At 45.6% G+C, this 144179-nt stretch overlaps 2 protein-coding genes across 5 annotated transcripts in view; one reads left to right on the top strand and one right to left on the bottom strand.

Annotated features, from left to right (window-relative positions):
• Window positions 1-33211, top strand: part of LSAMP (limbic system associated membrane protein) — a 1028525-nt gene extending 995314 nt beyond the window's left edge. For 2 of the 4 annotated variants that reach the window (XM_009675203.2, XM_009675202.2), the window contains 2 exons: window positions 3769-3804; window positions 25618-33211. In XM_009675203.2, coding sequence (XP_009673498.1) covers window positions 3769-3804; window positions 25618-25715 — 134 coding nt within the window. In that variant the 3' untranslated portion in view covers window positions 25716-33211. The remainder of the gene's footprint in view (window positions 1-3768; window positions 3805-25617) is intronic. The other 2 variants (XM_068958854.1, XM_009675204.2) reach the window with 1 other exon arrangement.
• A 19308-nt stretch (window positions 33212-52519) lies between these two features.
• GAP43 (growth associated protein 43) lies at window positions 52520-115413 on the bottom strand. The gene is made up of 3 exons (XM_009675201.2): window positions 115107-115413; window positions 82505-83132; window positions 52520-58588 (listed from the first exon to the last, which is right to left on the bottom strand). Exons 1-3 carry the CDS (start codon window positions 115134-115136, stop codon window positions 58500-58502), a joined length of 747 nt encoding a protein of 248 aa, XP_009673496.1. The 5' UTR covers window positions 115137-115413; the 3' UTR covers window positions 52520-58499.
• Between the last annotated feature and the right edge of the window lie 28766 nt (window positions 115414-144179).

The raw sequence follows: 144179 nt of genomic DNA on the forward strand, positions 1-144179 counted from the left end.
AGAAGCAGTGCCAAGCTTTTGCAAGGTACAGCAAATACTCAAATACTTTGAGTGATTTTTCTTTCCTAGAATCAGGTGGACTGAATCAGCAGGGAGGGATTTTATTTCTTTTCTAAACAGAGAACAAGCTCACTGTAGGGCAGCATCCCACTGGGGAAGCAGGTACAACGCTGGTTCCTCAATGCCCCATAGCAGTGAAAAAATGGCAGTCAGCAGTGAAGAAACAACCAGAGTTAGTGATGAGGTACTAGCATCTTTGCCTTAGGTGGAGGGCAAAAGGGGAGCTAGCAAAATGATACGAAAGAACAGTTTAGCGATAGAGAAAGGTGGGTGATTTCCGGGAAATCTCTGCTACCATTGAAAAACTCTCAGAGAAACTGAGTTTCTTTGATGTCTGTGCCATAGACAGAAGATGCATTAAAATACAAAAGCAGCTCACTGTAGCTATATGAATAGGTGGGTAGTGATCTTTGTTAAGTGATGCTGCAGCAGTATTGCCTGCTGCAGGTGGAGAGATTTATACCCCTCACTCCTGGAGACTGAGTTTATAGCAACATACAAATGGCCATACTGGGTCAGAAGAAAGGTCTGTCTTGCCCAGGATCTGGTCTCCAACAGCAACCAGGAACATGTTTACAGAAAGAGCATGCAGGTACTGTTTGATGGTGCAACGGATCTAATAGCTTGCTGCCATCCCTTCATCCCCGTTCCTTATGCTCACCCTGTTCTCTGCCATGTGCCATTGCTTCCCTTACTCTGGTACTCAGTGATGACCAACTGAGCTGGTCAACATGCTAAACGAGCAAAAGCATAACCAAGCTCATCTGCCTCCAAATAATCCCAAAAGTTGTCTTTTGTTTTAGTGAGCTGAATTAATTGAGGGAAGGGATGACCAAGCACCCAAGCCCAGGCAAGAGAGGGAACCATACCATGCATCTGGATATGAGGAGTTTGGAGGGAGGACCATGTTCTTCAGCATCAGTGAGCCATTACATTGGTTCAGCTCTGCAGTAGCCTAGGAACATGGTTTGTAACCTCCACAAGCAGAAAATACTGTGAGAGCTAGGAAAAGGGCAGTAACAGTCATGGGAGAGAGGATCTCTGTGAAAATTGTCCAGCAGAGAGGTCAAGCCAGGGCTGCATCACAGAACAAGAGAGATGAAACATAGTGCCAAAAAAGGGAAAGCTTTTTTCCGAAGTGTATTATGAGGGAAGGAACTTGTTTTCTTTTCATTACACTAAGCTAACCGAATGCTATGGGAAACATTAGGAGCAAAGCCAACATTTGTATCTCAACCCATGCTACACCCAAGTATAACCGTATGCACATGCACACCAGATGCACATCTGCCATACAAGCATATACATAGGTAGGTTTACATATGCATTAATTTTATATGCATGCACCTGTGCAATGGTATAAGCAAGTACACGCATATCCACAGGCACGCAGAAGTACAGACAGCACCTGCTGCGTTCCAGCAAGGCAGAGAAAAGAAATGAAAGCTGTTCCAAATTAGTTGAATTCCATCTCCTGCAGAACTAGCCCATCCCTGAGGATAAAACAGGCGACAACAGGGCTGTGCTGCACGTCCTCGTGCACTCCTGCTGGCTAAATTGTCTCGATTGTAGGAGACTGCCAGGTCCCTTGCCACTTGCTCTGCAGTTTGCATCCTCTGCAACCTCCAGTGAGTAAGGAAATCTGGAGGTGAAGCAGTAGCTGGCAAGGCCCATGCTGATTAGAAGCAGCAACAAGCAGGAGCCCACCACTATCTCCTCCAGAGGCTTCAGATATAGTTATCATTTTAGTCCAGCAGTTATAATCCCAGCAACAAACACATTCTTAAGAAGAGTTGGCGCTTGCCTCTAACATCATTATTTGGTAGTGCCCCAGCACTACCCCCAGCACAGGCGTAGGCTCCATGCACACACTTACCCCTTCTCTTAACTCTCTGCCCATGCTTTGTTGCACATGAGTATTGTTTATGGTGGTTGCTGCCAGCGTTTGGAGCATAACTGTGACTGAAATGCAAGGCACTCAGTGCAAACCTCGAATTTTCTCAGGGGCTGTCAATAACAGGGAGACACAGGACAGGAAAGGAGGTGGTTAGGGTGACAGTTAGATGGGGCAAGGCTGAGACACTGCTAATGAGCTTGGGTGGAGCAATAAAGGCAGCACGCAGCAGGCTAGGGGAACAGAGGTAGAGTCCTTGAATAGGAAGCAGCATGATAATGAGGCCGTAGTGCTTTGCTTTAACTGCTTATGCTGTGCAGTCTGCAGCCTGCTGTGCAGGAAGAAGGAAAAGGGGAGTTTCAGTTATTTAACCAAACTAAATAACAAGGAAGTCATGTCAGCACAACAGCCTGCTTTCACAGAACAATAGTCCCCTGTTGCTACATAAACATAGAGATCCAGGCTAGCTGTGTATTTTCTAGCAAGAGACAATCTCCCCTGTGCCTGCTGTGGATTCAAACAGCTCTATTAGCACCATGAGGGTGGGAGATCTGCCATTGTCACAGGGACGAGGTTGACCTGCTGCGTCCCTATGGGCTCTAGCTAGTCAAAAAGTAGCTCCTTGCAGCAAGGGTGCTATATAAAGAGCACTGGCCTCCAAATAGTTGGGACTAGGCTGACCGGAGAATAGTTGACTACCGACGTAACCTGCCAAGCACTATGTCCATCAATGGTGGTCTTAGCACTGTTTCCACAGGTAAGCCAGGAGGCAGCTCATTGCTCCAGGCCTATCAGCTTTTGCGTAGTAGCATGTCTGTACAGCTATACTGATTACCTAATGGCCAGCCCCTGAGCAGAAACTTGTCTCAGTCAGGACAGGGTATCCAGCAAGCTCCGAAGATAATGAACGGAAACTCACTGATTAGAGACAAGTCTAGGAGGGGCTTGTATTTTCGGTTCTGCTCCTGGCTGTGCAAGTCAGCATTTGACCCTGGGCAAATTGCTTCTTTGCTCTGTTAATCACCTGCAGTATCTGTAAAATGGGATTAACACTACCTTTTACCTCAGACTGGGGTCTCTGACTCCTGATGTCACTCAGTGTCTGTGCAATACTTTGAGATCCTGGCATGGAAAAAGCAAAGCATGAAGCCAGCAATAGCCATTTCCTGCTGTGATGTATAACAAGGATGCATTGTTAAGAACCTATAATCAAGACAGCAGATTCTGCACACTACTAAAGGTTGATGGTTCTGCAAAAGCTGTGTTCCTGTAGGAAAACAAAGGCTCAAAAGAAACACGCCACCTGTGAGGATTCAGCAGGGCAAATATTCCCATGCCCACATCCTCAAGGGACCTGTCGCTCACAAGAAATCCATTGTGGAGAAGGTTCAATGGAAGCAGTAGCTACAGGTGGAGGACTTCCACAATTCACCTCTCTGCCAAAGGCTAGCTTCCAGCAGAAGGTATAGCTGAAAGCAGCTGTAGGGTGATGACATGAGGGGTCCTTGAAAGCCAGAGGGATGATGTGGCCTGTCAACTCCAATTAGCTTCACTGCAGGTGCTTAATTCCTCTTGCTGTGTGGGTATTATTTGTTTAGTTCTTCAAACAACTTCTGTCTGACGCCCAGTCCCAGAGGATGTTGACGTGCATTAGGTGTGTTGCTAGTGAAATGCTCTGTATATGAAACTTACTCTAGTTCATCTGCTTTGAGGATGGACAGCTCCATCAGGTTGGTAACTGCTGCTTGCTTGGTGTGAAAAGTGGCTCATCCTTTTCTCCTGCATGTTGCTTATTGGTTTTTTTCCCCCCTTAGAACGAGTTTTACCCACACTCCCCAATCCTTTTCCAGGTCAGTATATGCTTTATGTCAAAGTAGCTCTCTAGCCGGGTCATTCTCCATCATCCTGATAAATGCTAAGAGCTAGGGATGGGTTCAGAAATGCAGGAAATAAGGGCTATCCCTTCTCCTCTGTGTGTCATTTGCTCCCTTCTGCTCACCTTCCTCATCCTTCCTCTTCCCCCTCCCTTTCCACAAAACCAATCAACTGAGCAGGAACAACCTTTAGTCAAGCTTTGAGGCTCTGATATTGTGTCCTCATCCAAGTCTGGACTATCTTCAACGAGGTTCAATTTGTCTTTAGATACGCTCCTAATATATATTCCAGTCCTAAGCTATCTTTGCCTACATATTCTGATTTGGATGAAAAGCATAAGCAGACCTAAAAATCTTGCAGAGATGGTGGAGGGGACAAGTGAGCAGCTAAAAATTAAATTGCTACCAAGAGATTGTCACTCTAGTTGTGAAAACTATTCACAGTGAAACACCTTGTCCTCTCATTCCTCTGTCAAACACACCCAAATCCGTCTGTCACACAGTACTGCATTTGAGGGACAGAGCCTGAAAAGAAGTGCAAGGTAAAAGCACGTAAGATGGTGGGATGCTACTGAGTGGTTTATTCCAAAGAGAGGAGGTATGAAGGCAAAAAAAACCGTAGGAGTCTCGAGTATTTTCGAGCCTCTGCCACATGCTGGCTAACTATGTCTCAGGTCCAGGCAGTATGGCCCGGACTTGCATGAGATTTGGAGTTTGGATGCAACCTTGAGATTCTGAAAAAGCCTGGAGACTCTGCAGTTCCAGAAATGAGGCTATTTCCAGGTGTTTGAAACTAAATCAATAATAAGGCAGCCAGTCCCCTTAGTCACTTAAAAAATGCTTGCCTAGGGCTCCTTCATATCTTTGTTTTACCACCATGTGATGAAGATATTGATAATCAAACCACCGGGATGTTCTGAGTCCTAAATAGTTAATGTCTGCATAGAGCTTTGAGGTAGAGTGTCATTATGAACCCAGGTTGTTTTGTAAAAGGGCACCTGCCCAAGTAAAGCACCTGCAGGTACTCCCATGAAAAGAACAATAAATGCTGGGTGTTACATCAGCTCCATTTAACTACTCTGCATTTTCAAATGAAGCTCTGCTCTTGGCAACTTATTCAGGCTCAGGATGTAGCCACAATTGCCTATTTAAAAGGCAAATCTGCAAATACAATTAAAGAAAAGTACCTAAAAAAAAAAAGGAAGGAAAAAAAGAGAAATCAAGCTACCATTAAAATTAAATCCCAGAGAGTGATTTGTAAATAACATTCAAGGAGCTGAGAAAAGGAGTAAAGTAGGCCATTGGGAACCTAGCGTGGAAAAATAAATCCAATTAAACACCATTATTGTATATACTGCAAATGAAACTTGTGCTTGGATATGAAATTGAAGTTGCTGAGGCTGTTTGGGATGTAAGGTTTTGAGGAGTTTTCCTATTTTGGGTGTTCTTTTTAAGCAAAATTTTCAATGGCAAATATTTTTGCCTGATGGAAAACCCAGGGCTTTTTCTTTTTTATGATTATTTTTATTATATATCCTTAAATTCCACAGACAGGCAATGTTCATTTTTTTCATAGCCAGCTCTATTTACAGCTGGTTTTGAATTAGTAGCCCATTAAGGTAAATGATAAAGCAAAAACTACAAGTGAGCAAGGCCCAGATTTCCATACCAAATACCCCTCCTAATCAGGCTGCCAAGGCCCTCCTGCACAGCTTTAGTCAATCCTTTAAAACATTCTCCTCTCTGCCTTTGAAGGTTTTTTTTTTTTTCATTTTGCTGCCCCCTATTCTCCTGAGAGTTCCTCCAAGAACATCCTGATGTGACATGACTTCTGCAAGGAGTCTTCAGGAATTTGTGATGCCAAATGCTGGGATATCTCCAGTGAACCAGGACATGCTAAGAGGATTTTGCAAAGGGGAAAAGTAGAATTTAAATACTCTGGGCCTCATTTGTTTTCTGAAAGCCCCTAGCAGCTTCCTTAATGTGGGCGTTCAGCACAGCTATTGGCACTTATCTCCAAGTTTGCTTTCCCTTTGCTGTTCATCTTCAGAGAGACCTTAGGCCTAGAGTTTTCTCGTTTGATCTTTTCCTCCCAATGAGCTTATGTTCTGGGATGCAATCCTCAGCTCTTAAACAAGCCTCGATGACCAGATTCATGTTCTGTTCCCTCCTCCTGCCTCAATTTCATTCTCTAAAGGCTCCATAACACTTTCCTGCCCTGTGGGGTTTTGAGCATTAGTTGTAAAAAGATTTTTGGAGATGAAGAGCACTGTGCTCACGCTAAGCATTGCTATCATTAGCTAGCTGCTGTGGAAGCGTCTTGCTTTCAGGCAGGCTAGAGACTCAGAAGAAGCCTGTTCTGCTAAATACATGGGACTTGAATTTGATGAGGCTGTTTCCTAGAAGGCTGGTGGGAGCCCAGCTGATTCAGCTCTTGGCTGTGCGCAATTGTCCCAGGTTAAGTTTCCAGCTTTCTTGATTCTGCAGCAAGGCATTCAAAGTGCCCTGAAATGTCCTCTGGGATGATGTCAATTCATCACATTTTCCTGCCTGCATTGTAACATCACATTGTAATGAGATGACACAACATCTGGTGGTCATGATGGGGACCTTACTGCATCATCAAGTGGCTTTTCAAATAAGTTTCCTCTGGAAAGGGATAATTTTGCACATTCCCCACTACACTTGTCAAGGTCAGGGTCAGTGGGATCTCTGTTGAGCATCAAAGACATCTATCACAATTATGGCACTAGCTCCATCTCAGTCCTCTGCTGAACCTCACCCTCAGCCCTTTGAACATAGACTCCCCTGTGGTTAGTACCCGGTGTCCACACTGAAATGGCTTAGCCAGACTGACAGGCTTCAAAACACATAAGTCTGTCAGGCAGGAGTTTTGTGATCAGGGTTTACCACAGATTAATCAAAGACTTTCTCAAACTGAAGTATGGTTAGCTTGAACACATCGGGAGCTCTGCTGGGAGATGCTGTGTGTCCCAGTGAGTGGCAGCACCTGGAACTGCCCAGGGTAACTTGCAAGGGCATCAAGCATGCAAGCTGACCTTTGGGACCTGATCAGAAAAAGTCCAGTTGCAGTCATCAACAGGATAACAAAAGATTTATAGCAGTAGTGCGTAAGTAATTGGCAGAGGGGGAGGGAAAATGAAAATGAGCAGTCCTGTCTTTCTGCTAAAAGCCATACTGATTGGAGAATGGCCCTGGATGGACTGTAGATTGTAGCTAGTCTGTGTTTAGCTGTAGCCTGTCCTGTCACTAATGCCTTCATCAAGAGGGTGGGAGCTGGGGGAAGGGAGGAAAGAGACGTTCATTTGGGGCTGATGACCAGAGTGGGAAACACCCAGAGCATCTTTCTTTGTAATCCCCTCTCAATGCACTTCCCTCCCCACGGAGGTCCTAGCGGTGGAGAAGAGAGAATTTGTCCATTGCAGTGACCACCTCCACCCATCCATGCTCCCCTTTAGCTTCCTCCCATGCTTGGCCTTACCAGTTCTGCTCTGCAGACTGCTTTCCTGTGAGCTGGTTCTCTTTTGGCAAAAGGTAATATCTGAATATTTTGAAACTTAGGAGAGAATGTGCGGAAATACATCAGACTGTAAAGGGTTAACATATGAAGGGCCTAGCTGACTAGGAAGTTGCATGGGAAGAGCCCACAGAAACCAATCATCTCAGTGCAGTGTGGCCAGTTAAGGAACCCATCCATTTCTGAAATCCTCTCTCTCACCACTGAGACCAAAATTTGCTTTCCCAGAGGGAGTCCAAGAAAGGGTCAGTGAAAACTTAAGTCTTCACAGCCTTTAAAACGATTCATTATGTGGTAGAGCTGAGCATAACTGTAGCATAAACAGGCCAAAAAGTCCAAACTTGTCCTACTGCGATCCTGACACAGAAATAACCAGCAGACAAAAATAATGGCTGTAGAGAGCAAGTGTGGAGTGCATGTTTGTGGCCATTCGTGCGTCAGGTGTCTCCCTAAATTCTCAGGCATTCAAGAGCCATAGTTCAGTTGTGCTCCTCACTGTGTGGTGATGTGTACCTGACTAGTCAGAGAGAGTGTGCCTCTCTCTTCCCCGAATACTGGCTGATCTTTGACCAGAGCCAAAGATCATCGGCCTCTTTGGCAGAGCTCAGCTGTAATGCCAGTCACTCTGAATAGAAAGCACAACTCAAGGCTCACCTTGCTTCCCACTGATGGTATCCAGCGAGATTTTCCAAAGAGCTCATTCTCCATTTGGTGAGTCCACAAGGGCATGTCTCTGCAGAGTGGACACTCAGCCAGGCCAAGCTTCTCTTCTTGCTCAGGGTGAGCACCCATCTCTGCCAGGCTGGTAGGTACTGCAGGCTGAGATCATGTTGGGTGCTGAGCTTGCTGGGATTTCAGGCCAAGGCAATAGGAAGGACAAGACAGAGTGAAGGCAGAAGGCTGACATCATATTATTTGTTTCTTCCTCCTTCATAAATATTGAGCAAGTGGTGACATTTTACCTTATTTTGACCATGTAGTTAAAAATGAATAAAATCAAAGGCAGAGAAGATGATAGCGTCTTCCAAAAGGGGTAGTGGGGATTTGTTTGTTTTCAGCTGGAAGCAACACCTTACAGAAAAGAGACATGCCAAGAATTATTTCTGTTTCTATGGCTACTAACATTGCTTGGTCTTTTTGGATAGCAACAGACAGTTTCTGTTTGCTGACATTGTTTAAAAAAATAAAAATAAAAATAAAAACTGTCTGCTTCTTTCCCCAAAAAGCAAAAAGAAAAGAAACTAGCTTTCTTTCAAGAAAAAGGGAGAGAAAGATAGGGGGAAGAAGGGGGGGGGGGGATGGCTTTATTGCTTCATCTGTTTCTGTACTTTTTGTTCATTAATTTTAATTGAGATTGATTTATTCCAAAATGAGCCATGAATTGCATATATTTGCATAACCCTCTCCAATAGCAATGTTGTGGAGATTCAGTGAGTGCGGAAGAGCACAAGCAGAGGGTAAGAACTGAGACTGGAAGTCCCAGAAAGATATTCCTCAGAGCTAGGCCCTTGCACTGGGATGCCGAAGACATTTCAAGGTCTCTTGAGTCACAGGTGTGGCTTTACATGGTTGCAGCACGCAGGCGAGCACTGCAAAATAGAGGTCAGGGCTCAGCCGCCAGGGTGGGAGAGTGGAGGTTGGGTGAAACCAGGCAGGGGAGAAATTGCACAACTGCACTGAAGAGATTAGTAACAAGCTCATGGAAGAGCAACTGCCACAGAAAATCAATTGTCAGGCAGGGACACCGATAGCGTCAGAGCTGTAGCATGGACAGATTCACCTGCAGAGCAGTGCTTAGGCAGACGATAAGTCCCCTGAGGCATATATCCCCAGCCTGGAGGACACCTGATTGTATCTATATGTTAGACAAGCTTCTGAAGCCACCAGCTGAACCCTCCTCCTTTGAGAGGAGCTTATGCCCACTGCACAGCAAATGTACCTAAATCCTTGCTCTCTCCCTCTCGCTCTTCTGACTTCTCTTGCTCAGCTGCCAGCCCAGCTAATTGGAACTCAAGTGTGGACAGCAGCAAGGAGGAACATGAAGAACTGCCACTATTTCCTTGATTTAATCCTTAAACACACACAAGAAAAGTTCTCTCCCTTGAGAGAAAATGTCCAAAGAGTAATTCCCACCTTCATCCTCCTCCTCCTCCTCTCCCCGTTTCCATTTCCACTGAAAACCACTCAAGAATTTGCCTAACAAATTGGCCTTCCCCTCTGGTTATTGTCCCAAGTGAACAGTCTCTCCATTCACTAACCCATGACGGTAAGTCGGTTTGGGAAGCGGCAGGTTTATCTTCCCAGCTCAGGCGTTGCACCGGGCCCGCTTGTGAACCAGTTGCCATTCAGTGCCTGCTTTGCTGTTGATAAAGCACATTACACATGGCTGGGCTTGCATGATTAATACAGCTGTCTAAGCGCTCTCTGTAAAAACAAAAACAACTGGGAAAAGGGAGGTGCAGGATTTGGGAGGGAGAGGGTGCACAGGGAAAAAAAAAATCCATAGAAACCAGGCTTGCAGAAAAATCTGAGTTCTCCTGGCAGGCCTTTCCCGCCATGGGCGAGGAGGCCTCTCGGCAGAGCTTCCCAGCAAAAGGGACAGGCCTAGGGGCATGGGGAGTGAAGGGGAATTGTGCTTGGCCCTTCCTCACTGTCACATGCATGTCCCACTGCGGTTTGGGGAATGGCTCCATGGGTAGGAGCAAGGGGAAGAATGATGTGATGATCAGGCCACGGAGATGATGTGTTGTAACCAGCACAGCCTCAGTGAGGTCCAGCCAGGCAGCCTTTACGGTAGGTGTCACAGAGCCGCGTGCACACTGGCGCATGTATACACTCCCAGGCCAGACCACTACACACACACCTAGCTCAGAGCTGCATCCCATGCTCATTGAGCAATTTTCAGGCACCCTAGAACATGTAAAGGATGAACAGAAGTGGCTGTGGGCCTCTTTTCCATTACACACGAGCCATTCAGCAGATGGCCAGTTCAGCTTCCTGTATAATAGTTAACGTTCCCTTTTGAATTGATTAGTCTGGGAATGGGCTGCAGGAAGCCAGTATGGCTCTCTGTGCCAGTGTTACCCGTGCCTGGGCCAGCACACCAGCATTAAAGCCATGCTTCAACTTTTGAGGCTTTAAAGTGACCAGGAGTCGTGCTCTGGAGTTACACACAAATCCGCACATCTGTGCTTTGATGAGAACTACAGATGACACAAAGTAATATTTGCTTAGACATCCCTTTAGAGACGTGCACCAGTCTGTGGGCCTGGCCATTCTCTGATGACATCTATAATCACCAAAACACTGAAAGAAGTGCACAGGCATGTTCACACAGCTCCCATGACATAGACACTGTATTTCTCACTGTTCGCAAGCAGCCTTTGCCAAACGCTGGCTAAAACCTCACCCATGGTTCGTTCCATTCCTGCGCCATGAGGGATGGGGACAAGGGGCCTTCTAACCCCACAGGGGCTGTCTCAGCCAGGGTCGATGCAGGGGAGTCTGCCAAGAGGAGTGGTGGCTGTGAGAAGACTTCGAGGACAGGTTTGGGGGAGAGGAGGGGGCATGTCACACAGTGCTGCTCTTGTAAACCCTCGCTAGAGGTACTGGAAGGGAGGGACTGTAAGGGCAGAGGCAGTGATATGACGGTGCTGCAGCCTAGCACACTGCTGGCCTGAGCAGGTGGCCATGGTCCTCAGAGGTAGCAGAGTAACCTCAGGCATCCTGGTCACTCTCTACCCTAATGTAGTTCTCCTCCTGTTCCCCCTCCTGCACTGACCCCCTTCCTGGTCACCCCCCCCACCCCTGGCCACCCAAATCTTTGCTATGTTGAATACCCAGAAAAGCGTGTGGAAAACCACTGCAAGGATAAAGTGGGTAAATAAACATACATAAAGCTGATGAAAATATTAATTTTTCAAGAGGCTCAAGAGCTTCCGATTAGCAAACTGGCTTCCTTCCGTGTGTGCTCGGGTTGAGAGGGGGCTATGTTGTCCGTAGCTGTTCCCTAATGAGAAGGCAAACCGTATGCTATTGTCACCTTTGGTCTGCTGAGGAGAGGGAACAGTGCCCTACACGTGTGCTTGAGGTCCGAAGAGGGGAGGGATGTCCGTATCTTCAGAAAGTGTAAGCAGAGAGAAAAAACTTAGCTCTCCCCTGTGAGCCTTTGCTATGTATTTTTTGGATTTTTTGCTTGTAGATGAGAGTCTTCGACGAATGGTTTGAAGACAAGGGAGTTGGAAGTAACTGATTCTGTATCAGTAGTTTACCAAGTGTTTTTAAAAAGAATCTCCTGCAACTGTTCAGAGAATGAAGAGAGTGGGAGACTAGAGTTTTTTTCTCAGCTGTGAGATAATATTGGAACTTTTTGATATCTACAGCACAGATCTGGTCATGAAATAGCTGTGCAACTTTGAAACATATTTGATCTTCTAGTCACTACCAGCCTCACTGATCAGGATAATAGTTCAGTTCCAGAAGAGCAGTACTGTAAACCAGCTCTAGGATAACTGGTGTAAGCAGCCATGTCTTGAATACCATGACCTTCTTAGAAAGACAGTGAGAAATATAATCACGGGGATAGTCTTTAGGCCTCAGGGAAGGATGGGTGAACTCCATTACAGAATGAATCTTCACTAAGACATGAGGAATGATAGATGAGTAATTAGTACACCATGAATAGCTCCAAAACATAGGGAAGAACTGTTTAGTGCTAAAAAACCATGAGCAAATTCTGGAATACATTAAACTGCGCTAAGATTGATGGACACCAGAGACATTTCCTTAATCTTGTTGGAGAGTTGCTGGAAGGCATTCTCCCTAGTTTACACAGTGGAACTTCTGCTTCTAGAAAAGCCAGCTTACTGCTGGTGCAGTCAGAGTCAAATTTTAATTACAGAGCAGAACCCCTACCAGTAAAGACCCCACAGATATTAGCTGGTGTTGAAAATGGGGTACAAGCAAGTAATGAACAAAACAGTTTGAACATTAAGAACAAGGAGTGCAAAACATGTCATCCTCTCCAAAGGGGAGGAGGAAGGAAAGAAGTTAAAAAAAAAAAAAAAGCCAGACAAACCCTAGCAAGTAGAAGCTGCTAATCCCTAAAGCCTCAGAGTAGAGTGCAAAGCCTTGGAAGAAAGAAATTAATAACTTTCAAAGTATGACCTTGAAAATGGAATTAACAGTATTCCTTCCTTTTAAGCCTTCATGATAATAAAGATTTCATCTTCTGAAGCCCTGGCAAGAGAGTCAACAGACTAGAAAAATGACTTCCTGCAGAGGAGCTGGCAAGTGCAAAACCTCAGACCCCTCCAGGCCCCAGGGGAGTGAGATGAGAAAGAGAGACCTGTATGTTGCATATCCCCTTTTCCTCCTCCTTCTTCTTTAGTTATTTTTTTTCATTCCTCGCCCCCCCCCCCCCCACCACCACCATTTTTGGTCATTTCCTTTGCTCAAGAAGCACAACTCCAGCCTTCACAGTAAGCAGAATTAGCTTGTCAACAGCATGGAGCCCAGAATTGCTTGAGGTGGAAAGCACTTTGAAAAACAGCAGTCCAGCTCCACTCAGGTTACCATCGCCCCTGCTTCCCATCACAGACAAGTTCTCCTAGCCTTGCCATGTCTCCACTTGGCCTCACCCTCGAACAACGACGGATGGGAGTTGATTCTCCTCTCATGCTTGGTTTTACCTTGCGTTCTCTGGCAGGATCCCAAGGGCAGGTTCACCAAAGCACGTAAGGAGCCTGTAGCTCTCCGAAGCCCTTTGAAGTGACTCTGTGGGCTCTCCTCCATCAGCAGACATACCAAGTCCTGGACTGCTGTTAATGTTTCTCTTAAATAAGAGAAAAATCAGGCCCCTGCTATCTCTTTTCCTATCTCCGTTTTGTTTTCCTCAGATGAAGGGGCCCAAAGCCTAGTGGGAAATTTCATATTAGTGAATGTGAATCACACAGGCCATTTCTGTGTAGGCAGCTACATTTTTCCCTTTAGGTGTGAGCCAGGAGCATGTCTGCCTCTTGCTTACAGCTCAAACCACCCTTTTTAAAGGTCTGTATGGGGAATCCTGAAAGTCATAGGTTCGATTTCTGGTGGCAGCGATCATGTTATTTACAGCATTTGGGTGCCTGGCTCTGTGCAACCAAATGGATTTGCTTGTAAGTCTGGCCTCATCTGTCTGTTAAGCGAGGGTTATGTGGCATGGCAGATCAGTCTCTGTGGCTTCTGTCCCATAGATCCTCACTGCTTATAGACCCCATTAGATCTCGGTGTCACCAGGCAGCTGAAGGAGTGCTCTCAGTGCTGCGAAAGGGAGCTGATGGAGCGAGGGGACAGAAGGAGGGCTCTCTCTGTGGGGGAGGTAAGGTGGCTAGATGCTTTACACCATATCCTACAACCTCTGCTTCTTACTACTGTCACAGGCAGATGACTTTTTGATAGGGATGACTAACCAGCTGGCCAGATTTCTCCCCTCTCTCTGCCCCTCCCTCCCAAAAAGAAGTGTAACCAACTCAGGAGGAATGCTAGCCTGAAGGCAGGCCAGAATAGGATGAGTACTGCTGCATGGTGGTTGTGGAAAGACGCAGACTGGTGGAGATCAGATTCTGTGCCACACAAACAAGGCCACAGTGGGCTGCCCCTGGCCTAAGTGGCCCTGGGCATGCAGAATTTGGCACCCCTTCTTTAGCATGGTCCCATGGGGGCTTTGCTAGTAGGTCTGTCTCTGCAGGGCCCCACGATTTTCCCGCAGATGGCCATAGCCACTAAGCCTGGGCAGTAATGCCAGCCAGTGCTCTTTCTTTGCGGATACCACGCAGCTAGGGAAGGACATTGGTGTGCAGATCTGCTGAACAGGCCTGAGCTGATTTAGGTCCAGCTGCCATCTGGACTAAGAGAGAAAGGGGGCCAGTGCCTCTGGCTAACCAGCTACCTAGACAGACTGACAGACTCCACTGGGGAGCAGGCGCCTTAAGGCCTTCACCTGGGTTCCCAGCTCTTCTCCTGGTGTCCACAACAGCTGCTGGAGGCTCTGGCAGCCCTATCCAGCCAGGGGCATCTTGCAGGGCTGTGAGCTGGGCTGCCCCTTCCCCAGCTCCGCTGCTTGACAGAGGGTAGCGCTGGGCCCCGCAAGCCCCTAGATGCTTTTTCCCATTGGTTTTCCGTTGCCTTTGGCTGCCATCTCGTGGAAAAGAGGTGTGTGACCACCTCAGACCCCGGGAGCATTTGCACAGCATTTGCCCAGTGGTGCAGCCAGAAAGGACTTCATCCCTTCTGCCCCACACGCCCTCCCCCATGCTGGAGCTCTTGCTGCAGATTTGAAGCAAGTGGAGGTAGCTGTTAATCTCAACAACTGTCCTGTCCCCGTTTCAAGGCAGAAGGGATTAAAAGCAGAGCCTGCCAGTATATGCGTATGTAAACCAGGGATTTTTTTATGGGGCACCCGCAGAGCCGAACCAGAGGGCTGGTGCTGTACGCTTGCACGCCAAAGGATCACAGCACCCCTTCGCATCCTGCTCATTCCCTCTCCCATAGCTTTTCAACAGCATTTGAGCTTCACCCGGCCCCACATCCGTGCTGAAAGAAAGAGCTCTACAGGAATTGCCATCTCCTCTATTTCTTCTGCGGTTTATTCTTCCCTTTGCGTTTGTGGTGCTAACTAACTCCCTCTTCCCATGGGCATCATTCCCTTCTACCTGCCTCTCCCTCAGCATTTGTGCTTCCCTACACCTGATCTGGACTTGCTTTCCTCTTCTCAGAGGCCCCCTTTCCCAGCGCCTTACCTATCCAACTTGCATGCTCACAACAGCTCCTAGGCTTCTCCGCCCCAGCCTGGGCTGATGATATCTTCTACTTTTGCCCACTTCAAAATCCTGAGCTGAGTGTGCCCATATTACCATTTCAATTACAGACCTTCTCTGGTATCGTTCCTTGTGATGTTGCCAGCCTTACAGGGGTGCAGGTGTGATGTTCATCGTATAACCTGAGTCCATATTATCCCTTTCTTGTATCTCCAACCACAATGGCCTCTTCCATATGCCACTGACGTGACATCAGCTTCCACCCATATTCATCATCTTCTCATGCAGCCCTAGCCCTAAATGGGCGCTGGACCCTTTGAGGGGGCAATGCCAGCCATGAAGCAGATGCATAGGCCTCCCAGGCAGCCTTCTGGCCTTGGCCACTAGCTGCCTGGCCCACATTTAGCCTTATAGCATTATAAATTCATGGCCTGAAGGCAAGGAGAAAAAGCACCATTTTATTCAGCCCACAAAGCACAAACTTAGAAGTCTGCTCCCCTCTCAGTGATTTCTGCAGCTAGCCTGGTCTCTGGAGATTGAGCCTGGGCCACAGAGGAGGCACCACTGGACTGTTAATTGCTTAGGCCTTAGGGGCACCATATCAAGTGTTCTCACAACAAAATTGTGCTCCCTTTAGCCTCCTGCATAACATCCCTTGAGGCCTCAGTAACGGCCATGCACCAGGTTTGGTGGAGAGACCTGCAGCTGTGCAATTCAGGACCTGAGCATTTAGTGGCCTCCAGTCTGTTAACAATGGTTAGCTTCTTTCTTAACAGTTTCCTTGACAAAAAGCTCATTGGCCTGCTTCTCATGAAGGCTTCAACACACCCCAGCTAATTCTTCCCACATTGAGCAAACAAATTCCTCAGCCTCACTATCCTGCAGTTAGCAGAAGTGACTGCAGAGCAAGGAATGACCAAGGCAGTTTTCATCTAGCCAGTTTGGGTAGCAATGAGTGACAGGCAGTGTGCCAAGCTTTTTGTTAATATCAGGAGCCTACAACCACAGTAGAGCATAACACCCAAATTTAACGTGTGGGTGTAATATCGCTGCTGGCAGCTGACTGTCACTGTGCACCTTTAAACCTGAGGTATTTTGTGGATACGGAAGTGTTCAGGGAGTCTAGAAGTGACCAGACAAGTTCAGGGAAGGAAAATTGAATCTACTGAGTACTATTAAGTGCAACTACAACCAGTTCAGGACAACTCCAAGCCAGCGGAGGCTCAGAGAGTATTGCAGGCCAGTGTCACGACATGCTAGCCCTGTGCTTGCACCCCACCCCACCCCCCGCCCTCCCCAGGGACCTACTTGGGATGGCACTGTGGGTTAGACAAGACTTTTGATCTGACCCAATATAGCTGTTCTTCTCTTGTGGTGTGCTCCTGGAAGCAGGCTGGTTTTAAGGAACAGAGCAGCTCTCAGCTTTACTATCTTGCTGGGTTTTTTTCTGCAGAAGTGAGAAGCATCTTGCTTCCCTCCACCCCCACCATCTCACCCAAGTCCCACCACCGTTCTTCCCCTATCCTTTTCTACACCATTGACAGGAATAGGAGCAGTTCATGAGCCATGCCCCCCCCCCCCCCCAAAAGGGTGGGGTAAGGTAAGGCAGATAGATAGTTTTACTAGCTTTTTAGCTTTTGCTGAAAGACCAAATTCCTACATCACTGCCAGGCTCTGCGCCAAAGTATCAGAGCAGAAAAACACTCTGAGGAAGAAGCATCACCAACTTTCACAGAATCACAGAGTGACAGAATGGCCAAGATTGGAAGAGACCTCTGGAGATCATCTAGTCCAACCTCCCTGCTCAAGCAGGGTCACCTAGAGCAGATTGCACAGGATCGCATCCAGGACAGCTTTGAACATCTCCAGGGAAGAAGACTCCACAGCCTCTCTGGGCAACCTGTTCCAATGCTCTGTCACCCTCACAGTAAAGAAGTTTTTTCGCAGGTTTAGGTGGAACTTCCTGTGTTTCAGTTTGTGCCCTTTGCCTCTTGTCCTGTCACTGGGCACCAGTGACAAGAGTCTGGCCCCATCCTCTCGACACCCTCCCTTCAGATACTTGTACACATTGATCAGATCTCCTCTCAGTCTTCCCTTCTCCAGGCTAAACAGGCACAGCTCTCTCAGCCTTTCTTCAGAGGAGAGGTGCTCCAGTTCCCTAATCATCTTCATAGCCCTCTGCTGGACTCTCTCCAGTAGTGCCGTGTCTCTCTTGTACTGGGGAGCCCAGAATTGGACACCGTACTCCAGGTGAGGCCTCCCCAGGGCTGAGTAGACGGGGAAGGATCACCTCCCTTGACCTGCTGGCAACACTCTGCCTAATGCAGCCCAGGAGACCATTGACCTTCTTGGCCACAAGGGCACATTGCTGGCTCATGGTCAACTTGTTGTCCACCAGGGTTCCCAGGTCCTTCTCTGCAGAGCTGCTCTCCAGCAGGTCACCCCCCAGCCTGGACTGGTGCCTGGGGTCATTCCTCCCGAGGTGCAGGACCCTGCACTTGCCTTTGTTGAACTTCATGAGGTTCCTCTCCGCCCAGCTCTCCAGCCTGTTGAGGTCCCTCTGAATGGCAGCACAGCCCTCTGGGGTATCAGCTACTCCCCCCACTTTAGTATCATCAGCAAACTTGCTGAGGGTGCACTCTGTCCCTTCCTCCAGGTCATTGATGAATATATTGAACAAGAGTGGACCCAGGACTGACCCCTGGGGGACACTGCTAGCTACAGGCCTCCAGCTAGACTCTGCACCACTGACCACAACCCTCTGAGCTCTGCTGTCCGGCCAGTTCTCAATCCACCTCACCATCCACTCATCTAGCCCACACTTCCTGAGCTTGCCTATGAAGATGTGATGGGAGACAGTGTCAAAAGCCTTGCTGAAGTCCAGGGAGACAACATCCACTGCTCTGCCCTCATCTACCCAGCCAGTCTTTCCATCATAGAAGGCTATCGGGTTGGTTATGCATGGTTTCCCCTTGGTGAATCCATGCTGACTGCTCCTGATCACCTTCGACAGGCCTGTAGTTCCCTGGGTCCTCCTTCTTGCCCTTTTTGAAGACTGGGGTGATATTGGCTTTCTTCCAGTCCTCAGGCACCTCTCCTGATCTCCAGGACCTTTCAAAGATGATGGAGAGTGGCCTAGCAGTGATGTCCACCAGCTCTCTCAGCACTCGTGGGTCATCCCATCAGGGTCCATGGACCTGTGGGTGTCATGTTTGCCTAAATGATCTCTAACTCGATCCTCCTCAACCAAGGGAGAGTCTTCCTTTCTCTAGACTTTCTCCCTGGTGTCCAGGGTCTGGGATTCCTGAGGGCTGGCCTTAGCAGTAAAGACTGAAGCAAAGGAGGCATTCAGTATCTCTGCCTTCTCTGCGTCCTCTGTTGCTAGGGACCCTGCCCCATTCAGTAGTAGGTCCACATATTCCCTAGTCTTCCTTTTGCCTCTGATGTATTTGAAGAAGCCCTTCTTGTTGTCCTTGACATCCCTTGCCAGATCTAATTCCAAACAGGCCTTAGCCTTCCTTGACACATCCCTGCATACTCTAACAATGTCCCTATATTCCTCCCAAGTGGCCTGTCCCCTTTTCCACATTCTATATACTTCCTTCTTCTGTTGGAGTTTTGTCAGGAGTTCCTTCTTCATGCATGCAGGTCTCCTGCCCACTTTGCTGGACTTCTTCCTCAGAGGGATGCACTGCTCTTGAGCCTGGAGGAGGTGATACTTGAATATTAACCAGCTCTCCTGGACCCCCCTTCCTTCTACCTACCCCATGAGATTCCCCTAAGTAGGTCCCTGAAGAAGCCAAAGTTAGCTCTCCTGAAGTCCAGGGTTGCAATCCTACTCATTGCCCTGCTCCCTCCTTGCAGGGTCCTGAACTCCACCATCTCATGGTCACTGCAGCCAGGGTGGTCCCCAACCTTCACATCTCCAACCAGACCTTGTTTGTTTGTGAGTACAAGGTCCAGCACACCTCTCCTCATTGGCTTCTCTGCCACCTGTGTCAAAAAGTTATCATCAATGCTTTGCAGGAACCTCCTGAACTGTTTGTGCCTGGCTGTGCTCTCTTTCCAGCAGATGTCAGGGTGATTGAAGTCCCCCATGAGAACCAGGGCCTGTGATCGTGAGGCTACTTCCAGCTGTCTGTAGAAGGCCTCACTGACTACTTCTTCCTGATCATGTGGCCTTTAGTAAACCCCCGCAACAGTGTCACCCATGCCCTTTAATCCTTACCCATAAGCTCTCAACTTGCACTTCATCCACCCTTAGGCAGAGCTCCACACATTCTAGTTGCTTCCTCACATAAAGAGCAACTCCGCCACCTCGCCTTCCTGGCCTGTCTTTCCTAAAAAGCACATAGCCAGCCATGACAGCATTCCAGTCATGCGAGCACCCTGTCTCTGTAACTGCAATGAGATCATGGCCCTGCGACCACACACAGATCTCTAATTCTTCCTGCTTATTCCTCATGCTGCGTGCATTGGTATACAGGCATTTCAGAGAGCCAGTCGAGCATGGAGGTTTCTCAGGAGAGGTGCAAGAAGATCCTCCATAACCATGTCCCATGCTGACTCCCCTGGCTGCATGCACCCACTGGAGGCATCCTGACTTGAGCAGTGTTTTATTGACTACCCTGTCTCTATAACTCTCCTCTTCCCCCATCTTTCTTAATTTAAAACCCTCCTTACCGAGCTGGCCAACCTGTTGACAAAGACACACCTGCCCCGCTTAGTGAGGTGGATCCCATCGCTCCCCATCAGCTGTTGATCTTCAAACAGGGTCCCATGGTCATAGAAACCAAAGCCCTGTTTCCAACACCAGCGGCACAGCCAGTTGTTAACCTGGAAAATCTGTCTACTCCTCCTCCCCTCCTTCCCCCTCACAGGCAGGACTGAGGAGAAAATGACCTGGGCTCCCAGACCCTTGTCTACCATCCCCAGAGCTCTGAAATTCTGTTTGATGGCATGCAGTTTAACCTTGGTGTCATTAGTGCCCACAGGGAAGAGCAGCAGAAGGCAATAGTCCAATGCATGGACAAGCCTTGGCAGTCTTTCCATGATATCTCTTATTCAAGCCCCTGGCAGGTAGCAGACCTCTCTAAACAAGAGGTCAGGTCGGCAGATAGGTTCCTCTGTCCCATGCAGCAGAGAGTCACCCACAACAATCACTCATTGCTTCTTCTAGGTGTTCCCACAAAACAAAAAATGCTTTCTTCCTTCACAATTAAAAAAAAAAAAACACAAAACCGTTTTCCTCCTCAAGCCTTGTTCTCAGAAACAGCAGAACTATTTTGGCTGTTGTTTTTCCACTTAAAATCAGCCCGAGGCAAACACCCAGCATGGGAACATTCCACCTGCACTATTAATGCTTGTAAAGTGATAAGCAAATAAGGCCTTATAATGGGAAAGGTCAGGCAACCTTAATAATAGCTGGTGCCACCGGCCCTGCTTGTAAGGTTGATAAAGCTCTCATAGCGCAGCCTAAGCAGGACACTTCACACGAGAGTTTGCAGCTGCTCTTCAGCTTTCAGTCGAGTGGAAGGGTTTGTGTGCAGGAGGGTGAGGCACCAGGTGAAATCACTGAAGTTTGCTCTGGCCTCACCTGCCCTTCCACGCCTAGAGATGTTCTCCCGCAAACGTCGGGAGAAGACTCCTGGAGAATCTCTATGCAAGGCTGGTGCTATTGCATGCATGAGGGCAGGAGCAGCCAGGTCACATTGGCACAGCTCTGTCTTTGCTGTGGTTAAATTTCAGGTAGGACGCAGATAGCCACAGGACAAGGGGGTGGGTCAATGGGCCTCACATAGTTCCTTTCGATGCTCATCTACTTCTCTGTACAACTTAGCCAAGAGTACCTTGTGCTCTAACACTAATGCAAATCACCCAGGCTGAATGTGCAGCATGGATATAGGCTCAGAAACGTGAGGCATAGTGCCCCATGAGGCTGTTGTAGCACAGTTAGTCAATGTGGCAGCAGTCCACCTGTATCTGTACCAGATACCTAACTATTTGTATTGATGAAGAGAAGGGCAATCATTTTGCCTCTGCCAGTTTTCACTTTGTTCCTTCCTGATTTGATTAATGTGATTTGACTTGTTGAGCCCTTTGGGCTGTGGGGTTCTGTGAGGTTTTATTTGTGAGATGCTGCCAAGTGTTCACATTAACGCATCACCAGAAACCCAATTTCCTTCCCTGGCTACAGGAAAAGAAAACCCGCTTCAAAGTTATTGCATGGTCATGAACTCACCAGCACTGCCAAATTGCAGGCGAATGATTAGCCCAGGAGATTAGCTTGCAGAGCAAACTCCCACAGCGCGGCCTCAAGGTTACCAAGCTGGGAGACTGCAGAGAAAATGACAATTGTTTGCCAACCCCCCTTGTGCCCTTTAAAAGAGACAATTCTTTGCTTTTTGGCATGAGTGAACACAGCCTTTGCTCATTGTAAAGGTAGCTGTGCTCTGACTCAGGGGCCAAGTGCAGTGGCCTGAGTCTGAAGCTGGGCTGAGCCAGCTGTGAGCGCGCCCCTGGCTGATTCAGTCGGGCAGGGTAAGGTTTTGTTTGCTTTGCCCCTGGGGACTGGCGATGAAAGGTATTGCTGGCGTACAGGTGGCAGCAACCCACCGAAAAGCGGACAGCAGTGCGCGTCTGCAGAAACGCTAGCCACTGCAGGGGGAGCATGTGCTTCCAGTCATCGCTGCCCGCCCCGCTCCGACAGCCCCGTGTGCGCGGAGCTGCGGGCACCGGGCCGGAGCCCCGGCGGCTGCCGGGGGCGGCGGCGGCCGCGGAGCGCCCGGGCGGCCGCCAGGGGGCGCCGGAGACTGCGAGACGCGCGGGTGCGCGGGTGTGTGTGCGCGCGGGTGCGCGCATGGTGGGGGGGGTGAGGGTGCGTGTGCACGCGTGTGTGTGTGTGTGTGAGAGACTGCATGGGGGGGGGCTGTGTATGTGTGTGTTGGGGTATGCGTGTGTGTATGTGTCGGCGGGAGCTGGGTGTGCATATGTGTGCTTGGGGGTGGGGGGTGTATGCGTGTTTTGGGGGGGTATGTATTTGCATCTGTGTCCGTGGTGGGGGTAGTGGGGGGGGGGGGTGTGCATTTGTGTGTGTGTGCATTGTGGGGGGGGGGGACTGTTTGCATGCATATGTGGGCATGGTGGGTGGGTCTGCATATGGGGTGCGTGCATGTGGGGGGGGGTGAGCACACGCGTGGTGCGTGTGCATGCATGTGCGTGGGGTGTGTCTGCCTCCATGTGTGCATGTCTGGACATGAGCATGTGTGGGGGGATTGTGCGCGCACATGGGTGTGTTTATTTGCAGGATGTGTGTGTGTGGGCATGGGTGTCAAACACATGTGTTTGGCGTGTGTGATACCTACATGCTGCTGCAGGTGGGTTGGCCTATGCCTAGTGTGGACATTCGCTCACTTGATTGCCTCAGCATCTCCCCATGAGCAGTGTACACATACATGCGCAAGCGTATTCACACACACACACACACACACACACACAGAGCAAGTCATGCAAACGTGGCGAGTGAGGTGCAGCTATGCACAAGGACTAAAGGTGATATAATGAACTGAAAATAGCTACTATTTCCTGCTTAAAGTATCACTCAGAGCATGAATTTTATTCTCTTCTAACGTTTTTACTCACTTCTTTTTTTTTTTTTTTGAGTTTTGAGTAATTAGTTCCCCATAGCTTAAATTTTCAAGGTCTTTGAGATTTGTTTTGGCTTATGTCTTAACCTCCTGCGTTTTAAAAATACATGTTAGAGTAAATTTAGCTAGCGCTCCTGTAACACGCAGAGACCACATACAGCTTCCAGGGTTACGTGCAGGTGCTGCGGTAAGCTTGTTCCACGCTCAGTCCCAGGTCTTCAGGTCAGCTTAGCATGGTGTCTGGCACCCTCACAACCATGCACAGGCTGCTAGTACAAGCAGCTGTTTAGTATTAGTATATGTTGTTATCATACAGAAGATCGCAACTGCACGTGGAGGGGCTTGTGCAACCAGTCCCACCACCTCATTGCTGCCTGCAGGGAGCTCAGCAGAGAAACATGGGAGCGTACAACTCGCATTGTTTTTCAGCCGTGGAGGTGGGAGCCCCGGCTCTGCAGATATCCACAGGCTTCATTACGCAAGCTCAAGCTCACAGACTAAACTGAGCATGAGCATGAACAGATGCTGGGGTGGCCCTCTCTTTCAGCTCTTTACTGTACCATACATCATATGCACACACAGCCCAAAGCCATGCCCTGACGTGTATTCAGCCAGCAGTGCCCAAGCAAGGCCAAACATACATAGACCCCTGCAGTGCTAGGTGAATGTTGCATGTCTCCAAATGTGCTTCCCTTTGCTCGGTTTGCATGCGCGCCCTAGAAGAGTGGCAAGGAGGGGGTTGGTGGCCATGAGACCCCTTGCACCTTTGTTAACACAGTCCTGGGCAGGTGCAACAGTGTAGCTCTCCCAGCTGCATCCATGTAGGTCTTGGACAAGTAGTATTTTAGCCAAATAGTAAAAATGTGATGCTTGAAAACTTTAGCGGACAACATACTCTGGTGGGTTCCTGCTGATTTGCTGGGCCAGGTGAGTTGTGCTTGGGGACATCTCAGCTGCTAACTTGGGATGCAAATGGTCTCAAACAGGACCCCCTTCCCCAATTAGATAACCAGGGCACATGCTCTCTCTGAGCAATAGGTCCAGGTAGGTGTCCTATCTGAACTTGAGCGTTTCCAAATTCAGAGGGGAAAAAAAGTTCCTGTCACCCAAAACAAGTAGCAAAACCTAATCTTGTATGATTTGTTTGGCAAGCCACAAAAAATGAGCTGGGAATAACTAAAATAAACCATAGATGGAGTATAATTCATCCACACAATTCAGCACCTACTTCTGTAGTAAAGAAAGAATAGGATGAGGGCACAAACAGCTGATCCAGCAAGTAAAGGGCTACATTAGGAAGAAATCACACAAATGGAAGTGCTACAGAATTTCAGGTACTCCAGGGGCATCTTTCTTGGATCTGCTTCCTTTTAGTCACCAGCTAGAATTTAATAGCGACTATGTTGCTGCATAAGTCTGTGGAGCCAGTGCTCCACCCAGCAGTGAAGGGCTCTTTGTCTGTTAAAGTCTGTAGGATGAGAGATGGAGCAGTTGCACCTCAGTCCCACTGCACTGAGCTGTCCTGAAAAGGGTTGTTTTTTCCTCCCCATGCTGTTAGAAATAGCTCTGTCTGTCTAATAAGCATGTCTTCTTCCACAGCAGAATCAGTCTCGATGTATAGGCTCACACCCATCTCTACACTTTAGCATCTTCCTGCACCCCTTCTGTTTAAAACACTGCATATACATATGCATACATATATATATATATATATATATATACACACATATATATATAGGATGAGCATGCATTTATGAAACCACAGCCATGTACACCTCCCTGCCCCATTATAAAGAAAAGGCTGCCAATGCTTAGTGTTGCAGGATGAATTTAAAACAGCATCCCTGCCTTAAAAGCCTTCCAGAAAAGGAAAAACCCATAAATGAGAGGATGAATGAGAAGATGTCAGGAGTGTTAGCACTTAATATTCCTGGAGCGAGTCTGCATTATTTGTTGCTGCGGCAGAGCACTCCCTCCCTGCTCCCTCTGACCGCCCCATGTGCATGCGTACACACACATGCACCCGGGTTCGTTTCCCACCCTTATGAAAAAGCAAAGCCTCCCTGGCACACCCTGCGCACTTGCCCTGGAGGTGCCATGCCACAGGGCCATAAACGTTACAGTGAAATCACCCTTCATCCCAATGGAGAAATAAATAATTGCAGTGCACCCCCTGGGAGGGGAGGCATCCACTGATTGGGCCCATGTTTTATTGATTGGACCGCTGTGATGAATCAGCCCCTGAGGAGCCGGTGTCTGGCTGCAAACAGACACTCGTCAATGTGCAGAATTATAACGAGCCCTGGCATTCAAGGGCCACCCCAAGGTGGAGGCAGAGCAGGGAGGTGGCGGGCTGGAGGCAACTGGAGCTCGATGGTGCAGAGGTGTTGGCCAAGCTGCCATGCAAGGCGGAGAGCGTCTTCCAGCGAGAAGGCCGTGAGAGGTGGGATGGGCCCCGTTGCCGTGGGAGTGCATTTCCCCCTTACTCCAAGCCTGGTTTCTCTGAACTGGGTGTTGCTTTGGGAAAGTTGCACAAAGTCAGAGCCTTGCACAGGAGGGGAAGCTGGAGGGGACCTGGTGGGCTTGCTGGGGAGAAGCTCTGGGGAGCTTCCAGTTACACCAGATCAAGCTTCACCCAAGTCCTCACCCATGATGTCCTTCCCGCTCTGTAGCCCCAGCCCCTTCCTGCAGGAACAGCCCCAGAGCCGGCCCTGCCTTTTAAGTGTACAGCTACATTCTTGTATAACCCTGCTGTCTCCACCCCTCATGTAATCTTGAGCTCTTTTCTCTTCCTTCTCGCACCCTGCAGGACCCGGCACGGGGAGAGTAGACAGCGGCTCCATGAGTTTGGCCGTCCCACTGTGGCTGCTGGCAGCATCCCTGCTCTGCCTACTCAGCAAATGTTAATACAAATCAGAATTTAAAATAATAATAATAATAATAATAATAATAATAATAAAAAAATCAACACGACGACGACAACAACAACACACAAAACAAAATGCGTTATACAGGAGACAGAGCAAAGAGAAGTGAGAGAGAGAGAAAGAGAGAGGACTGTTTCTTTCACAACTTTTGTGTGTTCAGGAGCGAAGAGGGGGGAGAGGAAAACTCACAGCAAAGACGACTCAGCAACATTTATTCTGAATTCTGACAAGCCAGCTGTCATGTCATCGACTGTCTAGGAGGCAACACGAAGCGAGAGAGAGAACAGGGTACCAGCAAGGATTGTGTTGCCGGAGGATGCTGCAATGTAAACAGACCAGCAAAACCCACAAAGCCAATCAAACAGAAGATCCCTTTTCTTTTCTCTCCTCCTTCCTCTTTTCCGTAATTCCTCACCTTTCTTCCTTCATCTTATTTCTTTCTTCTGCTGAAAGCAGTCTTTGCTTCGGTGATTGTAGCCACTTAACGTTTTGGATGCCCTTGGTCATTTTTGTGAGCTGATGCTCAGCCAGTTCATACTTCTGCAAAATAGAAAACAAACTAACTAAAAAAGCAAACAAACCCAGAGCAAGCCATCTGAAGCTCTCTGCACACTGGTGTCCTGTGAAGAACCCCTTCGTCTCTTCAGTTCATCCTGTGCACCAGGCCCTTGCTATATTCCTTCTTTCCTGTACCCTCCTCCATGCAGCACCATGCTCTCTGGCCTGAACTAAAGCTGTCAACTATACTAAAAGCATATTTTTATTTTTTTTAAATTCTCTTCCTCTCCCCCTCAACCTGAGCAGGTGTCTTTCTCTTTCTCCAGTGTGTATATCTGTGTGTGTGTGCGTGCATGCATGTGTGTGTGTGATGCGCGCTCTCTCTCTCTCTCTCTCTCTCTCCTCTCTCTTTCTTTTTCTCTCTCTCCCTTGCTCTTACTCTTGCTCTCTCTAAGCATGCAAAAGGAACAGTCCATGTGTACATATGCTCATCCTGCTGTAGATAATGTCCTGCCTTGTAAGTGTGAGACACGATGCTGAGAGATCACTCAGGCAGAGAAGAGGGGTGAGGAGAGCGGGGCAATTGCGACACAGATTCCCACGGCGTTCCCTCTCCAGCCTCCTTGTTGGCTTTTTGACTCCTGGCCCTCTTGCTCACAAGAGTCAGTCTGCATCCTTTTTTAACCTTTTTTTCTCTCCCACCAGCACCTGCCTGGCACTCAGCCTTCAAGTATCAGCGTAGCAGCTTCTGCTACGTACGAGTGCTCGCACATGTGTATGTGGGTGTGTGCATGTGTGCATTTGTCCAGAGAAGGAAAAGAAAGCGAGACTGGCCTGCAAGACCATGGACAGCAGAGTGCAAGTGCCCACTCCTCCTGGGAAAGGGAGGCTGGGCAGGTGCAATATGAACGATGAGAGCTTGGACATCGCTGAGCAACCATTCCTGTAGGTACAGCATGCATAGGAATGGTGCCTCAGTGCGAAAACCACAATGTGGTCATTCCTAACCATTTGGTATAGATGCAGAAATAGAGCCAATACCCTTTTCTATTGTTGTTCTTCTGTCCTCCCTGTTACAAAAGGAAAAGTAGTCTATGTAAGGGTGAGAGCGTGTGTGTGCATGTGTGTGTGAGTGCTCACTGCTGCTGCTACAAAGCTCACTTCACAAATCACTCATTTTAAACAAATTGGATCAGAAATTTTCCAGGACCTGTGAATGTAAGAATAACAGCAAATATCAGGTCCAAAATCCTGGGCTTAGGAAGAAGACTCTTCAAGTGGTGCAGTGAAGAAGTAGGCAATGCCATTCCCCTTGCTTTTCTCTGGTCTTGTCTGCGGAGCACTGGTCTTGGTGGAGAAGGTTGTTGCTTGCCATCACCCTCCCCATGGCAGAGCTGTGCGTGGAGGTAACAGCCAGAGACGCTCTAGTAACTCCTGAGGGGCAGAGCAGGTCTGAGAGCAGGCCACCAGAAGCAAGGGTAAGAAAAATAATGACTGGTGGCTGGAAATTGCCTTTCCAGCAACAGGTCTTCTGTGGGAGACGGAAGGAGCAATGCAGGACGGTGAAGCCAATAGGCGCATGCTGCAGTGCACTGGTGCAGGAAGGGGCAGCAGGACAAAGACTGTCATGTTTCCTGCCTAGAGTCACAAGCCCGAGCATCTGCAGCAGAAAAACTGATAAAACCTGCATTTTAGTAGTAGTAGTCTTTTTTTTTTAATGGAGGGGGCAGGGAGGAACTGGGGTTAGCCAACAGAAATCGCCTAATGACCCCACAACAGTACAACGGCCTACACGTGTTTGACACCACCAAGTTTTTAAGACCCAACAAGTTTTTAAGCACCAGCATGCTTGCTTGTCTGGCTTTGCCCTGTCAGTCTTACAGTGGCAATGTGCTTGGCAGCCAGGCTCATGCTTTCTTGCAGATAGGGTGGAAATAGCTCCAGCCCACATCCAGCCCTGAGAAGTGCAGGGAGGGGTAATGCACCAGGTGATCCCTGCCAGGATGGAGAGCGTGAATTGCGCTCTGAGAGCTGGGGTCCATCTTTGCCCAGCTCAGGCAGACGCTACAAAGATGACACTGCACTTGAGTGCTGGTTCAGCAAAGCTCTTGCACCTTACTCTGTGGCGCTGCCCATGCCTGCCCCCACACCCCAGCCTCTGCTGAGCTCAGCTGTTTTTGGGCAGCAGCAGCAGGCAGGCAATTAAGTTGGCAGCCAGAATGAGCGAGGAAATATTAAAGGAAGATAGACATGAAAGGCTGAGGTGTTGGTGATGGCAGGCTTGGCTATAGTTTTCCTGCAGTGGATTTGGATGTTGGAAGCTATGCTCCCCTTCCTTGTCTCCAAAATCATATCTAGGAGTGTTTGTGCTGTGATGCAAGAGGTGAGACCTGGGCAACTTGAAAGTGTTTGAAATCCACCAAAGGGGCCTCGGGATGCAAGGTGGTTCTTCCCAGCCAAGGCAGGTGTTGATGGGACTTGGGACTGCGCCTTAGGAGACTGACATGCTAGGGCCCAGGAAAAAAAAATGCCCTGCATCCTTCACAGTATCCAGACACCCAAGTCCTCGTTCCTACTTTTCAGGAGGGCTGTGTCATTTGATGTCTTAGAAATAACTCCAGATCCCCTGCTGCAACAGCGCTCCTCTCCCGCTTCAGCTATCTCTGCACAGCTGCAAGTAGGTACCGTTCCCAGAAGCTGGGGCTGGAAGCTGTCCCTTCGCCAGCAGCCTGGCCCAAGGGAAAACACAGCATCGCTGACATGTCTCATTCTCAGCACTGTATCTGCACCTGGATTTATTGACGCAAGCTCGTTGCCAGGAGGTGGGCAGCTTGCAGTGGCTTGCTATCACAGGGCTATTCCTGGGTTAAGCCCCCGTTTTCTTTAAGCTGGGGTCAGTGTCGAGCTGCTTGTTGTTGTAAGGTCTGTCCTGCATGCTGTCCTTCAAATGCGGTTTCGTTACTGTAGGGTCACTCCTAGTCACGAGGCTGACTTGCATCTGAGCATGACTGGCCTGTTGGTCACAAGTGCTGAGTTCCAGACAGCTCCTTGTGCTGCATCTTTTCTAGTTTGGGTATTTTGAGGGACTAGCAAAGCATATAGGCTTTTGGTTTAAAGAAAAAAAGCATATTACTAAAAACAGGACACCCAGTTTTTGAAGCCATCTACCTAGTAGCTAGAGCAAACAGCTACAACCCTGACATGCAGTTCTAGTCTTGCCTGCAGGACTTGGGCAGATCTGTGCCTCAGTCGCATGTCTGTGAAACGGGGTTAAAAAGGCAGCTATTTGCAGACCTGACTGAGAAAAGCCACAAATACAAAGTATGACTGTTATCTGCAGCAGTGCTGGGAGTCCCACTCTTGGAAATGTCTTTTCCTAGCAGGGCTGAGGAAGCCGTGGGTAGGTTGCAGCTTGATTTACTCTCAGAAGCTAATCCTGTGAGCTCCTGTGTGCGTCACAGGATGCTACGAACATCCCCATGTTTCTCCTGAATTCAAGCAGGGTTCACTCAAAGCATCTGTCAAGATGAGAGCTCGAATGACCATGGGAAACACAGGCAAGGTCAATTATTTCTCTCCATTCTCTTTCTCTCCCACCACCCTTTGATGGAAATGTTGCAAAGATATTTCTCATGTCTCAGGCCCTTTTCTCTAAAGCTGTTTCTCCTCCTTGTCTCTACCCTGTGTTCATGGTCCTGTCCTCCCCATCCCCTCCAGAAAAGCTGTGCTCCTGCTTCCTGCTGCCTCGGAGCTGGCTGGGGAGTGGGGGGAGAGGGGAGTTTGAAACGGGACACCAGTTCCTTGAGCTTGTAGGTGTAATTGTGTTTGATTGATGGAGGTTTAACATTTAGTGTTATAAAAACAAACAAGCAAAAAACAAAAAGAGGAAAAAAAATGTATTTCTTCTACCAGTTTGTAAATATTACGAGAGTTACATGAGATGTCTGGTAATGTCCAAGCAGGGGAACAAAGACTTAGATTTAATGTATGGCCCCATACTTGCTAGCAGATTTCTAACCCTTTTCAGATGACCGAGAGGAGGGGCAAAGGCAAGTCTTTCTGAAAGGGACAGTGGAAATACAGCTACCTTGAGCCACAAGAACTCCATGCATGACTGTAGCATGTTGTTTGGAGCGTGTATCTGGTTAGCTGAAAAATGAACTGCTGGGAAGGTGACGTGAGAATCTCCAGCCAACACCTGCACCTTAGCATTTGTGCTCATTTTTGTGTTTCCAGCTCCGCAGCTTGCGGGTATGTTGCTCAGTGATGCACCCCTGCTTTCTTCACCAGTGAAGTTGTGTCACCCCATGCTAGCACCAAGTGCATGTTAACGTGCCATTCATGAAGACTTCATTGGTGACATGCATTGTGTCGAGAGTTAGTCTTTGTCTGCACACCTTTCTCATGCCACTGACTGTTCATGGTTTGGGCAGATTCACTCGTGTACGGCTGCCTGCCCCGATTTGGAAGAATATCCAAGCCCCATCAACTCTTCTTTGCCCCAGATGCACCCAGGTCATGCCCCCAAGCCACCTGAGGAAACCACTGTGTGAAAATGCAAACCCACAGCTTGGACAAAGTTGCCATCAGTAGCTACACAGTCTCCAGGCTGGGTGGAAGCTGCACATCTGGAAGGAAGTTGGGGATCAACAGTGAGTCCTGACGATTCAAGAGCATTTGGGGAAGAGGAGTTGGAAAATTGCAGGAGCTACTGTTGGTGTCCCTCGCAGCCCTGCCTCCAAGTGGTGTTTCAGTTTGATCTTTGTGTAAGGCTTTACTGCTTCATCCTTTCTGATGAGGGAATCTAGAGGGACAGGGAAACCACTCTTCTCCTCCCAAGCCTTCTCACGCATCTGCTGCCTCTGCTCTGAGCACACTGACCCACAGACCAAATCGTCCTGGTATGTGGCACAATGTAGCAACCAACACCAAGGATTACCAAATGAGACAGTCCTATGGAGGAGACACTAGGGGGTGGGCAATTCTTTCTCTCTCTCTCTTCTAATGGTGCACGATCTGACTGCTTTTCTGATTTGAGGACATAAAAACTTCTTGAGTGAGGGTTGCCAGGTGTGGACCTTGCCATGAAAGATCAGAATGTCAGGAAAGGAAGTGACAGAGCAGCTGGGTGATAACATCCAAGATGTGATGCCAGTGGAAAAGGTTAGGGATGAGCGCTGCCCATCATCCATGTGTGGATCTCCCAGGCAAGCCAGCAAGGACACCATGGCCTCGCAGTATTAACCTTAGAGAGACTTCATTTCCAAAGGGATGCCCAGAAGATATTTTTTTTACTGCAAGACTCCTGCTGACTAAGAGCTGTGTCACACCACTAAAGCCTTCTCTTTTCCTCTTTGTAATGTGCTAGAAAGGTATTCAGGCAGCTCCTACATGCCTTCCCCCCGCCTCCCCTCCCCACAAAGTTTTGCTTGATGGTTGGTTCCTGTAAGGCCAATCTTTAGTGTTTGCTTGTTGAGTTACTATAGTCATCTTGGTGAGGATATCTTGGTATGGTCCTCCATATATCTGTGGCTTGGGGAGATCTGTGTGGGGTAAGGAGTCCAGGCAGAGCTAGGCTTGGAAAAGAGGAGCAGCTCTCCTAATTAGTCCAAACAGATGGAAAGCAAAAGGTGCTTAACTTGTTGCAGGTTCACGTTAGCTGGTGCTATGATGACCTGTAAGCCATAAGACATACCAGGGCAGCAGAGGAGGAAGGGGCAGTGCACATCAGGAGGACATGACTGCAGAGAGGGTGGTAGGGCCACGTGCACAGTCAAGCTCCCAGAGGAGCATGTCTGGGGGAAGGAGCAGAGATCATCTCCATGAAGGCGGTGTCCAAGTAGGGCAGGGACCTTCTTTCCCTTCCTGGGCTAATTGTGCATCTGCCACTCACCTCGCAGTCCTGCAGGGCTTGCATGCCACCCTGCAGCGGGCCTCGGTGAGCAACGTGGAGTGAGATCGGAGGGGTGAGCAGCCGCTCCCACGGTCACTCTGGACTGGACCCTGAAGCAGGCATGTGGATGTACCCGTATCTATCATATAGCCCACATATGGAGACAAGGAGCCAGGCCACCGGGGAACATCAGTGAGGGCAGCATCTCCCAACCAGGGCTGTCTTTCTTCTCTGAAATTATGACGTTTGCTCCCCATTTCAGTTACGTGCACACCTGTAACCTCTACCGCATACATGCTACAGTCGTCCTCTCAACAAGCATACAGACACTCTCCTCTTCCATGTCCTCCAGCATACATGCAGCCAGACACACACTCCTCTACTTGCTTCCAGTGATTGCTCCGTCTGTGCATACCACTATGTTGTGACCGCCTGAAGAAACCAGGAGAAAGAGTGTGTATGTGTGTGTGTGTGTGTGTGCAGGCACATGGGTGCGCAGGAGCACATGCACGTGCGAGAAAAGGGAGGAGGGGGTAAAGAACAAGAACCTGCCTCCAAGATGCCACCGTCACCTCCCCAAATCTTCCTACTTTCCCAGCTGGAGCCAAGTTTCATCCTCTAGACCTTAAGAATGAAGGCCAGTCCCTTCTTCTTGCTACACAGTGGGGTGGTTAGAACTCTCCTCATTAACAGTGTTATATACATATAAATATATATATATATCTATATCTTTATATATATTTTTCCCCAGCACTGTAGACATGAGCTGAACTTCTCTTTAACGAAACGAGAAAATGGCCGTTTTATTTTTTGCCATTGATTTGTTTTTGGAACTAGCTCTGCGAAAGAAAATTTTAAAAGCGCAAGTGTGTGTGTAAAGGAACTGAACAAAAAGAAAAAGCACCCCAACAAATGAATGAACAAAACCCAGTGATGACAAGAAAAAGCTTTTTATTTTTTCTTTTCTCAATGTATTTAACTTCTGTTATCTCGTTTCTGTTTCTTTACATGTATGAATGCTCTGCTCTTCTGTGATCTTAAAAAAAATACAAAAAAATACAAAAATGAAATAAACGTGAAAAGGAGGTAATGTTTCTTCATTTCCCCTTCCTTCCTTGCATAACCTGGCTCATCTCCTCTTTGATAGCATGCACTAATGACTTCCCTCCCTGCACTGGAGGACACGGGTCAGGCTGCCCCATGCCTCCCCTCCCCCTGGCAGGGGGTTGGTAGAGGAGGCAGGGCAAGGTGGCCCCAGGGCTGCAAGCAGGGGAGAGCAGGGGTGGCTGGAAAGTGGGCTGGGACTGGGGGTGCTGGGTCAGACCAGGCCCTGGGGTGCAGCAGGACACAGTGCTGGAGAGGCCAGGTTTTATGATGGGGAGGAAAAGGCAAGACAAGGGAACAGATATGGCCTGGCACACATGGATGGGAGGGTTTGGAGCAAGGGCAGCAGAGGAAGAGGGGCAGGAGCCTCAAACCATGGGCACAAGCCAGATGTGGGAAGAACTCAGTTAGGGGAAACAGCAGAAAGGAGTACGGAGCAGAGCAGCTGGGGCAAGCAGACAGGAAAACAAGCACACCACTGGGCTCTGAGGATGGAAAACCTTCATATTTCTGGCTCTTCTCCACCCAGCATCGGTGTGGTGATGGGCAAGTTGCTGACCTCACCGCTTCTGATTCGCCTCCCACATTTCCCTGTACTGCCTATTGACAGTGCGCTGGGGCAGACTCTAGACCTACACACAAAGCACAGGGGTATGCTGTGAGAAGGTTTTTTTTTGGCTTGTTTCTGCAGTATGAAGAATAGAAAAATGAAATCCTCATATTCAGTACTGTATGGAGTTGTTTCTTAAACTGCGTGATATTAAATAAACCCTACCACCATAATCTCAGCATGAAAAGCACACTAAGCAAAGATATTTCCGTAAGTACTAGGCACAAATAGAACTGTGAACATGAACATGAATAGCTCTTGCCACACCTTTACTATTTGAGGCTGAGAAGAAACGATGGATTACGGAGACTTCTCCAATGGTGTCACTCATTTCCCTGGAGCTGAGAGAGCCGGAGGGCTGCAGGGCAGGAGGGAGACACTGGCAGAGCTGGTGTGGGGAACCCTGGGCTACACAGTGCGATATGGATGTGAAGGTCAGTATTGAGCTTTATTGGCCAGTCTTTAAGGTGGAAAAAAGCCATGCTTCTGGTGTCACGCCTGGATGTCGCTCACGCTACCAGGCACACTCCCCAAAGGGATGCCTTTTCACCTCCACCACTTTAAGGCTGAGAATAAGCAGAAGACAAGCAAAACGCTGGCAAGCACAATCTCTGTTTTCATTAACATTTTAAATGGTTATTTTTAATGGTACATTTAACTAACACTAACTTATCCATGGGAAGAGAATTTGGCTGTTAATACTGGCAACTGTTTAACAAACTGAAGCTTTGCATTTGGTGAGGCGTGAGCATAACACCAAAAGTATTACTTGCTAACAGCCGACTCATTAGCATTAATTGCTGCATTTACTTCCACAAGGAGCTTCCTGTATCTATAATAGCACTTAATAGATGTACCCCATTCTCATTGGAAAAGGTTGTAGGAAATTATTGCCAGCTATGCAGGCATACCAGAAAAGGTGTATCTAAATTATTGGTACTCACCATTATTCAAAAGTTCCAGAGGAGTAAGGGAAGTGATGAAATGTCCTAGGGACTGCGTTCTTCATCTTTCCTCATTGGAGAACTATGTACAAACATGGCTAAATTGCAACTGGGAATGAGTTTAGGGGTTCTAGTGATCAAAAAAACCACAAGAAAATGTGTGTCCACAAAATATCTTGCAAATCAGCCAATCAGTCACTTGCTGTCCAAGAGGGGCCTTGTCAGAGCAGGCAAACCGTTGGGCAAGGGGGAGACGTGCTGGCTAAGCTGCATGTGGGGAGATAAATTGCAATGGATAAAACACCTGAACGAATTTGCCCCAGTCATGCACTGGCTGGTAATATAACGATTGAGGACATATCCCTTGTGTTCACCAGCTGCTGGAATCTCAAGGCAACATGTTTGTTTTAGAGACACCATATTTGATGCTTGCGACATGAAATATTTAGAGACCATTTTCCTGAGGAGATTTTTATCTCTGACTTTTTTTCTCCATTTAGCCTTTAAAAACATTCTGAAAACACTGTTCCCTCCCTTTCTCTCCTCCTCACACCCAAATGGCAGTTTGCTTACCTGGCTTGCTATGCCTTCAGCATTCTTTGAAAAGCCCACAAAGACCCAAAACTTTTTACTGGAGGCTGAACTATGCACCTCCAAACATGACACTGTTTGGATCCTGATTCAAATGTGTTTGAATCTTGTTTTATAACCCTTAGTTTATAACTTCACAGTTTATCACAAAATCCAGACTGAGGCATCCCAGAGACATGGGGGCATTTTTGAGTGAATATGACATGGGATACCACTCAAAACTAGGAATTGCAATGACTTGCTTTCAGAGAGAGCTCTGTACCTATCATCTTGTTACTGGTCTCTTGCCTGTGTCACTAACTGTGTCCAAACACGTCAGGTGTGATGTCTGTAGAAATCTGGGCACACATCGGAAACTATGAGCTTTACACAATTAATTTCAGAGATATGGTTCACAGAATATTTGCTCCTTGCTCTTCAAACTTGCTGCCTTGCCCAGCTGAGCTTAAGAGTGTTGTAATAATCAGGAAGTTAAAAGAATGAATATTTGGACCATTTTTCATAGCAAGGAAGATGCTAATTGAAGTGCACAATCAAGCTGTCATATGTTCCAATAACCTTGGTGATAAATCTGGTTTTAGGCCTTTCAAAATACTGCAATCAAAATGCAAAACACCGAGCAGGAATAATGCTACGCTGCCAGATCAGAGCTGTTCCAAAACTGCCAAGGGGCTGGAACAGCAAGGCACCCTTTCAGCTTCATTCAAAAATCGTATCTCTGCACTGATCTGCAGCTGACCCTTCCTTGGGAGCTTTTTTTTTTCCAGTTCTGTGCCTGGGACTTGAGGGTTGCAGCCTCTTGATTCCTGTAGCAGTCAGGGAGACAGGCTGTAGTACTGGTGACAGGAGAGTTAGTCCAGGTGGTTGGCAGAAGTGGAAGATCTCACCTTCTCCCACCAGCTGAGAGTACAGAGCTGAGTTTTCCTTCTCTTAAAGCACAGCTTCCAAGATCCAATTTCTTTACCTTGCAACACATTTTTCCACTCCAGTCCTCCCAGCTGGAGACATCACTTCAGGACCTCAGACCTTTGGGAGTCCTCCCAGACAGAAGTGAAAGGGGGAATACACAAGGTGCTTGACATGGGTGCAGGAACCCAGCAGAGATTCAAACTATCCCAATGAACCTGGCTTTCAGTCTTGGCCCTGTAGGCAGACCCATGTGATTACATGTAGTTGTAATAGTCTTGCAGGCTTGTTTCTTGTAGATATCTAAACTGACTTTTTTTTTTGCCCTGGTGTTCTGTTGGGTTCCCCTCCCGTTAGTAAAGCTATGATATACTTTGTTTATCATCAACATTGTCATGGGGAATAAAGGCTTTGAACCAGCAGGGACTGCAGGGAAGTGGCAGAGTCAGGATCCAGGGATGCACTCAGTTATGAGGGGAGCTCTTTTGCTTTCAAGCTGAGGGATACATGAGTCCGGAAAGCAATGATCTTGCACCAAGGAGTTTGCAGGAGTATTCCTTCCAACCCAGCCCTCACAGCTCCCTTGGGCAAATGAACAAGTGGCAAGGGAGTAAGCTGAAATAGGCATCAGGAGTGACTCTGTTTCCAGCTGGGCTTCCCCCATTGCCTCCCACCTAGCCATATGTCGTCTCCAAACCCTCAATCTTCCAATGTTGTGCAGGGGCAGAGCAAGCACCAGGCATCCTGGCAGAGAAGCTGTAGGTCTTCCTCAAGCCTGATGTCAGGAGCCCTTCCTCCACCTGGCTATCTGGCAGCCAACATCCTTCCATTGCCATCCAGCAGGCAGCACATGAAGAGGTCCTAGCAGTGCCTGAGCTTGCAGAGAGTGGGAGGATGAGCCGTATAAGGAGGCAGCTGGGTCTCTGGATAAAAGGGTGGCAAAGCCACCATTACCTGGAGGAGCTCTGCCTCAAGGACATACTGCCCACTTGGCACAGCTTCAGTCAGCCCAAGTCGCAGAAAACACAGACATTATGCATACAGCCATCGGCTGAGGGAGAGCTGGAGGTGCATTCTCTCTGCAATGCAGTTAGGGGAACCTACTCACATAACACCTACTGTGTCTTCCACTTGTAGAGTGTCCTGAGAACCTCTCTAGCTGTAGAGATTCTCTCCCAAATCATCTCACTGCTGCTGGCTTTACCAGTTTGCTTAGAAGAGCCAGAACAACTCTGTCCTTGACACTAGTGCTTGTGTTTTGGTTGTCTTCCTTGTGAAGGAAGAGGTGGGCTCACCATATCTTTCCAAGAATGTTCCTTTACCCAGCCTGAGGTCTTCCTTCCAACACAGAGCCTTGCACATCTTCAGCATAGCCTTCTACCACCCATCAAAGCTCTTCTCTGTGGAACAGAAAGCAAGATGTCCAGAGGTTCATCACCAAAGATAGCAGCTAGTGATGACACAAGCTGCACCTCTGGTACTCCCAGCATCACATGTGGCCTCTCTCACTGTGGTCTACGCTAAGCAGGAAGCAGTGCTCCTATTTGTGATCATACATGGAGAGGTGAGCACAGTGCCATGCTCTTGAAGCAAGTTGCTCTTGCTGGTAGTGTTGTATTGCTCTTCTGCAGGGTTTTTCTTGGGTGGAGGTTGGCACAAGAGAGCTGCTGACAGACATCAGGGCAAGCCTCCCACACTACAGTATGGGATACCAGCTGACATGGCCCTGGTATCCATTAGCATAAGCCACACTGTGTGCTCTGGTCTGTGGAACAGAAATGTGATCACATGCCTGAGCCCAGTCAGGCTTCTTACTGCCAAGCGATCTGGCAGCATGTAGCTCCCAGAGCAATGAGTTTAAGCATGGCCTCATGTGGCTCTGTCTCCTTGGAGGATGATCCACGTGGGCAGCTCTCCAGAGAGCTGCACCTCACCGTGTGCCCAGGGGACCCAGGGCTGGGGAGGGTTTCCTCTACATGTGGAGAGAACATGTGGGCATTTGTGCTGCTGGCTTTAAAGAAGGAATTATCTCCTGGGGGTATCCCGCTGTAAGGACCAGGCAGCTGAGAGCCAGCTCCAGCCTCCAAGGCAAACCCTTAATCAGCATGAGGTTAAGGACCACAGGCTCCCAGGGCATTTGCAATGCTATCTGAAGCCTTTTTTCTCTGCTCTTGTACCCCTATTAGATAGCTGAAATTGAAATAAGGATAGAGGGTTAAAGCAGAGACCAAGCATCTCTGGAAACCTTGGTGTCCTCAGGCAGTGGAAGGATGGGGCATCTCGAGGCAGTCAGATCAGACTAACTGGAGCTGATTACACCTCAGTGATAGCAGAGTTAACAAACCACGACACACTGAGGAGACTGTCTGAAAGAGGGGAGGGGAAAAAAGGCAATGGAGGCACTTTGCCTCTAATGATGGCTGGGATGAGGCAGATGAGGGAAAATTAGCACTAGACAGACAAATGGAAACTCTTTTCAAGAGGCACTGAATGAGACAAAATTGCAATGAAAAGCTCAGGAGATTAACTCCATAGCAATGAAACTTTATCTCCCAAGGAATCCAATGCTCCTGTACACTCCCCTGTTCACTGTCAATACCCTCAGAGCTCTTCCTCTCTGTCCTTTAGTGATCTCGCCCTCTTAGATAACTACCAGGGCTGAGAAAACATTTATTCAGAGCAGAAGCGTGAATTTGCTTTGATGCAATCCCTCCTTCCCACCTTTTTTAATACATATCTGCACAAGCTGTTTCTGCTTGCAATGAATGCAAACAGGAGTGAGAAATCACCACTTACTCTGGTGGCCAGAATCCAACCTTGAGCTCAGCTTCGTGTGCCTGTCTGGGAAACGGGGACCTACTGGTCACATTTAGGTTCAAGGAGGGTTTTACCTTTGGACACAAGGACGGGGCTTGTTGTGTCCAGAGACACAACAGCAGAGAGAACAGTTCCCTTCCTCAGATGGTTGGGCAATTTCACTTAATGATTTGATGAACTCCTGTCACTGTCAGTCTCCAAGATACTGGCAATGCCATTGAATTCTCCTGCTCTCTCCCTGTGGTTGTTTTTCAGCCTTGTGCCCTCTTGCCCTAAAGGAGTTTGTCAAGGGTGGGAAGAGGTGCCTGTCATGGGGAGGGAGCCTGTGCACTCTGTACATCTTCCTGCACTTGGTGTCCATGCCAGGGTTGCCCATGACTGAGGAAGCAGGCTGGACCACTGGGCCTCAATGTGTGTGTTCAGCCACTCAAAGCAATATAGAAATTTAGGGAGTGAGAAAGACTCGCAGGACTGGATTCCACTGGGAGTCTTGCTGTTGCTCTGATACTTCTGAATAGTACAGATTCTTCTAACAGCACATGACTAAAGTCCTCATTAATGCTTCCTGGGCTAAATGTGCCAGATTTGACTCATTGCTGTGACTTTCTGGTTTAACATCACTTTTAGCCTCTTTTCAAAAAAGTGGCATCAGTTTAGTATAAGAGGTTACTCAATGGCAAATCAGGCCTGGGGCTTTTTTTTTTTAAATATGTGCTCCTTACCAGCACCTGTGAACAATCCCAAGAGAAACAACATGATGGCACTGCTTGTACTTACCAAATGGTTATGCATCTGAAAAGAGTGTTTTTAGACTTCCAGATATGCTCTCGTTACAGCTGTGATTACTGTGCAATTTTGGTTCCATGCATAGGTATCTCCTTTAAGGGCCAGCTAGCCGGGATGCACAAATCAGCACTGATATACTGACACTGATGAATCTCCTCTGCTGGCTGATGAGCTCTGGTACAATGGAGTTAGTTACTGTATGTGAATCCTATCAAACGTGAGGTGCAATAATAATAATAAGGTATGTAGCCACATACTTAATACAGTGATAGGACTCAGTACTTGTTAAATGCCTCAGTAGCAAAAGACAAGTATAATAACTCTGGAGGTGCATGGCTCTGGAGCCTTGAAGTCGTGCTATCCCATAAGGGCAATCTTGCCCTAGAACTTGAACTGAGCTGAGAGCCTGGTTAGGTGACTTGCCCTTGCTATAAGGGAGGTGGCAGCTGAAAAGTGCTACCTAGGCTGTGATTGCTCTGTGCACGCGCAGTGCCTGCAGCATGGCCCTTGATGCTGGGCTCACTTGGTTATACACCCAGATCCCTTCTGTGAGGGCAAGCCTGTCAGAGGCACCGTGAAGCAGGACCCCAAGGAGTGGAGCAGGAGAGCAGCCCAGCGTGGGCTGTGGGTCATCCTGGGGCCAGAGTCTGCTGACCAGTACCAGCTTGCTCTAATAGTTTTCTGTAGTGAACAAACTGACTAAAATCAAAGCTTGCTTGCAGATACTTTGTGAACAGATAAAAGAGGTGTAGTTAGATAGGGAAATGTTCGATGAGTACTGAGCTCCCTTGTTCTCTGCTCTTTTTCTCTAGCTTCTCTGTTATTTGAATCTCCTCCCACCTTTTATAGGCATTAGGTAGCTAATCTCCATAGGATCCTTGTAGGACTAGCATTGTTCTCTTCTGTTTCTGTTTCTCATGCATGATTTTGCTAAGCAAGCATGAGCCATTTGGCCCGCATTGATTATTTATGAAAGTGAGAACCTTTTATCTTGCAGCAGCTTGAGAGTGGCACGAGAAGATGCCCTCCAGAAGAAGCTGCAAGTCCTGCAAGAGCTGGGAGGCAGAGAAGGAGGCTGAGGTGTTGCAGTATGTGATAGGAAGAGAGAAGTATCCTGCTGAATATAGGGCAGTTTATCTATTATACCTGGAAAGTGGGGTAAAATGTTACCCATGGGATTTGATAATGCTTTGCATTCACCTTGCAGAGATGCTCAGAAGGTATCAGTAACGAGTGAGGCCCACAATTATAACTTTTAACAAGAAGAGAGGAAGGGACCGAATTTTCAGAATGATGCAAAGGGAACATTGTGTCTCTGTGTTTGAGGGGCCAGGAGCTTGTCCCTGGCCATGCAGAGGCAGATGCTTTGTAGTTGCCTGGGCTGACAGCTGTACAGCCTGACTCTGCAAGTAAAGGCCGAGCCAATGAGAACAAAGGATTTTTAGTTCAAGCCAAGCTTAATGGGAGAGGTATTGCAGCCCTCTGATGAGACTGCATACTGTGATTTCTGCAAAACCAGGCACGTCACATACGTGTAATGGGTCACTGGGACCTGCTCAGGTGGAAATAAAAAACGAATTTCCCTTTGCAGCCCCCACCCATTCCTAGCCCAAACCTCCTTTTGTATTTCCTGTCTTCTATGCTTATCTGCTCACTTTGCCTTCCACTAGTCCAGGAGATGGAAAAAGAAATACAGCCGTATATGTGTTCACAAAGAGCTTTGTAGAGGGATACCTAAGTGCAATAGACGAGAGGATGCATTCACAGGGTCCAACACATAAATAGAAAGCTAACAGCCTGGAAGGTGTTATCCATTTACTATACACACAAGCATGCAGGATGACAAATCCACTGCAAGTTGAAAGCCGCTATAGAACAAACCAAATAGATCAGAGCTAAAAGACAGGAACAGAATCGTTTTATGAATGGAGACGGTACTAGAGTGTTGTGCAGAACAGGATAATGGAATACGGGCTCAAATTTCACTTTACTTTTACTACTAAACTGGAATCCTACACAGAGTTTAATATAGCTCTCCTAAAAATCTCTTGTCACTTCTGCTCTTCCCTTGATGTCAGAATCCAATCTGTCCCATGGATTATGAAAAAAAATGGTTTATGGAAAAAATATCTTGTGAAGAATGTTTAAAAGCTGCTCCCAGATCAGTGCCTTTCAGACAGAAAATGTTACCGGTAGCTACCTTTATGGTGACCCACCAGAATGCAGAAAGGTTAACCAAAGGAAAGGAGGAGGGCAGTCCCTTCTCTATTTTAGTTGCATGTTGTCATGATGTGCCATGGCAGTCTCTGGTAGGATGAAAACGGGTCAAGGGCAGAGCATATCTGGGACATACCCATAGTCAGCCAGGGAAGCACATGTATGCACAATGGGTCTCGACTGTGGTTTATCAGAGGATTGATCTCAAGGATCTCTGCCATCCCCAACACAAGGAGGGCAGCACAGATATATGCTGATGGAGGGAGGTGTATCTGCGGCTGGGCTACAGCCCCTCCATCCCCAGCCATGAGCTGTCAGAGCCTACTGGGAAAGGAGACAGTACAAAGCTCAGGCTGTCTCCTGACTGAACAGATACCCAAGTGCATGAGCCATAAGTGGGTTCTTCTTTTTGACCAACCACTGAGCTGAGGCTTTCCGTGAGGCTTGCTGAGCAAAAGGCAAATCTAATTTTCCCCTCCAGCAGTCTTGACAGCAGCAAAAAGGCAGGGTTGACCTGCTCTGAACAACCCAGGCATCCTTCAGAGTGGCTGCTGAGCAGCCTGCATGGCTCTCTGGCAGCCATGCCTCCAAAAGTCTCCTGCTGTGCCACTATGGTGCTGCCACCTCTGAACCCCCTCTTCTCCTGCATGGTGCAGGGGGCATTCCCAGAGCCACTGTGTTAATAGTGCTCTGTCCTCCTCGTACCAAGGCCTCATAAAAGCTTCTTCTCTTTCATCATTTTGCCTGCTAGGGCACCACCGCCTGGCAGTAGTTGCACAGTTCGAGTGGCTGTTGCAGTACTGCAGATTGAATGACAATTGCTTTTAAACGAGGCAGTTAATGAAAGAGTAACTGGTGAGTAACTGTGCTTGTTTTCAAACGAAGGCCCATGCCTACCTAGCATGCCAGAGCTTGATGCACAGGTCATTTGGCACAGAGCAGTCACTGATGAGCCAGAGGAGCTGAGTGATCTAAGCCCCTGTTTCTAGTTTAAAAATTGATTTTATGGGCTTATAACAATGAACTAAAAGGAAGCCTTAGTTTACATATGAGGATTCTGTGATTATAGCAGGCTTAGTCAGAGATGCAAGGACAGGAGGTGCTATTCAGGAAAAGACAGAGCTAGGCAGCATGCTGTGCAGATTTGTGCTCTCTGGAGGCATTTCACTTAGCAGAGCTTTCACCTACAGAGATTTTCCTAAAAGCTTTGCTTTTTTCCTACTGGGTGTTTTTTTTGTTTATAGAGGAATTCCCTAGAGGTGTTCCCTGGAGACACTTTTACCCTTAGGAGACAGCTATCTTCATGGCATGTATTTTTTAACAAAGCTTAGAGGTATATTTTATTCCCATCCTCTTCCCCACAAAATAAATACTTGGGAACAGAGTAGTTATTGATCTGATCTCCTCGAAATCCCGAGAGACGAGTTCAGCTCTGTGCTCTGCCGCAGACTCATTTTGCACCCTTCGGCAAACAGCAGAGTTCTGCCTCGTAGCTGGGAGCTAGGTATCCAAAAAATATCTTGAGGGACTAAGACTTCATGGCCCTGTGTTGCAATAGTCATGCTACCCTGGTGTACCAGGGGTTGTGAGGACAGCATTGTTACAGTACTGACAGATCTTGGGTACAGCCTGATAGAAATAACGTGATGCTAAGGATGGCAGCTTTCTGAGGTCTGCAAGCATCACTAGAGATGTGAGACAGCCCTTCAGCCTTGGCATTACTAACACCAGATTTGAACTCCTAGAGCTGGTTAGCCATTTGGGCACCCAGACATTCCTGGAACATCTTATTTATTTGTGGCTGTAACCAATCTGCCATTAAGTGCCCGTATGAATAACGGCCTGCTCATATGAAGGGTCTTAAATAGCTAATAGATTGGGACCTAGAAGATCTGGCAAAATGGCTTCTGACTATTTTAAAACCTTCCTTGTATGAACACAGAGGAAAAGACACATCCCCTCTGCGTAAATGTGTCTGGGTTGAAAAGTGAGATTGTGTTTGTGAGCTTCCTCCTTGCTTTAGGTCAAAATGCTGGTTTGATAATATCTCTAGTGCAGGATATCTCTGATACCATGATATGTGTTTTAAATGAAGAGGTTTTCTTTGCTTGTGATGGCAAGCACAGTAGAGTGAGACATGGTTCTCTGGTCCTGGGCTCCGTAGTCTCCAGGCTTCACGAAAAAGCAAATAAATAGAGACATATGACCTTAAATGTCCTTAAAGGCTTCTAATCCATGTAATAATGTGAAAGGATTTTTTGTGGGGGTTTTGCTAGTGCAATGCCACAGGGAGGCTGCAGTTGTATGAAGCTTTCAAATCTTGTCAGGCTAATCAAGGCAGACAGTGCCTACAATGGGACGGGGTGGGGGGGGTGGGGAGCCTGAGTCCTTCTTTCATCTGTGCTTAGTGCCTCTGTGAAGGAGCCTGTGAAGGTGTGTGAGGGATTGTTTGCTGTGGGGCTGCCCCTGTGCACTGACAGAAATCAAATGCATGACCATGATCTTTGCAGATGCCCACATCCTCAGTCCAGGATAGCCTTCAGGAATGTTCGGAGGAGCAGTGAATGGTACTTTGTTGTAGGAGATGCATTTTGCTACCCCAGAAAGCACCTAGCATTGTGAAAAATTGTGCTGGGTGTGTGGGCATTTTGAACCAACTTACAGTGCATCTCTGAGTGTAATACGTACAAGCAATTACTTGTTTTATAGTGGTGTAAATAGCATTATTTTCCCTGGGGGAGTCTCAAGTGAACTGAATTGAGAAGGGATATGTTCGCCTACATCTGATTGCTCAAGGAGAGAAGATCAAGCACTACAGCAACTTCATCACTGTCATGTAAGATAAGTACCCTCCTCCCACGTGGCTGCACACCCACGAGTGAATGGGGCCATAGCTGTGGCTGTCCCAGCTGAGATGCCACAAAATGGCATATACCAAGCCCCAAAGAGCACAAGGTCTTGCAGGCCAGAAGGGCTGTGCATTGTGGGGGACCATGGCACAGCAGAGAAAAGGCAGGGCTAGCAGAAAAGAAACTCAAATTTGAGTAACAAAAGAGTTGTTAGCTGTAAGGAACTTATGAAGCACCCAACACACATTACTTTTTAACTGCCTCAGCTACAATAAGCAGTTCTTCAGTTCTTTAGCAAATGCCTATCTGCAGAGCGCCTATAAATGTCAGGGTGCAACACCCAGGAAGCAAAGTTTTATAGTTTCACACTTGCTAGTACTTCAATTCCTGGTTCACGCCTTTTCTGTAGAGATTGTTAATTGACAGCCCCTGGAACTGTTTCAAACCTCTGATCTGGCTTGTTCAAAACTGGGATCATTTATGTCTTTATTCTGAGGTGAGAGAGAGCGCCTTTGCTATAAAAGGACAAGACCTCTGCAAAAACATATAGATAGCTGTGTCTAGTACCGAGAGTCTCTGTCTGCAAGTGCCCTGCCTCTGCTCTACAAACTTCTCTCTCCTCACTTTGAAATAAGTAAATATTCAGACAATCCAACAGCTCAGAGCGTGAGGGTTCGAGCTCTTGATCATGAGCAGCGGTTAGCAGCAGGTTGAAAACATGCAGACTCATTCATAGTGATGCTGCGTGGAGCTGCCTTGGAAGAGTCTGTGGGCGTGTGATGAATACCTAGTAATTAAGCTGATTCTGGGCACACTGATTATCATTTCAGGGAGAGGTGGAACATCCTGCAAACACTTACAAAGCATCTGATTCCCAGGGCACATATGAGTGTGTGTGTGTACGTGGAGGGAAGAGGAAGCAGCCTGACAAGTGTTTTGAGAGTAAGAATAAATAGGTGCTATAGCATCCGTGGCTTTGTTCTGGTTTTTAATCCAGCAGGAAGAAACCATGGGAATTTATAGGCTTATAATCCCACTTTCTGTCACTGTCAGCCAGAGTGAACAGCCCAGTAGCATGCAGATTTTGCTCTTTTGGCCTGTCTAAATATTTGTGCAGAGAGAAGTCAAGTGGTCCTGGCAGCCCTTTGCTGTGCACCTGTTGCACGTTTTGCTGAGGCAGCGTAGAGTATTGTTGGTGTAGCAGAGAATCTGCTTTTTCTTAGGGCACAATTCAGCTCCTACTGAAGTCTACAGAGTCCTTGATAAGGACTTGCTTAGGATTTTAAACCAGGAGCTTTATGAGTGTGTCTGCTGCAAAAAAATGTTTGAATCTAGAGCAGAGAGTCACACCTCCCCTGCCCCCAAAATCTCAGATATTTGGCTCTGGGACTTTGGTGGGGACATGTTAATTAGTTAGCCTGTTTGAAGTCTGGCTTAGCACCTGGCAGGTCTGGAAAATATTAAACTGGAGAGCAAGAACAACAGAGAATGGAAATGAGTACTCTTGAAAGATCTATTTTATATCATGGTGGGATGCTATGTAAGTCTAGTTGCTCTTGCTTTGTACAGAGGGGGAGGATGTAGATGACCCTGTGAGGTTCCCCCATCGCTGCTCTTCTAGGACAGTTTCTACAGTATTATGCAACAGCGCTATTTATTATACCTGTTCTCCAGACTTCCCAGCAGGCCCTTTGCTGTTTCATGTACTGTAGACAGAGTATCCAATACGTAACAGGCTTCTGCACAGTCTTATTGAAGCTCTGGACTTTCCTTGGATCCTAGTACAGCACAGTAGCTGCTGAAAGTCTTCCTATTGTCAGTGTCATTGCTTCAGGCAGGCTTCAGAGCTGCTCCTGGAGTCCTGAACATCTCGGTAGCATCTTCTCTCTGCTTCATCTCTCACCACCTCTCTGAAGGCTTGGTGAGTGACCTGCTGTCCCCTGTTGACAACATACGGTCTGTTTCCCAAATGCTTAGTGGGATAGTAAAGGAGGCTGTGTTGGTACCTTTCCCAGAATCCTGGCATGAGGCACCAGCTGAGTGGAAAAAAAATCTGAGCACGATGAGACAAGGAGAAAACTAGCTGCCTCCAGGCATTTTTCACCAGCTTGTATGATTCCTATAGGGCTCCTGGCCTGCAGATGATGAAGATGGGCAGGGAGACAGACATGGGGGGGGGGGGGGTGAAGAGGGTGGGGGACAGCAGCTCCAGATAGCTCTTTCTGCTTAATTAGTTCCCTTCCTTTGCCACTGTACTAATCACCTCCCTGTGCATACTGTCCTGGGCTCATTTCAAATCCTTTTGCTTGCCTGGCAAGACGACCAGGGAGGAGCCCATGAGGACATCACTTCCCAGCAGTCTCTGGTCAGAGCCAGCCCTTAATCTGCCTCCCCGGCCCCATAGCAGCATGCTTTCCACCTAGTCCCTCTTAAATGTTCTCTAATGGAGGAGGAGGCAAGCATGAAATGCACTGCTAAAACCCATGAATATTTCAGAAGAAAAAGTCAAGGGACTCCATTAAATCCTCTTCAGTCTCTGCAAATGGAGCTGGGGGTGGGGGCGCTGGTTAATGAGAAACTTCAGCGGCATCCAGGCAATTTCAGGAATGCACCTAGAAACTTTCACAGTGGTTTGACTGCACGAGATTCCCTTCGGTTCCAGCACCCCCCTTTCAAAAGCATCCTAATTCTGTCGTCCTCCCAGAGCCATTTAGTGCTGCCAGCATCCTCTCCTTCCTGACATAAGCCCAAACAACATTGCTGTCAGCAGTGCCCTCCTCTGCTGCAGCCTGTGCCTACATACCTGCTCAGTGTTCACTCCCCAGTTTACCCCAGTCAGCTCAGATCCAGAAAATCTCTCCCCGCTATTGCACTCGTAGTGCTCCAGGCTTCCCATTCACAGCCCAGCAGTCCTTTTGCAGGCTTTTAACCCAGTGTCCTTCTTCTCTAATAGCCTATTACCTACCAGCACCCTGCTTCCCAGCAGCCCTCCCGGCTAACCCGTCCTCTTCCCCCCCACCCATCGCCATCCCCATCGCAGCGGCTTCGAGACAGCTTCCCCCATCGTCAGCAAACAGCTAGAGCCACGGCAGCTTTCAGAGCAACAGCCAGACAGAGCCTGACAGCCCCATATGTTTCAGCAGAGACAGTTCCTCCCTCTAATGGGCCCAGAGGAGCACGGCTTTCAAAGGATTCAGCATGGAAGTGACAAGCTGGAAAGCCTTATTAATGGGCTCTCTACCAGCAAGGGCCTCCGAGGCAGGGAGTACGAAACAGCCCAGCAGCGCTGCTATCGAGCGACCGCGGGGAAAAACCACCCCTCCCCAGCCATAAACCTCCCTCAGCCCTTCCGTGACAACATGCACTCCGATGGTATACAGCAAGAAGCAAACCTTCCTCCCGTCTCTTTGCTGGACCTAGGCTCTGCTATCACTGTTTTCTTCCTTCCATTCAGGCATGAAATGCAGCAGCAATGCCCCTGGGGTCTTCGACTTTTTCCTAGGGACTAATTAGGATATAGGATCTTTTAAGTTTACTTTTTGCCATCTAGCACTGAGCTGGCACTAAGCAGGGAGCTTCCCTGTGTGATCAAGCAGATCTGCAAGTATCGCTTAGTCTCCAGAGTAAATATTATATCCATTTTCACAGAGAACTTTTCTTATGACTGTGAGAAATTTGGAAGTGTTCGGATGCAGTGGAGTGATTCTGCTTCCCTTGCATAACTTCCGTCAGTGCCCCACACTCCTGCCTGCAGCATGCTTTGCTCTTCCAGCTGTTGGGCCTCAAATAAGCTCTGCGGGGTGTTTGGCACCCTGCTTTGCTGTCATTAATGGGAGAAAGTCCTCATCCTTCCTTCCCAGGGGTAGCAACCCACAGCTGTAGGTCTCCTTTCTCTTTCCTGCTAAGAAACAGGCAATGTGCAATGGGGTCAGGAAGCCCTGAGCTGGGCCATTGTACCAAGACAGCTGAATTCCCAGTGCACCGAAATTGGTCATCCATTTGTAGGGTGCTGGAATTCAACTAGGAATTATCTTTTGGGGAAAAGACCTTGAAATCTTAAAGTAGCTTCTAGAGAAGGTGACAGTCATAAGGTCATTCCTGACCGATTTCTTCCCCAAGACTTCCAAGAGTGTCAGCCCTCCACCTCTGAAACCACCACTCTCAGCTCAGGGTCTGCCCCATTAGACATCGATGTCCCCCTTAGGCCACCATTGTTCAGCAGTTTATTAGCTTTAATTATGTTGTTCCTGAAATGCTCAGTTCCACCCAACAAGGAGAAAACACCTAAGAAGAAAGTATGAGGAACGAGGCAAACACAAGAAGGAAGGCTCTGCCTCACTGTGTCCACAGTGAAATCACCCTGGCAGTTAAAGGTGAGCTGTTGCACGGACAAGAGTTCAGTGAGAATCAGCAGAGACTAAACCGCAAATTGAATCAGCTTAGGTACATAAATGGCAAAGGGTGGAGACATCCTTTCCCAGTATCCAGGGGAAAATTGAACCTTCTCCATTAGACTTCTCCACCAGTGAGAGAAACCAGGTTTCCCTTTCTAGGTTAAGGTTCTAAAGATGGTCATAAAATCCTTCAGAAGATGACTACCTCAGGATACCAAAAATCATAGGCTCAGTAGAGACGTTGCCTCACCAACAGTCTTCACCCTAATTAACCCCTCCTTGTTATCAAGCTAGCAATGACCTGTGTCACCCTTCTGTCCCACTGAAGATGATGACTTTTATCTCTCTCATAGCTTAGTATCTACCCGTGGCTCCCTAAGTGCTAATTACATTTTACTCAGTACTTGCTTAATCAATTAACATAATTAAATTAAGCTCAAAGCAGTGGTTCTCTACCTGTACCCAGCTTGTAGTTTGGAGCTGTTGTTGCAGACCAGAAGGCAGCTGGTCCAGTTACACAGACTAAAGTACCCAAAAGACTGTCTACTTCTCCAGCTTTTGCAATCTATCTCATTCAAGCCACCTCCTCTCCCGGCAAATCCAGCTTCTCAGCTGTAGAGTCAGCTGTGCCCTCCTGGGGGAATTAGGCTTTTACTTCCTTGCTTCGCTTATTATTCATGTTTACCATTCCATGCCAAGCTAAATGAAAATTATTTCCTCTTTAATAAACAAAAGTGTTCCTACAGGGAGGAAAATAATTTCATTTTTAATAAACAAAGTGATCTTAGGTAAATAAGTGCGTAATTTCCTTTGTCTGGCTTTTTCTGCTCATCTTCAGAGTGCAGGAGGGCCTGTCAGTCTGGATGCCACCCCCACTCATTTGCTGGCATACAGTGGTAAAACAGGGTAAAGCATAACAGGTTAGGAGGTCTAAAAGTGCAGGGTGCTTCATACTACCTGCTAGGTAAAGGAGAGCAGGCTTAGAAACCTGAGTAACGATATGGGAAGCACTCGTCTTTTGCCAATGACCTCAGTAGAGCAATGTAGGTGGCAAGTCTGCTATCAAGCTGTTGGTGTTGCCAAAAATCATAAGAAATCGCCAGTAAAAGTGTGATGCAGGAAAGTGCTAAGGAGGCTACAGAGGGCTCAAATGCCTTCAGCTTCCAGGCAATTATCTTGTGGCACTGATGATGGAGCCATAAATTCTCCCTCAGTTAAATGGGGGACAGACATCACCATTTTTTATCACCGGGAAGTAGCCAGAAGAAACTCAGAGGGCTGCAGGCAGGGAGAGCGGCAACGTTTACTAAGAGTAAGAAGTGGTGTTACACAATATTGTGCTCCTGGAAGCATGGTCTTTCCTTTGCCAGGGCTGCGTCTCGGCCACACTTCCTGAAGATCCAGCTGAACTTTCCCCAAGGAGAGAAAGTGTTCCCCAGCCCACTGTGGGATAAGCTATGGGACCACCGCTGGACTCAGAAACACAACCATCCTCTCATGTCTCACAAAAGTTGCAGAAAGGCTGTCAGCAGCGGTCTGTGTATATAACTCAGCAATCTGCAAAAAACCTCCCACAGGAGGGCAGGAAGGCAATGGCAGGGTAACATGAGGTGAATCACAAGTTACTTTGTACAATTCAATCAGAAAGTTTATTTCCGATTCACAATGGCAAGAGAGCAACACTGGAAATCATATGTGAAAAGCTGTGTGTGTCTGGTTAGAAACACCCTGGCAGAGATTTAAGTTAGGCTGAGCATTTCATCTGACACATGAGTTAGCTGTTCAGGCTCCTGCCTCTCTTTCCACTATGTAGAGGAAATAAGAGCCCAAGGCAGCCCTGCCACCCCAAGACAGCCATTTACTTGGAGGGAAGTCCTTGGCTATCCCTTTACAGATGTTTTCCCCCATTGAAATGAAACAAAACAGCCAGAGTCGAGCCCTGCAATCTAGCTACGTGACTAATTGAAACCACTTGATTTTGAATGCTAGATATTTGTTTGCACACAAGCTGGAGTCTACGCCTTTTTTGGAGAAGCCACAGGGCAACTGATGATTACATGCAAGAATACAGACATCTAATTGTGTCATTTTCATTTGTAAATTGGCACTTTATCCAGAACCCATGCGAGGTGCTGAGGTCTGCTCAGTTTCCCAGGCAGCTCCTTATAGCCCCATCAGGAATTTTTCTGGGCCCTTGCTAAGCCAGCTGCTGTATTTCAGAGATGAGTTGCAAGTGATTTCTAAATAGCAGTTGCAAAGCTTCCTGGGATGAACGGATGTGATAAAAATGTTTGATTTCAGCCCTGCTCTTGAGCTGCTGACAGATACAGCACAGCATTAAAGTCGTCAGACTAGCACAGCTTGGGCAGCAGGCTCTGCTCTGTTCATATTTCATTGCTCTTGGCACAAAGCTGATACTGAAGGAAGGAGCTTGGTGGAGCTTCTTAGGTGTTGAAATATATATTCCTATCTGAAAAGCTGCTGGAGTTTCCTAGTGAACTACTGAATCTTTACATTCGTTGAGGAATGTGATACTTTTAGATACTGTTGCTCAAGGGAGAAGGAGCTTTCCAGATTGCCTAATTGCCTAAATAAATTTATTCCGTTTTGTACTCACTTTTCCTTAAACATGCCGAATGCTTCCCTTAACGGTGACTAACATCAGGGAGAGACTGGCTTTCTAGACCCATGCAAATTCCTTTACTTAGAACGTTCCAGCCCTAACATTTTGCTGTGGACTTTTTGCAGATATGTGGTGCTGAAAGCACAGCTTTCCTTGGTTCAGCTTAATTTCAGGGAGTGTATAGACAGCCATACACTAGCTTTTCCTGGGTCAAGAGATTCTGTGGTAATGTCTGTTTCTTATTATACAAATATCCATATTTTTGCACATCAAGACTGCATCTTGAGTGAGTCAGGCCTGTATCTTCTACCTCAACAGACATTTAACAACAGTAAAAACATAGCAGGCCTTTTACTTCACCCTTTCATTTTAACATAGCTTTTTACCCAGAAAGAATAAGGAGAAAGTATTTCCACAGTAACAGGACTTGACTGGTAAGGCCACAAACTGTAGAGAGGGAAAATAGAATAAGATTTTTCACAAAAGCATTGAAAATCTCAGCAAGGAGAAACTTCTGTTCAGGGAACAAATAATTGCACACAACTACAGGTATCTATAAGTGAGAGACTTTATTTGAACCAATTTTTCAAATACAGACATCTGTATTATTCTCACTTCTTGGGAATGTTTTCTGCTCAGTTTTGAAGCTTGCAACCTTAGGACAATATTCAGGACATATGTGTACATTAGATCTCTGCAGATGGACACATTCATAATGCACAAGTACAATGAGTGAGAGACTCTTTCCAGATCCTCACACAAGAGCATCGGAAATGGGCCACTCTAATCGTCGAATCTGCTCTTATTAGCTTCCAAATATTTCATAGTTCTTTATACTCTCTAGGCTGTACTCTTCTTCTTCAGGCCCTGATTTACTACTGTGTTACTTCAGCTGTATGCCAGTGTAACTTCTCAAAATAGGGCTTAGGTGATGCATAGGGATGTGTTTTGTTCATTGGGAACAGGCATGAGCAGAAAAAACAAGCTATTGGATGAACAGCTATCCTAGGATTTTCTTTTGCAAGAGTAGTCTAGGTCTCAGGCTGGGATTTTTGGAAGTGACCAGTGGTTGTGGGTGTGTAATACATGAATCTTGATGTTCAGAGTGTACAGGGGACTTGCAAATTGGGCCCCTGTACGGTGTCTCAAGTTAGGTACACCAGATGTGAGCCACTTGGTCACTAGTCTTTTCTGCAAATCTCAGCCTTCACCTCTTCTTCCAAGTATTGCTCAACAGAAAAGTAGTAATAAAGCATTGTAGATAAGAATGCAGGCTTGCACATGACCTGAGATCAACACCCTGAAAATGGATAAAGGGTAACATTTTCAGAACCACCTAAATGATTCAAGATCTTAAGTTCCATTTTCAAAAATGACTGGAGAATTTGAGTCCAGAGCCCTAAAACCTGCTGCAGTTAAGAGGCTGAACGTCCTCCAGCATCTGAGCCTTAGGCGATTAAGTCTCTCTGAAAGCCAGTGACCTGTGTGCTCTTAAGTGTCCACGTCATTTAGGCTATTCTGAAAATTGTACCCTATATACATATGGGTAGAGAAGGGGCAGACTTTCACAGGCACAAGTGGCAGTTAGATATGTAACTCCCATTGATTTTTTCCCCCTCAGGGACCTGGAAAATCCTCCCCCCCGAGGACCTGAATCCTCCTCTCGCATCATTTTCACACCAGATTAACACCACTGGTTCCAGTGGAGTGACTCCTGAGTTACCCCAGTGTGAGCGAGAGGACAACCAGTCCCGAGGTGCTCTAAATAGCCAGTGAAAGTGCTAATGTGGCAATGCAGAAAAGCAGAGATTCTGAGCATAGACCTGGAAGAGGACCCCATGACCACCACCCCACATCACTGAGCGGAAGGTGATCACCAAATAGACTTCTTGGCCAAAAGGGGTCGCAAGAACATTCATTCCAACTCTTTCCTCCACCTCTGCAAACCACAACCACTCCGTCTCTCTCCTAAGACACCTACGACAAACATCAGACCTTCAGTACAAAAAGCCTTACGTGCTACAGCGTGCCATAAGGAGAGTGCAGGAAAAAAGAAAAAAACTGTCACCAGTACCTTGGTGGGGAGTTTAGTATGAACTCCCTGTTTTCTCTTTTTCTTCTTTCCTTTCTTTCTAAACCCCTCTCCTCCAGTCATGGCCATTTCTTTCATTTAAAGTAACACATTCCCTGAATGATGGCGCTTATACTGTCACCATAGCCGAATTCCTTATAGCTAAGGCCTCTCATGGGGCTGCATTAGGGTTTGGGTTTGGAAAACACCAGGTCTGAAGGGATCTCAGCAGGATGTGCTTCCCCTCCCTTTGGAAAGTGGCTCATGGTGGAGTTTTCTTGGCTGATGCAACTGTTGCAAGGGTTGTGTTTTTATATGCTACCAATGCAGACAGTGTGTGGATGCCACATGCATTGCAAAGCAGACCAAATTCATGCAAATGATGTACTGCATTGACAGGGGTGTTAGGTTTCGATATTTTATACTTTTCCAAGACTTAATTTTGATGAGGTGAAATGTGAAGAGCTGGCTCGCCTACAGCTGATAGGAGCGTTCAGTATAGATGTGGATCACTAGCATATCTTAATTACAGAGGCATGAGAAAAGCCCCTCTTGGATTCCAAATTTCCCTGGCAAGGAACGTGAGGTCAGACACTGTCTTCCCAGTATGAATCATGTTGACATCCCCTTCCCTCTCCATGCATAAAGTAACAACCAGAGGCACCTCCCGGCAAGCTATTCATCCTCCAGGGAGAGAGGAAAGAGGAATAGATATATACTCCCTTGGGAATTCATGTTAGCTGTTGCATGAGGAATGCTAGAAAAGCTCCAGCTACTCTGTTGGATACTCTGCTCCGCCACTTTGATTCTGGGACTTTCTACCTCTTGAGCTGCTCTTAGTTCATTTGATATCATGCCAGAAAATCGTTCCTCAAATGCCCCTGCTCTCCGAGGCCCTTCCAGTTTCCATCCCATGCTATATCCTTTCTTGAGTTCTTGAGGCAATTCAAGGTAATCCAAATGCTTTTTTCTGCTCTCTTCCTGTACCCTGAAGGCAGTGCAGCTTCCTGTACAGATCTCCTACACATAAACCACTGCCTGCTCAAGGCAAAGTTCGTTTGTGTACTCCCTCACTCTCTTCTTGCCCTGACTGTCTGGCAGAATCAGGACACTGTACAATAAGAATGATAGGGGGTGCTTGGTTACAGCTCGCAGTTTTAAACTAGAACCAAGGGAGAGGAACTAGTACTAAAATTATGTAGGGCTGCAGCTGGTAACCACATACTCCATTCCTTTTGTGGGGAAAAAACAAAATGTAACTCCCTCAACCCTTTTTGTCTCTAAGCAACAAGGCAAAGTATGTTCTTAAAAATGATGGCAAAACACACACGATGCCCCAGCCATCAGCCAAGGGGGAGGCAACATGCAAAATGCAAAGATAAAACATCCCCGGGGAGAGGAGAAGGTTTCTGTTTATTGAGGAGGGAGGATGGCCTATGTCCAGGAAGACATGAGGAGCAGATTTTTTTTCCTTATAAAGTAAAAAATAGTAATAATAAAGTGGAGGCAAGATGAAAAGTTTGGGATCTAAAGTCAGAAGAGTAGGGAGACCATGTGGTCCTTGCAGGTATGAACGAGACAATCCTTAAGAAAACCCTTTTAAATGGTCATGACAGGAGATGAAGCTACATAAAAGCTGTGCTCTCTCCTTCTTGCCTCCTCCCAAACACCTCTCCCACAAATCCTGAGAGCTGAACCTCAGTTCTCTTGATTCAGTGCTAGAGACACGAGGCGTTTGCAACATCGGAGCCGGGCTGGGCATCTTGTACGCTACAAAGAGCAAACGTACTATGCCTCGCCAGAAGGGGCCTCAGCCCGCTGTGTCTGTCAGAGCACTCTCCCTCCCCATACACCATCCGCCCACCTGCCGCGTCCACAGTGGGAATGGGCAGGCTTGCGAGACCTGACATACGGTCCAAGCAATGCCGGATGTCCGCGCTACATTTGCTGAATTGAGGTCAGGCTGGAAGGTGTCTCAGGGTTTTCTACCCATCATGATATGGGAATATTAGCATATATATTGTTTATGAAGTATGACACAATACCTATCTGTCAGTCAGCCCATCCTTCTATCTATTTAGTCTGTCTAATCTACTTTAGCTAGCTACGTTTCACTATCTCTATCAATCATCTATTGCTCCATAATATCTAATTTCTTCCTGTCTCTCTCTCACCTTTTTCACTCTAATCTTTCTTACGCTAACTATACTCCCCTTTCTCTCCCTATCATCCATCTATCCACTCCAAAATCTTTTTTTCTCCTCTCTCTAATCCCTGTTTTTAAAAATCTCTGTCCAATCTCTCTCCCACTCTCTCTCCCCTCTCTTTTTTTCCTCCCACTCTCTCTCTCTCTCTTATTTCTACACAAAGTCAGGAAGCACATGGAAATGAGCCCTGATGCATTTTGAGGGCATTTCCAGTGAGCAATCTAAGTTCAAAATAGTCATCTTTGAGGAGATGCCGTTCATCTTTTCTCCCTGTTTCCAACATAGAGATGGAGGAGAACAAAGGAGTGGGGAAGGGAGAACAAGCCAGCCCTTGAAAGGCATTTGGACTGGTACTCCAAGCATTAGCCAGCGAGGTGCTTTGGGGTTGTCAGCAGACTCATCTTTTTGGTGTTACAGCTGTGAGGCCAATTAATCCTGGTCCTGCCAACAGCAGTATTGTACTGCAATACTGCAGGGTACAGTAGTTGTCATTTCCAATGCAGCCGGGAAACCATGCAAAAGCTGGTGGGAAAGCACATGATAATAATCAAGGCAGTGAAAGAGCAGCACTCTCAGTATTTATTACAGTCTTAACAGGGCTTTTATGAAAGGGCTTTAAAAAGATTTTTTTTTTCCCCCGATACATTTAAGCTGTTCACTCTCACAGCTAATAAACAGAACAGCAGACCCTGACAGCCATTCTCCCTCAGGCTGGGGAGTCCGTCAGGTCTCATCCACTGAAAAAGGTGGATATTCAGTTGGCATGCACCAAGGAAAATCTTGCACGCTATGGAAAGCGGTAGTGGAGATTTGTCAGGTGGTGCTCTGCCTGCTGCACAAGCCTGAGCTAAGATTTTAGCTGGCTGCTGGGAAAGGCTGTAAGTGAGAACGAAAACCTAGGCCCTAATTAGAACTGGGTGAGTAACCTGAGTTTTACCACATGCTTTCCAAGAAGTGGTAGTGAGATAGCTGTCAAAAGTGCCATCAGCTGGCTCTTACATCACCAGACCTTGACCTGGCCCCATGTCTTCTGTTTACTTAATGCATTGGGCCAATTTATTTTGCCAGAAAGAACATTTCTGGAGGGCTGTACCATGTTACCTAACAACTCTCCGACTCCAGCCTAGTAGGGCAAGTGGTGACCCCGCCGCTGGGGGGAGTGCAGGCCCCATGGCCCCTGTCCCCACTCAGCCCTCAGTGGGGATCGGAGCCTCAGCTTAAGCAAAAGTTGGTCCCTCTGTCAGGACACATGGGACACCCTAGGCTTAGCCTTCCAAGGTAGCCATGGTTCTCTGAATCAGGGCCTAGAGGTTTCCTGGAGAGCTGCTTATTTTGTTATTTCGTAAAACCGATTTTGCTATTTTTGTTATGTTAGTCAGTGCTAATGCCTAAACCAAAATCCAAGCCTGCTTCCCTTAAAAATCCCCTTAGCAGTGCCAGGGAGAACAGTCAGTCACCGACCCATGGCGAAGCAGTGGCTGAGAAGCAAAGAGGAGGTCCACTCAACAAATGGCCCACCAAAGACCGGTCTGTGTACACAGGCCAGTGGGACGTAAGGCAGCATAGAAATGCGACACGGTGGTATTAATGATCATTATTCTCATTTATTATAATTATTGTTCAGTTTGAAAAAGGAGCCTGGAGCCACGCATTATGCTAATTGGCACATTTTTTGTTTTAGTTCTGAAAACAAACTGGGGTTTAGTATTATTTTTTGCTCATTTGTTTGTTGGGTTTGTTTTTTCTTTAGTTCATTCCATCACATTGAAAAAGGAAGAAAAGGATTTTTTTTCTGTTTTGTTTTCGTTTTAACCACTCGATAAGTTTGGACTCCTCGGATGAACGGAACATTGCACACACACACACTTGGAAAAGAGAGAGAGGAGAAAGAGAGAGAGAGAGAGCGCGCTCGCGGTGGGCAGACAGACACACGCACGCGCCAGATCAAAGAACTCTGATACAGTGCAAGAATTTTCCCAAAATGATTGGATCATCATTACCAAAAAACTCGCCATAACAACACCAAGAAACAAAGAAATGTTTAAGCCACACTGTTTGACTGGGATTTTTCCTGCTTTTTTTTTTCTTTAAATGTTTGCCACACAGAGAGAAAAAGGGTTTAAGTGGGAATGGGAGAGGGATGGACAGGCTCACAGGTGTGAGCAGGAAAGGGGGAGATCAAGATTGGGGTGGTGAGGAAGGATAGAGGATAGGGGGAGGGAGGGAGGGGCAATGGGGAGTCATTTCTTAATGTTCAGGCATTTTCTTGGTCCGCCTTGCTCTCTTCTTCTTTCACCTCTTCCTGCTGGGCACTTTCAGTAGGTTTGGTTTCTTCTACAGCATCTAGTGGGGAAAGAGATGGTCCAGGGTTAGTCAGCCACGATCTAGAGCATCCTGCACGTGCATATAGTCATCGCATGATGGATTTCATGGCTTCAGGCTTCTCGCTTCCCAAAGTGACCCAGATCTCAAAGTATCTGGCATTTCTGTGACATGGACAGAATTTGCTGCGTTTCAGTACAGCAGACAAGTGCCTAGCTCACACAAAACACTTCCAGCTCTGCCAGAAAGCACAGGCAACTTGAAGGAAGTGCCTGGATCTCTGAGCCCAGCTCCCTACTAACGTGACAGGCAACCATCATTCATTTCATCAGGTGCACTGATTAGGCTCTTAGCTTACAGGATAGAATGAACTATATCAGACATGTACATTACCATCTTATTGAGCCCACCAACCATGCCAATCAGTGTTGAATTGTTCCCCCTTAATTACTGCTACTCCTAGCCTAGTCTTAAAGAAGTCATGAAGAGAAAACTCTATACTCACACTTGCAGCTCGCAAGATCCATAGGGAAAAATCTTATAATATGTAATTCAATTCTCTTTTATACTGAATAAGGTTCTAAAGAAACATCTCTAAACCTTCAAGAACAAGATCCTTCAGCAGAGAGGTTGTCACTGTCTCTCCAGTTCTCTGGGATCTCCTTTCAAAGGCAGAGCTGTCTTGTGGGAAGCAATGAGCGTAACTTGAGGCTAAGTCTGTCTGTCAATTAGACACCCTGTACTGGCATACTACTCACACGAAAAATTAAAATGGACACTAATAGCAATTCCATTACAATGAATTGGACAAGATTGGACAAGGGATCAGAATTGAGGGGAAGAAAGAGGAACCAGGAGAGATAAGGTAAACCAAAGAGTGTCATTCAAGCTGGAATGATCTTGCCGCTGGCTTCATTCAGTCTGAGACTCACCCTGCTGCAGTAGGCCTGATTTAATTGTATTCAAGTTATTGCTGACCAACTCCTCCAGGGACATAAAGGTACACCAGCATGTTCCTGAGCCTGTTTCAGAACAACCACTAAGGTGTGTGCCCATGTGGATTGCTATTTACTGGTGAAGATGAGGGTTCACCAGGTCTGCAAGGCTATGACGTAGAATAATGCACAAGGGTCTTAATGCGCTAGAGTGGCTGGTTTGCGCCATCCCCATCTCTCCCTGACTTCCTACACACACGCAATGGAGAGGCCAAGCAAGCAGTGTCACTTGAGATTTGGGTAAAAAACAGGGAAAAGAAGCAGGTGCACCAAAAGGCTGGGTAGCGCAGTATGGCGCGCAAGCTTGGTATGTCCATACTTCAGTGGCACTCGAGATAGCTCCGTGGCTTCAGTGTATCTCCAGTGGTCATTCCACAGAGGACTGTGGGATCCCTTTGAACCAGACAGTTCTTGGATTTTCTGAGGGGCTATCAGATCGTACCTATACTAGCAAATAAAATAGGCCAGGGACTGCTCCCTGGCCCTGAGGCCAGCTGGCACCACACCACTCATGTCCGTATGGCTAAACACTCTGCAGAACAGGGTGGCTGCCTTGGACAGGGGATCAGAACTAACTTTGCCTGAGGCAAAGCTAGTTGGCATATTCAAAAACCATGGCGTGGTTCATGCTGTGAGCTTAACACTATGGAGGTTCACATGCCAACGTTTAGTTTATGAGGACTGCCATCCTCACACTCATCTTTTGCAGTAGTGAGAATGCTAACTAGGATGTGAGCCTCTGCTTACCGAGACTACTTATGCTTTTTGGCCTGGTCCCTTCAATGCCATGAGATGGCAGACTTGTGTTTGCTTCCAATACTGGCACTAGGTGCATCCTCACTTCCCTCTCCCCCTCAGCTTTTTAGCCTCTCTTTTAGATACCTCCCTATGCACCGTTTCCATATGGATCATTTGTAAGATGTGTGCAACTCCCAGATCTGAATCAATTTAATTAAAGCTCTGCTACTGGATCTTCAAACACTTTTTGTCTTGGTGGATTCCTACTGCTGTTTTTTCCAAAAAGGAAGTCTATGGCAACATGGCCCAGTACCATGGCTTCAGCCCCTGCAGCTGCAAACTCCTTGCCAGCAAAAGCATCTGTGAACTTGCTTTCCCTTGATACTGTGCAACAAAACTGAGTGCTACTTAAGGATTTCTTCTATATAGAGCACTGCTACAACCATGAGCTAAAGGCAAAACAGGCTATTGATTAAAATAGGTCTCAAGTATGGTTGGAAGACAAAGCAGGTCAAGTTGGTCCAAATTTTATCATTTTTCCTGAATGACTTGATCATATGCTACTGGGGAGGGAGGGGAGTGCTTTCAATCCTGCTCTTCTCCAATGCATTGATAACAAGAGACGTGCTGAATTACAGAGCTGAGAGTAGGACCCCAGTATGGGGCATGACCATCCAAGCCAAAGTCTGAGCCTAAAAAATACTGATAGCCAGCAGCAAAGCGAACTCGGTAAGACCCTAGTGAGGCAAAGCTTCTCTTTTCTCACAGGTAAATGCAAGATGAATGAAAGGGCCTACATACGTACAACAAAGGATAGGCAAGGAAGCTTAAGGAACACAATCACCGCCCACTAGCGTTTCATCATGTTTAAAACTTTTTGTGGCTTCCTACTGAAAATGTGCACAGTCTCTTCAAGGGCACCTAACGTAGCAAATACAGAGGTAGACACTGGGATGTCCTGAATACCTGCTCTAATATTGAGTGCCTTGTCCAGTTCACACACTGTTACGTAACACTGATTCTCCCGTTACATTAGCAGTTGAAACTGGGTTCCTGCTCCTACAATAGCAGGCTCTTCACAATTGTCCTAGCAACTCAGGCAGGAAATTTGGTTGTATTTGAAGCGGGGGAAGCTGGCAATCTCAGAGTCACACGGGATAGCTCACAATGTTTCTTGCACTGTTCTTGCTCTTAGGATAAGCGAACACGTTAAAACATAATTTTTTACCATGCTACATTCCCTGTTACAGCACTGCAGTGGCAAATCTAATTCCCACAGAGTGCTGCTGGCACCCAGAGATCCTTGGGTGGCAAAGAACTTCTGCAGAGGTCCTTGCTACCCCCATTGCTTCTCTCTGGGGAGCAGCTAGTGCTAGGCAAATGCCTCTCTGCTGAAGCAACCCAGGGATTGCTTGGTTTTCCACCGTGGCTGAAACTGCCTAGACAGATTTTGAGATCAAGGAGCAGCAGAAAGGATTTAAAGTCACTTCACCACATACTCAAATGTTGTGCAGAACAGAGATAAATAAGAGAAAGAAAACACTGGACACATGGCAAACACAGGTAAATTTCCATCATGTAGATGGCCCAAATATAAACAAAACGTCTATCTTCCCAATAAGAAGAACTTAGCTCAAGAAGAACTCAGCTATCCACTCTCCCCCCTCTTTCTTGTACGCCACTAGAGCAATGAGGTGAAATACCCTATGTACCCTTGCGTCCTGTTACCACTAAGCTGCGTCTTATTTTCCACCAGCTTTAGCGTTGTTTCACTGATCTTCAGGACAAGAAGAAACCTGGTGTCATTCAGCAATGAACTTCAGCAAGAAGTGATATCATAAAGCATATACAAATCAGCATGAAAAATAAAGTTCAAGCTGTGGCTCCGCTAAATCACAGTGGTGAAAAAGAGAAGATTCTCACTGTGGAATGGGAGCAATGCCAGCATAAACCTGCTGACATCAGGGCCAGTTAATAACAGTTTCCAATTCACAAAGAGAGGTGAGATGATTTATCTGACTCACCCTTCGCCAGTTTGTTTGAGGTAGGCTATTTCTGCAGTATGTTCTCTGAGGTTTTCTCCAACCCAGTTTTCAACATCCCAGCAAAGGGCTGCTAGATGTTCCTGGGGAGATTACTAGACAGATCAGAGGGGATATGTGTTATGTTGCTTTTTACCCAATGCTAGGCTTGATTTTCCACTTCCTTGCACTCTGGACATATGTGTTAGTTTGTAGTGGACAGATACAGCTATACATCCACAGCTGTATAGTGTTGACATTTTACATGCACTTTGCGCTTTGTTGGAATGGGCATAAAAGGTGATTAAAAACACAGGAGTAATTTCAGGCCACTTGGGCAAAATGTTCCATCTCCTGCTTTAGGAACAAAAGTACGTTGTTCTGAGTGGCTGTATTTCCACCATCTAAAGCTGCCTCTCCTTCTGAACATACTAGCACTGTGAGATCTCCTCCCACAAGATGAGTCCTCTATGTCTGCTTGCAAAGCAGAGAACAAGCAGGAGGCAGTGAGTTATTGTGTTAGATGGACTCTGACTGGGGCAGCACAGACGCATCTGGAGAGATCATGAAATGGGAAACTTAAAGTAGGAGTCGATGAACATCTCGCCCAATTTTAGATGTCTACGTACAGACATCTCCAGCTGATCTTCTCATCCTGTGCTCCCTGTCAAGTTACTGGAAGTAAACCCAAGATTTTTAGGAATCTGTTAACCTGAGCTGCTTAGACATCTACTTTAGGACAAGAGGAACTGCAGCCTGGGAGCACCTACATCTTTCCCTAGCAAGCTAAGGTGATTGGCATCGATGGAGATATCCACATTTGTTCTAGTGCATCGCAGGCACAGAGACAAAGCAAAAGAAGAACGCTAACTCACAAAAGGAGAAGATAAGATGTGCATGCGTGAAAGAAATAGGAGAAGAGAAGAGGAGGCTGAGCTGTACTAGGAAGCAGCAGAAGCTTGGAGGAAAAGAAAATCTGTCCTGAAGGATAAAGCAGGAATGGCTCAAAAGGGTCAAAATCTTTAAAAAAAGAAAAAAAGGGTGAGGGGCTAGTCTGTGCTTGCAATTATCACCCCCACAGCTTTTTAACTGCATTTCAGTCAATACTTACATTGTTCCTGGTTATTCCAGCCCTGGAGCCCCCAGACACTGCTTTGAGATTTTAGTTTGTTTTGCAGCTTTGCTATCTATTCCATTTTTTTCTAAATCTAACGTGATTTCCTCTGTCCAAATCATTCTATCGCATGGGATAATTTCGCAGTGGAGATAGGCATCTATGAGATGAACTGCCACCGATCTCACTTTAATCTAGGACTCTGGAGGGGGTAGTCTAGCTGAGAAACCTTTTGGGCAGCCTCAGAGCCTTCACACAAACCTTAAGCTATGATTGCACAATTGCTCAAGTGACAAAGCTGTTTGGTGGGAGAGGCTGAAGTGTGTTAGCTTCCCAGCTTAAGGGCCAGGGGCTGAGAGGTGCTCCATACCTACAGCTCCTACAGGCATCTGCCAGAGCATTCTAAGTGCCTTGCCTAGAGAAGAGAAATGATATGGAAACGAACTGCAGATCCTTGCTGAAATAGGGTTTTAGAGAGCTCCTGCCCCTCAGCACTCCATTTATTTCTTGGAATGGGTGAGAACCATGTCTGTGAGCCCTGCTGGTGGGCAAATGCCTTGAACATATGCAGGTCTGGTTGCTGTAAAGCTGAAGCAGGCAGGCAAGCAGCAGTTTTGCTGGATGGTGGTACTTCCAGCTGCCTTTGCCTATGCTGTGCTTTAATGGCTGAGCGTGCAGGCTCCACTCCAAGTCTCTCTACTGCCCTACATTAGTGAAATTAGGTTGAGTGGATTTCCGGGTAAAATACTGTCTCTTGGGACCTGCCCAGCTCCCGTCTGACTTGCCAAGATTAATTAAATCAGAGCAGACATCAGCTTATGACCATAGTAGCAGTAACCTCTCTACTGATCATTTCTTTTGTGGCTGGTGGCTTGGGTTTTGTTTTCCTTTTCCTCTCTGTTCCATTGCAGATCTTTAAATTACCATGGCTGATGCCAAGGGAAAAGAAATTGTGCAAACACTCTGGGATTCTGCAACAGATGTAGAGATTTTGCTTTTGCTGCTTTCTCACTGTTTTCATAATTATTGCTAATATTGATCACTCAGATAGAACTCTCCCATGCCTTCGTGTTAAGTATTGTCCACTCTCCTCAATCTCTGCACTTCCTCTAGCATCAGGCATGATATGGGTCCAAAGCCACCATTTGCCATGCTCACTCCTTTCCCCTTCTGTCCTCTGCTAGCTACAGCTTGGCCAGAGAAGGGACTGGAAAACCTGTGTCTTGTCAGGTCTCCTCTTTGCTCTTAAATGTTGAGCCAGGTTTTACTACCCTGTTATAAGCAGTCTCTTGCCTGGGTCTGCCCCAGAGATGGCTCTGCTTAGAGACATTTTTTTGGAGGGTAAGGGGTGCTGGATTACAGAAGGCCCTGTTTAAAAATCCTTGACCTGAGCCACTCCTAGTTTTAATGACGTATGGATCCAGATCTGAATCCAGGCTTCATAGCTTGATTCATCTGTCCTGATCCATCTGTCTTTCTAGCCAGCCAGAAGCCGATTCCAGGCAGACTGTGGTAGGTCTGAGACTGCTGAAACGAGATGCAGTTCAGGTTCAGAGCTGCTGCTTATACTGTTCTTTTCCTGATCCAAGTTAGCCCATTGCAGTCAGCCCTATTATGCATCATCCACAGTGCTAAAGTCCTATGCCCTCCCTACTCACTGCTTCTGAAAACTGACAGATATATACTGGCCCAGCAAAACACCAAGAGGTGGAGAACTGGGGATTTCAGATGAACCGCTCTCCCTGGTCCAGGGCACTGCCCAGCACAATTGCTCCCAAGTTCCCACTGAATCCCTCCCTTGCTACAGACAGACCCAGGGTACCTCCAGGTTCCTGTGAGCCCTGGGGGTCCTGATGGGCATGCAGGGCCTGGGAGATCTGCATCCCCTTGGCAAACCCAACAAGGTGGTGGGGAGGGATGGCTCCACAGCAAGTAGCAGGCAGGAGGGCTAAGGAAGTTGCCCAGTAATTACTGGAAAGAAGCAGCCCCAGAAGTAGGAAATCAAAGTAGCATGTGCTGTTCTCATAGTTTTTGCAGGTAAAGTAGGCCCATGGCATATTGGAGAGCAGGGAGTTAAAACAGGGCCTGTTAAGGTTAAAATGAAAAGGTGAAGACGGGCACAATATGGGGCATTTTGGACCTCCTGCTCCTGGACTGCCTCATCTCTGTTTCAGCTCCACACATGCCAGCCTCTGTTGCTTTAGCTGGGAGAAGAAAAACAATGTCTGCCAGTCCCATGGTTGATGAGTTTGGTCCAAGCTTGGACGGCTGCCTCTTTTTCTGATCCTACTAAATCCTCTGAGGAGAGTCAGCCCAGTTCTGTCGCCCCAGCTGCCTTTGCGCTTTGTCAGGCTGATGAGACAGTGCCTTAGGGATTTCCCCTCCCACCCTGCACCTCTCTTCCCCCAGCACCGCGGAAATCCCATCCTGCGTCGGCATTCGTGTGTGCAGCAAATGGAACTGGGGGGAGCGGTGGGAAAGGGAGATTGGGGAGGGGAGCACGGAGGGGAGCTAGGCTCGCAGGCTCAATTGCAAGGCATCTTTCACAGTGTCTAGACACCAGCTGCCCAGTTGCCATGGAAACTCCAACTTTGGCTGAGGGGCGGGAGCAGTAAGGTCTCCAGAGAAATGGGAGTGGTGGAGGAAGAAGAGGGTGGGGAGAAAAGGGGGGATGCTCTTTGCGAAAGTGAAGTGTTAACCCTGTTACAGCTACGGGTGCAAACGTTTTTGCTTCCTGGAGAATGGCAAAGAAGTGCCTCTCCTTCTTTCTTCCACTGCCATTGCCTTCCTACACACATGGCCAGAGCCAAGTCTGAAGGCTGAGGCAAATTATATGCCTCTTGTTGTTTGGTGTTTTATTGCTGCTTGCTACCAGCACTTCTGCTTTTCCTACAGCAAACCAAAACTTTGTGTACAGTACCTATAACGGGGCCATTGCAATCCAGCTAGGACTTGGGGGAGCGTATCAGAGAGGTCAGGTTTTTCAGATAGTGAGATCTCCCTTGCAAACAGTGCCTCACTCTCAGCCACCATCACCACTGCAAGCAAGTGCAGCCCCGAGGAGGACAGGTGCTCCAACCTGGTAGGAGTGTGATCTGTCACAGTGCTTATTCTGGGGTGCTTTGTTGCACTAGAACATGGTCAGCAAATTGAAGTCTATGCAACACAGTGGCTGAAAAGGAGGTAAAGAAGCCTTTTTAGTATGAAGGTGCCCTGGAGGCAGACGTCTTGCACTGATGTTGAGTGGCATCCCCTCAATCGGCTGCAAAGCTGCCGGCTTTGATGGACTCCTAACAAGGCTCCATGCTCTTTATAGCCAGGGAGCATGAAATGCAGAAGAGGGAGATGGCTTACTCGGGGTCTCCCAGGCTGTCAGTAGTAGAGCTGGGATCAACTGATCTGATCTCTAATTAGTTGCTCAGTAAACTGGTTTTCAGAGTACTCCACTGGAGCAGAAAGACTCCCCACAACTGAGCTTCCAAGCTACTAGCTTCTACATCCACTCCCAAAAGAAGGTGTGCCGGAGTCAAAGGTGCCTCTTTGGAGACACTCAGAGCATAGCCCTTCATTTTCCACTGCTTGACTTTCCAGTAAGGTAATGTACTGGTCTTTTTAGATCTAGTATCCAGATCAAAGAGAGACCTGATCTTTGGTAAACTCGGATGTTTGTGCAGGTCAAGAGCTGCCTCTATTGTGACCTTCCGAAATTGCTCCAGGAAACTGACAAAATAAGTATTTATCTGGTCATCATAACCATAACAATGGCCCAACTCACAGTCATGGAAGTATTTTATTGTTATGGTGTCCCAGTGAAGAAAGCAAATGCTTTTATCTGCATTTTAAACTAGGTAAACTGTGAAGAACAGGACTGTGGTCAAACAAAAGCTGTGGTGTACCCAGGAAGATGAGTCACCTCTGTTTTTCCTTCCAGGCTTTCCATCAACCACTACAGATACAATGGCACTTTCACAGGTGTGGTGCCTTGGTCTTGGTGCTCAGCAAAAAGGCTTACAATTTCTGAAGGAGCCAACAGCCTCAGATGTTCCATAAAGTCCAATCTCAGGCCAAAACCGGAGGTATAGCAAGCCTGATAATATCTTCCCTCACCCCACAACCATCACAAGAAGGCAGGAAGAAGACAGACATTTGTGACTTCAGCTTCCCTGAAACAGGAAGACCTGAGAGGAAATAACCTACAACTTATCCTTTATTCTTCTCTTCCCTGCAGATTTTACATAGGTCCTATATCAGAAAGCCTGCTCTTTTGAATTCCTTAAATACCTTGTGATTCGAACAGCTTGAATAAACAGGTTTTTATTTGCTTCCAGCTGTGGACTATAACATTTGGCAGCAGCTGTTGGCATATGCATTTGGAAAAAAGATGTCCCCATCTCATATAATAGTGCTCTTTTGTGTCACCAGCTTTTCCTGCTTGCAGGGTTAAGTTCTGGAGGGTAGTTTGGAAACGGAAGGGGTGAATGGGGAAAGAGTACTGAGGTCTTGACAAGATGTATCCATTTATTCTTTAGCCTCCCTGTTGTGGCTGCCCCATGTGAACATAGGAGAGAAATCAGAGCAAGGAAGATATAAAAGGGAATGCAAATGCCTAGAGCAGATCATGGCTAAGTGAGCAAAAGAAGCACTTAATTAAAGTGACTGATAGATTCCTATACAACCAGCACATTCCTAAGAAAGTAATTAATTCAAAAAGTGAAGGTTACAACAATCTCCGGATGGAGATTTGGCTTTAGAGTGGCAGATGCTGCAGTAGCATATTGAGTGACAGAAGTTTGGTAGCCAGATCAGTCCCTCAGAGATCTGCTCACCTATGGCTCTGCTGATCATCCTGGCAATTGTGGTCAAATGGATAAGGAGAGAAAAATGAACCAAAAAGGTGGCAGAATACTGCTATTCACACACTGCTGATCCTGAAGTAAAGAGGGTTAAGAAGAGGTAGAAGCATGCAGAGTGCCAGAGCCTTTGGGGTCCCACAGCTCCCACCTTGTCATACAGGATAGGCTGTGAGGTTGCTCTCCATCCCTGCCCCAGCAAAGCTGGCCAGGAAGAAGAGGCCAGGGGAAGAAGTCTTCCATAATTGCCACAAAAAGGTCTAGAAATTCCTTCAGTGCTTCCAGAATTAATGCACTGCTCCTCCCCCTGTACTCCTCCCCCTTCAGCTGTCAATGACAGGAAAACAAATTGCTCCAGCCCTTACTACAAACCACACTCCCGCCTCCCTCCTCCTAGTCCAAAAGACATGTGCCATTCATAAACCGCCTGACTGCTGGTCTTCATTATTAAACCCTAGAAGGCTGATAAATCGGGGCTTCATGGAGCCTGCAAGCCTCCAACAACCCAGATTGCCATGGAAACCAGAGGCAGCCTCCATCTCCAGCATGAAATGATATTGATCTAGCTGAAGGCAGGGAATTACAAGCAAGGAGAGGATATAAAATGTCTGTTTTTCTTCCCTTTCCCATCTTCCCGCTTTGTGTTTGAATTAAAGAAAAATTTCATTTAGAGATCATTAGTGTGGTTTAGTCCATCTTCATATCCCAAGGCTCTGCAAATTTGACGCTAACATGAATTATGCGGCTGTTGTCAGGCTTTCCACAGCCATCTTGTTGATAAACGTCCCCAGCAGTTGCAACATCAACAACATCAGCTCTTTGCATCAAAGATGTTAATATTTCCCAGATACACAGCTTGTGTGCCTTTGCTCGTTTGTTTCAACAGGAGCAGGCTGTCAACTAGGAGCGCCTGATGGCAAATCCCCACTTGGAAACAACGTGGCATGACACGGCTGATGCAGAGCAGCCTTCTTTTCACCTGGAAGTCCTTGTCTGGGACTGCTAAATCACAGCCCTCCAGGGGTGGAAAGACCAGGAGTCACAGTGCACCCTGGAAAACACGGTGGGGGACTGGACCCCTTCCCCAGCTCATACGACCAAGGCCTGATCCTCCCTTGTCTGTCACCTCATCCCTCAGGGGCCAGGGACAAAGCATAAGGGTTGGACAGTGAAATGCCAAAGCCTGTCTTAATGCAGGAGGTTGGACTCAATAATCACGTCTTCTGCCCTGAGAAATCTCAGCATTAAGGGGCACAGCTGATGCATACCCAGAAAGCGCTATGCCCTAGCAAAAAGGAAGGCATCGGGCAGCCATGCAGCTGGCTCTGGGCATTTTCAAGGAGAAAAGCAGTGGCAAAGCTGCGCAGTACGAAGGAAGGAGGAGGCTGGCTGGAAAGTCTTTCATGAGGGCTCATGTTGCCAGCAGCAGCGTTCCTTGTGAGGATGACAGCAGCTAGCATCAGTAATTCTGATTTTATTTGAAATATGGTCCTTTTTCTCTTTTCTTTTTTGAGGTAGGGGGGAGGAAAAACCCTCTCCAGGTTTGCCTCCCACAGGAGGGACTTTCCAGGCTCTGAACTTGTTGAATGCCACATCAAGCAAATCGGGGCAGCTGCCTCGCAAATAGCCATCGTGGTTTAATTGCCTGACAGGCTTTTCACAATAAGAATTCAATTACGCAGGTAATGAATTTGGCCTTGACGCAAAGGGTACCCCAGTAAACCAGCTGCAAACATCTCTCACTGAACCCAAGGGCCTGGTGCCACAACCATGACCCCAGCTGGCCACTGAGGCTGGTCTTCCCTGCCATGCAGTGAGGAGCTGAGCACGGCAGAGGGCACTGCCACCATGCTGGTGCCCACCGCAGCAGCAAGGCTGCCCCTTGGGCCTCCCACCATGAGCCCAGGCCTTGGCACAGCACTGTAAGCCACCTAGATGAGGAAGTCCCCCAGGCAGGGGACACCTCATCAACGTATGCTGTACTGCCACTCAGGATGGCAACACACCCAGGCCGACGCACGACGCACTAACACAGCCGTTTCCTTAGGCCCATCGGCCGGCAGCGCTGGGCAAGACCCGAGCTGCGTGGCAGCTTATTTTGTGAGTGAGAAGGACACCTGGGGCCCTTTGGTGCAATAACAGAATGAATGAGGTCCTGCTAAAAACAAATAAAAACCTTATTTACTCTACAGGTAGAAACAGCAGTACATAAGCATGCTGAGTGGTGTGCCCTCATCTACTTATTTTGATTACAGAAGCCCTAACCTAAGGTGAAGCATGCTGAGTTAAGTCACCTAAAACCCCAGACAGGCAGGTTCTTCTTGATTGTTAGTGGCAAAACTTAAGCTCCTTTGTACTGTTCCTGTGGTGGAAAAAAAATACCCATACGGTGTGCTAAGATAGCACTCTGCTGAACTAGCGTAAAACAATGCTTCTTTCCCTAGTCAAAGAAAATTTCAGCACTTCCATGACTGTCCCCTAGCTGGTGCTGCCAACCTGAGGTGGTTTTGCCTTGGCTGTGGGGCAAGGCTGTAGCTGCTTCACGTGCTGCACATCCACCATGTCACAGGTAGCTGAAGTCTGCTGAAGCCCAGCCCTGCACGGATTCACGGCTGCTGTGAGTTATTGCAACTCCCACTTGCAGAACCTTGGAGCTCTCGGTCAAGGTGAAGCAGCCCATACTCTTGGCTCTGGCACCATTATTTTGATCATGGCCCTCACAGAAGCGGGGCTTCACTGAAGTATGAACCAGCCTGGGCCTGAGCTGCTCGGAAATTGCTCCGAGGCAGAGGCAGTGTGTACCCCACTGTTTCATGCTTGTGTTCTCTCCCCTGGTCCTCTGGCTGATTTTATTCTCTCTAAAGGTCCTTGGCATGGGTTCTGCATGTTGGTCACAGGGAGATGTTGTAGAAAATCCATGTGAATGAACATGTCTCTCTCACTCTTTTTCTTCTGCTGGAGCTTTTCCATTTGTATAAATCATTAAATATTCATTGGGCCAGAGGAAAAGATTGACTCTGTAGCACTGTGGTTAGAGCAATCATCTGGAATGGGGGAGACCAAGCTCTACATCTCTACCCCAACAAATAATTAATAATTTATACAAAGTGTAACAGCTCCAGCAGGGGGGATCAAGGGAAGCCTTGTCCAGCATAGCCAACAGCACAATGGCTTGCTCCCTTGCTAACTCATTTTATTTCAGCTCCCTGGTCTGAGGCAGTGTAAGGCCTGGGCCCATGTTTCTTGTTCCCCTCAGGGAGAACCTGACCCTCAAGTGCTAGCTAGTCTAAAAGCAGGCATGTTTTTTTCTTACTGCTTTCATCTAGAAATCCTATCCTTCCTGAAAGTGGTAGGTTATGGGGATTTTCGACAGATCAAAAGGTTCTTTAATGAAAAAACATTTACTGAAAAATTCTAGCCTGGCAGGACTCAGAAGCCCTGCATGGAAGTGGTTTGAACTGCAGCTAGGTTTGACTCCTTTGTGTGTTTCTACCAGACTCATGTACACAAGGGTATTTTGCTAGAAAGGAGGACAATAAGTAGTTGTATCAGTGTGCTGAAATTTTCTCTTTGGTCCCTAAGGTAAAAATGAGTGACTCCATCCATCTTTCTCACAGTCATTTGGTTTCAGCAATGAGGAAGGCTTCTAGCTTGAGGCACAAAGAAACATTTTCTTTCTCATTTTGTTTCCGTTTATTGAGTGCAGTAAAAAGTACTGGGCTAGTATCTCTTGAGGCTGAAGTCTTCTGTTTTTCCGCAAAACACGTACTTTTCAGCAGCAGTGCTGTGTGTTTCTCCATCATCCACTTGTTGGGCCTCCGCTGTGCTCAGAAGAAGTTGTGTCATGGGCCAGAGGGCAAGTTCAGTCCCCGTGCCTGACACTGTGTTAGACCACACTGATAGGCCTTCCAGCAAAGGCTTCATAGTATTGCTGGGAAGGGTTTGTGCAAAGTGCTAAACTGAGAACCCTTACATCCATTTTGTAAAAACTATTTATATTTTAAGGGTGAACAGCTTAAAGTCAGCTTTCATCTCAGCTCTCCATCACTCTCCCTTTTACACTTCACCCTACCTTTATCTCATTGCCTAATGGCACACTGGCTAGTACACAAGAAAAAGGTAGAGCAGGCAGCTGTGGGCTTCAGTGTACCCTCATCTTCAAAGATAAGCTTACATGCCTATGCCAAAACTGCTTAAAATGCTGAAGGGTCTCTCAATCGCTCACCAGTCCACTGACTTGCAAAGCTGCAGAGCCCTGAACGTCCATGCCAAACAGTGGGAGCTCTACAGGGCGAAGGGTTCAGGACTGAGCACATATGGTACAGGCTTAGGTGATCTAGGTGAGAGTCATGGCCACTCACTGTTTGGCAATAAGGAATTTACTTCCTTTCATTATGCTTTGATCATCTGAACCCCCATGGCAACTGAGTAATGGACTGTACGTGTAGACAAAGGGCTAGCCAGAAAATTCCTTTTGTGAGCAGATCTAAGATTAAGCCCACAGACTCATTCAATTTGCATGTCTTTCTAAAGTGCAACTTGGCAGACTCCAGCTCAGCGCTGGGTCTCCAGTGGCTTGTCCCTTGTTTCAACATTGAGCTCTGGAGAATCTCTTATGGTATTGATGCTGAAATCACAGATGAAATCCTGGCCTTATATAAGTTAATGAAACTTTACATTTCAGCACTGTAGTTGCAGCTATGGCTGATGAGTGTTGCCTCTGAACAGGCTGTAAAAGTTGGAAGTAAGGCAGGAGGGGACGAATGAGAGCTTGGAAAAAAATTACAGGATAGGAAACACAAGGTCCTTAGACTGAAATACATAATCTGTTATTTCAGAGCCAGATGCAGTGAGAGGACGGAGTTCTATGGTCAACCAAAAACTAAGCAGTTATGGACTGAATCCACTCAAGCTTGCATTCAGCAAGGCTTTTGACACTGTCTCCCATCATATCCTTATGGGTAAGCTCAGGAAGTGTTGGCTAGATGAGTGGACGGTGAGGTGGATTGAGAACTGGCCGGACAGCAGAGCTCAGAGGGTTGTGGTCAGTGGTGCAAAGTCTAGCTGGAGGCCTGTAGCTAGCAGTGTCCCCCAGGGGTCAGTCCTGGGTCCACTCTTGTTCAATATATTCATCAATAACCTGGAGGAAGGGACAGAGTGCACCCTCAGCAAGTTTGCTGATGATACTAAAGTGGGGGGAGTAGCTGACCCACCAGAAGGCTGTGCTGCCATTCAGGGGGACCTGGACAGGCTGGAGAGATGGGCGGAGAGGAACCTCATGAAGTTCAACAAAGGCAAGTGCAGGGTCCTGCACCTGGGGAGGAATCACCCCAGGCACCAGTCCAGGCTGGGGGGTGACCTGCTGGAAAGCAGCTCTGCAGAGAAGGACCTGGGAACCCTGGTGGACAACAAGTTGACCATGAGCCAGCAATGTGCCCTTGTGGCCAAGAAGGTCAATGGTCTCCTGGGCTGCATTAGGCAGAGTGTTGCCAGCAGGTCAAGGGAGGTGATCCTTCCCCGTCTACTCAGCCCTGGGGAGGCCTCACCTGGAGTACGGTGTCCAATTCTGGGCTCCCCAGTACAAGAGAGACACGGCACTACTGGAGAGAGTCCAGCAGAGGGCTACGAAGATGATTAGGGAACTGGAGCACCTCTCCTCTGAAGAAAGGCTGAGAGAGCTGTGCCTGTTTAGCCTGGAGAAGGGAAGACTGAGAGGAGATCTGATCAATGTGTACAAGTATCTGAAGGGAGGTTGTCAAGAGGATGAGGCCAGACTCTTGTCACTGGTGCCCAGCAACAGGACAAGAGGCAAAGGGCACAAACTGAACCACAGGAAGTTCCACCTAAACCTGCGAAAAAACTTCTTTACTGTGAGGGTGACAGAGCATTGGAACAGGTTGCCCAGAGAGGTAGTGGAGTCTTCTTCCCTGGAGATATTCAAAAGCCGTCTGGATGCGATCCTGGGCAATATGCTCTAGGTGACCCTGCTTGAGCAGGGAGGTTGGACTAGATGATCTCCAGAGGTCCCTTCCAACCTCAACCATTCTGTGTGATTCTGTGATTCAAACCTTCTCTCTCCCTCTTACAGGCTTCTGACATTTCCGCATCCGTGGGTGCCCAAAGCCTTTAAGAATAGCAAAGGGATTTTAAAGCACTTGCAACCACCTCAACTTTGAAAAATGTTTCAAAGTTAGCAGCACTAGGGAGCACCACTGTAGACTGGTCACAGCTTTCACTCCTACCTTCCCATCCCTTTCCTAGCATATTCAGTACATTGTCAGCTATAGCTCTGCAGCACTGCACCGCTTCAGCATAGCGATTTAGATGCTTTTCCAAATGTTAGAGAGATTTTCCTCTTCGTTAAGCCCTGTAGGTCACAGGTGAAGTCCAGTTATCATTACCAGCATTCCCAATTACTATGCTTTGCTGAGGGAAGATGGAAAGGTTGAACAGTGTCTTCTACCTTTTGTTTTCTTTCACGATGAAGACAGGACTCACATGCTATTTCCTTAAGAGATGGCTGAAAAGCATGTGGTCTTTTGAACACTGGATAATTGGGATCCTGCAGCATCTCTCTAAGACTTATTTACATGAAGCCTTGAGTCTTACTTCTCCTGTAATTAGGAGAACAGCATTTCCCCGTGCATCTCTGGGCCCTGTCCAAGTTTCCATATTTCTTTTTTAGTCTGCTCTGCAGCACCACAACGGGCAGGTGTCCAGCATGGGCTCCTGGCTGCCAGGACCTCAGCTGAGATTCTCAGCTCTGTTCCAATGTCCTGTGCTGGCAGTAATGTAGCTAAGGGCACAGAAAGGAAAAAGAAACATTTCCACAGACAGCATATTCATGCTTGGAGAAGATAACATGAAGCCCCTTTATATGGTACAGGACATTAGAGCTAAATGATATGCAAAGGGAGCCTTTAGCAGGGAATACAGAACCTAGGAAGAAAGGTGCAGTTCCAGTAAGCTGAAAAACAGACCAGCCTCCCCTCCAGAGAACAGCTAAGCACACAATAGGGGCACTCCCAGTCATTTATTTTCCCCCATACATTATCGTTAAGTGCCTTCTGTATTTGCTGCCTGAAAGATGTGTTTGTTGCTGTTGCCAGCAACAAAGAGAGAAAAGCTAGGAACCCCTCCTTTGCGTTTAGCTTGGAGCATGAATGTCGTTTTGAGAAATAAACTGACTGGGGACCTATTAAAATTCAGCTTGGTTAAGATGGACTTTCAGAGGTCCATTGGAGGTCCATAACTGGAGACAGCATCTATCCCATAGAGCTGATGCAAGTAGATCCCTGCATGGCAACAACTGACTTCTAAGCCTTCTGCCACTGCCTACGTTTTCTTTGGTTCTCTTGGCCACTGCCCAGCCTCACAGACAACTATGTGAATAAATAAAATATTTGTGTGGCATCTTTACAAACAGGAGATCTTCCAAGTCAGCAACAGACCTGGATGTCATTGGTGTCATCAGTGCTCAATGGGCAGCTGCGTTCAGAAAGCAAAGATATTAGTGTTCATAAGGAGTGGGACGAGGAACAATACCAAAGTTAAATGCCTTTCTGGAAATTCATGTATACAAGTACAGCCTCTTCTAGAACTAACATCTACAGTGTTTGTCACCCAATTTAAAGGATATTTGCAGAGCTAAAGAGAGTTCAGAGGAAAGCAACAAAGATGACAAGGAGCCTGGGCAACCTTTTATATAAAAAGCAGTAGAAAACATTGCTTGTGCTTTCTTCAGGATGAACAGCAAGCGCATGGTACTATGCCATCTGTGCATATGCACATACTACATGATGCTATATACTACAAGGAATGGCATGAAGTAGGGCTGTCAGAAGTTTTTGTTCTTTCTGTGATATAATACAAGTACAGGAAAATATTTAAGGCAATGGTAACAAATGTATGGGTGAAACTTCCAGCCATTGTACATTTGGTTGGAGCTGCCAGGAGAGCTGCTGACACTAAGTCAAGTCAGAGATTGGGCATTTATATAGATGTCACGTATATCCACAGTTATAATTAGTATCAAAAGAGGTAATACTTCATGCTTCAACTGCTAAATCAAATCCTAGACGGTAGAGATCAGAGATGAGTCCTAATAAAGAGGCAGTTTATCCCAAATCTGCCTATAGTAGTATTTGATGATAGCCACTGCTGGAGAAGTACATTAAATGGATGTTGGGTCTGATCTGGCTTGGCAGTTCCTATGTTCCTATACTACAGTTATTTGCACGGAGCCACAACCCCTTGGGAGCACAATTTCACCTTGTTAGGACCCATGGACTGGCAGCACAGATTTGAAGTGATCATTGAACTGCCACTGATTATCCCAGATTAATGCACCTATTATACAGCACTCGAGGAATGCCTAAATAACCTGATCATGCTGACCTGAGTGAACTTTCACTATCCAGTCCCTCTATGCATAGCAGCCATCTGCACTGTGCAGTCAGTAGTGTTAACTTCAAAGGATTGCTCCCTGGAACCATAAATCCCTGCTGATACTCTACCAGCTTGTGTCTGTCTGAAAAGTTCAGCCTACTTGATCCTAGTGTAAAGCGATTACACTGGTAATCACGCAGAGCTCTGCCAGAAGCTACAGCAACCAGCAGCTACTTACAGTTTCACTGTCTGTCTGTCTATTCTGTCCCTCATCCTTCTACTTGAGCCTTTCTCAGCTGAAAACTTGGTTATCATTTACTGCAGAAAGGCTTCCTCCCATGTGGGGATTTGGAGCATTTCCTGAAGGTGGTCTGAGTGTGGTTAGCCTGTTCTTCTCTGGAGGCCTTGTCCAGAGTAAGCCCCCCGCTCCTTTGTCATCAATAAATATGCTTAGTGCTATCTAGGATCTCATTAAAAGAGGTCAGATCCTTCTACATCGCTAGTGCAGCTCCCACCTGTGCTAGGCAGGCTACATCTCATTTGAAAATAGCAGAACTAAAGCGCACATGGGAGCAGAGACAGTGTTTCATTCTGCAGCAAAGCAGGAAACCCGTACCAACGCCTGTAGCAGGTGGTGTGTAGGATTCATGTACTCTGGGAGATGTGACATAATGTGTAACTATGTAGGCCTTCCTTGTACATCAAACATCTATTTCCAACCTCATTTTTCAAAGGATGCAGCAGCCCACTTTCCTCACCCTGCCCCTCCCATGGCTATGTGCACCAGTGCAAAGGAGGTGTGAAATACTATGCAATCCATTTGGTCATGTTTTATACCCATCCAGGCATGATGCAAAGACTAAAAAGTTCAGAGCAACTGAGAACTGGGTGCATACTTTGTCACCTTTTAGCATGTTGCAGGTCACATCTATACTCTTATTTTGTTGCTTGGTAGTACTACAGACAAGAAAATACTGGCAAGCTTCCTGAGAGTTTTTCCCTCCAGGGCAGTCAAGGGAAGACAAGTGCGCTTCCATTGCTTTCCTCAGCTGCCAGGTGTAGCAGAAGAGATAAGCTCCAGTGAAATAGAAATTGTAGTGAGGGTGTTCTATCTCATGCCAGCTACCCATGGACCAAGACTAAAATTCCATTTATACAACTGCAATCCTCTGGAGTAGTGCAGACTGTACCCTCTAGCTGCTACATGACAATAGACAATCTCCCTTTCCAAATCTTTATATAGCCAGTGCTCCCTAGGAGCAGTAAGTATTGTCCTTCTAAATATTCTGATTGAACTGAAAACAAAGAACTGATTCAACTCTAAACCATGAAAAAAGATCCATAGGGACTTGCTTCCTCTGAGGAAGTGAACAGAAGATGGTGCCTCCCAGTGTTCCTCTTGCTGGATACAGGGCCCTGGGGGAACTGCAGGCCTGCTTACATGTAAAGCAATTGTTGGCTGGCTGATTTTTCATTTCAGCTGTGAAACTGCTCCATTGTAAAGCTATTTCATCAAGCAGGAGAAAGCATTCTTCATTTCCCAACAAAAGAAGATCAATTTGTTTCCTTAGGCACAATTTACTCTTTCACATTTCTGGGCTTTGTTGTATTCTTACCTGACAATCTGAGAATGCTTTTGATGTGAGAGCTAGCCAGCTTTGGACGTGAGCCTCAAAAACCTGGGAAAGTACAAAGAGAATCTAACATTGTGTGACATTCACCTCCTCTCCTCCCCATAAGGCACACTATCCCATTTTCTTCTATAGTCTGCCATGCTGGTTGCTGATCTCACTTTAAAGCTGTGTTAACATAGACTGTTTCCAGTGACTTGGATGGAGACTTTATAAATTTAAGCCAATGCAGCTTAGATTAGAATATGGCTCAGCTTTATTATCCATATATAATTCATAAATTCCCTTCTACTACTTCTATATTTTCTACTGCTAGGTAGGTTGGCATCTAAGGGAGCCTCTGTAAACATAATTCCAACTCCAAAGAGGCAAAAGTTGGATCATAACAAGCAAGCCAATAAACATATGTCGTACAAGGATGCTCAGATAAGAGAATGCCTTTCTGGCATGCAAGTGACCCACCAAAAGGCATGAAGAGAAATAAGAGATTGTCCTCCTTACACTGAGCCCTCATTGCCCCCAGATGAAGCCCACTGACTCATTTCATAGTTTACCTGGTTGGAATCCATCCACTTTTCCCTGATGTGATACCATGAGGATTGTTTAGAAATTGCCCTGCCCCAGAACTGGAAGTGCCTGGGACACCAGATCAAGTAGTACTGGATACATGACAGCTTGGTTGAAGCCGTTTCCTAAGCTATTACCTATAGACAGGTAGAGTATATGGAAATGAGTAACATGGAAGGCTGAGGGCTGGCAGAGAAAAAAGGTAATGGTACGAAGAATAGCTCAGCCTCTCCCCTACTCCAGAAATGTTAAATATTAAGCATTAAAAATCATACAATTCTCTATCTGGTCAGTCAGCCCTTTCCTCTCTGTCCTTTTCCTGCCTTAGATGAAGTCAAAAAATCTCCCCAGGATATAAATGAAATGCCCTCATCCTTTGCTTGTGTTCACACCAAGGAAGATATCCATAGATAAAATGATGCAGCCACCACAGTAAAATGCACTGCAGATGAACATCACCACACAAACGTAGCATGGCCGGCACGCCTCACAGTAGTAGCAGCCAAGCATGCCATGGCAACCAGCCAACCGATGACATGGCTAGGAGCCAATCTGATTTATTTTTGGCAGCCTGACACTGCACACTACTGTGCCATTCTTCAGTCACAGAAATGATAAGAGATGACCTTTGAAAGCCAAGGGGATGACTTCTGGGAGAAGGGGACTGATGAAGCTGAAAGCAGATCTGTCCCCAGGCTGGCGGAATACTGAAGTGGCAGATGTTCAGTAGGCCTCCCTCTTTCGTGACCAAACCACCACAGCTCTGCCAGCAACCACCAGTGTTGTGTTTTCTGGGGGGCTGACTGGGAGAAAGGACAAGACATGGCAAATATCTTCAAGTCATATCTTCAAGAGGGAGTAAGTACCAGGAAAAGAAACACAGAGGTTTAAAGAGATGAGAGGAAGTCATAGGATGCAATTAGGAAAAACAGAACATAGGCTTTGTACGAGGAGATAATCTCCTGGCTGTGAGACCTTTTATACAATGATGATGCTCTTTTGTGGAAGATTCTTTGAAGAGGAAAGGTTTTTTTTATTTTTCTGGACATTGTACCATAGAGTATATAGCAGAACACAGTCTAACATCCTCAAAGACATGGACAAGAGGGCCTTTTTAATCTTTTTCAGTTTCTGTCTTGGATGGCTTAGGGTCACTTACCCAGCTGTTCAAGTTTGTGAATAGAAGGCTGACATCATACTGGGATAGGAATTTGGGGGTGGTGGTGGGGGCGGAAATCTATATTCATTAACATTGTAAAGACAATACCAGTTTGACTGTGGCCACAAACTTTCCATGTTTGCTTTCTGCAAACATTTGGAAGCTCAAGTATTACTGGATGAATATTGAATGAGAATGAATAGAAGCACGTGCTGGCTTTGAACACTCAAACAATCACTGAAAGCTCATTTTAAATATATATTTGATTGTAGATTTTGCAGCTTACTCTGTTGGCTAGATATTTACATAAATTACAGTATCATATGCAAATGCATACTAAATTGTAATGTTCCCACTACAAATGATGTGAAGGCCAACAAAAGCAAGCAGAAGATATTTGCAAATAATTGAGAATGCTGAATAGAAATTATTCTTTAATGACTGGTGACTGAAAAAGAGGTAAAATAAAGCAAATGATAAATTCCTATCTCTATCCATTACAACAAATTAATCTGGATAAAAATAGGGCATTAATTCAAAGCAGAATCACCAATCCTGTTTAGGAATAAGGCATTCCAAATCTTAAATGAGAATTTATTATCACTCGTTACTCAAAAATTCTTTCCTGTGTAGACAGGGCCCCAAAACACTGATTCACTATATTCTATATTTACCATTGGTAAATACCTTTGCTCCTGTATAAAAACAAAGCAGGTACAGCATGCAGCATATCAAATTAGATTTCTCAAATCACTCCCACATAGCTTAACATTTGTTTTGCCGTTCAACTCATCATACAAAGTAAGAATAAAGGGATGGAGACCTGGACCATAAAAAGATAATATAGGGGATGGGAGTTCAAGCATTACCTCTAGAAACGTCTAAATGAAAGGAGGTAAAACAAGCATCCCTTTGTAGTGTGCTTTCAGTTTAGATTCAAACTCTTCAAGGCAGCTCCCCTTGCCCACACCATAAATTATAAATGTGCTGTATGTAAGCACCTCTCTCAGTCCTTAGCTGTTCTTTCTAAAACTATATGAGCAGGAACAGAATCTCTGAGCTAGCTATGAAGCTTGGAAGTCTAATTAAGAGAGTGGGAATTATCATTTGGGGAAGAGAAGTAGTGGACCAAATGATGGGAAGGAAAAACATCAACAAGTGCAAGACTACATGCAGGGACTAACCTTTACATCAGGATGTTTGGTTCACCTTGGAATATCAAGGTGATCCTCCAAATTTTTGCCTCAACAAGCTAATGAATGCAGAATGTCTTGTGCTACTGACAGTCTCATGAACGTGGAGGCCAGAGTTATGTTTGGCACTGCTGCTTCATCAAGTTTTATGTGGTGTCCACCTCTGATGATATCTTTCTCCCTCCTCCCCCTCCTTTTTTTTTTTCTTTTAAACATTATGTGTCTTTGATAACATAAGGAAGGGAAAGAGCAAGAGAAAGAGTATCTTCAGGTCTTTCATGTGTTTTCTATCCAGACCAGCATCACAATTCAGTAACAGCTCTTCTCTATAGTTTGCCAACTCTGCCACTGTCAAAAAGGATGAATTTTGCCTCTCAAAACTTTTCACGTTTTCCCAGGGGAACTATTTAAGCAGAGTTGCAGCTTGGTCAAGACCAAAGGAGAATTGAAAACACCTCCTGGAATGATTGTTTGCATTGAATCGTCTCTTCTGTCCTCATTCACAGGGCTGTCAGGGCCTTTAATCTTTTCTCTCCCTACCTGATCTTCTTATCATGCAGGTCTGACCCAGATGACACATGTCTAAAAGCTTCACACGAGTGATACCATATGGCTGTCACAAGCTACTCCAAGTACAGGGGCTAGTACTGGTGTGGATGAAATTACAAGTGATGCTGATAACAAGATGATCCTTACTAAGATGTGGCTGTAACAGCAATCTCATCCATTCACAGGCAGATGGAAAAAAAGGCCTTTTGGGGTCCTTCTTGACCATCCCACAAGCAAGGCTAAATGACCTCCTGCAGTATGAGAGAGTTTTCCTTCATGAAATTTCCAGTTCAAGTTGGCAGCCTCTGGTGAGCTAGTATCAGCTCAGGCTGCTTTATCGCTCCACTGAAGTTGCCTGTGCTAGTGTGCTTGAGAAGGTTCATCTTCCTCTTAGTGTATGCAGTAGCTGAGGAGCTCTCCCAGACTCCTCCAAACCTCACAGCTGCCTGATACTCTCCTGCCACCATGCAGAATGGGTTGGATGACACATCCACCTAAAGGAACATGAACCTCCGGAGGAAGTAAAATATTTCCAAAAGGTTCTGGGAACCAGAGAAGAGGGTATAAGCAACAACATGCATCTCCCCCTTCTAAAACCCAGCAAGGGGATTACCTCGTTAATTCTCATTCTGATCCCTGCACTGGCTGTTGCAGATCAACCTCAGATGCACCCCCAGGAAACTAAGAGAGGCATCCATTTCTAGAGAGGCTCACTCCCTGGCATTCACTCACCTGTCTTCTCTTCGGTTTGGCTGCTCTCCACTGTCTCCATTTGGGGTTGCGCTGTTGCCTTGGCAGTAGCATCCTCTGCAGCAGGGGTGGTGGTGGCAGTGGTGTCAGCAGCAGGCACGTCGGCTTGTTTAGGCTCCTCTTTGTCTTGGGCTTCATCAGCCTTCAAGGACGGCGAGTTATCAGTGGAAGCTTTAGTGGCACTTTCCGTTTCGGCAGCAGCAGCAGCAGCAGACTTTTCCTCCGAGGAGGCAGCAGGAGTGGCAGCCTGTGGGGCTGGCTGCTCTGAGCCCGTGTCAGCGACTCCATCCCCTTTTTTCTCCTCTGCTGGCGCACTGCTGTCTTTGCTGCCCTCCTCCAGCTGGGCACTGTCAGCGGCTGCAGCTTCTGTGGCAGCGGGAGCATCACTATCTTTGTTCTCCCCCACTCCACCAGCAGGGCCTTCCTCCTTCTTGTCAGCGGTCTCAGTCTCAGAGGCCGGGGCATCTCCCTTCTTCTCCCCCTTGAGCTTTTTCCTTGTTATGTGTCCACGGAAGCTAGCCTGGATTTTGGTGGCTGCCTTATGAGCTTTATCTTCTGGTTTGATGCCATCTTGCTCAATCTTTTGGTCTCCATCCTCATTTTTTTCAACCTTTGAAGAAGAAGAGGGAGGAGGGCAGAGGAGAAAACAGGGAGATAAGTCAGGACCTGTCCAGGTGCAGCCCAGGCTCTGGTTTCATTGGGAATATCCCACCTCCCCCTCCTACTAACAGGTGGCAAATTTGGAAATAGACTTTCCATTTAGTATGGTTTTGAAACTAGGTGGCTGTAATTAAGTAAAAGGGCTGGACAGTCAGAGGGGTTTTGTAAAAGGAATTTAAAGCACCTCATCATCTCAGTCAGCAATGCTGAGAGCACCTTGGCAGCTTGGAAAGACTTGGACCAGCTGGGTTGTCTCTATTTATTCCGATTATTTATTTTCCCATCCATTCTGAAATGTACCAATTTTTTCCCCTCGTCATTTTCAGAACACTCTCCCTTGGGTTATTTGCACAGTCTTTCCAAATCCACCTATGCCTTCAATTCTTTGTTTCTTTTAAATGACACCTTGTTTCACAGGTGTGTGACTCTAATGACACTGAGCATTGTGTCCTTTATAGCTTTTTGGCTCAGGAGTGCCAATAAAGAATAGTATTGCTACCTGCCCTTACCACAGATGCACACTGTCAGATATGTACAGATATTCACACGATGTACACCTCTCAAATGCCCTGCCTGCAAGCACTTCAAGCACTGCCTCTACTCCTCCACTAATACCTTCAGTGAAGGAATAATAGTCAGACAGATATCAGCCTTTCCAATTTTAGCAGATTATTATCATTTCTCTGAGTATTGGGTGAAATTCAGCCTTGCAACAAAGAACTGGCATTCCCCATGCTTGTTTGACTCGAGCCATGTCTTTAACAGGACCATAACAGGACCTGTTCTTTCTACTGGTCTGCTACAGAAGGATAATCCTCGGCTTGTAAATCCTCACTGAATCCACCATGCTTCACCCCAATAATTTACCATGAGCCAGTAACAGTTCAGCTGCATATTGATGAAAGGATACTGTTCTATTAATATTCCCAATGGGAATCATTCAAAAGAGCTACTCAGAAGCAGAGGCACTGGCCTCTTTGCTGTCTGCACCTGGCTTCCAGCCCTGGTTCAGGTCACAAAAGAAAGAAAATGAGCTGACTGAAAAAGAGAGCAAGCATTTATTCATGGCTGTAAAGAGGAAACCACTTCTCAGGCCATTGCTACTGAGAGATGCCATTTGGGGAAAGGCCCAGGACCAGAACAGCAGGCAGAGGACACAGTTGATAAATAAACTGAAAAAAGAGTTCAGCAGTAATAAAGGAGAAGAAGCTGCTGCGGTATGCACACATGGGACTGGAAACACCATGCTTGTGAAGTGGGGAAGAAAAGACCGGTCACCCCAGCAGCGATCAGTGGGAAATAGACTGGAAGCGGTCATTGCTGTTGCAGAGCATGAGCACAGGTATGAGACACAGAAAGGCAAATATATGTGAGCAAAGCGGTGCAAGTGAATCCAACACTTGGCTACCAATGTGCCAGAGCTGGGACCCACCACACTCCTCCAGGCCCTCAACAAGTACAGGATTCCCCGCTCCAGCACTTGCGCACAAGCAGGTTCGTGCCAGCACCTGTAAGGCTCGCCGAAGGGCAGGCTGAGCAACAGCAGCACCTACTCCCCTATTCTGCAGGTAAACAGAAGTGAGCTGAAGGGGGCTTGGCTGCCGAGGAACGAGCAGTCCTATATCACCAAAGAAGATAGCCTCTCCCCAGAGTTGTGTAGGACAGGCCTGAACTTACCAGCACACATGTCTAGGGGTGAGACCAGGTGCTACCATGCTTATGTAGGGAGAGAGTGAAAAAGCTCATGAATGAATATCGACTGATATTAGCATACAAGATTCAGCATAAGGAGTTTTCATGCTTCTGCCAATGCACAGGGAGAAAATGGTTGTTGTGTCTATCGTAAGGGCAGAGCTGAGCACCTACATCTACTCTTCCCCAAGTGCTTTCAGCAATGTGGTATGGAAAGTGGGCTTTCATGTAAACGTCAGCTTGTCAGGCAGCAGGTGACAGTTATGTGTAGAGATGATGAACACATTAGCATGTGGTAACCATTCATGTGCATCTTATAACCTGTTCTTCTGCCTGCATTGCTAACTCTGAACCTGCGTTATTCAGTGTCTACGGTAAGCTCTCCAGCATTATTTCAGCACAGGTCTACATGGGGATGGAAGCAAACCAGAAGTATCTTTAAACTAGCCTCTTCAAGGAACAGTTATGACCAGACAGGGTAGTGTGGAGCTCTGTACAGGTTCATTTATCTTGTTCCTTAGGCAGGTTTTGTGGTTTGTGCCAAGTCCTGTGTTGCTGTGGCAACATTACTACTAATACCTGGACTAGCTGTCTTAAAGAGAGCTTGAGCATGTCTGCAGTACACTGAAGCTACAGCAACATGGACATACACTAACTATCCCTTTCTAGCACTGCATAACACTGATTGAGAGAGAGGCAGAGCTAAGGTATATAAGGTGTGTGGCCAGTTTCAAAAAGCTGCAGGGTTGGGAGACTGGAAAGAAAACTTAGATATAACCACAAGACACTTAAGGTCCAGTCTCGTATTCTGATTCCTGCAAAACCACTAGAAAATGTGACAAAACTATTAAACCCTGGGCAAAGAGGAAACTCCCAGGGTGGAAGGGGGAGCTCTCTCACCACTGGCTTTGCTCCTCTCACATCCTGGGTACCCTCCTGCCCAACTAGGACAGCTATTATTAAGCGTGATCTTGCCTCTGTGACTTTTTCCCCCAGCGGAATTACCTAGTTACCTGAGCTCACCAGCAGCCCTGCAAAGGTTTATCTCCTTCCTCCTGCTAGCAGGAGGTCCAGGGCATGGCAAGTCCCAGAGTCAGCTCTCCTGCTATTCTGACAGATGAATTCCTGGAGAGCTGTGATTGTGGTGCACTGCAGGGCCCACCTGCCTCTCTGCTTGACCTGGCAGAAAAAGGGAGAGGATTTTTTTTACCTCCAGGCATGCTGGACTGAAACCTCTCACCTGCATCTACCACATTTACAAAACTGAGAGACTCCTTTGCTACTGTGATGACATCGTTGTTCTCTTATCTCAGTTGGGATGACATCAGTTTGAGTCCTTGCCAGCTCACAAGGTTCAAAATTGCAAATTGTATTTCCGATAGGGTGCTTTCAGCATCATTTCAGAAATAAAAGATAAGAAACGTGAAGCTAGTGTAGAGGCAGGGTTTAAGGTCATGGCTGAAAGGAAGGTACTAATAGTCTGTGCCAACTCTAATTGCTTTTAGTCCGATTTAGGAATTCCATTTCTATTCAATGTTTCCCCCTTGAAGCATCCTGGACATCTGAAATGACACATTTTCAGGTTACTGGTCTGCAGGTACTTCTGGGCTAGGACACAGTATTCAGCTGATATGTATGTCATGTTGTATAACAATGGGTTGGGTGAGAAACAGATCGTTCAGAGGGAAACTTCTGTTCTCACGAAAAGAGACAAGGGCTCTTCATCTGTGAATTACACATGCAGCAGATAAACCTTAATTAAGGAAGCTACTCAAAAATAACCTGTACACAGTGAAGCTCCTGGAAAGCAATTTATCTTCCTTGGAAAGCTAAAAGGGTGAGTCAGCTTTGCCAGGGTGTATTCAAAGTCATCTCAGTGGAAAACAAGAAATCTATCTGTCTTATCTATCTGCCATCCGTGTATGACATCTTGGTTGTAGTACTGTGGCTTCTGGAATAAAAGTGATTATTATTACTAGTAGCATTTGTATAGAATCCAGAGCCCCCAGCCAAGAATCAGGTCTGTTAAGGATAGGTTTCATATATTATTATTTAGTCACACACATACTTCATTTACACATTTATGTATAAAGTAAATTCATACTAGAACTTAATATTGAAATGTCATGATACGATAAGTGTACATGCAGCATCCTGTCATCCTCATTTTTCACAGACATATACTCTGCTTCGTTTAGTGTGAAGCAAATCCATCCTTCAGTGCCAGGAGGACTTGAAATCACTGAGACAGGTTGATATATAGTTACAAGGGTGTATAAAAGGACATACATAGTCAAACACATGCATTTTTAGTTTGGACCATCTCCACATATCCACAAAAGTAGGTGTGCAAGACAAGGCTTTGCCCACATAAAATGCACTGTTAAACTTTTATGTTCCTATCTACACATCCAGGACATAGGTAGGGCAGACGTTAGTTCTCAGGTACCGGGAATGTGGAAATTGTATTGACTTGTGATTGACCCAGCTAGATTTCTAATCCCTGGCCTTCTTTCCACCTTCCATCTCCAAAAACAAAGCCTACAAAAGGGGCAACATAGAGCTAAGAATGAAGAAAGCATTGCTATAACCTCCAGGCCCATCTGAATGTCCCAAATCCCATTACGGCAGGAAAGGTGAGATGGAGAGACCAGATGTTTCATAGCTGTTCTGTGTGTTTGCAGCCACACATAGGCAAACAGTAAGACAGGAGAAGACTGAGTGCCTACGTCCTTGCTTGCTGTTTGCCCGTTTCTGTCTTGTGGTGCTGAATCACAGCTCCTGAGCCCAGCATCTCCCTTGCTTAGCTTTGGAGAGGCTGACTTGCCTTTAAGAAAAGCAGACAGAGAAATGAACCAGAACCGGAGAAGGCCAGAAAAATAAACACATAGCTTTCTGTCTTTTGGAAACTAGGTTGGAGAGATCAAGAAAGAACTTTTTGTTCTGTTAAAAGGTCTTTTAATCTTATACGGTCTCTTCTGCTTCATACCAGAGGCCCTGTTTCTGTACCTCTGTCTTTCCTGGTGTTCCTCCGCCCAACAATTTACAGCATGTATCACCCTCCTTTAACATTCATCTTAAAATCAGGCTGCTATACACTGAAACATAACCCTGCTTCCCGCTCCCTTCTGTCCTTGGATAAGAACTCTTCTTTAACTTGACACCAAACCCCAGAGCTCTTGGATTTACCCAGCCATCTCCTGGCATTCTGAAACTTGTGTGCCAGGAGTCCAGACTTAGGGTTTACAAAGCTTTCACCAGAGAAGACATCAATACTGGCCAAAGCCTGCCCACCTGTAGGACAAGTGACAGTTCTCAGTAATCCATTCCATAGCCCAAGGGGAAATGTCCCCTATGTTACCGTATTCTTAATAAAACTTCCTTGTTCTCTATGCAGAGATACATGGACCCCAAGTTGCTGCCTTCTCATGACACCTGCACTAAGGTATGCATGGAGATCTTTCCTTCAGTTAACTAGGTGAAGTAGTCCTGGGTCTGTGATATCATTGCCTGTCACGTTTGTGGGGTTAAAGTACGCTTCACCCAATGCTATAATCTCGACGAGAGCACAGTCTAGGTTTGTACTGGCATCATTCAAGTTCACTTGGGCCCAGACTCACAACAAAATTTAGACACCTGACTCCCACTGATTTCACAGGATTGAGTCACCTCAATGTTTTTGTGGGCCTGGCTCTGCATGACCTGATTTGTCTCAGAGACAGCATTTAAGGAGCAGAATGCTTTAAAGAAAAGACCAACTGTCTCCCCAGAAGGAGCAATGCATGGACGCATGAGAGAGAGAAAAGACTTTCACGCCTTGTGAAGTGAGGAAGCAATTTAGCACAGAGAACAGCTTATTTTAACCCAGTTAAATGGTGTGAAGACACCTGGCTAGAGGATGGCACCTCTCAGCTCGACCTGTCTGCAAGGTGATGAAACAAACAGAACTCCTTTTTCCAAGCTGGCTGTGGTGATGGTGGGAGAAACACCCTGAAGAGGGAAAAGGTTACTGCATCTCTCCCAAGGCTTATTGAGGATGGTTCCCTAGTGCATAACTAGCAGGGTACTAGCTCTCCATTTTCCAGTTCCTCTAACAATGGAGTTTCTACCCTTTTCTCTATAAGATCCTCTCACACTTAGGAAAATTCCCTTCTATTTTCTAGTGCTTGGAGTGGAACAGGCTAATGATGATCAGGCAGATGGAATGATGTTGTTCACATATGTGTAGGGTGACTAAGAAGTGAGGTATAAAGTAACCATTTAGCTAAACTGGACATATTTAACTATTTTAACTGTGCCTTCTCAATAATTCTGTTATACCTGCTTCAGCCTTTTTTGTGACTCTCCCCTCTGTTTGCCACTCTGTTTCTGTTAATATGGTGATCAACCGTTGTGTCCTTTGCCACCTTGAAGGCCCTATATCTCCCCTGGTTAAATAGAGACGGACGCTCAGTAATGCCTGTGTTGCCTTTGTGGGCTGTGTCAGAGAAGGAAGACCCTCGACCCTGAAGCTGGTGCAAAGTGGCTCATATGGCAGGGATGCTTACTGGAGTAGAGCAGCTTATAGATGTCTGTGAGAAACAGCACTTGCCTTAGGCCTTGTCTGGGGTCTGCGTAGTGCTCCTGTGGTGTGAGGCACACGATGCGATCACTACATCTTTCTGTTCAAAGTACCCTAAACTCTCAGCCAGAGGACTGGGCTGCAGCCCACCACAGTGGTGTTTTTATAGAGTAATGTCGAGGGCTTGTGTTTGTTTATCCTGAGGCATGGCCTAACTGTGTGTGAAGGCACTCAAAGGGATAAGGCTTGTGAGTACCATGTTGAAGGCCTTGGGTGCTTGGCACAATTCACATCTATGTTCTTGCTTCAAGCTGGATCTTGGTGCATACTGTGCTGGGAGCTGTGCCTATCCTCCCTTTTAGAGGGAAATACTTGTGTTGCTCCAGAAGGAACCAGCCAGCAGGTGTTCAGATCAAGAGACCAGAGCCTGGGAATGAAACAGGAAGCTATCCAAGCTGACAGTGTAAATGCTTTCCCGAAATAGAATATGCTAAAGAGATTCATCAGAACGGCCAGGTGAAAATTTTCCCTTGAACTATGCTTTCGTTAGAAAAAAATAACATCCAAAGAAGGCAAAGAATATTTCAGCTGCTTAGACAGAGACACAGACTTGAATATCATGAGAATATTGAAAAATTTTATCCTGACCCAAACCCTGTGGCTTAGGTAGACCTTTTCCCGGCTTTTCAAGCAAGGACAGTTGCTGCTATATGACTTAAAGTAATAACTTCACACTCTGAATCTCTGCATGCTCTCCTGATCATGGCCAAGTAATGAAACCCTGAATTAGGAAACTCTCCCTCTGCCATCGCTTTTATCTCTCTCTCTCTCTCTCTCTCTCTCTTTCTTTTTTTCTTGCTTAGTTTTGTGTTCCACAGAAATTTTCAGGGAGAAGTTGTTAATCTCCAGTGGCTCAGAGAGACTGTCCCAAGAGAGCTGGACATGCTTGCTTCCACTTTAACCGCAACCAAGGGCCAGAGGTTAATTTACAACTCAGACTTGCTTCCCTGAGGTCTAGTGCAGGCAGTCACTGAGCCTACCCAGAGCACAAGGTTAGGCTGTGTCTCTACAAGTTTGCACAAGCAGCAGCAGTTCTACACCTCTTATCCCATTCCCTCTGTGAGAACACAGTGCTGCGCCCTCAGCTCTGAGGCTGGGAAGCCTCTCTATTTCTCCTCAGCCTTAGTAAATCTCTCTGAGGTTACCTGGACATTTTCTGGGTTGCACGTAGTTGTTATGAGGAATTTTGTGCTGGGACCATCCATCCATGAGCAACAAGGCTGAGGTCCCACACACCCATTTCACCTGCAAAGATACCACTAACTCAGCATCCACTGATGCTCCCTGCTGGCTTGCCCAGGATTTTTGCAGCCAGCAGAATAGCAGTGAAAGGCCCCAAGGCCATCTAGTCCCTCAATCCTCTTTTTAACTTGCCTGTTAACCTTGAACCTCTGGTACCTCCTGCAGGCAGTGACTGCCAATGCCATGAAATCACTCAGCCTAGTGACAAGAGAGAGCTGAGCATCAAGTAGCTCCCTTCCTGCTTGGCTGTAAGTGCAGGGCGGTGTTTGTTCTATTATTATTATTTTAATTTATGTCACTGGAAATGGGGACAATTATCTTCTGAGAAAGCATTTACAGGTTGTTAAAATCAAACAAACACCCCCAGCAATTAGGGAAAGTAAGGCATGGATTAATTCCCAGTGGCTTGGGAAACTGCTTGGAGGGTGGGCTTTGCCAGCGCAGCTGGTTGAGTGCTCCTCATGGTGGCTGGCCTCCCCTCTGGAGGCTGCCCCCCAGCACAGACCCAGGGAGGCGGCTCCCCCAGCATAGTCCCAGGCCATGCCACAGCGAGGGGGAGAGCAGTGAAGGGGAGGTATGGGGCTAAAACCCATGGAGGGTAGATAAGGCGCTGCAAGGAGCTGGTCTGGAAGGGGGGAAGGCTGGAGGAGGAGAAGACAGAACTGAAGGGAGAGAAGGAGATAAATGGGAGTAGAGAAGAGGGAAGAACAAAAGAATCAAATGGAGAAGAGAGAAGGAAAGGCAGAGAGAGAGGTAAAACCTGGCCAAAGGTAAGCCACTGAATAGAAAAGGGACAAAGAAATGAGGCACACTGAGAGACACGAGATACAGAACAAGGGAGAGTGAGGGGGGAGAGAGCGAAAGAGAAAAAAAATCACTGATCCACGTGTGAAGGGTGTGATAGAGAGAAATGTCAAGAAAAACAGGGCAGCTAAATAGCCAAGCAGCGTCCCCTGGAGCAGACCTGCATGATTGCCCTTGCCACAGCTGAAAGAGCTGTTGGCAGCACTCTGTCTGATATGTGCCACCTTGCTGCACAGCCCTGGCTTCCATCTGCATGAGCCCAGGGATAGCAGTGGTCCCAGGGACCCCCTGCATCACCCTTTCTTCCAGATCAGCCAGGCTATCCCTGTGAGTATTGCTGGTGGCAGTGTCCTGCTGGGGAGCTGGCCCTGTTAGGAAGCACATTGATCTGGATACTGATGTGCTAATGTGTGACAGGTCTGGGCAAAGTCTATCCAGCTCCTTCCCCATCCTGGACAATAGAGGTGCAAAGTGACCTGCAAAGTCAGCTCTGCTGAGGGAACCTGGGGCACAGAGCAGCTCCTCCGCAGCAGCGAGGAGATACAGGAGAGGAAACCCAAACTAGCAGCAAAGGAGGTTCAAAGCCCAAGTCCTTCACTCATAGCTCTGTGTCACCCTTACTTGTGAAATGGAAAGGACAACACTCACTCTGCACTTGAAATCTGAGGTTTCACTGTGGCACTGTGGGAGAGGCAAGCTGCTCTGATGAATATCCACTCCATTCATCACAGAGCATCCACTGTTGTGCTTGTGTTAGCTAAGGCTTCAATGAGGCAAATGCTTTGGCTGTGCAACAGCCCCTGTGCCTTCCCCTACTGCTCTGCAATGAGCTTCTCCACTCCGCAGAGCACCTGGACAGTCGTGTTTCTACAAGCCCTTTCAGCCTCCACTGCTTTATATGTAGCCCCTGCGCACAGAAGAAAAGGTCTCTCTTCTTCTGTACTGCAGCTGTTGCTGGGGTGAAACCCTGCAGCTGCTACCTGTGCTCACAGCCACACACAGCAAGTTAACTCGGGGTGGGGACAGGAGTGCTTAATCCCCCTGAAACCACACAGTGACCTGAAGAAGGCAGTAACCAGGATCCTTGATCCAGGATCTGGCAAGGTCAGTAAAGTTAGTACTGACTCTCTTACCGTTAATTATCCTCCTGGTCAGGCCTTTATCTTTTGTTTTTTGCATTTTCTGAAAGAGAACCTAACCCAGAGCAGCATGTTCAGCTAACAGCTTCGCTCTTCCCCAGGGAGCAGAGTACAGTCTTTCAAATCACCAGCACTGCATCCACCAAAGCCCAGGTAACCAGACTTGTAGGTCTCTTACACAAATTGACACACTGACTCTAAATTCACTCAGCCTAACCTCTCATAACCTGTTCATTTTTTGTCCCCGACAGACCTATCCCATATCTTCACTGCAGAACTGAACTGTGCATGTACCAGGATCTTGTATCCTCAAAGAGCAGGAATTCACAGCAAAGGCTACTACTTATTGATATAAGCTACATCTTACAAGGTCAGCTGGCTTTTTAGCAGTTTCTAGTTCTGAAGGGTTCAGTGGGGCTTGGTGGCACAGAGCCACTCTTCACCAGTCAGGAGTGACTCTGCTGGCTTAGCTTCTTGCTCTCGGGGGTTGCCTAACATCAGCCCTGGCTCCACTAGGATAAGAGTCAGCATTGCTGTTAGAGGCAGAAAATACCAGTGTTGAATGAGACTTGAGGGTGCTGACTCTGATCTTCAAAGCAGCTCATTTTATTGATTTGTGTTGTGGCTCTTCATGCTTCACTGGGCTTGCCTGACCCAGAGATCTCCTTCGTGTGTACACATGCACATTTGCCTCTGACTCGACTTGACCGTTCCCTTCACCCACCCTCACTTCAGCAGCGTCATCAGTGCCCCACAGATCTTCTGCAAGGCAGCAGATAGGGTTCTTACTTACGATAACGGGTACAGACTCACCAGAAGCAGTATGAGCATGTAAGGCCCTCTTATGGATCTGAATTCTTCACAGCAACAGTATGTCTTGGATACCAAATATCTCATAAGAAACTTTCTCTGACGTTACTCTCGGCCTACAATTTTTTCTTTCCTTTAATGTGTTTAAAGAACAAGCAGAGAAGAAAGAGAGAGATCCCATATCTCTTTCCTCCTTGGTCACTACTGCAGATGAGAATAAGAAGAGTTAAACTTACTCTGTGAGACATCAAGTATTGGAGACAGATTCCTGGTCCCACTGTGAGCTCTTGGATACAGTTGACTTACAGTAAAGTGAGAGAAGACCTAGACTATAACACCCTATTCCTCCTATCGCAAAGTTTATACAGCTTATTGAGAAATAGTTATACTGAGATGTTGTACTGGCGGTTCAAGGCCAAATGCAATGCCAGATGGTGAAAGTGGGTGTGATTCAATTGATTTCAATGTCATTTTCACCAGGGATAATTTTTACAAGACCTCTGTGGTTTGCTGCTCCAAATAGCTTGGGAGAGGAGACATTGTTATGTTCAGAGGAACTCTGAAGCTAGCTGAATTAGTATTTGAATTAGCTAGCTGAATTAGTATTAGTATTTGTAGTGTTGCAAGAACCTGAAATGCATGATGTTGTAGCAGGGCAAAGCATTGTGCGATACTTAAGATGTTCTCCTTTATTTCCTTCTGTTAGCGCAGGATAAGAACACCCTGAAAGGAAGCATGAGTGTCTGTCAGAAACTGAAAAGGCCTTCAGAGGGTAACTGTATAACACAACTTCTTCCACCCAAGAACCTGGGCTTAACTGTCTGAGACCATGCCCAGTCTGTGTTACTTCAGTGCTTTTGAAGGTCTGCAAAACTGATGAATAAGGCCCCTGATTTCTGATGTCATTCCTGAGTGGCACAGAGTCGAAGGAGTAATGTTGTGCCATACTCCTCTGCCATCCTTCAGGCAGGGGTTGCCACCAGAGCACAGAGGTGGCTTTGATTGGAACAATCTTTTGGGGCCACAGGCAGCTGAACGTGAGTCTGAGCAGCCTCAGGGCTTAATCAGATATTCTAGAGACTGGCACTAGAATATGGGAAACGCACAGTGGCTTCAAGCTGTTTTTGCATCCTACTTTTCTCCTCTCCTGCACACAACCCTACTAAAAAAGGGCGGTGGCGGGCGGGGGCAGGCCTGCAGCTCATGCTGCAATAGGCCCTTTGTGGACACTGTTAAGTTAGTGCTATAAATACCTCCAGCCAACAGGGGCACATTGAATAGACATGCTAGAGAAAAAAGCCTTAAGTGTTTGGGATTCATCACTCACAAGGACTAGTACATCACAACCCACCTATAAGTAGTCACCCAGAGCTTCCGCTAAATTCCTTGCTGTAGGACAGCTGTTCTTTCCTTCCAGTTTTTTACTTCCTTGGCCTCCCATCTTTAAGTTATTATTAAAAAGGGGCTTCAATCCTCTTTAAACATCTTTGTCCTAAAGTTTTCTAGCTTTGTTCCATGCTTCAGCTGGGAAGCGCAGTAGTAGTAGTAGCAATTTGAAAGCAGTATGCATTGTACTGTGTTCTCCCCAGGCAAACAGTTTAGATAAAGAGCAATCTGGATTATCTGTAACACAACTATACTGAACTATCCTGGCACCCTTGAAGCCCTCTCTGTGGAGGGTTTTACTTGGCAGCCATGGGCTGCACAGGCAGAGGACTCAAGGGAGAAGGGACCTCTGGCAAGGATGAGGGGATAGCTGGGCAGGCAGAGTGCACAAAGCTCTTTCTGCTTCTTTCTGTTCTGCTAAAGAAGTGATATGGAAAGTAAGTTTTCATCCTAAGCAAAATCTGTTTTTGGAATAGGACTTCCCTCAGGACCCAGTGCAAAGCTAGATAGAAAGCACTGGGAGGCATGCACAAAGAGAATAATGTTAGAAAATTGTGCAGTGTTTCGTCTCCTGTTAATAAGGACCAGCTCACTTTGCACAGCTCTGTCATATAGTGAAGAGAAGATCATTCAGAGTCCCTCAGGGCCAGCTGGAACCACTGTGGAGTGGCTTGGAGGGTCCTCTAGGCCTTCCCTTTCCACTGCAGCAAGACTGATTTTCTTCATCTTTTACCTGCTCTGCAAAAGCAGTGTCTCATGTCAGTCTTTGTACGTTTTTGCAAAAGATAACTCTTTGGGCTTCTCTGGCTGTAATTCCATTGGTGAACTACGGAGTTCCTCCCAGAGTTTTGATCAGCCCCCTGCTTCTTATCCATGATGGGAACAGCTTGTTCCTACTTTCTTAGTAACAATCCTTTGTATAACAATAGCTCTCACCTGTCAGACCATCCGTCTTTGCCGGACCGTTCTTCCTAGCTCTCTTAACCAGTATGCAGAGATCCTATTTTGGTTATTGAATTTGCATTTGTTCTACTGAGAAATAACTAAAATGTCTCCCCAGCTTTAATGAATAATGAAACATTATACTCACAAAAATAATAATTAGCAAGGTAGCTAAAAATAGATCAATGTGTAGATCAGTCTCCCAAAGGCAAAGGAAAAGCTGCAGCCTTGAAAATAGATGGTGATGAAAATAGCTTAGCTTTTTAGGAAAAAGAAAAAAAGCTTAGAGGAACTTATAAATGGCTGAGTGTCCTATAGGTGGATAGCAACCCATGCAAATTGTTTCACACAGTCCTGAGTCTGACTGCTCTGTTTCCTGTCAGCCTCCTCCAAATGCTATTCAACACCTTTAGGAATGTTCTGAGGATGTCAAGAAGTTGGGTAGCTAGAACAGGCTAAGACAAACAAGATTTGAGTGGAAGGAAGCCAATCACTTTTCAGAGGTTCTCAGAGAGTTTCCATCTAGGCTCCTATTGTCCTAATGGTGAGCCTCTAGATATAGGGAGAGGTGTCCACAGACTGTGAGAAGAGGATTTATGATGATGACAGCTATTACTATTTCTATATCCTTGGGATATATCTCCCTTGTGGTGCTGGGGAAGGAAGCAATGAAATAAGCAATAGGAGTCAAGACAATGGAAATGTGCTGCGTACGAGAAACTGCACTGGCAGGACACTAGTTCACACAGGAGAAAAATTACATACACTGCAGAGACCAGCTTGTTTTCTCCTTGTGCCATCTAAAATATGGGGCCATTTCTTAGCAGAAAGAGAGAATTTCTGCTTCTTCAGGAAGTCACAGGACAAGGCTCGTTCTTGCCAGTCCAGTTTTGTTGACTCATTAAAAATAACAATACTTAGTCTCTCATAGCACACATCCTTGGAGTTATACAAACTGTCGATCTGCTCAAATGAAGCAAAGATTATGGTATGCAAATGTCTATGTTATGTGGCCAGGTTATGTCATTAGTTATACTCCACTTTTCAGATGAATTATTGCTTTAGCCGTGAAAATAGTCACAATTCTCACAAGTTCCATTATAATGAATTGTAGTCCTGGAGTGTGGCTTTTTTTTTTTTCCCTAACTCTTTATTCTCCTTCTCCAGCCTCATCAGTGAGAGGAAACATTATCACACAAGCAGTATGAATTGCATGCCACAAACATACACACACATTGTATATATATGTGTGTGTAGGTATGTATATAAAAGCATAGTAGAATATGTGAATAATTGGCAAGCAATCCATAGTCTGAAGTCAGGTTGCATAACCTATTCACTAAATCCTGCAGGACTGAAATCAGAAATGAAGCATAGATATAGAGTATTTTCAAATAGATGTTAAATTCAACAAGAGTCATTTGATCCCTTCCAGTAAGAGTGAGTTACAAATGCCCAAACACTTTTTGTACTCTTTCAAACCAGTCAGTGACTCAGGGTTTTGGGATTTGACTGATCATTAGCAACATCTGAGAGTACTTGGTTTAGATTTGGAACACCTATCAAGGTTTTCAGGTAACTAATATTTTGATCTCAGTATAATATGGAGAAAAAAAATGTTTCCACCTATATTTTGCTTTGGTTACAGAAACAATTAGTTTGAAGCCTCCAGAAAATATAACGCATCCCCAAGTTGCCTGCTTTCCAGATTGTACTATCACAGCACTTGACAAACATTCATGAATTATTAACATTTTAATATACATTTCTATGCTTCAGCTGTAGTAGGTCAGCATGAACTTGACTGAAAGAAGAATCAAAGGGATAGGTTTTAAGGAACCAATGCTGGGATCTTCATAAATGCATACTTGCTTTAATCCTATTGAAATCAGTGAGAACTGGGCACCAAGGCTCTTTGAAAATCCTGCTAGGCTCCTGCCTTTATAAATCTTTTTTGTCAGAATGGTTCTGTAAATCACATGATACTACCCTGCCACTGTTTGGAACTAGCCTTGTAAATATCTGCTGATAGACTGTGAAGTAAAACAAAGGAGCTTAAAGAGCACTTAAAGCTTTGCTAGGAATTCTGGATAGTTGAAGTTTAGGAAACTTGGGGGAATAAGGGATTACAGTAAAGTCTTGGTCCCATTTTTTGCAGAAGTTGGAAGGTTAATATGAAGGAGGCAGAGGGTTTCCAAAGAAAAACAGAGGATCTCAGGGTTAGGGCAGCCAACAGACAGCGGTCCTATAGTGCTGCCCTACCTTTGTTGCAGAATTTCTCAGTTTTCTTTGCCCATACTTTTCACAGGGCAGTTGCTAGCGGTATGCTCCACGTCTTTGAGTAGCTGGCTTGAGACACTGAGTCTTATTTGCAGCAGTGCTGAGCACTCTAAGCTGCAGCTGAGATTAATGGAGGATCTTTTTTGCATACATGCAATGCTAGAAAATAAAAACTAATGATAAAAGTCAGGTTTCTCAAATTTGGCACATAAAATGAGGGAATCCTGCTGACCAAACTCTCTCTTTGTGCCTCAGTTCTCCATCTGCAAAAATAGAGTAATAATATCTATTTGTCTTACATGGGTGTTGCAAAGATAAACTAAATAATATTTGGGAAATGCTCAGAATCACAAGGCAGCCCAGGAGAAAATTAGTATTTCTGATTTCAGAGCAGAGTTTGAATAATGTTCATTGAATAAGGCTGTGGGGTCACACGCTGACTAATTATGAGAGAACAAAACATTGAATAGCTACTCATTAAGTGAGCACGATCCATTCTGTGACCTCAATGTGGTAGGAATCCCTAGAAAGAAAAATAAGATGTGTTCCTGTTATTAAAAGTGTACTGAAATATGTGTACAAGAGGAGATCCTGCTGAGGTTGCACAGGCAATTGTATTTCCAACATTGGCTAACTTTTGAGCACTTGATTTAACAGCCGTAATAACTTCTTTTAAAATTTCATTTTGATCTTTTACATACACATACTGTCTCACGTTACTTGCAGGTGAAGTCTAATCTATGGCCACTCATAGTAATAAAGCATCATTCAACTTCTACCCAGATTTCACTTTCTAAAATGGCATGAATTAAGTCATGGGAGTTCAAATCTTTTAGCCTTATAAGCCTCATACAAAAACATCTTCCAGTGTCCAAAAGGTGTCAAAGCCCTACCACATACTTCAGATGAGGTGAAGAATTTTCATCAAGTGGCTCCCTGGCAGAAAACAGCATTGGCTCCCCAGGGTCCTAGTGCCCGGTAAAGCCTGGGGTTAACGTCGGATGCCCAGCTGAGTCCCAGAGCTTCTGGAAGATGATGGCCTCAGCAACTCCCGAGAGCTTCCTTCCATGTGGGGGTACTGATAGAAAAGTAGTCCTAACATCAGCAGACCGTGCTGTCAATAATATAATATATCTCCGTTGTGGGAATTAAACCTCAATTGCTCGATATCTGCCTTTGGTTTATAAGCCCCAGGCTGGCCATCCCTGAATTACGTGAGGCCAGATTATCAGTGGAAAATGGAATGTTTTTCTTAGCAAAAAATAAATTAATAGAAAGTAAGTCTTATCTGGCAATTTAATGAGTGCACAATTACTGCAGCAGGGAAAAGCCCCCTGAAGATTTCATCATTTAAGATTTACAAAAAGCAACTGAACAGAGAATTATTTTGTTCAAAGGATCAGTTTTATCCTTGCCTAATTTTCAGCAACTCAATGGCTACCCTACAGTATCATAGCTGGAATACCAGGGGTGCTGCGGGGCAGGAGTGCAGGGCCTTGACGAAAGTGGAGGAAAGGAGTGACAGAAACCCTGTTCAGCATTTTCCTGTGCTCTATATAACTAAGTGAGTGCTATTTCACTGCCACTGGCAGCAAATTGACCTCCTGTTTTACACTACAGTGCTTACAACTTGTGTGTTTAAAAACTGTGCCCCATCTCCAATTCTGGTTAGTTTCTCTAGGCATATCTACACTGCTCAAAGATCTCCCAAACTAATTTCCAAACAGTAGAATCTCTCTGTGTTGCGCCCCTAAGAGGTATACTCAGCATACTCTTGTCTTCTGCTGTGCCTGACAGCAGGAAGAGCTCAGAGGCAAGTACCCAAGAGAGGAGCCGAAAAAGTACAGGTTAGAGATATCAACATCCATGCTATCATGCTGTGTGAAGCTGAGATGCAACAAATCACATGTGAGAGATGAAACTGAATGGGGACAGAAATGAGGAGGCAGGAAAGGGCAATGAGGAACACATACTCTCCTCTGCAGGGACACGTTACAACCAAAGAAGAGAAATAGAAGAAAGCAAACTCTACCAGTTGGGTCACTTACTGTATTTTGCGAGACAGGAAGGCCGACCTTGGGTCGGGAAGGCCCACTCAGTTCTGGAGCGGGTGCCTGCAAGTTGCAGTAGTATCTGCTGTGGTCAGTGCTTCTTCTATGGGGAGGACAAGCCAGTAGACCCATATGATTGCAGATACTTTGAACAAAATCATTGCCTGACCTATTCCAGTTTCCTTCCCCCCTCCCCTTCTCATGTCTGTGTTGTGGCACTGTACAGTCCTTACACGACAAACCCAAGAGCAGAGTTTGCCCCAGAAGTAGGAAGAAATCCTGTCTGATTTGGGAGCAGTGGGGACTATAAAATTCCCATCATCTCCTAAATGCTAACAGAAGAGCTATAGTTCCATTATCTTCTTGGTAAACATGTATCTGGTTTGGCCCAGAGAGACAACCATAGAGTCACTTTGCAGCCAGGCCCCTTCCTTCCCTACAGTGTCAGCCTCTCCATTTCCACTCAGAATTGGCAGAGGGACAGAGTCCTTCCCTCCTTACCCGGCACAAAGACCTTCTCTTTCGTCCACCAACACCACCTCCATGAAGTCTGCATCAGTCCTGAGAGCCAGAGGTTTAACTCTGGAGGAGCAGGGTCTCTTAAGCTGTCATAGAGGGCAATCTCAGTAGAAGGTCCTCAAAATAGGAAACAGGGAGACCTCATAAGGCACATTCTTCAAGCCATAACCAGTGGTTAGATTTGGCTGGTTTATAGAGTCATGCCATACTGGCACATCTCAGGACAATAGACACAGGTGCAGGTCTTATGGAGTGCAGGTGAACTGCTTTCATTCCAAAATGTCTGAACTTCTGTACTAGCATTTCTATATTTCAATTTCAGTCTCTGCTAAGATAAAATTCCCCCCTGAACACACACTCTCATGAGAGAAGTAAACTCTCTTCTAGAGATAATTCATAGACATAGAGGCCTAAGAGGCAATGCATCTATAGAGTAGGCAGTATCAGTTAATTGGCAGCCAGTGCACGTAGCCAGAGTGGAAAAAATTCCCACCTGTGCCTGGCAAGAAAACTGTGTGCCGTCCTATGGGCCACAGTGCTGAGGAAGGCAATAGACATTCACAGTCTCCACAATTAAGACAGCCTATTTAGTCTAGGAAGAAACCCCAGGCAGGCTCTTACTAGTAAAAATGTATAACCATATCTGACCAAGGCTCTTGCCCCTTTTCTGGCTCCCTGCTCAGCAGAGTTTGAAGGCCCTGACATCTTTCTTAAAGCTGGTTCTGGACTAGACCTTACATTCCAGAGGAGCTGCTCCTCTCAGTGTGAGCACAACCTCTTTGCGTGGCCATCCTCCGGGGCAACAGCAGAGCAGTCAGCTGAGAGCCTGAGCTTCATGAGCACAGCGTTCAGGTCCAGCCTTAGGACTTATGATACCATAGACCTGCCTGCCTCCATGCTTCTCCAGCTTAACCCTCCCTCAGGAGAGTCTCTCACAGAGTCCTGCACACAGACACATACCCGACTTCTACATACACACATATGAAGAGACCAGCAAATAAAGCAAACAAACAATTTACATTAATCAGGCTATTTCTTCCAGGAGCAAAGCAGAGGAAGAAGAGAGGGGGAAAAAAACTATACTTTTCCTGTCATTTCTAGATTAATTCATGCAAGTATATGAACAATAGTCTAAAAGCCATTGGTGATGGATAAAGAGAGAGAAAAATAGGCAGAATCACTTCGGCAGGCAATTCCACTTTCTTCTGTGCCTCAGTTTATTATTCGCTTATAAAGGGAGCAATAACAAGAGTGTTCTAGGCTTAATTTGTTAAGGATCCGAGCTGACTTTTGACACCAGTGAAGAGTACAGTACTAGTTTCAGTGATAACAGATTTGGCCCATTTTTGTCAAAGTATTTTGAGACCTATCATTCATAGGTACAAGTACAAAGTAGTGTGACTCCTATGTATTACATGAAAGACCTGTTCTGTAATCATCTTTACAGGCACCTGGTAAAGGTGGAAAAGAGAAAATATAAAATGGAGCCTGTCTCTGCAACAGAGTCTTTAACTACATGATCTCGTTTCATTTTTTTTCCTGCCGTTCTCCTCCACCCCACCTCAGCTAGTACAAAGGATAGACAGGGCTCACTGAGTGGTAGCTATTCAGTATTTTCCCTTTATCCTAATTTCAGGCATGGCAAAGTGCCTTATTTGCCACACATCATTCAAACCCAGCATTGAATACAGAACTACTAATTTCTTCATGTCATTTTCTATGGTGCTATTTTGCCATAGTATCTCAGTGCTTCACAAGCATTAATGGATGTTTTCCCAGGGAGGTAGGTGGGGCTGTTTTCTTCATTTTACAGCCAGTGAAATAAGACACAAAGAGGTTAAGGTCAAAAGTGTCCAGAGCACCCGCTAATTTTAGGTCTCCAAATTGAGACGCCTTGGATTTGCATTATCAAAGTGCTTAGCATTTCCACAGCTCTGTGCGTGTTGAGAGCAGAACTCCGTACAATGCCAGATCTGCACTTTTGCAAGTCAGACCCCAGGTGTCTCAGATTGAGAACCTAGAAAATGAGAATGCACCAATTAGTGGCCACCCATGGAAAGCTTCATTTATATGGTTTGTTCAGTATCACATAAGACCTCATGGCAAGAGGCAAGAAAGCGCCTAATTCTTAAGGGCAGTATTCAATTGCCCTAACATGAGACCATTCTTCTGCTTTTGAACAGCCCCCTGCCCAATTCAGTACACAACCTTCAACACTGGCAATAAGTGAAATAGGAGACCTCCAGATAACACTCTCATTTATGGCAAAACTCATTCAGTCCCATTCTGTGCACTGAATCAGCCAGGGATCCTATTGAAAAAATATATATAACATATACTAGTATCTGACCATATAATTAAGGACCACATCATTATGCCTGTAAGTGACGGAGAACAAACTAAAGATGGATTGGCAACCCTTTTAATTAGGTAATTCTCTACATTCTAAGTGTCTGACTTTGAAAACTTAATGTGTGCTCAGAAGAAAAGGGTTTAGTTTTCTCTTTAAGAAAGGCAAACCAAAAAGGCAGAAAATAGTAAATTTTATAATTTGAAATCATAATGGCATTCTATTTGGTTATAGTATAAAGGCACAACAGCTGCTTATTAAATGGTTGTAATATTCTTTACATGTCCAAAGCTTTATTCCTATAATCTCAACCTCAGATACAGCCAAATAAAAAATAACAAAACACAGTGTAATAAGATCCCTAACAAGAAACTTTTTATCCAAATAGGTAAAGGTCAGCAAAAAAAAAAAAAAAGATGTAGTTGAAAGTGTGTCTTTGAGTATTACAGTTTATCTCATCCCAAAAGAGTCAGGCTATCCTGACTATAGGCAGGGTGTCCTGTTCTCCCCCTTGTGTTGTGTAAAGGCCTTGGAAGAACCTGGGAAAGGATATCTTCCTGCGAGCTGTATAGACTCAGAACATGATAACAGAAGATACTACTGGTCAGCTTTATGCAGTTCTGCTGCTGCATGAGAAGATCTCCAGTGAAGGTGCAGTTTCTTTAACATATCTCAGCATGGAACCGCTAGGACACATCATAATGGGAGCAGAGGGGATTAAGCAGTGAAGGTGCGTGCCAGCAGGGGTACATCACTCCAGTTGGGAATTTCTGAGTGACTGCCACATAAACGCTCTGAGACGATTCATGTCAGGCAGGTAGAAGAAGCCACCAACTGATAAATCCCTTGTAATAATCCATTGCTTGAGGATGATGAAAAAGAAACCTCAGCGTGGAGTTCCAGCAGATGTTTGTATTCAGAAGAAAGACCTTGAAGCTAGGTCTAGGAAGAAGATTAGATGCTTTGGAGAAACCATTACCTTAAGTTAGGTTCTAAGAGTGTACTAGAAAATACAGGGAGAATTAGGCACCTCAGTATCATAACATGCCAACCATGCCTTTTTTGAACCTGCCCATAGCAAATGCTGAACATATAGTGATATCTAAACTGCTTGGATTTGGGCATCTTGCTCTGGCAGGGAGATATCTTCTGTTTCAGATTCAAAGTCCTGAACTCTTCCCCGGAAAGGGCCAACAACTATACCCCTCTCTCACAGCATGCAGTAGATAGGTGTTTTTTCCATATGTCAGTGGTTAGATTAGCTTACCTAAACTACAGGAGTTGCTGGTTCAATCCTCTACTGTACCTGAAAGTATCTCAAGTCATATCTTCCTCCTTGGCAAACAACAATTTAGAGTACAATGCTCTTAGCTTCTCCTATTTAAGCTGTTATGCTTTTTTCATGGAAGAATTAAATAAGGATGAAGCCAGAGATGGAGCACAGAAGAAAATATGACTTTATAGTCTACTAGTTAAACACTCACCTCCAAGAGGAGAGATAGCAGATTCCTGCTTCAGAGAACATTTGATACTAATCATAGAAAATGGTTGCTGGGAGATCACAAGAGACCATTTAGTCCATTCTCTGGTCCAGCCCTTCAGTGACTAGAGCTGCCCTAGCTTCCTCCAGCAATCTATTCCAGTGAATCACTATCCTCTCAGTAAGAAAACTCTTCCTAAAGTCTAGTCAGATTCACTCTGATGGCCATTAAAGACCATTACTCCCTGTTTTATCCACCCTGGACATGAAGAATACGTTATTCCCATTTTCTTACTCTTGTGTTTTATGTACTTGAAGAGTGGCATCCTGACCCCTCTCAGTCTTACCCCTTTCAGGTTAAACAACCCTAATTATTTCAATCTTTCCTCTCAGATTATATTTTCCTTGACATCAGACCAATCTCACTATCTCAGTCTGTGCTCTCTCCCACTGGAGCATGCTTAGTTAGCAAGAATTAGGCATGGCATTTCAGCTGAGACTTAACATGTGCTGATAAGAGCTGAAGGCTTATTAAACATGTTTTACAGCCTATACTCCCATTTGCATATCCCAATAAGATGATGTTTGCCTTTTTGGCAACAGGATGATGTCCTAGACTAACATTGAGCTTGTGCTCCTCCACAGATCCTGTCTCCTCTCTTGAAGGATGGCTAGCTGGCCTGTTGCCCCCCATGGATAGATGGTTGCAATTTATTAATCCTGCCCATGCAGAGCATCTTGCACGCCCTCTGATGCTTTTCAGATCAGGTCCTTGGTTTGCCAAGACTGTCCTGAATTCCAGGAATTTCTACCAACTTACATCTAGCCCAGGCCATCTGCAGATTTAACAAGCACCATCTCTAGCAGGTCATCTAGGTTGAAATCAAAATATGAAGCATAATGTGCTTAATGAACACATTAAGTATTAACAGGCCACAGTTCAACCTTGTGGAAACCTGCTCAATAGAGTCTTCTACTTCAACAGCAAATTAGAGATTTGCTGATTGAGTAGGGCTATCTACACCAGTTCTGCATCCGTGCTGTAATGTTTTCATTTGGACTATGTTTCTTTGCCTAACTCATGATAAAAGCCTGTGAGATAATATCAAAATCCTTAAAAATGACAAGATATGGCAACTACTTCCCCTATATCTACAAGGCTTGTTATAGAATAAGGCTAAATTGGTTTGACATGATCTATTCTTGACAGATCTGTGCTGGCTCCTAATCATCTCCTTTATTCGATTATTTCCACCATTTTTTTTTCCATGAATGAAGTTAAACTGAGTAGTCTGTACTTTCTTATCTCCTCCTTGTTATTTTTCAGCCTTGTGATACCTCACCCAGCCCTCACAAGTCTTCAAAGCATTTAAAGCTCATGATGAGAGATAGCTTCCATCACCTTTCTAAATAATCTAGGATGATTCTCATCAGTCCTGGATGATTTGAAACAACTCTCCTTCATCAGTACATCCTGAATAATTGTTCTGGCCCTTTTCTAGATCCTGATCTTCTTCCTTTGTGCCTGCTATTAATTCCTTTAGCCGTATAGTTGCAGTTAACCATCTTATTAGAGACATGTGCAATGGGCATGAAACACTCTGGCCTTATCGACAATGTATGATGTAAAGTTTTAGCTGAAGGTTTGGAACATAGATCTTCCCTCCCCTCTACAGGTACCATAAACACTAGGCTAAGGTGTCAGGATGACATTATTTCACTCTCTTGCTCTGGCCCCAATATTTGATCCTTCTGTGCAAAATAGATTAGCTGCCCCATGAAACACTCAGAGAAACCTGCCCCAGAATATTCTATACCCTAATAATCAGGACATTCTCCTAGGGGATGGGATTCAGATCTACTCAGACAGAGGTGATATATTCACCGTATCTCTGGGTGAGTACTTTAACCAAAGAATTTCTGGAGAAAAGAATACAAGGTTTTTCTGGATAAAAGTACATTCCCTTCCCCTTGGATGCATTCTGTGTGAATGCTCAATCTGTCTGCTGTGACAAACTTACCCATTTTCGCTGTTCAGGGAAAGCAACTGGAAGAATACTTGCTCTGTTGATCCCAATGTGGCTTAGATGTTAAGGAGGAATTGAGCTGATTATTGTTTGTAAAACTAAGGATCATCTAGGCATCACAAGAAGTAATCTTCAAATGTTTAGGGGACTTTCTAAGTGTAGGCATCTTAGGATACCTATGATACCTCCACAGTTAGAAAGGAAGCTCTAAAGGTCTACAGCGTATGACAGATACCTCTAACTTGTTACAGAATAAATCTCTTATTTCTGGGTCCAGAAAAATGGGAAAACACTGTGATATATTTCAGATTCCTCTTTTCAGTCAGGCCCTAATGAAAAAGCAGAGACATTCTACAAGATGCGATATTGTCTTATGTGATCTATTACAGTATTGTGGAATCGTATAACGCAAAGGAAAAAAACAATGAACATTGAACGGAATTAACTGAGCTTTAAAGGAAGATTTCATAAAAGTTCCTTTAAGTCATTAGGGCTCATTTTTCACTAATCTGCAGATGCTCTTTATATTGTCATCCACAGTCTGGTACAACTGGCATCATAATGGGAAATATTTTTTGCTGTATATCTAGTTTTAGTAGATAAGAGATTGATACACATATTAACTTTGCTAACTATCCTCTGGAAGTGATCCAAATTCTATTTACTTCATAGAGCTTTTGGTTAGCTTCCTTTCTTCCATTTTTTTGGGGGGAGATCTTTTTTCCTTGCTCCAGTCTTCCTGTCCTTAGGATTGGATCTCTTCTAGCTGGTACTCTGACTGGCCTTTGGATACAAAGGAAAGGCTTTTTGCCAGATCCTGTGCTGCAGTGGGCTTGATTTCATCCTTTTCATACTTTTACTGCATTTTTAAAGGTCCTGTCAACATTAAACATCAATTTTCTCTTGTGGATGTTTGTGTCCTCAAAACTCTATGGAGGGCTTGATGTTCCTCAGGGTCTTCCACTGGAAATGCAAACAGCAGGAGGGGTTAAAAACACTGTATTTCATCTTTGATCAGGAAAAGTCTCCATTCTGACAAATTCCAACTCAGCTAGTGTAATCCAGGCCTTTGCGAGCTGCCAGCCTGACTACTCCAACGCAAAAAGCTAAGAATGAAACTACTGACCCTGAGGAAGCCGCCCCTGGTTCTGAGGAACACAAATGCCATTTCAGGGCAACTCTCTGATCTACAGCAAAGTATTCCTGCCTTCAAAAAAAGTCAGTGTTTTGGTCCAGCATCTAAAAGTTCCTCTGCCTCAGTTATCCATTACTCCAGTACAGCATCCCAGCTGGACCATGCTCCTCAGACACAGTGGAGCAGGCAATGCACTCCCGGCATTTTCTCACTACATGATTTTTGAGACTGCGCCTCACTCCTGGACAAAACTAAAGCGGTTGCAAATTTTTGCTGTCAGAAAAGCAGCATATCATACTTGTTTCTTTAGATATAGCTTTCCAAATTTATAAATAGTTTAAGGAAAATTAATTAAGTCCACCACTGAGTAAGTTATTCACTTAAAGCTGGGGGTAGATAGAGGGGGTAAGGATGGAAAGAGAGCAACGGTCAGATCAAAAACATTGTGGTTTACATCCTGCTAGTTTCAGTTTCAACTAATATAAATGACTGGCATCTTATGCAAAAGAGTAAAGCACGGAACCTTGCTACCCCAGCACCCCAACCTTGCATACTTAACATTTCCGATTGATAAGGTCATTGTATACTATTGATAAAATAAATGGATTAGACTCCATTCAATAGTTTGATGAACTGGATGCTAATTGATAATACTTACTAATTATATAAATAATCAAATATATAATCAAATATATAATTTATATATAAAATATATAAATAATCAAAACTGCAAATTATTTGATCTCACCAATTATTAGAAATCGGCCTAACTCACACAAATCAGAAGTTCTGAGACCACAGTTTCACTCCTAGGCTATTATGGAAGGAGTGAAATGCAACTGCAGAACTGCGTCCAAATCCAAACACACATCCCTGCGCCCCTAAACTTTAGGGGCATTCAGAACAAGTGAGTAGCATTCCTTCAGAGCCTATTAATGTTATTAATTACCAGCCTTTGGAGAAAGGTGGCTCCTACAGAAAGAATGGATAAATATTGTGAGATGTGCCGGCTTTCTATAAATAGAGATATACTATGATTATGGCTGGAATTAATTCAAGAAAATTCAGAAGTAAGATGAGTAATGAATGGGACTGACATTTATTGGTTATAATTTGAAAGAAGGTAAGCATATTTTGTCTTTCTTTTTGAGGAATCAAGGTCAATCAACCCTGGTGGGAAGGCAGGCTCAGGACATCTTCTCTTGGGCCAGCAAGACAGTTGGAGCAAAGCCTGCCACCCAGCAGTGGCATTACTAGCAGAGGGACAAGCCTGGAGGAAGCATGAATGCTGAAGAAAGTAGGAACAGTGATATTAGCTTGCATTGCATGCATTGCTGTCATGGCAGCCATACCCCTCACCAGTTGCTTTCTGGGACTGGGGAACTTTTCACCTATACTGACAGCAATGCAATAGGTGAGGATGCACCACTGGCTGTTTCTGTCTATAGGTGGTCATTTCCAGTAGCTCCTACAGCTGCCTAGGTGGAGGAGAACTGGGGAAGCTGCAAAAGCAACCAGAAGCACAAAGAAAGAACCCATGTAGTTAGAGCTCCTATCAGATTCCCTGCTGATACAAGTGCAAGAAGGGGTGAAAGGAAAAAGACCCTAGAGGCAGTGGCTGATGATGCTAGCAGGAGCCTCCAAAAAGCAGAATGTAATGGAGGGCTAGTACCCAGCTGGAGGAGAGGAGAAGCAGCAGGAGGATTGCATGGTCAAGGGAGCAGGAAGAAGGCAAGGAGCAGAACATGCGGGCAGAGGAGACAAAATAAATAACAGAAATAGCAGGGTTAGAGTAACTCCAAAAGGACAAATCCTTTTGTTATATGAAAAGCAAATCAGCATTTTCATGAAACTAGTTGTCCACTCCACATACATACTGTGCATTGCTACAGGCTAGTGCGTTACAATGGGAGGGGAGGAGTTAGCACACTGGTGAATGGCAGGGAGAAAGCTAAGCTGTAGTCCATTCTCTCAGTCTGTGGCCCACTGTAATAAACCTTGGTTCTAGGAAGAAAATCAATGGCTTGTGTCAGAGGAACCCAAGTGGCTAATAAACATCCTAGCATGACTGAGGATGGATAAAACAAAGCTTTGACTGTCTAAAGCACCTTTCACCTGAGGGTTTCAAAATCCTTTTTTTTTTTAAGATACTAATTATTTAGTTTCCGAATTAAAGAAGCGCCTTGCAGAGAGAGCCATGACAGGCAGAGAAACTGCACTTAGAGCAAGTAAGAAAGCAGGTTAATAGCACTGTGAGGAATAGAAACCAGCTCTACCGAAACTCATTCCTGTATACTAAACTACTGGTCTGCGCTGCTTGCAACCAGAAAAGCCAAGGAGTTTTACACACATACTCAGCAGGCGATAGAGAGAGCCCTAAGGATATATAAACACCTTCTCCACAAGAAGCCATCAGAGCTTTGAGGTTACATGTCATCTCCCAGCGTGCCTGGGCGGGAGGGTGGACTGGAATTAGAGATGAAGTGAATGTGGATGGGTTTTAGAATTTGACTTTGGACTTCTGCTGCTGGAAGGTGTCTCACCAAGATACCTGCTCTGTATTTCTACCAGCAAGGGACGTGCATCTCCTGCAGAACCTGTCTGGATGATAGATCTCCTCTTGTCAGTCTCATAAACCCCCATGCAGAACTACTGGACTATGATTCTTGCCTTACGGTTTGGACACTGGACCTACATAGCTCAGAGGTGGCCAGCTGTGGACCGCTACCAAACCCATTCCTGAGACTTGTCAGCCTCACAGCAAACCATGGAGTCAAGCAGTGACTTCTAAAGTGAATCAGCACAGAGTGCTGCCATCAAAAGGCTTCCCATCCTGAGGTTGTTTTAGCTTCAGTCTGTCATCAGAGCTATCATTTATTCTCAAATCCAGATAAAATCCTCCCTGAGTAGGGAGGAAGCCCAAAGCCACAGAAGAGACGAAAGAGTCATTTAGGTGCAGGAGGAGGGGACAACAGGAGAGTTATGCAGATAGAAGGATACAAGGGCCAGCAATGCATGAACTGAGTAAGTCAGTCAGTAATGTACCTCCAGCCTACGAGGAGTATGCAGAGATCTCAGGTTTATATATACTCCGTGTAAAAGCAAGCACTTTGGGCTACACAGACAGTCTCAGCCTGAGTTTGAGGCAGCGCCCAGACTTCATATAACTTGTTGATGCAAGGTAGGTATTGATTTTCTCATCATAAGACATGAGAGGCTTCAAGTGATATCCACCCTCTCAGCATGGCATGGGCACAGTCAGGAGTTACTGCACACTTTCTTATCCTGAGGCAGGAGCAGCTCTGAGGTAATTCAGACACTCTCAGCACTGGGCAGGACAAGCTCACCTGTCAGTCTCTTGGGTTGCACACATGTACCCAGCCTGAGACAGGTAGACACAAGTTTAAGTGCAACCTTCTCAGCAGAGAAACCACTGTACAGGGGTGGGTGCTGCCTACCTGCTCTTTATTGTGACTCCTATTCAGGAGCATACGACAATAGGAAAGGTTTCTTTTCTACTAAGCATTACAGCTGTCCTTCTCCCCTTGGAAACTCTGCCTGCAATTAGTTCCCTAAGAGGGGGCTTGTCTGTGCCATTAAGAACAGTTGCGTTATGCGATCTAGGAGAAATCAATGTCTCTAATAGTCAGCAAAGGCAGCGGACGAAGACAGGGTGATGGGAGGGGTGTTTCTCTGGAGACATGCTTTCCAGGAGAAATCCCATGGGTATTGCTCCAGGAAGAGAAATAGTAAGGACCTGAAGTAATTAAACTTCCATGCAGCAATTGTTTACCGAGAGAAGCGCAGAAACTGTGCAGCGTCCCTCAGAAAGGCAGAGGCGAGATTCTCCACAGGTGTAGATGAAATGCCTCTGCCTTGAAGGCAATGGTCGGTGGTGATTTACACAACGCTGGCAAGTAGAGGGAGGAGGGGCGTGGGTGGTCACCTGCCCTTTGAAATACTCCTTTTCCTCTCTCTATGTTGGTATTTAAAGGTAAGACCATGCCTTGCAAGTTTTGAAGCATCTGCATTGTGTGGCATGATTAAGTTACTCCAAATGACGTCCAAGACATTTTAATATCCCGAGGTAACATAATCTTAACTCCGCATGCATCTTCCTCTTTCTCTTTTTCTCCATTTCCTCCGTCCTGTACACCTCTACAGTTCCAGGAACGACAAGGTACCTCGCTGGCTGGCTGTAATTGCTAAAACAGATCCCTAATGCTTTCTGCTTCTTCAGTTGCATTAAACTGCATCTTTAGAGATACAGCCCTGTTTATTCATGCTGCTCGTGTGGAAGGGGAAAGAAATGCAGACTGCCTCTTCCCCCTCCCTCCTTTGATTTGATGGGTGTGGCACGTTTAAACCTTTGCAGCCGCTGGCTCTCCGGCAGGCGCTGGGGTGAGGAGCAGAGGACAGAACGGGAGGGAAGCCGTCGGATATGGCTGCTGATGAATGAGAATCATCTCACCCACAAGTGGGAAACCTGCTTGCGGGTTATTGTTTAATCACTCACGCAATCCAATACCGAGCGCATACCCCCATAACGTCCATCTGTTCTAGTGTGCGGCGCATGCAACACTTGCATGTCTAGCCACCTTTCTAACTACCCACCTCCACGTACTACAGACCGCACCTCTTGCTAGCAATAAAGGTTAAGTTCAGTTTTTCAGAAATTCCTCGACCCAGCCTTTCAGTTATACCTCCTTTTAGCTCAATATTTTGTGGGCAAAGATTCAGAGGTGAAATCAAGTGTGGGCAGAAATGACAACACTAAGCTATCTGCATCTCTCATGGGCGGGCACAGTCAGCCAGACACTTCACTCTTCACATTGGCATTGCACCCACAAGAAAGAATAATCTGCTAGGTATGAGTGTGTGAACATATTTGTCTTTGAGGGGTGGGAGGATAGACACATACAAGCACACCTAGACATGAATGTGAAGAGATTTCTTCCACGCCCAAGCCTGTAATTTCAACATTTTGCTCTTTTGCTGCCAGAAAGGCGGGACACCAGAGGCTTCCCTAGAAAAATAATTTGAGGAGAGTTGTCTTTCTTTTGAGAAGGAAACTCCTGCCTGTGATTTCCATCCATCTTTTTCTCTCTATGAAAGGTCTGGGCGGGGACAGAGGAAGAGCATAAGCTGAAAACCAAGGTCTTTCTCTTCTCCAAATTAGAGCTTCCTTTGGTATATCACTAGCTTTGCTGACCCAACAGCTGTATAACCAGTCTGGCAATTTTGGTGTGTGGATGTGTGTGCAGTCAGGTACAGGAGTAGGAGTTGGGCTCTGAGCGCAGGAACATCCATGGAATATGCATGAGCAGTCACATTCAGGACATATGGCTGTACAAGGATCAGAAAGCACAAGTGAATGAGCGCATGTGTGTGCATATATGTGTGGTACAGATGCAGGGGACTGGAGAGTGGGGATGTGAGCAGCACATGCACGCGCAAAGGGGTGTGTACCATGCAGTGGATTAATATACGGATTGGGGAGAGAGGACTATGTGCGATCAAAATACCTGCATACCATGCATTTCTAAATACGTTAGAATAAAAATGACAGGAATAGCTCTATACAGATGTAAAGAACGATACATCAGAAGATTAATCAGGATCTTTAATGACCAACCTGTGATGGTATGGGCAAAATTATCCCCCTCCCCCAATAGCTCTCTCCTGACTCCAAAGAATCCAGAGCTACCTACTCTATTTTAAAATTTGCTGTGCACCTCCGCCCACTACTCTGTCACTCTGCCTCCCTGTCTGCCTTCCTTCTCCTCCTCTTTTCATCCCATATTTGCCAGCTGAACGTGCTCTGCTGGCTGGCTGCAACGTGTTCCCCCCCCAGCCATAACCACCTCCCTCCAGATTATAGTGAACGTATCATTAATTGCAGATCATTTGAAACCTGCATAGGGAAAAACAGAGAATGACGCAGGGTCCCTTTCTATCTCATTCGTCTGCCCCTCCCCATTATTCTACAAAATTGCTCCTTCATTTGATAACACACATATCTCCATTGAGAAATACACCTGAACCTGGATTTTCTTTAAACACTGTACTGTTCCACGGTAACATGACTTGTTTGCATCAGTGTGCTAGGCTATTGCTCCAGAGTACTGCAGTGCTATATTGTAAGAGATATACAAATATATGTATGCAAATATATAAAGAAAGTAACCATTATGGTTCTGTACTTAAGCCTGAGTCGAGCTTTGCACTCAAAGCAAGGACCAAAGCTCTTTGTCATTACCTACAGATCCTTAATTAGGGGAAGTTTCCAAAATTTCTTACAAAGATACCCATGGCCAGCTCCTGCCTCAAAGTTCCAATTGTGTAAATCCAAGATCCTCCCAAGGAAGTCCGAGGAGTTCAGCTAAATTAGGCTCTCTTAACGAAGAGCAGGTCTGGGCTTTCACATGAAATAAAAAGGGGAAGGGGAAGGGAAGTATGAGCTAAGTAGCTTTTTTCAATTTCATTATCATTCTGGACATACAATTTTTGTCACTGAAAACTAGCCACCACCCATATCTTCTCACCATCCTCATTCCCCATCAAGGAAAGCCATGTGGTACTACTAAAGAGAATGAACTGGTTTCCAACAGGTTCACACTATGAGCTTCTCTTATCCCACCCGAGTTCGGAGCTAGCAGAGGCGTGGTCCTCTGTCTCTTCACCAGCTGGTGCAGTTGTCTAACTCGTTGTAATATGAAGGGTATTGCAAAAAGGGTTATTCTCCTCCTCCCCTGGCTAATGCTTTTGTTATTAATTAATTGCACTTTTCATTATACATAAATGGGAAAAAAAAAAGGCTTCAGGTTAATTCTTGCTCAGGTTGTTACAACACCAAAAAAAATGAATGTACCTGTCCTCTGAGCCACCTCACAGCACATGCACATAAAACATCTCTCATTCATCGGAGCTAGGAGCAATAGAGAGCATTCAGACCAGGGATCAAGGCTTACTAGGTATCCTCTCTTTTTTGGAATAAGATGAAGAATTGTTTCCTTTATATTCAAGGTAGAGTCACTTCTCATCACGTTTCCTCCCAGCCCCCCTTCTACATCCACACCCTCTGAAACACAGACCAAAAATCCTAAGCAATACCTCTGCCCACAATTTAAAAATATAATAATAGAGGGGAGATGGTAGCTCCCCAAATGTGGATGTAGGCCCCCCCCCCCCATCACCAACCCCGGAAAGGCAAAACAGTCATGCTGAAGGGTGTGAAAAGAGCCTTCAGTCGCAAGATGCTAAAGAATTGCAAAAGAGACATCTGCTGAAAGCAGTTGAAATTTCCTCCCCCCCCACCCCTACCCCTACCCCTACCCCTACCCCTACCCCTACCCCTCACATGCTCAGGCAGACACGCACCCCACAGACACCCAACAGCCTGGGAGATTTCTCAACCAAAAGAAATATAAAAATCTTCAGCTCTACCTGTTTTGTTCTTCTCATACAGCACAGCATGATCGTATTGTCCCCTTCCTTCCTTCTTCTTCCTTCCTTCTCCTCTCTCCTTTTCCTCTTCTCTCTCTTATCTCTCCCCCCCACCCTCTCCACTCCCTCCCTCCCTCCCTCTCTCTCTCTCCCTCTCTCACACACACATACACACGCACATACACACACACACACACACACCAGGGCAGTTAGCAGCAACTGTAAGGTCCACAGCTATTGCTCATCACACATGCACACGCTGTCTCTCCCTCCCTCCCTCTCCTTCCCCGAATTGTTCACCAGCTCTCCCTCACTAGTCACCTCCCCACCCCACCCCCACCGCAGCCCCAGCAGCCCCCCCCCCAAGTCCCTTGCCAGCCTCATGAATAATTAAAATCTCCAATCTGGACCCAATTACCCAACGACTTTCCCACTGTACAGAGACTATACGGGGAAGGGGACACTGCAGACTGCAGCGGGGGGCGGGCTGAGGTGTGTCAGGGCGAGAAGGGGCTCGGCAAGGGCGTAAATCTGGTGAGGAGCCCCCGGCCCCATGCCCACCGGAGCAGCCAAAGCCGCGAGCACCCACCCAGCCACCACCAGAAGTGGGATTTATATGTTAAGAAAGCGTAGGGTGGGGTGGGGATGGAGGGGAGAAGAGGGAGTGGGGTTATTGCCATGGCATGCAGAATGTTTCATGCACAGGTGACGTACTGTAGGTGGGAGCTGTTAGCTGAAGGGAAATTGGAAAATATGTTAAAATGGCTGTTAAAAATCCCCCTCCCCCTCACCAGCATACCAGCAAACATATATGCACATGCTGTCTCCTTCACGTGTGCACGCACATACCGCGCGTGGCAATGTCCTGTAGAACAGACCAGAATGGGCAACTTTCTCTGTTATTCCCCAAGTCCATTCAGTAGGCTTCCTGTAGACAGAGAAAACGATACTCCTGTAACAAGAGTATTTTTTAATATTCTGCTTAAAAACAAGCTATAGAAATCATCCCTTTCCCTTCTACATATTTCTAAAGTAACTTATATGCCTAAGTAATTCCTAGGTCTATTGATCTTATGCCTCCAAATTTCTTTAAACTATTATAAGGAAGATGTGCATGTTCACACACAGAACCATCCCCCATGCACGTGTGGGAAAAAAAATATGGGTTTGCATGCATAGAAGATCATGGTGATGCAGGAGTCTGAGTGAACATTAATGCACACACACACACCCCCCCCCCAAGCACACATGTCTTGAAAGTTATAACACTGTATTTTCTTAGCATATATATGAGCAGGATAGCTATATCTGTCACTGTGAAAAAATATTCCAGACAACATTTAAATCACAGCATGACAATGCTGAGCATGTTAAAAATATAAAAGGATTTCTGGATTCTCAGGATTACCTCCATCAAGATTCAAATTTAGCTTATCTTATTCACAAAGAATCAGATTCTTTTCTTTGTTATAGCACTAATATCACTATATCACCTTCTCTACTACACCATGGAGTTACCTCTGATTTATTTTTAATGTAAAACAGCCCAAGAAGAAGAATTTTGTCTCAGGTTATTATTGAGGCCTTTTCTCTTTAAATATATATGAATACATTATTAAAAACAAATAGTCACACACACACATTTATACAAATAAACACATGCATATAGAGATATAGTTTCTGGAATACCACTCAGCGCAGACTCCTACATAATCATATTCAGTTGCTATGACATCATTGCAGTTCCCAGTACCCCATTTTTTTTAAAGGAAAGTAAATAGCATTTCAAACAAAATCTGTCTAGCTATCTACATCTGTGTGTAATTTAAGGGAAGTGCCTTGTAGGGTAGAACAGGTATCAGTGTTAGTTCTGGTTTTACAGTCTAGAAAAGGGAAATAATAGCATGATAATGAGATTCAGAGAAGATACTAAACTGCGAAGAGTTGCAAACATCAGCTGACACAGAAGTAATATACAGAGACCAAAGGATTAAATAACAAAATTAGATTTTGAAAATGCATGCAGAGAAAAAGATGGTAAATTATGCAATCATAAAAGAAGATATTTAAGAAATGGTGCAGCAGAAAGCAATGGACATCAAGTTAGAGAAAGGTGTTTGTGTGGCACACATCACTACTGGCAACACCGTGCCAAGGCGCTGAGGAGCAGAGGAGCAGTGCAATGGCATTTTGGAATATGCCTATGGGACTTAGGAGCCTCTGCCCCAGCTTCAGAAGTGGCTGAGGACTCATCTCCATGAGGAAGTTAGTGCGTCATGAGCTCGCATGCACTTGCTAACCCAAAAGATTGCTCGGTGCAGCCTCGGGAGGTGGGACTTATCTGGCCAAATGTGCGCATCTCTATCTGAGAGCATCACCACAGACTCCCTTTGATGTCAATGAAGAGAAATGAGAACTTCTAGGGTGTGATTCAGATCATCCTAAAGCAGGATCCTAAACTAGGTCAGATGAATCATGCTTCAGAAGTGTTTTAGAAGCTTGTTTTCTTCCCACTGACAAGGCCTTTTAGGGATCCTCTGTGTGCAAGGGAGTCCTGGCAAGGAAAGCCTGCCCGGCCCCCATCTTTCCCAGACGCCCACTCAGAGAGGGAGCAAACTGGCAACAGAACAACTGCATTCATGCAGCCAGCTATGGTCAAGCCAACTTCCTGTGCACACCAGGAGTGGTGTCTCACCACCTTAAGTCAGACCCAGACTATTACCTCTCTTCATGCCCAGTACCATGGCACTCTGTTCTAGCCTACTGCAAATCACTTCTGTCACATAGACAAGCCCTTGGCAGGTTCTCAGTGCATGTGCGTTAGTAGTGAGGGGCCAGTCCACCACAAAGTCACCTCTGAGTTTCCTCTGAATTACTTCTCACATATGACAGCCATATGCTAAGACCCAAATTTTATTTAAGCATAGTCCAGGTCCTAACATTCCTTTCCTTTGAATCAAGACCTTTAAGTAGTTTTAAAAGGTGGATTTTAAATTCTTAAGCCAGTTAAATGCTTTTGAAAATCATACACCAAAGTCCCTTGCTCTGCCATTTTGGCTATGTCACCACTTCAACCTGTAGGGAAATTACCTGATAACAATGTAGAAGGAAAGAAGAAAGAGTCCTGCAGTGAAAGGGCCAAAGAGAATTAGAAACCTGAGTTAGAAACTTCAGACAAGATATTAATGAATCTCAGAAGCAAAACACAAGGGAAGGAGAAGTGGTGAATCCCCATTTCTTGATGTCACCAAGTCAAGATGGGATGCTTTTATCCAAATGACAATTCTGTCTCTCCACTGCACTGCCTACGCTGGCTCTTCAACACTCCTTCACAGTTTCTGGATAACACTGCATCGCACAGTGTAGATATGCCCTGAAAGGCCCTTTTGACCTTGGCTTTTGAATCTACATAAATAAAAGGAAGAACAGTTCCAAAGAACAACATGAATGGGGGAGCCAGGGAAGGGGCTGACAGGAGGAGGTGAATAATGAACATAGATTGTGAAAGCTTCATCTATGAGACTGGACTAAATGACAGCTAAGAAGGTGAAGAAGTGTGATATTTTCGAAAGCCACAAGGCTCAAGAAGGAAGAAGAATTATTTGAAGTCGTACAAAACCTGCTGCTTGCTGTATGCTGCATGTTCCTTCTCTGTGAAGAAGGGTATGGTTTGTGTAAAGTAATTATTAAGATTACTCCTTTAATTCAAAGCTATGTTTTCAGCTTAAAAGGGTTCAGATCATTACAAACTAATGATATGCATTAATGATTGCTACAAAATACACTGTGTGGACTGAGAGACCCAAACCAGCCCTTTTTCCCTGTTCAATTCTGCTGCAAGGTTCAGCAGTGCCTGAAGCTACCCCAGTGATTCAGGGTCTGTACTGGTTTAAGGAAAAATGTCTTCAGTTCAGCTGCTATTTCAAGTTCAATAGCAAAAGCTCAGATTCAGCTCTGGTTTGGAGAACCAAAAAGTTTGAACCAGCTTCTAGGACTGTAGTCAAGCTAATTCCCTTGTCAGAATAAATTAAATGAAACCAAGAAAGAGGAAGTTAGTTTGCCTGGAAGAGCCATCCCAGTGGTAAGCAAGCTAAGCTGAAGAGGCGTTTCTTCAAGAGAAGTACTGTGTAAATCCCTTTACTAGGGATATTTAAAGCTTCAGTAAAAACAGTACCGAATTGAGCGACTTGCTTTCATTGGGAGATAGACTGGGTTTTCTCCTTATTCATATGTTCCACATACAGTGGTAGCCTCGCCTTTTGTTAGCCAATTTTCATGCTGAAGGGAAAAAAGCCAATTTTATAAAGATCTTTCAGGATCTTCATTTGAATAGGCATTCCTGAAAATCCCACTGCGGGCTCAGTTGCATTTTTAGGCACCTAAATAGCTTTGCAAATCTGGTCTCATATAGACTCACTTTCATTCATCTATGCCTTATTGACACAAAATAGTGCAGTGCTACAATGTGACTAAACTCATTTTTTTAAACTGATTTAGATATATTCATGAACCTCCCTGGAGGAGTGCCCATACTTCAGTATGGGGATGACTTATTTCGGTTTACCTTGGATTTAAGTTAATCCCAAATTATTTGAAAGAAAAAAAGGAAAAAAAAGATAGCCTACTTTATTTTGATGTAAGACTGTCCACACACAACAGATTGAAATAACTGGCATAGAAAACCATGATTTTCTAAAATGACAATGCCCCTTACTCTTGCAGAGAGGGCTTCAGAAAATGCCAGTCCAGGAATGCCTTAATTCATTCAGCGCCTTTAATGACTGCTGGTTGCTCATCCTCTGCAACAGTGAACACACATGGCATTAGCACTTGTTGCCATCATGCTAGTCATAGATTTTCACAGGTGCTCTACATTTATTCCCTGTGATTTCCTCTTTTCTTCTCATGCCTGCACAGCTGAGATCACAGCACTGAAGACACCTGACTTTACAATAGGAAACATAATAAGAAATGGCCTCAATAGTTTCCTTATGTTTTATCACTCTTGGAAAAAATGTGTTTTCTCTGACTTGTGTGGCATACACAAACCAGGTGGAAGCAAGGGTAGAAAGATTTTGACATGCACAAAGTATGGCCTTTTCAACCCCCAGGTCAATGTTAATTATTGTTAAGCTTCAGAATCATCAAAAACGCAAACACTAGCAACAGTTAAATCCCAGCACAGCTTAGTGCTGAAAACCATAACTCTTCAATAAAATGAAATCTCATCTGCTTGTCTGTCAAGAAGAAAAATGTCATCACAGAAAGCAGCCAGCCTCTCAGCTATTATTCTCAGTGTAGTTATACTCTACCACGGGGAATGTGATACTTTGCAACCAAACCAAATATGAGACAGAATGACCCAGGAAGCCCCTTCCTTTTTCTCCAGGGATATGGTGATCTGCGCTGTTAGGTCTATGCAGCAGTCCCTTTCCCTGTAGCATAGACTCAGCAAAGCAAGCTTTGATCAAGAATCAGTGGCCACCAGGAGCTCAGCATAGACCAATTTACCCTGCTTCTCAGGCTGGCTCCATCATTCGCCCCAAGTCCTGCATTGCCACGGCTGAGTTCCTATAAGCAGCCAAGCTGGCCACCCTACAGTCAGTCCTGCATGGGGGTGTCTACACCGCTTCACACTGCAGGGAGTGATGAGACTGGAACAGAGACAAATGTTGAAGTGTGAGTCCTGCACGCTAACTTGAGGGCATGCGTGGAGGAGAAGAGTCCATCCCAGGACTGTTTCACTCTTCTTATATTTCCATCACCCTAACACTGCAGTGATGAATGTGGGAGCTGCCCAGTGATAACCAGCATGATGACATGACAGTATTACGGTATGATTCACAATTTCCTGAGCCCTCTTTGGACCATCTGGCCCTGTTCTGGACCTGCCCACAACCCCCTCTCCTTCAAGCCAAACTGGGAATGATGATCTGGCTGCTCCAGCACTGGGGGGTAGGTGAGCTGAGGCAGGGCAGGCTCCCTCCTTCCTGTCCCCTCAGCTGATCAGACTCTTCCTTCTCTCCAGCAAATTAGCAGAGTTGAGCCAAACGAGTCTGCACAGGGACAGGAACATGAGGTCTCCTGGTTCCTGCCAGGAAATGGAGGAGAGAAAAAGATCGAGCTGGAGAAGGCCTTCCTATGCCATGGCACTGCACTGTCCACTACAGGGTGAAGTTTCCAGGGATAAAGAGCTCCCAGTGGATCATATCTGCTCTCACCTTCAGCGTTAAGGAAATGTCATTAAAAATTTCTAACCATGGCAGTGCTTCACTCACAGCCGTATGGTGACTATGCCACACATTGACCAGGATCACAGTAGCAGGCTCCACAAACCACAGAGAGGGTTAAAGGACATAGGGGAGATGTTTGCACTGAGTAAGTGTGAGGCTGTGTAGTAAACTGACAGGACTCCTTGCCTTGTCCAAAGCTGTAAGTGAAGGACTTAGAAGAGCAAAGATCTAGCACAAATTAAATGATCAGAAAAACTGTAAACATCCACATAAGTAAAAATCTCTGCAGCTATTTGTGAAACATATGCTGGAGCTTTTTTAACACCTGCCTTAGGGCTCCGAAAAGCAGCTGTCCGCCCCTTGGTTTCATGGCACAAGACGCACACTAAGCAAAAGGAGGAAATTCCATGTCCTTCCGTTTGTCAGGCAGGCATGGCATATGCAGAGGGCTGTTCCCTTGCAGTGTGACCCACAACATGAATCTCAGTGCATCAATAAAAGTGAATGAGCTCCCTAGTCCAAAATGCAGACCACAGGGCTTGGGCAGATCTGTAGTTTGGTCTCACCATGGCCAAAATCTTGTTAGGGTTCCCCTTTTATTCTAGCAAAATCCTGCTAGATGTGGGAGATGCACCCATTGTGATTTTGATGCAGTCCAGCCTCAGAACTGTATGGACTGCAGGTAAAGACTCTTACAGGATAAAAAGTGTTCAGTTCAGTCCATAAAATTATCAGTATTGAAAAATGGAAATTCACAGTTAAGATTTCCATAGCTCTGATTATCATCACTTCACTCCACTGGCATCAGAACTAGCGTGCATTGAAAAAGAGTTGTCCTACAATGACAGAGCAATACCATGCCCAGTCTTCATAATAATGCCAGAGTATAGCATTTGTTATTTGTTTTCCAAGACCCCACTGCTAGCCAGAGGAATTCACCCCAGAGGGCAGGAAACATAGATGCAATTTTAAGAGTCTAGGATTGTGCAGGGAAGAATTCAAATCTGCTGCCCTGCGCATGGAAACTGCCTTGCAGAGGAAGGCCCTGCCTGAGCTCAGCTCCGCAGGATACAGAGCTGTGTTTCTGAAGCATGTTTTTCTGGAGGTTCAGAAGCAGCCCCAGAAATAATGGTGAATTTTCTTAGAGCATAAATCTGGGGGATTGGCTTCTTTCCCAAGTGATTCTGGTGGTGAGGAAAAAGAGGAAGCTTTCTGGAGAGGGGCAGCCTAATCTCTCCAGTCTGTTATACAACCCCCTCACTACCTGACAGAAATTGTATCATACAATATAAGTGGCATATTCCATGCACGCCTACTACTGTGACATGCTAATCACATTTTACTCCTGTTTGACCCCTTTCTCTGTCCTGCAACCTGTATTCACAGTTCAGCCAGGTTTTCCCATCCTCTTGGTGTCATTACCATCCACAGCTGCCAGTCTCCTCTATCCAGTCAGTGAGGTATATCCTGACATGCAAAGAGGCCAGAGATGGGGGAAACATTAGCCTGAAGAAGGCAGCAGGTAGCAGTAAGGGACGTGACAGGACCTGCAGCCAAGGGAACACAGATCTTTATACCCACTCAGGTAATGTTGGGGAAATGCAGTGCTCAATGCAGGCGGAAAGGTCTCCTTCAGCTCGAGGGAGAAACGAGGAAAAAGGCATTTGTTTACTGCCTACATCAGAGAAAACAAGTATGCTGATCTTGATGATCTTCTCGTGTGTGTTCATCTCAGTGGGGTCAAGTTAAATTTTATTTTAAGGAGAATATTGTCTGCTACAAAATGCAAAGGGTAATTCTGCCTTGCTACTCTAATTTATTCATCCAGAGAAGAGGAAAAAGAAGTTCATTCTCTGTTTGTTATGAAAGCTAAGCTCAGGTATGAACAATGTTCCACAGTAAATGAGGGAGAGTTTGACAATCTTATCTGTATCATATGATCATATATTGAAAGATTCTATTGTTAAGAATAGATACAAGAGAATACAATTTCATCTGCTTTAGGAACTGTAATTCTGAGTTTCCTCATTTTAGAGTTCTTTTCAAGCTAGGGATGTCTGTTTTTTCAGCCTACTTTTTGCATTCTATTTCCTTGGGTACCTTATTAAGATTGAAAAAAATCTTTGTAATGTTAGAAAGGCAAACTTCATCTGTCCAGTTTTGTCAAGGTTAGCCACAGCACAAAGATAAGACTGGCATGGCCCTTCTGTTCAAGAACAGTCATGAGTGCAGCCTAAGACTTTAAATTATGTCAATCTCCTTCTTAAGAATGAAAGATTAAAAAAAAAAATCAGAAAAAACAAAACACTGAGTCCTGGGGCAATGCCAAACACAACGAGGTAACAGCCTTGCAATGTCAGGTAATCTCCATATTACACATGACATGCTCCAGACCCCACTGCTTAGCTGTTAGCCATTAATGTTGAACAGAGAGCAGCATGGTCATTTTTATTCTTGCTTTAAGCTCAATAGTTACCAAGCCATGGCTTGAGGCACTGTGATGCCCTCAAGACCTTCCAACATTTCCTGCAACCACTGGGAATTAATAGGCTAAAACTGAGCCTGACAGGGAGAGCAAAGTTGCTGAAACACATTGCTCATTTAGTATTGTTGCTTGAAAGCCAGTGGAGGTTATTAATTCCTAGATCTTGGTGCATACCCCCTCCTTTGTATATGCAGTCATCCAAGAAGTCAAATGGTTTCCCAAGGGTTATTTAGCTACTGTGTCTGACTTAATCTTGATCAAACTGTACCCACTGAAAATATTGGGACTTTGCTACATCTACCTTTTTACCTTCTCGTCAAACTCCTGCAGTCTCTTATTAGATCTTCTTCACACACACTTCAACCTCACTGGCCCCAAATTTGTCTCATTATCTCCCAGGAAATATATATATAGGGCCTTCCTGTGTAAGTACCCGGATCTCACATCAGGGGAAAATTAGAAGATGGTTTTATACTTTGGAAATTTAGTCATGTTGAGCATTTAGACTAGAGCTCTATTCCTCTGCACAAGAAAAGGTCAGTAATAAGTATTTGTTTTATCTTCATTGATCTTAAAACTGAACTTAAATACTATCTTTCCTATTACTTCATTCAACTGCCTATTGCACAAGACTTCTATCTCTCTTGTAGCAGTGAGGTCATCTACATATCAAAGAAAAAATTTGTACTGGACATGTCTTTGCACCAAATCCTAAGAATTTCACACCAGTTGTTACACAGACACTATTAAAAAGCATAGGAGATGGTAAACCTGCAGTAGTATTAAATAGAACAGAGATTCTACTCTGTAGTTATGCTCTACTTTTTTGAACCACAAATACAAAACTGCCCTAGCTTAATACCTTTATTGAGCATTTAAAATTCTTTCATTATATCCACTGCAATCATGCATTTTTGTAAAATCTATCCAAGCACTCTAATCATAATCTCAGGTCTTTTTTTTGGAATCACTAGTAAATTATTTGATCTACTGAGAATTCTGTTCAAGATCCCTATTTCTCTTTCTGGAGTTTAAATCTACATAAAAGGACCTGAAATAGGATTCTGAAGATTGCAGGAAAGACACCTTGATAAAAATTAGTTTGTTTGTCTTTTTCAAATTTTGATACAGAGCCACTTCTCATTTTCTGGAACTTCTTTGCAACATCCTATTGGACCAGATCCACTTACACCATCCTTGACTTTGAGCACATTTCTTTTTCTCCTCCTTCACCTCGTCAGGGGCTTAACAGTATCTGTTGCTTCATTCTGCCCCCAGTGTTCAACTGCCTCTTCCAGTTCTTCAGATTTTGATTGTTTCACCAACCTTTCAGATCTTTGAAAGCTAATGACCTAACACACTTGAGTAAAGCTTAAAGTAAAGCAACACCAGCTCCTGAAAAAAATAGATGTTTTCATAGACCTTAGGAAGCAATTCTTTAATGGGGAGATTGATAAAGCTGAGCAACAGAGGACCCTTTCTCACTGTGTATACACTGTTGCACTGGCAATAGCGTTATCTATTCTTCTAAGGCTCAGCCTAGAATTCATATTATTTAAAAGCTATATACATTTTCTGCTCAGTGTTTAGACAGCATTCACTCCTTTCTTTTGTAATTACAAATAGATCCATTTCTGTTTTTCACTGTAATGAAATATTTACTGCTCCTAACATGCTTTGGGATCTTGAAATTTACTTCAGTTCCCCAATTACCACAATGTAAAATGAAAATAAAAATTCTCACCCATCCTTCTTCAAGACCCTTTGAGATACGTTCATCTTTATTTTTAGTCACTGCTGAACATATCCATCGTTAAGGTAATTAATATTACTCTATACAGTGAGGATGCTTTTTGAAATACCTAAAATCTGATCCCCTTGAAGGCACATGAAAACTCTTTTTCTTGTTCAGGATCACATATATCCTAGCTACAAAGTGCTAGGAATCAGCAGTTACTGAATGCTTTGAATACATAACAAGTTTCACTGTAAGCAGCAGACCCAACACAGCCCATTTTCCCATGGATTTATGGCCTTACTCCTCTGCCTTCTCTACCAAAATAAACCCAGCTCATCACTACATCTTTATGACACTTTGCAACATAATGTCCCCAAATCTACCTCATGTTCTTAACTCATATCCATCCCCATGAACGTTCCTCAAGTCAAATGATCCCCTCATTTGACTCCCATAGTTCCTACTTATTTTTTCGCATCTACGCATTAATGGTAGAAAGAGAACTTCCCATGGCTCTTTCAGAGCCAAGTGTCCATTCATCAGGCAGTTGCGTAAGTACACAGACACTATTTCTGCTTCAGAAAGTATCAGAGCTGCAGTCTCTTGGAGGCTGGAAGAGTATTTGCAGGAAGCATCATTTCAATTTTTTCTATCAGTAGTCTCCACCTGTCTTTTTAGAGCCTGAATAAGGATACTAGATTGGATGGACCTTTGGTCTACCTAAGGTTGGTCATTCTCAAGCTGGCCAACAGACTAGGTAATGTCCGAGTTTCCCTGCTTTTCCCTCACCAGCTTGAGTTACTCTCTGTCCTCTACCCAGCATCAGCATGTTGTGTAGGTTTTCCTGCTACTGTAGTGCACTGTTAACATAACATACCACACTGGTAGATTTCACAACCAGTGAATATAGTATTTCAGATCCATCCGAAGCTACTGCTAGAGTAGCTGCCTGCAAACTTGGGGAGGGTCCCGTATTTCTTCTGCAATTTCCACACTTCCCAATTGTTACTGGGCAGCAATGTTTAACCAAATGTTGTTCTGCCATGGTCACAAAGCAGGACACCAGTAGAGCCTGAGATGCCTGTGGTGCCAGAGAATTGCTTTGAGCTGCAGCAGTATTCAGGCTGACAACACTCTTCTAGGCTTTCCCACTCAGCAGGAAGCAGTTGCACAGCCATGCAAGTAAATTACAGGCTTATCATTCCTCATTCAAACATCAGCATGGCCATTCAGGAGAATCCCTGTCTCCTTGTGGCAGGACTATTGAAAAGTAGTGGCCTGAGCTGTACTGTGTATTTGTGCTTCCCTTCATTTATTGCCCCTGCTCAGTAACTTTGCTGCATAGTCTATCCAACAGGTGCCCTTTGAATGACGAGCATGTGGCAGAGAGATGACTGGAAGGCAAGGCAGTAGAAAAGAGCAGCCTAAGAAGCAATTGCGCAGGGCTTATTATAAAGGGCAGCTAACTGATTCATCAGTGCCCTCCCCAGCCAACCACGCCATATAAATGCCAGTTTGAAATTAGCCTTGTGGAATAAGAAGGATTAGCTGGCAATGGTGTGCACGCTTGAAGTGTGAATATGTAATGCCTTCTCTCCCTAAAGGAAGGTAGGGTTTTTTTTCCCTCCAACTGCACGGAGCACGGTTTCAACTTAATTTACAATGTGTGCCTCTAGGCCATTTCTGCAGCCAATTCTAATTTAACAGAATTAGCAGGATTTTCATTCTCTAGCATTGGAATGGTGTCCTGGCTCTCACCCTCACCCACCACTGGAGGAAGCAGGCAAGAGAAATAATGCTATAACCCAGCATAACAAGACACTTCAATAGGGAGAGATAGGAAACAGAGTTGCCTCTTTCTGCATGTCTTGCAAGGAAAAACAGCATATCTGCCAGGTTACAGATTGCTGTGTTAGCATGCAGTGAGGTTAAAAGAGCATATGGCAGAAATGGCTGCCTGGCTGCGGTGCACCTCTTGCCTGCCCCATCATTCAGGGCTGTGGAGACGAGATAAAGGTTTATTTTAGTGCCTTGACAGCTGATGGGAAATTGTCATATTGCAGAAGCTGCTGAATCTCAGTCAGGGGGAAGGAGGGGAAAGCAGGAGGAATCAAAAGCAGTTGCATACTCAGTGCATGCTAGTTTAATCTCCTGGCAGCAGGACATAGGGTGAGGACAGTCAGGCATTCTATGTGTGCAGCACCTAGCACAAATGGGTGCTAACAAATGTAAAAAGTAGAAAGCAGCAGCAGAATGTGCCAGAAAAATCTGGACTGAATTTTATTTCATGTTGTACCAGCTTTCCAGCTTACATGGGGAAAGGTATTGCTGTTGGGTAAGAAGAAATCTGGTCTGGAATTTCCCTGTAACTGTCCAAAAAAGAGAGAAACCTGAGCTGGCAGTATCATCCTTGCAGTGCTCCTGGTTCTCCTGAGATAGGGGATGGAGCAGAAGAGGAGGAAGAAGAGTTTTTTTCTTTAGGGAAAATTTTGATTTTTTAAACCAGTAACAGTTTTGGGGCTGAAAACAAAAACATTAAAATTTTTGAATCAGTGTTTTTGGAGAGACTTTCACTTGACTTTCTGTCAAGCACATCTAGCCTCCTCCCCTCTCCCCAATAGCTTTGCCTAAGTTTTTGAGCATGACCTCTCGTTCATCTCCATTTAGTTCTCACGATTTTAGATGCGTTCCTTCTACCAGGTTTTCCCACAGCAACTTCTCCTACCTTTACTGCCGATTCCAGGCTACCCATCACATACTGCTTTTTAAACTGGAGGCACTGCTGTGTCACTTTCCCTCCCAATAAGCATGCAGCCTTTTTCTCCATCAAAGTTCATTGAAGTGTCTCTTGAATGGTGTTCTGCATGTTATCAAATCAGGCCTAGGGGCTGTTAGTTCCTTGAGGCAGGAGACCTCCTTAAGACATTAGGTACAATGCTGAGTATACTGCTGGAGCGAGGCAGATGTGTCAGCTCCTTTCATTTGTTAATACAAGTGCAAATAAAAAGAAAAATCTAACCTGGATTTCAGTGGCAGTCTGGAATAAACTCCAGATTCAGATCCAACAAGCAAAGCATTTGAGTCAGATTTATGCGTGTGCCTTAGAACATAATGTCCCTAAAAAAAGAACCTGGATTCACTCCTTCTCATTGACATAATGTGTCAGTGACACATCTTCTTAATGTGCCTCTGGTGTCTGATTGTTCCTCATGTTTCCTCTGGCTTCATACAATGAAACACCTTTTGAACAAGCACCTTGCCATCTTGGAAGCTGAATAAAATCAGTCTGTGCCTGAATTGCTGAAGGAGTACGGGAAAGAAGGCAAACGAAACCTGCCAGAATGGCTGGAAGAAAAGCTTATCTTGACTTGGCTGGGTTCACTTCGGTTTCCCTCTCCAGCTTCTTTCTGTCAATCGCTGTACTAATGTATCCCCAAGGGTGCTGATCCCAGAACAATACTCTACAAAGATGATTACAGTCTAAAAAAGAAAAGAAAACCCTGTCACCATGGATGTTATGGGTTTCAGCTTTTCACATTTAATCCTTTAATTGGTCTTTCTGGCAAGAAGAATTCAGTGCTTGGCTTTATTGCTGCCTGGATGAGCCCTACTGCAAATCCCTTTGGGACGAGGTTACACTCATTTGGCAGTAAGAAGATCCTTAGCAACCTCTCCAAAGCCTACCCAGAGGGTTCCTTGCTGACATCACAGTTTCTGTGTGATGTCATAAAGCCTCCTCAGGAACAAAAAGCAGCAGGACCTCTGGTTGTTTAATGATGCTGTGGCTAGCCCTCACTCCGCTCCTGTACATATCAAGAGCTGTGTCCAAGAAGAGTTAGGGTCTTAGCTTGCAGCCAAATCATTAATAAATGCAGAATACAGAACAACAAGGAAGAACAGGTTTTATGGACAATGGACAAGTATTGTAAACATATTGAGTGTGTGGGAAAAGAGGGAGAAGGAGCACTGTACTGAGGTGCTTGGGGAGGTCTAGTCTCAGATGTCTTCCCAACTTAGTGTTGCTTTATGAACATTTCCACAGGCTTCCTGCTTGCTGTCAGGCAGAGCCAAACAAGGGCTAAGCAATCTGAGCAGCAAAGACTCTTTGGAGGAGACAGTTCTGTCTTATGGGAATATACAGCTAAGATGCCTGGAACCTCACAGCTAATCATGTCAATAAAATCTAATCTCCCATGCCCCAGGTCAAGAACAATACAAGCTTCTTTCCTTTCCAAATGAGTAGCCCTCGAGGTATGAAAGGGAGAAACAACTTCATTTATGAAACACAGGAGCTCTGATTCACAGTCTTATTCATTAATGATTGGTAAGTGTCTCTTCTGTAAGAGAAGGGAAAAGACTTAAATCATTGTAGTTAGTACCCCTCCAACACAGAGCTGTATTTTCTTCCAAGTTACGAAATTCCTGAATTCAGACCTGAAGATTTGGCCCTAAAAGCCCTCCTCAAGTCAGTTAATTTGTGCTGATGTCACTAATGAGGCTTCTGGATCTTACGGCCCATCGTCATGGTATATGTGCAATGAAAAGAGGCCAGATTAACACCTATTAAACTAAAAATAAAAGCGTCACCTCTGAGGTTGGGCCCATTGTGCTTATTGCAAGGGGTGAGATAGGATTGGTAGAGCTGTGCGTCCATCGTGAATGTCACCATGGCACACCCACGCCAACATCTCCACGGAGACACAGCACATTTCTAGCTCCTGCATCACCAACTTGTTGCCAAGGAAACAGGAGGATGCAAAAAAAAAAGAAGAAAAAAATCTCAATGACATTCAATTTTGAGACAGTCAAGAAACCCCTGAAAGGGATTTTAAAAGTGCCTGAGAAGGAAATGGAAATTGGGCTTCTAATTACAGATTCTTAACCAACTCCTCTTTATTCCCCGGTTATTCTGTCTGCTCACGTCACTGTCTTCCTGCCATTCTCTGTCTACCAAGGCACGAATGCCAGACATCAGTGAAAAGAGAATCAGAAAGAGCTTTCCTGGAGTGAAGGAGGAGAGGAAGGAAAGAGACTGGGGGAGAAGGTTAGTCAGTACAAGCAACAGTACGTTCCATAGTTTAAAAAAGGTGGTGGACAGAAGTTGCAGAAAGAGAAATGTGTGGGAGCAAGGCAGAGTGGGAGTAAAGGTTTCTGTGAGAAGATGTGTGCAGCTGGTAGGTGGGGGCGTACACATGCATCTACATGCAAATACATATACATTTCTGTACATGAAGCTGGAAAGGCATATGTGCGTAAGAGGCATACGAAGGTATATCTTAATCCACATTGGATGTTCAAAGTTGTGCACCCAAAAAATCATTAATTTGTCTTAGAAATCAATCAGTCAATCAAAAATGTGTATTTCCTGATTTTTGATGCATTATAGGACCACATTTACAGGCTTTCTCCACAACAAGAACGGCTAAGAATTTGTATGCTTATTTAAATGACAACCAACATTTTCATGCAACCCCCTGACTCCAGCAGCTCAGGCTTTAGAGAAAGGTATCAAATATAATGAGAATCACAATAAGATGCTGAGAGTTGGCAACACTGTGAGTGCATGTAAACATAGGAAGATGAGCAGATGCACCTGTTACAAAGTGCATGTCAAGGGGAGGGGAGTGGCACCAAGGGGAGGATTTGTTGGGTGTTTCTGTGCAGTGAGATACTGTCACCAAGACAAGCCATAGAGATGTCTAAGCGTAGCAAAGTAAGATTCCACCAGTGCTGAAACCAAAGTGGTCTAGATTTAGACATGCTAACTATGTTTGGGCACAAGCATAGAGAAGACTACGAGCAAATGTCTGCCTACCACCCTACATGAGCATGGGAGATAGCGATGGTTTCATCATGTGGTAGCATAAAGTGGCAGAGATGTTTAATGGCTAACCTCCAATGCCAGCAATGCAGCTTGAATTTGAGTCAGCTCTAAAAAATAAAGCTCTGTCTTCATGTTCTTCTCTTCTCCCAGTATTCACAGAATCTCACCCTCCTTCAGGCCTCAAGCCTGCCATCAAACTTGCAGCCACAGAAGGTGAGACAGCAGCAGGCCAGAAGGACAAAACTTTCAGAGAAAAGTTAATCACTGCTGCACTGCGCTGAGCACCTTATAGAATGACACTAAGGAATCCCTATTAATACCAAAGGAGCTCATCCAGGCTGAATACCCACTGAATTAATGATTTATTAATGTTGATAGTAAAAGGCTTCTAGCAGAAAGATATGGACTCCATCCCAGGTGGAGAAGAACCAGTGTTGTCCAAATTAAAATATCCTTTCTTGTCCTCCCCACCTTTTTCTCCCTGCTCCTTGCATATGGCTTTGCAGGACTTAGAAGCCCATACCCACTTCCAAGCAGATTGTCTTTCCCTTACTAGAAGACGATGTGAGGGACAATACCCAATGCATCTCTCCAAACCTGTATAGTGATAGCACTGGGAATCTGACACTTTTTCCAAAGGCTGCCATGACATGGACGTGATGGGCACATGAATCACTGCTGTGGAGAACACCAGCCTACATGCAGATGCTGCATGCAGACTAGCAGAGGCAAGTCTTGATCATCCAGTTCTCCTTTACTTACCGCATGAAGTAAGACTAAGACAGAGTATCCAGTCATCTCAGGGACTGCAAGCAGAACAGGGCAGGGGGACCATGTCTTACATGTATACAGCAATATGCAGCCACAGGAATGCAAGCAGCCTCAATGATGAAGCCAAGCTCAGGCTTCAGGTCAGTCAGGTATTTTAAGTAGTTGCCAGTGGTCCTACTATTATACTTCACCTTTGTTATGGCCTAAGGTGACGATAGCCAGAGGGAGTAAACTGAAGGCCACAGAAAGAGGCCACTGCGGTGCCTTCTCCTCCAGTGACCTCTACTTTTTGTGTCCCAGTGTCACGTTGCTCTGCAGTCTCAACAGTCGTCCACACACGCGGAATGCAGTGCGGGGCACATCTGAAAATGCCATCTCATCCCAGCAGAACTGTAAAGACATGGGGTGCCTAGTGCTGAGAGCTAAATATGGATAAGAGACAGGGAAGCAGAGGAACTGCTGTCATGGTGCAGGGGAGGTCTGAGTCAGGGAGAAAAGAGTAGGTTTTTTTCTTTCTCTTCAATACATAAAGAGGAGTATCTCAATTCTCCATCACATGCCTCAGTCGTACCTTTTCTCTAACATATCCACAATGTTATCTTTTCTCAACACACAAAAACACTGTTCAGATGATTATTTTCGAAACAAAAACAGGGCGCTTTTAGCAAGCAGTTCAGATTCACAAGCCACTTTCGAAAAAGGATATGATGTATTCTTTAAAAAAAAAAGTGTTTGTATCACAACTTCCAGCTTCTGAATCACCAGTGACACATTCTTGTTTCCTGGAGGGAAGACTGTTTTTCTGGCAACTTACTGTTTTGAATGAATTTATCATGAAATACCAAACAAAGTGTCATTAAAATTTGCTTTGGGCAAAATATAAGTTCTGACAGTCACTGATTTTTCTGTTTGCTTCAAATACTGCTCATCAATGAACTGAACGCTTATTCCAATAGACTTTTCCTTTTTAGGGGGGGAGGGTGGATTTTTTAAGCCATAGTTCACTGGACAGAGTTTTTCATCTTCAATAAATATTTTTAATAGCAATTTTTAAAAGTTCAAATGTTTTGAGTGTTAAAGTACAAAAAGCTCCAGGAAATTCCAGAATTTTGGAAAAGTAGTTTCTAAAATACTGATAATAATAGTTTATTTTATAAATAAAATTTAAATAGAACTTATAAGTTATCTAAAATACACACAAACTCATGCATACATATAAACATACACACTCTGCTATTTCATACTTACATTTTCTTTCTGTAAAATATACGTATATTGCAACATTGTTTCTCCTAGGACACATAATATGACTTTCCTCTCTTTAACATACAGAATGTAGGCTCTCTTTCATATATACATATATATACACATGTATACATACATACACACACACACATACTCTCACACATTGCATCCCTAAAATGCATAAATACATAGTGTAATCTCACCCTCTAAACACACACAAACTTTTCTTCTTCTCCTTAACATAAGAACAGATACACACACACCTGCACAGTGAAATCTTTCTAGCACGCTGAGGCCCTGAAAACACAATTTTATCGCTGTATGATACATACTGTCATTCCTCTTTCTAACACAACGTAATCTCCCTCTCTTTCTTTCATATACATAGACACACAAACAGACACATACAGTGCAATCTTATCTCCCTCAGATTCAACTACAGTATCTACATTAATTTCAAAATTGCATAAACACTTTCTGCCTGACATTTTCATTTGTAGACTCTATCACTCACAACTACATAAATCCTTTCAGAGATGTGAGGATGAGGAGGGAAGTCCTTGATCACACAAATGCCTACATGCTCAGGTTTCCAAGTAAGGAGGCCATTCTTGGCAAGGCTTTGTTTCACTATGGAGAATTCATTACAAGTAACACTTTACGTTGGGTGCAGTATTGGTTACACAGCATTTCCTGTTATGATATTATACCACCAACAAATAATAAGAGACTCGAACTGCTTGATAAAAAAGTGTCTGCTAGATCATACAAACAGATTATTGGCTGTATTGTTATAATTGTCAAACACTTCATTGATATGTTCCGTGATATGCGCTGCAAGCAAATTACAATATGCAGTTACAGCAATATTTCCTGTGACATATTATATGCTGTAGACCCTGAGATTTCAAAAGAAAAAAGGAAAGATGTATAGAGGAGGTTCCACCTCCACTTAAGCTATTATTTCTACAACAAAAGTCTACGCTTAAATCAGTTGTATTAGCAGAATTGTTCTAATGGGAATATTAGATGAATGTCTGCTTTTGGGAGCTTCTTTACTCAATGAAGAGTGGTAAAAGTAAAAATCAGAGGATGCAACAATAGAGCACTTCTCTTGCATGACTGATCAGTGATTTGGAGCCAGGGCAGTTAGCTGGTAGTGTGCTGGGGGGACCTCTACAAAAGTGAGTTTCATGTCCTCGTTCTGATTTCTAGTCTCCAAATTACCTCATATCAGACACAAATATTAAAATAAGAATGCAGTGAAGGACCTGGAGTTCTCAGTGATGTTACAGACTGGCTAAAGGGGGAGTTTCTGCAGGGCCATATTGGGCTGTTGGAATCATTACCACCTGCATACAACAAAGCTTTAAGGAAAACAGAAGAGGAAAAATTTATTTTAAAAGAAGTTTCTCAGGAAACCAGCTTCAACGATTTTATTTTGGCTCTAAATAAGCACCTTTGGCTAAATGTACTAAGGTCACTAAGAGGCAATCGCATTTGCAATAGCCCCTGGGAAAACGTTACTTCCAGGTTATAAGGGGATTTTGCTATGGGTTTGGGCCAAAGGAAGAGAATGGCTTTAAAAGCACTGCCTTGGAGATGTGGGAAAGGGAATACCTCTGTGGAGCCTAAACCCACAAAAGACAGGCTCTACTGAGGCACTAGAGAAGCAAAATCATCTGTCCTACTACCAGAAGGGGTTAAAGGAAAGGTTTTTCTTTCATGTCCTGTCATATTGTTCAGATTAATAATACCTTGCTTTGACAATACTGTCTGGCTGCCTGTACCAGTATAGGGCCACACATATCCCAACAGGAAGACTGCTGAGCCTGGACTGACTGGGATCACAGGCACCCGGAGTGAAGGGATGAGGGCTAAGAATGACAGTGACTCAGGATCCCATCTTAGGAGGGGGGAAGCCTGGAGCTTGAAGAGCTGTTCAGAGGTATCAGGGTGTAAGTGCAGTACCCTCGGTCCCTGGCTATGACACCTCTAAATAGCATGGGTACACTGTCAGCAGCACTGAGCAGGTCACAGGAAACTCTCAGGCCCGGCAGTATTCTGGCCTTTGTTACCTGTAATCCTGCTGAAAGTCTGAAGCAGTGGCTTCCCCGGCAATGTCAGCCCAGTCTTCAGATACTACCTAAATACCTAAACCCAAGCACATGAAAAACTAGACTCCTTCTAACCACTTTTGACAAGACAGAAATTGACTCTAATCTATCGCAGGAAGAGCATATCACCACAGACCCTGCAAAATCCATACAGTGTGTGTTAATGTCAGCCTCTTTCTATCCACAAAATGGATGGAGCAGGAGCAGACACAGTGAAAACTTCCCCCACACACCACATTCCCTCGTGTGCCTTTCCCCCCATCACTCTCTGAAAGAGATGCCAGGTGTCCACAGTCCTGTCTCTAAGGCTGTTTACAGCATCAGCATGATGCATTGCATTTGAGGAGATCAGAGCATTTCACAAGACCTAATCTCACTCTACCCATGGGGCAGGAAAGCATCACTAAGTCCCCTTCTACAAAGTGAGAAACCCAGTGCAGTTGGGTACAGCAACCGCAAGCCTGGTATGGCACGTGGACCCCCTGACACCGTGGCCTATGTGGCCATATCCCCCATTCTGAGATATCTGATAGCTGTCTGGATATCTGCTGAAATAGAAGATATTCCTAAAAACAGATTGGGAGACCAGCTCAGCTGCCGTCACTAGCTCCAAACTTCTTTCCTTCTCCCTGACCACATCCAATGTCCCGGAATTTGGGATCCTGAGCATTTTGAATGATATCTAGATGTCATTTCTGCTTCAGGAATGTTAGTAGGCCTCACCTGTCGGAAAAAGTCATTTATCTCCTAGAATCGTCTTCAACTCACTTCAGCAAGTCTCTGAGGATCTATAGGGAAATGTGTGGAGTAGTCAGTTTACTTTGTGAGTTGCTTGTTCAGCATTGCCTTGTGGTGGTGCTTAGGCCACTGGTGTGTCACTAGGAATACACCTTGCTTTTGTGCCCGGCTCCACAGTTCTCCACAGGCCACTTGGGCAGCGGTGCCATTGTCCCTCTGAGTCATCTCCCTCTGAGCTGCCTCCCGACCTTGCTGTTGTTCCTCCTAGCCCAAGCACAGCCCTGCTGTCAAACCTTTCCAGGAGCTCAGTGTGGAATCCTCCAGCTCTTCCATTTCTACCTCTAATGAGGCTTACCCAAACAGGCCACTCCACTGAGTATGCAGAAGAAGGCCACTTACCATGCTGACAGAGCCATGTGACAAAGCTTCTTCCTTTCTCTCGCTTCCACACTTCCCAGTTCTTCCTTTTCTTCCTGTCTAATCAACCCAGTTCTATATCTTGCTGTCACAATAGTAGCTAAGCAGCTCTTCCATATTTTAAAAATAGAAACAACCAACATCCTCCTTTCTCTTTTCCTTCCCAGGCTGTAGGAGGAATTGTTCAATTAGTTTTTCAGGTGGCGTGATTTGTTTGCTTGCTTATATGCATACATGTGAGTGGGTGTTTTATAGATGTGTGTGAAGAGCTCAGTGAGGGAGGGCAAGGCTGAAGAGCCAAGCTGTTTGCTTATTACTGACAGTAGGGAGATGCATGACCTTCCATAGCTGATGCAGTATGGACATCCATAGCCTAGCACAGCCCTTGTCAGCAGTCTGTCTGATCTTAAGCCCCACAATCAGCCCCACAAGAAAATCTGGGCGATTGCCCTGGAAGAGATTTAATAGGGGAAGGAAAAGAAAATAGCAGTGATTATTTCTGACCTTGATACTTCAAGATTGCCTGCTCTGGATAAATAAGATAGCCCCCACTACTGCCTGAACATCTAAACAAGAGGCCAGTGCTGTAGAGAGAGCAGCAATATCTTTTATTAGACCAACTTCTATAGGTGAGGAGGAAAAGAGCTTTGAAGCACAAAACCTTCTCTTTGGGTTTGAAACAGCAGTGCAGTGAGACACTGTGTAGATCCTGGCAGAAACTTTGACATTTTTGGTGCTTTGAGATACAACAGAAGCAATTTCCTGGATAGTTTACTTCTCCAAAAAATCATTTTTACAAAACTTCTCTAAAAAACATTTGTGCCATAAAGTAAAAGCATCTGAAAATATTTCGCTCTGATCAGTGGCAGATACTCCACTGGCTCTTAACAACCACATTTATTGGAACAGCTTTCATCCTTTTAACAGCTCTTCCTTTCTCCATGTACCATATGTTGTGTGCAGACCCCATAAACAGAGGGAGCCGGAGGCAACACTGAGGGTCTCCTGCCATTTTGGAAGCTATCAACTACTCGAGATAAAATAGTACCAAACGTGATGTCAGGAGTTTCCCACTGAAGGGACAGAGCAAGAGAATGTCTTTAAGTTGGGAGAAGAAATTTCCAGCACTGGATTCACTGGAAGAATGTTCCCTCTATCCAGATTGCATGGCCATTTGGGGACTTCATATAATGCTGGGATGTATGTTTTCAGAGCTGAGAGTAAAGCGTATGAAAAAGAAAAAGTATCTTTGCTGACCCTAAGGCAGTCTCTACCTAAGTTTGTCAAACTGAGTATCAGTCTTTCGGTGGTCTCTTCTAACAGATTTGCCTGGTAAGTTGCTAGTAATAGTCACTGTTCTAAAGGCCTCCCTCAAACATATGGGTATGTGGGAACTGGGAAAGAGGGCGAGAAGTAAAGGGGAGGTGCTCAGCACTGGAAGAACCATGAGACTTGCAGTGCTCATTTTGCAGGAGTCTGAAACAAAAGAAAGAGAAGATTGAGAATTGCTGACCCACCTGGAAGAACATTCTAGGTACCCACAAGACAAGAACACTACTTCAAAAGCAATGGCTGATTTGTATAGTCCTGAACTTCAGAAATCAGAAGTGAAAAAAACATGCACTTCAACTTGTAGCACTGCTGCAATAAAGCACCCCCAAAAATGATTCCATTGACTTAGCATCAGGACGGTAATGGAAAGTTACTGTATCGCCATGTAACATTGGCTTAAAAACCATGTCGCTGGAAAAAAAAAATACGTTCTGAGTTCTTTTCATTTATTCTCTGGGATTTGCATCTTCAGATTTCATCTGGTCCAACTGTTCAGTGTTCTCTAACTGTGAAGACTAGAAACACACATTTACAAAAATGAAATATTTTATTATCATGTATTCCCATGATTCCAGTGGCTGGGGATTTTAAGAAACACCTGAAGTATCACTCAATGCAGAGCGGTGACATTGCTGTTCCCAGTAGAGGCCTGTTGTGGTCTTTGTGTTAATGCACCTGCACACTTCCCTTTCCATATGTCATGTCCTTTCCTTAAAATTGTGGATTTCTGGATCTGTTGAGCTACTGCTCTGTGGTGTGTATGCAATGCGAGATCTGAATTGATGTTAAGAGATTCCTCCCTACCAGGTAGACAAGAAGGGATGGAAAAGCATTAGGAGTTGCTACCAGCATATATCTCAAATATAGGCCTTTATGCCAGATACTGGAGGGAATACTTCCCAACGACACATACTAGAGAGTCTCTCCTGGCCCTTCCCAAGGAGAGTAATGCTCCCTTGAGAAAATGCTCACTCTCCCCTGATTCTGCTTCACGAAGAGAAAGGGCTGCGTCTTTCACCAAGTACAAGATTCAGGCCTGAAAATCCCTTGACAGACAGGAGACAGACCTCTCTGCTGGCCCTTGTGTGTGTGACAAACTTGCATAGTAAAGGCAAATGATGATGCAGATGCTAAAGATGGCAAGATATCAGAGCATAAACAAAGGCTCTTGTGGGCTCCTGACAGCTCCATCACTTAGACCACTGCACACCAAAGACAGGAGTGAGAACAAAATGCCTCTGTCCCCATTCCACTTGGGCTCCTGAGTGCGATGGTTCAAGTGTACGTGAGATCCTGAGATCCGTAGGAAACACTGAAGCCCCTCCCCTGAATCCCCAGCCCTGGCAGAGAGACCAAAAAGCCAGGAGCACTTAGAGCTCTATAGTCCTAACAGCATCGCCCATATTTAAATGCAAATCTGAGAGTCACTATCTGCAGCAAAAACAAACAATATTAGACCACGAGGCAGTGGCTATCTTGAAGAGGATGACCGTCCAGCTCCCCCAGGGCAGGGAGAAAGTCAAAGACCAGCTGATCAACAGCACGGTGGAGCACTCACCCTGCACATGCCCCCAGCCCCCCTTTCCTTCTCCAGGCAGCAAGTGAAGAAGAGCGAGCGCTAGGAAGAAGGCAGGCTGGCTCCCCGATGTGAGAGCCCTGCTCATAAAACTCAATTAAGTGGATTACAGATGAGCTCATTCCCAGCGGCGGGTCACATTCCATTAGAGGTAGGCTCAATGCCAGGCGGACTGAGCGCTGCTCACATGGCAGCGCAGTCTACCCCACTGCTTACCGTCTCTGCCTCTGAGCTCACCACACCTTGCAGGGTTTCCTACGCCATGCCCTGCCATTGCATGGCAGGCTCATTGCTCATCCTAGCTCCTACTCTTTGTGAGATATAATCAGGGCCAGCATTAGGTCATGGAGAGCAAGAGGAAGGGCCAAGCTCTCTGAAGCCCTGTGGTCTTGGGAGATAATGTGGGAAATGAAAGCTGAGGGTAGAAAGGAATCAAGGCAAGCAAAGCAAAGATGAACAGAAAGGGAGGGTCTGTGAAGGATGGGGACAGAATCCAGGCTGAGGCAGGGAAGGACAGAAACAGCCAGCTCCATGAACTGGATCAGTCTCGTTTTATGTAAGAGAGCAATCAGAGCTCTCAGCTCACTAAGCCCAAGGGCTTTTCCAGCCCATAGATATAAGCTTATGGCCTGGACTGCTGTATGAACATATATATACCACCTACAGATATTGTATTCCAGTACTCATTAATATGTGTGTGTTTGTGTATAGGAAACAAAGAGCGTCAGAAGTGGATTTGTGTGTGGGAATGACTGTGTTTGGAAGAGAAAGCAGGGAGGGAGAAGAGAGGGTGAATGAACCTGTGAAGAGTGAGTATGTGTGGGTGCGAGGGCAAGAGGAAGTTTGATGAATGAGCGTGCGGGCTGTGTAATATACGGGCTAGAGTAAGTCAAATGTTATAAGCACCTGCAGGCATTTTGCCAGACTGGAGACCTGTTTTGACTTGCCCTGTGCAGCCCACTTTGCTTTTCACTGTTTGCAAACGTTCCTGGCAGCTCAGCTTAATTCGTACAAATAGCAACCAACCGAGTGAAAGCCAAATCTGTTGTGAAATAGACTGAGGAAGACACAATTTTTTGTGTGGATCTAAGCAGCAGGGGCTTTGTACCATCTGGAACTTGTGTACCAAGTCCCAGGCACACGGCTACAAGGGAGATCAATCTAGTTATCTCCCCCCCATTTGCTATCCCGCATGAGGAAAAAACACTTCAGACCAGTTGCAGAGTGAGACATGCCGTCTGGACAATGATCCTCATAGGGCATGGGACCCACACAGCGCAGGATCTGCTATCCTGGCACAGGAGACCTCAGTATCCACAGCCTCTGAGAGAGTTTTCTGCTTTAGGTCATAAAGACTGAGAGGAAGACAGCAGCATTATGTTTCTTTCTCTTGTGTGTGGGGAGTGAATTCAGTTTGGCAGTGTGAAGCAGCAGGCTTCCTTTTTGTTTTACCACCAGTTTATTGGGCAATCTTGGGCAAGTCCCCTCACCTTCTCCATGTCACTCTTTCCTAAGCTATAAAAACCTAGATTTAGTGACACAGCCATAAGATCTCTTGATGCAAAGCACTGTGTAAGACTCAGATGATATTATTCTCCTGCACTAGCTGAAGATAACTGCTAAACCTCTGCATTCACTGGTAGCAATATCAAACCCTCAAGCTGCAAAGAGGTCCAAGCCCAAACTGCAGGATCTCCAATTCTACGTTCTCTGATGTTGGCCTAAATAGAAACATTGCTGTTCCCATCAGCAAATCACGGCCTAGGTTCTGGGCTTTCCATCTCAGGACCTGTTGCATAACGCATAGAGCCCATCAGGAAGCCGCATGGGAGCTTGCAGTCCCTTTGGCATTTCCCAGACTGTGCTTGCTACGCTACCCTTAGCAATGTCACCACCTGGCTGTATGTTGGGTGTATTAGAGTCCAGAATAGCTCCCCCACGAAAGTACTGTGGCCACATCCTTTCTCTCCCCATCATGGCCCGAGGAGACTGTAGCGTCATATGTATCAGCCAAAAAAATCTGACCCACGTCTTTTATTCCGCTTCTCCCTTTCTTTCTGTCTGGCTTCTCTTCCTCAGCACTACTCCTTCTGCTGCTTTAATCCAAAAGTTTGCTCTGGCAAGTGCTATGTCCGCTGTGCAGAGCTGCCTCACTCTATTCCTTGTCTCACTGCGGATTCCTGTAATGGCTGACAGTACAGTGCTATATCCTCTTGTCTGTGTGCATGAATTAGCTAGCCCTTTCCTTTCACCTTCAACAGAAATAGTGACCTGTCTATGCAAATAGCCCCCTCTCTCTTTAACTAGAGGGAAGACAATATATTACCTCTCTGGGGAACTCAAGAAAGAAAGGGAGAAAAAAAAGAGATGCTATCTGGGTGCCAAAGCACTGTGTGGAATTCACCCTAATAGTGTATCAGGTACTGCCCCAAGAGCTGCTGTTGAATGACTACCAGAAATGGTGCGGTTCTATCCTGTGTCTTCTTCTTCTTTATATCCCTCCCCTACCTTCCTCCTTTCCCCTTCCCCCACTTCCACTCCATGAATGTATTTCATTCAGTGAAATACTTTAGGGCACTGTCTGCAAGGAGGATCTTTTGTGAAATACCACAGGTCTGCCTTGCAAACCTTCCAGATGAATGAGAATAACTGCCGCAGTTGCCACGGCACAGACTACACAAATATGATGCTTGTGTTTAATTACACTGAGTGGTTGAAGCCACTGCCTTTGCTCTGGGATTTGTTCTTCTGAAAAGCAGCCAGGTTATTCTGCTGCTGCAGCCATTCCCTCAATGTCGTGGGAGTACAAGGGACGGGAGTATCTGCAGGGTTACCTATGGCTAACATACCTGAGCTAGGGATTTCAAAGGATATGGCTACACCAAGCAGAGATCCCCGAGGCAGTGCTAGAGCTGGCTGGCAGATTCTAAGGAGTGCGGGTAAAATTCAGTTTTGATGTGGGGATCCAATCTGAACTATTCCTACACAGGAAGAGGAAAGAGAAAGGAAAAGGACTGGGAAGAGAAAGAGGGCAAAGAGGAAATAACTGGAATGGGGATCCCTCAAGACTCCAGGGGGAAGAGAACAGGGGCAGCAGGGATGTTATTGAGAAGTCAGTACCCTCAACCATAAACGCTCTTTCCCGTGCCTCAGCCCTTCTACAGGGATGCTGCCAGCCTGGCTTTCCATGGCTCTTGCAAGGTTGGCAGCAGGGCTGGCGGTATTTCAACGCCTCTTACACCCACTGCATAGTTTGCCTGTGGCTAAAGTTGGTCATAGGTGGTTCTGCCCCCAAAAACTCCAGAGCTGAAAACAATATAGCCACATATGCACAACTTCCAGCCCTAACGAATTCTGCTCGGAAATGGGGTAGATTAACCTCAACGTCACGCTATGTTAATGTGCTACTTTGCTTCCAGGGCCCTAGCTCGTGTCTCTGCATGGAACAGCGCTGTGCAGATATACCAGTTCATTTGGTGCATGCTCAAATACTCACAGGATAGCACTGCCTTGCCCATCTGAACCTACCTTGGCTAGCTCATTCATGAGCGTTACTTTCATCTCCCTTATGGGCACTGCCTTTGCAGTGCAAGTAGTTCTTGCATTCAAAGGCTCCAGCCTCTCTCATCTTCAGCAAAATCTTCTCAAAATGCTTCAGGAATCTGCCACTACTCCCACAAAAATCAGCCAAGCTTCTAGTGACTCGGAGGAGACCTGGATAAGAGAGAATCCACTGAGCTTTTTTTTTACCTGGTTCACAGCCTTTTGAGTCCCCAAGGGTCAGAAAAAGTGAATGAAGAGCCTCTACGCTGTGTCTAAGGACACCCTCTCCTTAGCTAGGCAGACTACAACACAGCAACCTGCCTATGGCTCAGGTTTGCTGCTTCTTGGGAGCCAGCTATGATTAGGGTTTTTAAAAGATAGGTTTTTTTCAAGGTTCTACGGTGAATACTTTAGACTTTATGAAGAGGACCAAAGTTTGTAGGAAGCAGTATTATCTTCTACCAGATTAAGCAATGCTGCTGGGAAAAAAATTGGAAAGTTCTTGGTTCACCTGGCAATAAAAAGCAAGGAATCATATCCAAATGCCTCATGATCAAACAAAACAAAACAAAAAAATGTTTCATGAGATCATTGCAGGTTTAACACCTGCTATATTAATACCTAAGTGTAAATTTAAACACCTGGCAGGCATCAAGCCCCTCAACTACAGCATGGCGAATCTCAACCTATCCAATGACACCAACACATCTTACACTTAAGATACAAGTTAGTCTACTATTTAAAGTACTGGACAGTCTGATAGCTCTGCCACTGCCCTTCTCCTGCCCTGCAGCTGTGTTATTTTTTGCAAGACTCTCTTTGGATGACACCGCCTACAATGTTCACCAGCGTACACTTGTGGTGTCCTTCTTGCATATACTTATAGTTGTCAGGTAGAGACCAGACCGATTCCAACCAGTCCAATTCATGGGCATATGTACCGTCGTGACCACAAACTGTAATCCCAGGCTTCAAAAGGGAAAGCGAGCTGCGTTTTTACCCACTGGGTCACATGCAGCAGAGCCCTAGGACTGGCACTTTCCATTCCCAGGAA

Source organism: Struthio camelus, chromosome 1 (genome assembly GCF_040807025.1).
Source record: "Struthio camelus isolate bStrCam1 chromosome 1, bStrCam1.hap1, whole genome shotgun sequence".
Classification (NCBI taxonomy): Eukaryota; Metazoa; Chordata; class Aves; order Struthioniformes; family Struthionidae; genus Struthio; species Struthio camelus.

Bases quoted from the DNA above. Each gene is read 5' to 3' on its own strand.
- GAP43 (XM_009675201.2), bottom strand. From the start codon at position 115,136: ATGCTGTGCTGTATGAGAAGAACAAAACAG. The intron at 83,133-115,106 runs GTAGAGCTGAAG...TCTTCTTCAAAG, and splicing joins GTATGAGAAGAACAAAACAG to GTTGAAAAAAATGAGGATGG. The intron at 58,589-82,504 runs GTGAGTGAATGC...TTTCCCCACTAG, and splicing joins CCAAACCGAAGAGAAGACAG to ATGCTGTAGAAGAAACCAAA.